Consider the following 102,171-nt stretch of genomic DNA (forward strand, 5'->3'; position numbering starts at 1 on the left):
TGTACATTAATGTCACGTTAAGAAGAATTAGTAAGCTCGCCAAAGACTAAATTCCAAAGTCTAATTACTAGTTTACAGCAGAAGTTTTATGAGTCAGGAACCTTCTGGTAGCCTCTGGGGTTTTATAACATTCCCCTGGCCTGAGCCCCTCTTCCACGGGGCAGCCCAGGGCACTGCCCGGTAATTAAATGGAGTCGCGGGGTAATGATTTCTCGCAGTGCGTGGCTGGGGCTCGTGCTCCCCCTCTCCATGGGGTCCCGCAGAATCGAGGTCACTTACACCCTGCTAGATGGGACCGCCTGCCTTTCCTCTGGTGGTAAATATCCCATAAGTTATTGGCAGCAGGGAGGAAAGGTCTCCCCGAGATCGACATCTCCCTCTCCGAGAGCTCCTGTCCTGACCTTTGGCAGAGCTCACGACCTACCCCAACGCTCTCCCTCAGCAAATCCTGCTACGAAGTGGGGGGGCTGCCCCCCCCCCAGTGGACCATGCTCCAGCCTTTTAAAACTGCTAGAATCTTCAGAATTTTCAACCTTGGTACTATGGATATTTTGAGCTGAGTGATCCTTTGTTGTCCCAGATGGGTGGGGGGACGACCTACGCATTGTAGGACGTTCAGAGCTATCCCTGGGCTCTACCCACCAGCTGCCAGTCACATCCATCCCCCACCGCGGACGAAAATATCTCCAGACATTGCCAAGCACCCTCTGTGGGGCAGAAGTGCCCCAGGTGAGAACCAATGTTGCCAGTTCAGAAGTTCTTCCGCAATCCCACGAGGAACTGGGACTAGGGCGACGTGTTACTATCCATGCACCCCCACAAAAAACCCCAAGACATGGACATTTGAGACCTTCCCAGCGCAGTTGTTTGTGAAAGCCAAGATTTGTCTACCTTTCTAGTGCAAACTTTCTCCCTTGTTGGTGGCTGCCAGAAGACTACGGACAAGGAAATCCAGGCAGGTCCCTGTGGGGTGAGGTGGGGGAGAGGAGATGGGGTGTTTAGCTGGCTGGTACTCTTTGAAGAACATCTTACATTCATTCACGTGGCATAAAACAAAGAGACAGACTTGGGGCGCCTGGGTGGCACAGCGGTTAAGCGTCTGCCTTCGGCTCAGGGCGTGATCCCGGCGTTGTGGGATCGAGCCCCACATCAGGCTCCTCCGCTATGAGCCTGCTTCTTCCTCTCCCACTCCCCCTGCTTGTGTTCCCTCTCTCACTGGCTGTCTCTCTGTTGAATAAATAAAAAAATCTTAAAAAACAAACAAACAAACAAAGAGACAGACTTGCAGGTGACACTCAGTCCCACGGCTATAAATGCCATGTATGCACCTATGACCCCTCTCTTTATACTTCGAACCTTCTTCACCTCTTGTGGTTGCCAGCGCCGTGCACTCCACCATCACTCAGTGTCTCACGTGGGTATCTTACAGGCATCATCCCAGCACGTGGCAGTACCATGCACCAAACTGCTTAGGTCCAAACTTGCAAGTCCTTCTTGATTCTCCTATTCCTTCCCCTCGCCTTCCAGAGCCATCTGCCAGGTCAGCCCTACCTCCAGGACACGTCCCTGTCTGCTGTCTCTGTCTCTAGCTCCCCCTCTGCCCCCTTACTGTGAGCCACTATCATCTCCTACCGGACCTCTCTTGCTCCCTACATCAGGGTTTCCCTGGCCTCACACTACTGACATTTTGTTTGGGGAAGAGGGCTGATCTTGTGCATTGTAGGATGTCCAGCAGTATCCCTGGGCTCATCCCACTAGACACCAGTCCTCACCACCACCCCTCACATTGCAACAAAAATGTCTCTAGATATTGCTGAATGTCCCCTGGGGGACAAATTCGCCCCTGGTTGAGAACCACGGTCCTACACCCTGCACACAGCAGCCAGGGTATTTCTAAAAATGTGAACTGCATCACAGCACTCCCCTGCTGGAAACACACCAATGTCTTCCCATCAACTTTACACCACACAAGCTCCTTACTGCGGCTTCCAAGTCCCTTCATGAACCCGCCTCCACCTCCTTCTCCAACATCCTCTCTTCTTACCATGCTGTCCCTCCAACCACACTGGTCTTCTTTCTGTTTCTTGAACATTCCAAGCTTGCTCCCACCCACCCTTTGCACTGCTGTTCCCTCCGCCTAGAACGCACCCTCCCCAGATCCCTGCGTGACTGACTGTTCACCCACACCAACCTCAGGTCAAACATCCCCTCATCAGCAAGGCCTTCCCTCACCCTACTGTGTAAAGAACCCCCGGCCTCGCTTCTCTGTCTCATGACCTGCTTATTTCCCTCACAGCTGCTCAGCATAGTAGAAAATGCTCTTTCCATCATTGTTGTGGGCCCCTTGACCAGACTGTGAGCTCTGGAGAGCTGGGCCCCTGTCTGCCTGGTCCACAGTGCCCAGCACAGAGTCCTCCCCTCGCCGTCCTGAGACCTCGGGCCAGGTTCCCTTCCGAGATACTCTTCATTGTGGATGGTGTTGACCGTCACATGTCACTTTTAACTACATCTGACCTACAGTAAAACGTGTGTGGCTAGGGGCTACCATGTGCAGGGCTTAGCCCGAACAAAACAGCGGCCCTGTTTGAAACACGAACAAAGGCCAGTTAGCGAATTAATGAAGGTCTGCGTCTTGCCCCCCACCCCCCCCGGCGTTTTTGGTCTGCCTGTAATCCTTCCACTGGTCACGATTTCGGCTTGCTCCCTGTCCCCAAAGTTTGGGGCTGGGAAGGTTGTTGGGGGGCCAACAGCCTCCCTATCCATCAACTCAACTGATGTAGCGCGGGCCTGAAAACCTCTACTGCTGGCTTCGAGGACAGACGGTTCTCGGGTGCGGCCCCGGGCGCAGGGCGGCCCTGGGTGCAGCGCGGTGGACCGTGGGGGCCAAGTCCCGACCCGCGGCCGGCGGGTCCGCGTACCTGCGCCCGGGTCGAGGTGGGGGCGTGTCCCCGCGGGTCCGTGCACCTGCGCCCGGGCCGCGGGGTACCTCCGGGCTGGGGGCCGGCTCTCTGAGCGCGGCAGGGGGCGGCCCCCCACAGGGAGACCCCCATGCGGCAGGGGGGCGTGTCCGCGCTGCAGGCACTCCCCGAGGCGCTCGGGACCCCCGAGGCTGCGTCACAGGGTAAGGAGTGACGCCATGCCGGTTCCTTCATCGTAGGCACCAGGGCGGACGCGCGGTGGGAATGCGGGGAGGGGACCCGGTTCCACAGCTACGGGTCGGTCCCTCGGGCGCTCAGGGTGCCCCAGCTCCGCCTCTCGCCCCTTAGGAGCCTGCGCCGGGCCGCAGCCGGAGCCGGTGGGCGGGGCCTGAGTGGGCCCGCCCCGCCCCGCCCAGCATCCCACACTGCCCCGCGACAGGAAGCGGAGTCACGACTTCCGGAACTTCCGGCGATTGCTCGTCGGGCTGCTGGCGGCTGAGCGCCTTAGCTCGCGATGGCCGCGGCCGTCGCTATGGAGACAGGTAAGTAGCGCCCGGAGCCCTCGCAAACGCAGCTACCCCGGGCCAGACACCTCCTCCCGCTTCCCCGGGGACTCCTGTCCGGCGTAACTCCGGCGGGGCTCCTGTCCGCGGCGCCCTCCTCCTCACCTGCCGCGCAGATGCCGGCCCCTCCTGGCCTCCCGAACCCTAGGTCCCCGGTCCCCCGACCCCCTGACCTCCCGAACCCCAGGTCCCCGGGCCCCCGGCCAGGCCCCAGCGGGAAGACCCGCCTCCTCCTGGGTGTTTTCCTGTGTCCCCGATGAGCTCGCTTAGGTTTGAGATGTCGCCAGACCGTGTGCCGTTCTGACTCCGACGTTTCTCGCACAGGCGCACACCCGGTCGACTCTTGTGCACCTAGCGTTCTAGACGTTTTCCTGATGGACTTAGCACTCGCTTAGTTGTTGTAGCGCAGGAGGCATAGTTCTTAGCCTTCCCGCATTGGTCGCACGCTGTCCTAGGGCTGAACGTCCTGCCCCGTGGGTGCTCCTTCTCTTCAGCGAAGCTTCTAACCTGGTCTCATGAATGAGGGCTCTGCTTTCCCTAGATTTGTAAGGAAGGGTTATCTCCTCCCACACCTGGCTTAGGGAAGCCAGCCCATGCCCGTATTTCTGCAGAAATAACTCTCAGCAATACTCAAGTCTCTTTGCTGCCGTTTTCTTTCTACAAACCAGGATTAGAGAGTGACTTTTATTTTGGATGATTTCTGCTATCTTCCCTCCTAGATGATGCTGGAAATCGACTTCGGTTTCAGTTGGAGCTGGAATTTGTGCAGTGCTTAGCCAACCCCAATTACCTTAATTGTAAGTTGTTGAGCACTTTATTGAATTGGGTAGCTGTTAGTGATCTCTGACAGAAGAATTGCAATTCGTAATAATACCTGTTTTTAGATATACTCAGTCCAGTGGAATTACTGCCGCACTTACACGGGCACGTGTATGTGTGTGTATGTGTGTGTTGAACAAACCAGGGCTTATGTTTTGAATTCAGTGTGTGTTGGTGGTGGGGAGGTTATCTAAGCAGATGCTTTATGTTAGGGGTCACAAATCAGTAGTCAAGAGTTGGTTTGCTCTACAGATTTTTTTTTTTTTTATGCCTTTCAGTTCTTGCCCAAAGAGGTTACTTCAAAGACAAAGCTTTTGTTAATTATCTTAAGTACTTGCTTTACTGGAAAGAACCAGAATATGCCAAGTATCTAAAGTAAGTTTAATTTTTATAGTCCTATATATATGTATAGTTTATTATATTCCAGAACATTGATATTTAACAGATTTTCTTGTTTTACCTTGGAAAAAATATATTTTGAATCTCTCCACTTCTTTTAGTTGCCTCCACCTTCATATCAGACATTCTCATTTCCAACTTGGATTATTGCAGTGTCCACTCCCTGGTTACCCCTGCTTCTGCTCTTACCTTCCTCCTGGGTCCTCCCTCCCTCAAGCCAAACCAAGCAAAACAGTTTTCTACACAGAAGCCAACTTGATCTTTCAAAAATGTAAATTACAACATGACCCCTTCTTGCTTAGAACCTTTCAGTGGCTTCCCTTTGCATGCAGAACAAAATCCTGTCTCTTTTCTTGGACTAAAGCCCTATGTGATCTGGCTCTGTTTTTTTACATTATCTTAAAATGCGTGTGTGGCTGGGGGTACAAGGCTTAGCATAAACAAAATAGCTGCTTGATTTGAAACACAAACAAAGGCCAATTAGTGAATTATTTTGTCTCACTGAGTTTCTGACCCTAACGAACCTATAATCTGCCTGAAAATTAAGAGCATGGGGTACTTACAAGGAAGATTATCTGGAGGAGGTGACCTTACCTGACATACCTCGGATATTGTGGGTTTGCTTCCAGACCACTGCAGTAAGGCGAATATTGCAGTAAAGTGAGCCAAATGAATTTTTTGGTTTTCCAGTGTACTTGAAGGTTACGTTAACAGTATACTGCAGGCTATTAAGGGTGCAATAGTATTAAGTCAGAAAAAGGGCACATCAATTAAAAAATTTTGTTAAAAAATGCTAACCATAGTCTGGGCTTTTAGGCAGTCATGATTACAGATCACCATAACAAATGTAATAATAATGAAAAGTCTGAAATGTGAGAATTATCAAAATGTGACACAGACGTGAAGTGAGCAAATGTTGTTGGAAAAATGGTGCCTGTAGACTTGCTTGATGACGGGTTGCCACAAATATTTAATTTGTAAACAAAAACCCCAAAAAACCCCAAATAAATCAGTATGTCTGTAGCTGCTGTCTTTTTTTAGGGCCTCCTGTGTGCCAAGCACAAGGTTATTTAAACCTTGAACTCATAGCTCTTCTTTGTCTTAAGTCAGAAAACAATAGTGAAACTTCTTGTGTTTTGTTTTTTAAACAAACACATTCGATAGGAAAATGATTCAAACTTGTCCTTTGTTCAGGTCACTTTTTTGATCTGTGTCAACTGATTCACAAAGCCCACATCCTTCTGCCTGCAGGACCCTTTGCACCCTTACTGGTCCTCTATAAACAGTCACCTAATTAATAATCCAGAGAAAAGACTTTTTCTTAGATGTTGTGTGTATGTGGACTTGGAGACTTCGTGTCGACACGGAGCCACAGGCACAGTTACGTTCACGTCTCCCCCCCAGCATTGCTGGTTTGGCCGCCTGCCCTCTGGAGGGGCCGAGTGAGCACCAGTTGCTCTGTTCAGGGACGGCCAATTCCACCGTTAGCTGGATGCTGGAAAGTTTGTCCTTATTTTGGGATAGAATACATCCCTGTTAGCTTTAAGCCATGTTTCTGGTTTTGTCCCTGAATTCACCCGGACCCAGTCTGTGCCCCCTGGAGGCACCTGCTCCCGTTCAGGAGAGGTTGCAAGTTATCCCCTGTGGGCATTCGGTCTGCACGGGGTCTGTGGAGGAATCGCCACCACTGAGACGCTGGGAAGTCTCTTACAATGATCCAAACTCTGGAAGAGCCGAGAACTGCTGGTCCTGTGCTTCCAGGTCGGTGCCTGGCTGGCCCGAGGGCAGCCGCCATGTACAGACACCCGCCCGCTCTGACCCGCTTCAGCGGGAGCCAGCACCCTGCCCCGTGGGGGCTGCTTCTCTCTGCTCTTCTCAGCCCCCTTCCGCCACTTCTAGGGCGCCCTCCTTCGGGTGTTCTGCAATCGTGCCTTTCACTGCTCAGCCAGGAACTAAGTACAGGCCTTCCGAGGTGGTCAGGGTGGGCTGGGGCAGATACGTTTCTTTTCTTCGATAAGTGTGACTTGAGTTTACTTTTTTTTGCAGGGGGGAAGGGGCAAGGAAGCACATTGCTGACTTGCTGAGAGTTTTGTGTCCACTTGAACCCTTCAGTTTGTTTCTTTATCAGTGTTGTTAACTGAGTTCTTCATTTACGTCTTATTTACTTTTTAAAAATCTAAATGCAGAATTTTCCTTTTTTATTTCTTTTATTTCGTCTTGTTGGTTGATGCTGTAATTGTAGCTGATCAAAATCCGCTCTTGTCCTATCATTTAGCGCACTCTGAGCATTGTCTTTTACCGGTTTGAGAAATGACCGCTGCAGGTCGGAGTTCCTTCTATTGACTGAGTGGCACTTGAGACTATTCTCTTGGTTGTCACATTAGTTTAGTTTACAGATGAGGAAGCTGTACCAGGGCCCCCAGCTGGTGAGTGGCAGAGCTGGTATTGAAACCCAGGTGTTGTGTGTGTGTGTTTGTTTTTAGAGAATGGAGCAGGGGAGGAATGGGCAGAGGGAGAGAGAGTCTTAAGCAGATTCCATGCCCAGTGCAGAGCCCCATACGGGGCTCCATCTCCCAGCCCTGAGATCACAGCCTGAGCCGAAATCAAGAGTCAGATGCTTAACCGACTGAGCCACCAGGGAGCCCCTCAAACCCAGGTCTTTTTAACTACCAATGCCTCGTGGAAAGGGAAGAGCCAGGTGAGGTGTTAGCAGGGCATTTCAGGCGTAGCTGCCAACAGCGACAAGCAACTGTACCTTTATTATCTTGGAAGGACGGCATTGGTGTTGGGCCCTGCTCCTCAGTGTGGTCCTCTGGCCCGCGGCATCGCTGTGGGTCCGCATTGAAGAAGTGAGTCTCGCACCCTAGTAGCTGTTTGCACACTTCAGCCATTTGTATGCTACTTGCAGTTCTGGCTCTGCGTGCTCTCTACACACGAGTTTTCATCGACTCACTTAGATTTTCTGTCTTTTCTGTTTGAAATAATGTCACTTAGAAAATAGCTGGAAAAATAGTAAAGAGAATTCCTATATATTCTTCACCCAGATATTGTAAATGTTCACATCTTCCTGGGAACGTTAACATTAATATATTATCTAGTCTGCAGACCTCATTCTGATTTTGTCCACTGGCTCATTCATGTCCTGTGTCTGGGACAGTATCCAGTCTAAGCCACTGTGCTACATTTTGTCTTTGTGTCTTCTTAGCCTTTAATCTGAGTTTCTCGATACCTCTTTTTTTTCCCCTCCGTGAGTGTGACCCGGAAGTGATATTGTAGGCTTCTTGGTGTGTCTCATCAGGAATCATGGAAGTCTGTTTGACCTACTACTGGAAGTGTTAACTTTGATCACTTGGTTGAGGTGGTGGCTGCCAGGTTTCTCCAGATCAAGTTACTAGCTTTCCTTTGTGTTTATAAGTATCTTGTTAGGAAATACTTTGAGACTATATAAATACTTTGTTTCATATCATACTTTTATCCACTGATTTTAGCATCTATTGATACTTGCCTGAAACAATTTTTACTGTGATTTTCTAGCATTCTTTCTACATTCATTAGTTGTAATTTAGGTGTAAGAAAAGAACCTCCTCTTATTCCCTATTTATTTATTCATTTAAAAGAGTTACATCCGCATGGACTCTTGGATTCTTATTTTTATTTTTTGGATTATAATTATGTATTTTCTTGCTCAAACGATTCCAGATTTGGTCATTAGGAGCCCCTTCAGATTGGCTCGTGAGTACTTGGGACATATCCCCATAGTTTTTTGAGCACTTTACTTCCTGGCACTACATAATGTTCCCGGCTCATCTTGTACTTTCCCTGCCTTAGCCCTGGAGTCAGCCATTTCCCCCAAGGAACCCTGGAAAATGCTATTGAAAATCCACGATTTGGACGTTGAGTGTGCTCGTCAGTTCCACAGTCATTGATTCCAGGCCCTCTTTGGCACACACAGGCAAGAAGGTGTGTGTGCGTGTGTACGACACACCGTGTCGACTTCTGATATTTGTCTGTCTCTGTGTCTCTATGTGAAGAGCCAGGAGTTCATGCTGATGGTTTCAGTGGCAGCTCCAACATGCAGGGTCCATCCTCGCCTCCCCCCTTCCTTGTAACTCCTTTTCTGATGGTCGGAAACTTGGCTCTCTACGGTATTTACTTACTCGGTGGCTCAGTGTTAGAGTGTATGTGAAGCAATTCCTTGTGGAAGACTAGAACACAATATTCATGCACAGTTCTTTGTAAAACGGACTCAATTTTGAATGAAAGTTGTCTTTACCACTATTGGCGGAAAACCAGTAGTTACCAGTTAAGCAGATAATTGCTAAAATGAAAAAGTGTTCACGTTCCTCATCTCGGACACCGCTAGAAGAGCACGGTTTGCCCCCAAAGTTTGACTGCACTTTACCAGTTACCGCGGGGTCTTGGGCAGGTCGTGTAGTCTTTCCGACTTCAGTTTACTCCCTTGTGAAAATTTGGCTTCATGCTGACTTTGGAAGACAGGCTTCTCTGCAGAATCCGGAACCACAGAAGCCTGTACTGCCAAAGTGAGCCAAGTCGATATTCTAGAAACGGTAGGCTACGGGATCGTTTCTGAGCGAGTGGCTAGATTGGAGCTGGGCGATACTGACCTAACTGCTGTCGACGCCTCACTTGTGACCCTGGCGCAGGTACCCTCAGTGTCTGCACATGCTGGAGCTGCTGCAGTACGAGCACTTCCGCAAGGAGCTGGTGAACGCGCAGTGCGCCAAGTTCATCGACGAGCAGCAGATCCTGCACTGGCAGCACTACTCGCGGAAGCGGATGCGTCTTCAGCAGGCGCTGGCTGAGCAGCAGCAGCACAACAACACAGCCGGGAAGTGAGGGCCCCGCGGGCCACGCCAGGCCCTCCAGACGCGGATGTCCTGCTCTTGTGCCGTGAACATGGACTCTCTCCAGCTGCCTTTGTGGGGTAGCACTTAGAACCTTCAGTGTGCTATTTCAGCCAACTAACTTTTTATTGTTAATAGGTTACTTCTGTCAAACCAGAATTTGTCGTACTTTGGTTTCCCTGTGGATTTGTAAATTATTATTAGTACTTAACCAACTGAATAAAAACAGAAATGTGAGGTGCTTTAAACCAGTTTAAGGGTGCCGCGAGGGATGGGGTAGGGGGAGGGCCGCCACAGGTCTCAAACTCTAAGCCTACCTGTTCCTCACGTACGGTGGGCCTGGGCAAGTCCTTCTCCTCCGACCTTCCTGTCCTTCAGCTGAGCTGCCCTACCCTCTTACCGACAGAATGAGAGGAAGGGAGTCAGCAGGACCTGCAGGAAGGACTTACCTGTATCAGCACTTGCTGTGCAAGAGGGCTTCAAGGAACGGTCGTGGGTAGGTCACTGACCTAGTGACGGCAGGGAGAAGATGGGTGGTGAACTTCTAATTGGACTCTTGACCTTGGACTAAAATAAAGATGACGGGCCTCGGGTATGTGTGATCATCCAGCCCCGCTGACATTTACACGGCAGGTGCGATGGTATGTGCGTCGTCCCGGTCCCGTTTCACTTGCGGAACCAGCCTTGTCCATAAAGGAGGAAACTGAGGTGTACACAGGTTAAGAAACTTGTCTACGGTCACACAGCTAGGATCTGGTCACCAGTGTCACCAACTCACGGGCTGGGGCTCCTGGCACCACGAGGTTCTACGCCTCTGACTCCCTCTGCCACCTGCCTCATCCCGAGTGGTGAAGCGCGCTCAGTGAACCGCACGGCCCGCGGCGAGCAGAGGCTGCATGAGTCGGTGCGCTCTGCTGTCCTCCGCTGGCTGCGTTACTTTCTACATTCTGAAGCCAAAGACGATGCTTTAGGAAGAAGAGTTCTTTGTAAACTTGTGCATTTAAGGTAAAAGATCCTAACTCCTTCTGAGACTTGGAATTTGCTTTCTGCGCTGGTAGGGACTTTTAGATATTTCTGTCCCCTCCAACAATCCACTCCCTTGTGCTACTGTCACCGCTGAAGACTTATCGTACGCACACCGTAAAGATTCCCATATATCACAAGCAAACTGAAAGGTTCACGGACATTTTATTTATTTATTTCCTTAAAGATTTTATTTATTTATTTGACAGAGACAGCGAGGGAGGGAACACAAGCAGGGGGAGTGGGAGAGAGAAGCAGGCTCCCACCGAGCAGGGAGCCCGATGCAGGGCTCGATCCCACGACCCTGGGATCATGACCTGAGCCGAAGGCAGACACTTAACAAATGAACCACCCAGGTGCCCCCACGGGCATTTTAATAGCACCTTCTATTTAGACGTGAACCAGTTTTTTTTTTACATCATCATTTATTTATTGCTAACATGAATTCAAAGCCAGTTTGCAATTGCCTTTCTAACAGAGCAGATCAGGAAATCGAGACACAATTGCCATCATCAAATCTTAATCTTCAGAGAACAACATCTCCACGAGGTTGGCCTGAAGACATTCAGATTCCACCAGTTTTTGAGGCTGTAAGAGAAGAACAGTCTGATCTTAACCCACAGCTACAAAAATGTTATTAGGAGGGGAATGTGTCGTCCTGCTTACAACAGAAATACGCCATTCAAAAACTATCAACTAGTTGTAACAGGTCTTATGAAATAGTTAAGCTATTTGTCTTCAGATGAATCACTAAAATACTAGCTCCGCAGATGAAAACGAGAGACAGCAAGCCCAGTGCCATTCCCTTCCCCTCAGGTCTTTAATTTAGAATCCCAGGGCCGTGGCTAAACTAGGGGAGGTGCCCTTTCTTTTCGACCAGAGTTCTGGATTAAGCGGGAACAAGTCCTGTGCTAGTGTTGTAAGGGAATGATGTGTTAACCAACTTTCTTGAGCTACGCTTAGAGAATGTGAATATGAAGTGGCTTTTAGAAAGCACGAAGAAGACCTAATATTTAGAAATTTGCATTACGAACAGTTTCTTGGGATTGGCCATCGGGATGGACAGCCAGGTTGTAAATTTTTAATGCACTCTGAACACCAATGTGATATTTGGGATGAAATGTCAAGGTCTTTTCTGACAAGGGTGAACTATGAAAAGAAAGACACTCACTGTTCCGTATTTAAGTAGCGTAGGCACTGCCGTCACCTTCAGGTGTTTTCTGAAGTCGTTGTTTGGATCTTTCCAACTATTTTGAAAAGAAAAAGTGATCATGGTTTCTCACGTGTTTGATCTATTCCTACATTTAGTCCTTCAGTAAAAATTGTTTGTGTTATAAACGTGAATGGAACCTTGAGGACCATGGATTTGTGACTCTGCACACCTTTCCTTTAAAGTCTGACTATGATATAAAATCAACGCAAAGGCGGTTAAGTTCTGCACTAACAGTGGGCCAAATTTATTGAATCACCTGTAATACGAGTGGCTAAATACTCAAAGTTTGTATTGAATAACTCCTAATGGCTTGACTTGCTGGAATATACAGAGAACCCCAGTTCCGAGGCCCTTCCCGCCTACGTTTGGCACCTCTAGTGCCTGTCTGGGAAATCAGAAGGAATACACGGGCACTTACTAAGGTTTCTCTCCCACTTGGCAGTAGATGAACACACATCCTTCATTAATATGCTTCAGCCCCTCTCGTACGACTGGTTCAGCTTAAAACGAAGAAGATAAAATAATTGCACATCCGCTGTGGAAGATGGCACGGCGAAGCGGCGTCTAGGTAAGGCCGCAGACCTTCCCCTGCAGGTAGCGGAGGGGGCTGATGAGAGCCGGGAGACGCAGGCTGCGTGCTGACTCAGCGGCTCCGGGAAAACACCGCCGGCCCTGCGGAAGCGAGCGTGCTAGCCGCCTGGGGTGGTGCACCGGCTCGCGCGGAGCGGGAGCGCTGGGGGAACGGGCTGGGAGCGGACCCCCTCGCCGGCCCCTTCCCTTCCCTCCCCGCGCCCGGGCCGTGGCCAGGGCCGGGCAGCCCGTCCTCCGGGGGGCAGCCCGTCCTCCGGGGGGCAGCCCGTCCTCCGGGCGGCAGCCCCCCCTCCGGACAGCAGCCCCCGAGCCCCCGCCTTACCCTGCACGCAGTCGGGGCACCAGCTCTTCCCCCGTTCGTCCTTGGAGCCGGTGAAGTAGGCGAAGATGGTCTTGCCGTGGTGCTGCTCCACGGCCCGGCTGAACTCCTCGAAGCCGGACACGCTCACCTCCTCCCAGCCTGCCATCGGGACGGCGCGCCGCGCTAGGAGGGCCGGGGCCCCGGGAGGCGCGGCCGCGGGGCGGGGCCCCGTGCGGGGCGGGGCGCGGCTGCTTCCGGCGGGGCCGGCGGCGGGGCGGGGCCCGGGGCTCCGCGGCGCTACGGGGGCCTTGGGCGGCCATAACGCCTCCGCGCCGCCTTTCTGTGCTCGCTTCTCCTTGCTCTCCGCGCCGGCCCTGCGCAGACACCCGAGCTCCTGCCCTAACCGCCCCGGCCCCATGTGCGCTGGCTGCCAAGCCCGCCGCCGCGCAGCCCCAGGACCCCTAGGTGGCTCGGGAGCCCTAACGGCTCCCAGGCCGCCCTGCGCCCGTTGCTATGGCGACCGGGCGAGCGGCCGGAAGCGCGGCCTAGCGGGTCCCACGCCCGCTTCCCGGTAGCCGCGCCGCGCCCCAGGCCAGGTGGGCTCGGGCCGGGGCTGGGGGGATTCTGGGAAGCCGCGCCAGGAGCCGTGGTCCCGGGGCCCAGGAGACCCTGAGCCGGGGGCGACCCCGCCGCCCTCGCCGCCGCCAGAGTTACTCGCGCTCCCGCCGCGGCCTGGGGGCTCCCGGGGGGTCTGGGGCGGGGGTGCCGGGCGGGGGTGCCGGGCGGGGGTCGGTCCGCGGCGGCCGGAGCGCGGAGTGCGTGCGCGCGTGTGTGCAGCGGCCTCGGCGGCGGGCGGGGAAGGCGCGCGCGGCGCTGCAGCCATGAGCGGGGCGGCGGGCCGCTGCGTGGGGCCCAGCCGGCCGGGACGCGGGCGCGGGCGGCCGTGGGGGAGGAGGTGCGCCGCGGGGACGCCCCGAGGCCGGGTAGCGGGGCGCCGGCAGCGGACCGTGGCGTGGGAGACGCGCTGCGTGGGCGCAGACCGGCTGCGGGACTGTCGGCGGCCGCGGGGCGGAAGAGCCGAGGCCGGGGCCCCCGGGGCCGCAGGCGCGGGCGAGCGGGGGGCCCCGGGGACCCCTGGCGCTGCAGGCCCGGTTGAGGCGGCGGCGGCCCTTGGGGCCGTGTGGGTGGACGGGGCTGTGGGGGAGCCCCAGGTCGTGGGGCCCGTCGGGTCAGTGTGGGTGACTGGCACCGGGGGGCAGGACGAGGAGGGGGCGCTTCATCAGAGTCCCCGGGGCGGTGAGCGGAAAGGCCTCCCGGGCTCCACGGGGCACGAGAGCATTCTGGAACTGTGGCTGAAGGTGCAGGCTATGAGGGCAGCCTCGGGCTGTGGGGAAGGAAGCACGGTGGAGCTCCACCCGGTACCTGCAGGGGAGGGCCCGGTTGAAAGGGGTGTCCCCGGCCGGGCTTCCTGGGTAGAGACCGGCCGGGCTGGCCTCACGGGACCCTGGGTGAAAGGACAGGCCAGGGCAGGGCCCCGGACCCCAGGAGGATCTGCAGCTGTGGGGCTCGGGGCAGCTTGTGGGACGGCCTCTGGCTTGTGTGGGCAGGGACAGACCCAGGACCTGCTTCCTGGGGGTGTGCCTGCAACCCTGGGGACAAGTTCTGAGATTATCCCGTACCTGCTGGGGAGAGGACAGGCTGTGGGGGTACCTAGAGCCATGGGCTGGCCTGAGGCTGTGCAGAGAGAGATGGGCTGTGGGGCTGCTCCAGGTTTGTGGGACAGGGGGCAGCCGGTGCAGGTGCCGGGGGTGCCGGCTCGAGAGGTGGTCTGTGGGGACATCCCCGGCCTGTGGGGAAGGGGACAGGTTGGGAGGATGCGCGATGCTGTGGGGGCACCTAGAGGCGTGGAGGAGGAAGCAACCTCTGTGGGTGCCCTGGGCATGTGGCGGAGGAGGCAGGCTGTGGAGGGGATGGGCTCTGGGGGTGTTCCTGGCGTGTGGGGTGCTGGACAGCCTGTTGGGGTGCCTTGTGCTTTTGAAGAGAAAGCCAGATGTGGGGGTGACCCAGGATTCAGGGAGAGGGGACAGGGCATGTGGGTAGAGACTGGGTCTGGAGGTGACCCGGGGTCATGGGCAGCCGCACAGACGGTAGAGCTAAGTGGCCGTGATGAGCCGGAGGGAGGCCCTGGGGGTGCTCCAGGCCTGTGGGGTATAGGGCCAGGAATGGGAGTACCTTCGGCTTTGGGGAAGGAGACAGGCTGTGGGAGTGTCCCGGGTCCGTGGGGGACTGAGCAGCCGGTGGGGGTGTCCCAGGCTGTGGTAGTGCCACCTGGAGCCCAGGGAGAACAGGTGAGCTATGGAGGTATCCCCAGCCTGTGGGAGAGGCAGCAGGCTCTGGGGGTGCCTCTGTCCGATGCGGTGCCAGGGCTTGCTGGGCAGGACACAAGCTGCGGGAGTGCCATGAGCCTGTGGGAGAGGAGGCCCGCTCTGGAGGAGCAAGAGGCCCTGGTGCCAACAGTTTTAGGGGTGCCTGGGCCTGTGGATCAGGAGGCTGGATGTGGTGACGTGTCCTGTCTGTGCAGGAGGAGACAGGCTGTGGGGTGGCCTGACCCGGAGGGGATGCCCGAGGCCGCTGTTTTGCCCAAGCACAGGTGTGCCCCAGCAGGGGTCCCCCCAGAGGTGGGTATGCCAGGGCCTGGAAGGGTCCCTGCCAGGGTGCCTGCCGCGGTGTGGGTATCTGGCCCTGCGTGTCAGGAAGGCAGCTCCAGAGATGTCTTGGACCTGTGGGAAAGGGCTCGTAGCGCCACGCTCCCCGTGGCTCCTGAGGAGCTGTGGTCTGTGTGTGAGGACACTGGGTCTGCAGCTTTCCCCGGATTGTGGGGAAGGAGACAGGCGGTCAGGGTTCCCGAAGCACCTGGGTTTGTCGGGGAGGAGACAGGCCCCGGCGGTGTCCCCAGATCTTGGGGAAGGAGACAGAGTGCCCGGGCTCCTGGGGCTGCTGAGGTGCCCACGGCTGCCAGGGTGCCTGGTCCTCTGGGGATGGAGGCCAGCTCTGGGGGTTTCTCAGGCTTGTCAGGAAGGAGACAGACAGCTGGGGTGTCCACAGCTGGCGGGGTGCCTGTGGCCCCCAGGACACCTAGGCCTGTCTGGGAGGAGTTGGCTCCGGGAGGTGTTGCAGGCCCATGGGGGCAGAGGGAGACAGCGCCAGGACCTGCAGACTCCTGGGCTCCCACAAGGGTGGGGGTGCCCAGCACTGCCAGGATGCCTATGCCCGTGGGGGAAAGGCTGGGCCCTGGGGACCCCTCAGGCTTGTTGGGAGGGAGGTGGACTGCTGAGATGCTCGCGGCTGCGGGCGCTTCCGTGGCTGCAGGGGTCCCTGGGCCGATGATGGCTGATGCCGGCTCTGGGGATGCTCCAGGTGTGTGGGGGCAGAGACCAGTGATGGATCTGCCCGCTGCTGCCGGGGCTGCAGGACCTGCCCACGGGGCGACTGGCTCCGACAGTGTCTCTGGTCTGTGGAGAAGAAGACCCAGTGGACCGGCCGCTGAGTCTGTGCGGGTGCCTGTATCTTTGGGGGTGCTTGCGGCTGTAGGGGTTCCTGCGACGGGGCGCGCGCCTGCTGCGGTGTGGGTGACAGGGTGTATGGGAGAAGAAATGGCTACAGCTGCCTCGGGTCTCCCAGCATTGAGGAGACAGTCCGTGGAGGGAGCTGGGGCTTTGGGCGGGGCGGAGGCAGGAGGCTGCAGTCTGGAGCTGACTGGGGGAAGCCAAGCGGCAGGGGTCCCTCACATCCATGGCTGTGGGACCAGGTCATGGAGCTGCCCCCGGCCTGGTGCGGGAGAGGCCGACCATGAGAGCATGTGCGCCGTGTCATGGACCAGAACCGCCGTGGGGGCGCCTGACGCTGTGGGGGTGCCCCAGGTTTCAAGGCTGGAAACTGGCGTTGGCTGTTTCAGGGATCACCTGCAGCAGAGTGGGGGGGGACAGGCCTCAGGAGCGTCTGGAGCTAGGGTGAGGGGGAGCCCTCTGGGAGAGCCCCGTGTGGGGGAGGACAGGTTGAGGGGGGCCTTCCAGTAGTATGTTAAGGAGCAAGTGGGGGGGGTCCTGGGCTCTGTGGGAGGGACAGGTTGGGGGGAGGTGTGGCCTGGGTTACGGACCAAGACACAGGTTGTAGGGGTGTCACAGGATCGAGGAGAGAGGCTTCGTAAAGATGTCCTAGGGGATGTTGGGTGACAAACTGGGAGGTTTCCTGGAGCCGTGGGGAGGGGACAGGTTGCAGAGAGGGGTGTCCCGGGCATTTGTACAGGGGGACAGCGTGGGGGTGGGTGTCCCTGGACTTCGTGTGTGTTTGTGTATGTGCGTGTCTGTGTGGCGTCACTCGAGGGATCACCTAGTGTTTCCCAGGGGAGAGTGGGAAAGCGCCGACCTCGTCACACTTGCAGATGCGCTGGCCAGCACTGCGCGGCCTCCTTGACTCTGCGGCCGCAGCCCCGGACTGTGGTGTCAGCCAGCAGCGGGGTCGCCTTGCTCACCTGCCCCTCCGGTCTCGACAGCCCTAGGAATAGGGAATCTTGAACGGCCGCCCTGACGCTCCTGCAGATGTATCTGTCTGGAAGCACAACCAGTCTGCAAACCTTGGGTTTATTCAAAAGCTGAAATCAGGGATTTTCTTAAGACCTGGACTTCCCCATCGATTTACTATAGGATTCTTTGACAGAACAAATACCCCAGTACATTTAAAACTAGTCAGTTTATGGAAACTCAGCTTAATTCAACAAGTGTCAAGTTAAGGCGTCTGCCATGCTCAAAGCACAATGTTGTGGGGAATATCAGAGAAGAGCAAGGCAGGTCCTTACCCTCCAGGAGCCTTGTCTAGCCGGGAAGCTGACACTTACCCCGTGACATAGGTAAATAACAGTGTGAGGCGGGATCGTGACGAGCACGTGCTGAGTGCAGGGTAACGAAGTGTTGGGGGGGGGCGTAACCCACGTCAGCTCCCAGAACGCCTTCCTGTCACAGCCCGCTGTGCGCGGGGGCCTTGAGCTCTCTCGGGCAGATACCGGAGTCTAGGCATGCTGACCCTCCCGCGGGCTTCCTTCGAGGCCTGCAGAGTTCTGACCTGAGCTTCCCGGGAGAGTACGGCTGGCTGCTTTCTGACCAGCGGTTAGGGTTAGCGAGTGTAGACTGTGTGTCCACAAAGCTGCCATGCTGGAAAGTGCTCGCCCACCGTAGCGGAGTGCCTGTCTCCTGGTGAGCCTGGAGATGTGAAATTTGGAATGGCTAGTCGTTAGAATAGCAGGCCCCGTATTCTCTCAGAAAGGAGGATTTCCAAAGGGAAGATGCCTTTGCACCTGTCCTGGAGCCCTTGCCGCTCCGCGTGAGGCTGCTGCGGACTTCTCTAGAATATTGCTGCATGAGCATGGTGCTGTGTTTGACTTCTTTCCCTGTGTTCGCATGCCATCAGTCTGAAGTGGCTTTCTCTCGTTGTAGGCAATGACTGGGAGAGCAGGGCTGGCCGGCGGCTAGGCTCTCCGCAGCGCCCTGCGCACCCTGACGCCATGGGCCCTGGCAGGCCAGCCTCCGCCTGTGCTTGTCCAGCACCTAGCGTCCAGCTCCACGGGAGGAGTGACCCCAGGACACTTCAGGCCCAGGTAGTTCTCTTTTGTTTCTGTCTTCGGATTTTTGTCATGAAACATTTTGAACAAAAGTTGGAAGAAAAGGACAGTGATCATCTTTTAAACCACCTTCGAGATTCAACGGTTGTTGGCAGTTTGTCCTGTTTTTCTCTCGGATGTTTGCAGAAGCGCTTCGAAGGCATGCAGACGTGACGACGCTTCCCTTCTAGATATTTTAGGATAGACCTAAAAGTAAATGTTCCCACTTAACCGTTATCACACCTAAAAAAGAAGGGACAAAAAATCATTCTCTAATCTTATCTAGTAACCACTTTTCCTCTGCTTCACCCAGTTGTCACTAAAATGTGTTTTCCCCCAACACTGAACGTATGAAAACCTTCACGCAACGATGTTGAGTTCTACAGCAAACACCCCAGTTGCGTTACGATTTCATGGTATTTGTTTCATTGCGTGTCTGACCTTCAGTCCACCCTCCAGAATCCACCCATCAGCCCATCTTACTCTGATACATGTCAGAGTCAGGTGCAGACGTGGTGCGTGTCATGTGCTAGAATTCGTTCTTGGAGCTCGTTCTTAGAACTTCAGCTTTTTCTTCTGATGCAGATTTTACATCTGAAATGAATGTGATGCATGAAATGTAAGCATGTGGTCACAGTCGCGGAGTTTGGACGAGCGTATCCACAGGTGTCACGTGTACCTGTCAGGACAGAGGTCTTTTCCGCTGCTCCAGAGAGTTCTCCTGCGCCCCTTCCTGCCCTCCCGAGGCCACGTCACTGTGATTGTCTTCCACTGTAGATTCATTCTGCCTGTTGCAGGACTTCGCGTCAGTGGAGTCCCACACCACGTGATCTCGTGTGTCAGGCCTCGAGTGGGCGCGGTGCATTGGAGCTCCGCCGGCCTGGGCGCTCTTGAGCGCGGAGCAGTGTCCCGGGTAGGAGGGCAGCTTGCTAGATCTCCGGCCGCTGGTTCGGGTTCCTGCAGATGGAGCTGCTGTGAGCGCCCTGGTCCGCCTCTGTTTATATACGTGCTTTCATTGCCCGGGTAGACACCAGCGAGCGAGGTCGCTGGGACGTGGGACGGTGTATCTTTAGTTTTTTAACGAACCAGCAGACCTTCTTCCTGGGGCTGGGCCATCTTCGTTCCTACCAACGACCGAGCGCCCCAGTTGCTCCACGTCTTTGCCAGCCTGGGGTTGTATTTTTAATTAGGGCCCTTCTGCTGAGTCTGAAGTAATACCTCATTGTAGTTTACCAAGAAAATTAAAAAAAAATTTTGACATAGTTTCAGACTGACAGAAAAGTTACAACAGTAGTATACAGGAGTACGCTTCTCCCAGACTCCCCAGGCATTAACCCTCTTATTACCTTTCCCCTCCTTCTCCCCCGTCTCTGTTCCTCTGCGCACACACGTGCGCTCCCACGTATGCACGCACCCATGTGCACACACCACACGTGCACACGCGTTTTCTAAACTGGTGAGGTGTAACTTGCAGATGTGATGCCTCTTTCCACTCGGTACTCGATATGTATCCCCTAAAACAAGCACTTCTCTTGCATAATAATGTGATCAGAATCGGGAAGTTCACGTGAGGATCAAGCGCCCGTGTCGCGTACAGGCCTTACTGAGATGTCGTGCGTTACCCCCGTAGTGTCCTTTATGGTGAAGGGCTCGTAGGTCACTGAGCGGCGCGAGTCGCCACGTTTGTCTCGTTCCTTTGATCTGAACACTTTGTGAGACTGTCTTTGTATTTCATGACATCGAATTTCATGACACACACATGGGTGCGTATGTGGGAGCACGCACGTGCGCGTGGGTGGTGTGGACCCCTGGACACGGACATGGACATGACATTGAGGTTGACATTCTTGAAAAATATAGATCGGTTCTTTGACGATTTTGCATCCGTTTGGGTTTGTCTGAAATTTCTCAGAATGGCATTCCCGTTACGTACTTGTGGCGGGAGAACTGCAGCCTGATGCTGAGCCCTCCTCGTGCGTCCTGTCAGGAGGCGCCACCGTGGGGCTCGTCCCACACCTGCTGGCGGTGAGCGCGGTGTCCGCCCAGCCTCCCGCATAGACTCGTGTACGCTTTTCCCTCTGCAGTTGGAAGTGTCTGTCCTCGTTTAGCGTTCATCGATGATTCTCGCCCGAATCAGTTTTTTGTTCTGATGGTTGGTAAGCAGTGAGACTTCTTTATATGAGAGCAGTTGGGTGCATGGGTTTCTGTCAGTGTTCATTTTTAGGGCTTTCCTTTGTCTTTATAGGTTTTATTTATTCCCTCCGCGTCTCTGCTGCACGAGAAACGTCAGCGCGGTTGCCAGCGTCCCTGCACGGGATGGCCGAGACAGTGTCCCCGCGCCCACCTCTCCTGTCCTTCCTGCACACACCCGTTTTCTGTTGAGTTTTGGTCTCTTTTCACCCCAATTTCAAGCATTTCTTTAGAGAGCCCTTTATATTTACAAATACTTTTCTTCCAATTTTTCAGTTCTTTGACTTTGTTTATGGTGTTTTTAATCGTGGAAAATAAAAACCCCAGGTCTGTTGTTTTTAAAATTTGTATCTTAGGGGTGCTCAGTTGGTTGAACATCCGACTCAGAACATCCGATTTCAGTTTGGGTCATGATCTCAGGGTCGTGGGATCGAGTCCCACATCAGGCTCTGTGCTCAGTGGAGGTCTGCTGCTCCCTCGCCCTCTGCCCCTCCTGCCCGTGCTCACTCTCTCTGTATACATCTTTAAAAAAAAATAAAATTTGTATTTCAATGTAGCAAAACTTACCACTCTCTTCTTTTACTGTAAGTGGATTTTGAGTCCTAGTTAGAAAGCCTTTTCCTAGCCAGGCTCAAGAGGCATTCACCTGTATGAGTTTTTTCTAGTGCTTGTATCCACCCGTCAGGTATTTTGGTTGTTCTTACTTCTAGAGGTTATAATTTCTCCAGATAAAGTGGTACACCTCGTGGACTGTCCATCAGTCTGCACTGTTCAGACAGCAGCTGTTTCTTTTTTTCTCTCATAACTTCCACTGAGGTTTTTAAGTTGTTTCTGAAATACTTTCCTGAAGTTTTACCACAGCGGGTTCATTTTTAACAGACCCTTCCTCACGACTGCCCTTTATTAGAGGCCCGGGCGGCTGTCCCTGGGGCGAAGGGCTTGCAGTGCAGGCACGGACGTGGGCTGTTGACCTGCCGTAGGGCCCACAGTCGTAAACTGTTCTTTCCCCTCGACTTAGTAATCCCAGAACAGGTACTCAGTCCTAAAGGAATTCTTTAAAATGAGAAAAAAGCTAAATGCGTGGAGATATTATTTGTTTTTTGTTTTTTTATTTTATTTATTTATTTATTTATTTATTTATTTATTTATTTATTTTATTATTATTTTTTTTAAGATTTTATTTATTTATTTGACAGAGAGAGAGACAGCCAGCGAGAGAGGGAACACAAGCAGGGGGAGTGGGAGAGGAAGAAGCAGGCTCCCAGCAGAGGAGCCTGATGTGGGGCTCGATCCCATAACGCCAGGATCACGCCCTGAGCCGAAGGCAGACGCCCAACTGCTGTGCCACCCAGGCGCCCCTGTTTTTTGTTTTTTTAAAGATTTTATTTATTTATTTGACAGAGACAGCCAGCAAGAGAGGGAACACAAGCAGGGGGAGTGGGAGAGGAAGAAGCAGGCTCCCAGCAGAGGAGCCCGATGTGGGGCTCGATCCCAGGACTCTGGGATCACGCCCTGGGCCGGAGGTAGATGCTTAACGACTGAGCCACCCAGGCGCCCCGTGGAGATACTATTTGAAGCACTATTTCTATTAGTGGAAAAGCTGGAACCTTCTAAATGCTTAGGTTTTAGCTAGGTTAGGCACGAAAGGGCCGTTTGGGGGATTTTGGAAAATGCCACCATGAAAAACAGTGGAAATATTAGCCTCTGGAAACATGCCTCTGTTCCTTAAGAGAAAAAGCAAAACTTGCATCTGTGATGGTTAAAACGGACGAAACCTGAGGCCTGCGTAGGAAGGTGTATGTGGGCCTTGGAGAGCGGTTTGCTCTGGGTGCGGGATCAAGGACGTGGTGCTGCGGGCGGGTGCACGGCCTCGTCCCACGGCAGCTCCTGTGCAGTGGGGCGTCCGGAGCCATGTCCGCAGAGCTCCTGTCGGACTGCGTTGTCTCTGCCGGAACCTGACCATTTGAGACCGTACGGACTCGGTCATGGGGGACGTGAGGAGCTCACGGGCTGCTGTGTGAAGCTTTGCAGGTTGCCTTTCAGAGGAGCCCCCCGTGTGCTGCTCGTACGCGGGACGGTAGGACCGTGGCCTGGTGATGTGGCCGGGAGCCACGTGCGTGCGACGAGGTCAGGGTTGTACGAGAGCGGGTCCGTGCGGAACACCTCTTCATGCTAACGATCGCGTGGTGGGACTTGAGAGACTTGGCCTCAGCCGTCCGCCAGTGGTGCGGTGTGTGCTTTTCTCACACGCTCTTGTTTTTCCTTTTACGTAAAGAACCAGCTGCAGTTTAACAGGAGCGTTCCCGCACATTCCAGCAACTTGGCTGTCCGCTACTCCTGCCCGCACGCGATCAGAATTGAGAAGCTGAAGCACTCGTACAGCGAGTCGTGCCATCATCAAGACCTGGGTTTGAGGGATGGTCCCGACGGGAGCGGCTCTGCTTCGTTTTCCATCATCTCAAAGGAGAGGCTCAGCTACGCCGTGCACCTGGCCAAGAGAGACGTGAAGCGCAGGCAGCTGGAGGAGCACGTCCGGCAGCACCGTCTCAGGAGTGAGCCCCAGCTCTCTCAGAGGGGGGGACCCCACAAGCAGCAGATCGCCGAGCACAGGGCGCCAAGGCAGGGACCGAGGAGCCAGGAAATGTGTCGCTGCGCCCACCAGCCGTCCACGGTGGGAGCGTCCTGCTCCGGTGCCAAGGTGTACCTGTACACACCTTGTCCCGCACAGTCCCCTCCGGCCGTGCCCCACTCACCACCCACCCGTGACCTGGGGCTGGAGCCCCAGCCCAGGATCAGCGGCCACCAGAGCCTGCAGGAAGTGCAGCGTCTCCAGAGGGAGTTGAACACCTGTATCCATAAAATGGAAGAAGTCGCTAAGAAAGGTGAGAGCCCCTGGTGTCTTCGCAGGGGAGCGGCAGAGTTCAACCCCTTCGTCCAGGACCCCCGTCCCAGTCCACCCCCGCCCCCCGTCCCTGCACTGAGCACAGCGTCCACAAGGCACGTGCACTGTGAGTTTGACCCGAGTGTGTCTTCCTGGGGAGTTGGCCCTGCCCTGGCCCCCTGTCAGGTGGAGGCACCTGACGCCGCCCTGTCCCGCAGGCCGCGGCCTCGGCTGGGGGACCTCTGTCTAAACCTCTGGTCCAACGGCTCCTGAACACAAATTATCCTGTCATGTTTTGCTGTTTTGCAAAATTAATTTGTTCAAAAAAGAGCATCATATGTGCATATTAGGTAAAGCGCTTGGATGGGCTCGCAGCCGCAACAGGAGCTAGGGGCGTGTGGGGGGACGTCTGACCCCGGGCACAAGGGAGGCTGCGTGGGCATCCCATACCGTTTCCCACAGTTGTTCCGTGCTCCCTGTGGCCTGCGCTTCCCTGGGGAGCAGGGGATGGACTCCTTGTAGTGAGTTTGGGGTCAGACCAGTGGGGGGGAGAGAGGAGCCGGGCCTCCAGCTGCGAGGAGCAGGGGTTGAGCATCCCGGGGACGACTGCGAGACCCCCCGGGCTCTACCCTGATGCTCAGTAGACCCGTGCACGTACCGCGAGGAGTTTCAGCTGCCGTCCCGGAATAGCTCTGATGAGCGACAGAACAAAAACACACTAGTGAGGATGTGGCGGCCCGGGAGAAACGGGACTTGTCTCTGAGCTTCCGAGCGGCCGGCTGAGTGAGAAAGACGTTTCTCCCATGACGAGTGTGTTGTGTGGGCCATGACAGGAGTGTCGCCGCTCGTGTCTGACGCCGTTCCTCCGTGTGGGCTGCTGGGTCACCCCGTGGCATCCCATGGTGGAAGCCATGCTGTCAGGACACAAAGCCACGGGGGCCCCGCTCTGAGGACGTGACCTGACCAGGGGACCTTTACAGAGGGCTCCTCGAACTCGGGGGAAGGACTGGCTTGGGTGTTTTCTCGTTTATTTTATTCTGCTTTTTAAGATTTTGTTTAGAGACAGGTGTGCACACATGTGAGGGGGCAGAAGGGGCAGAGGGAGGGAGTCTCAAGCAGACTCCCCGCTGAGCGTGGCGCTCGAGCCCATGACCCAGATCGTGACCTGAGCCCACATCAGAAGTCACACCCCTAGCCGACCTATCCACCCGGGCGCCCCTCGTTTGTTCATTTTTAGTTTAAAATTTCCGTTTCTCACGGATCCGTAGCTTCTGCGCCTAGCAGAAAGGTCGCTGTGGAAACCTGTCCGTGCAGAAGTGTCTGCGTACCCGTCGTGGGCGCGGCGCGGCGTGGCACGGCCCCTCCACAGAGCCGCCTTCCACGGGCCCCCACGGCCCCGGGTGCTTCGGGGTGCGGTGCCGTAGACCGTCTGAGCCGTGCCCGCGACGTCACGCACGTCTGCGGCGCCCGCGTTTCTCCGCGCTGCGCGGCCACGCGAGACAGAAGCCTGGCTTGTAGGCTCCCGTGAGAGGGCGTCTGTGCCCAGAACTCCTGCGTTCAAAGTTTTCCTTTTTTCAAAACAAAAGTTTTTTCGTCATTTGGCTTTTTAATGAGTCAGTGTTAAATATTTGAGTCTATAAAATACGCTTGCGCTGATGACACAGGGCTTTGGTCGGACTTGTACCCTGGGATTTTGCGTAAGTGCTCGTTTGGGATAAACATTCGGAAGCCGTGGCCTCGGGAGTGGACGCCGCACGCCCCTCAGAGTCCCCCCGAAACAGTGTCCCTGAGCGCGTTTTGGAGACGTGGGGCTCCCGTGTGCACAAGCGTGTGCTCCGACAGACACGTGAAGGCTTTGCACGTCCAAGCAGTCCTAGCCTATCAAGCAAGGATTCAAGATAAGAAAGTAGTGAAGAAATCTTGCTGAGGATAAAATAGGCCAATAAAGGGTTTTCCGGGGGAAACAAAGCGTTACAGGTTTTGGCTCAATGCAGACAATGCAGAGCAGCCCGCGGCGCTTGGCAGCGGCGGAGCCGTCCGCCGGCTCGGTTCCGGGACTGCGCGTGGCGGGGGCTCGGGCTGCGGCACACGTCCTCCCATCCGGGTCTCGCGCGGGCCGCTCCTTCCTCGTTTCTTGGCTGCTGGAGGGGTTTTTGTGGGAGCTCCGTTCTTATTTTTAGGAAAACCAGAGACCTTCAGCTTTATTCTCTCTCGGAATAACTGGAGTTCTCACGCGTTTCTGTGCGTCGTGTATAACCCACGTTTGGGGAAACGCTGTTTTCAGATAGAGCGGAAGCAGCTCTGGATCCGGACGAGGAGCGACGAGTCCGCATCAGGAGGCAGGAGCAAGCCGCGCGCTCGGCCCGGATGCTGTACGTCCTGCAGCAGCAGGTACGGGGCGTGGGGGGAGCGGCGCCGGCCTTGGGGCCCTGCACACAGCTCCGCCTCCCCGTCGCAGCAGCGCCAGCGCAGTGTCCTGCGTGACCCCTGTGGTGTTTGTTTCCTGACCGTGTGGACACGTGGTTCTTTTCCTTTGGGTCGTCTGCCTTCTGTCTTTATGCGTATCTGTGTGTCGTGAGTAGAGGGCCACAGTCCTTGAAGGGTGGTTTTTGGCTTTTGGGGTCATAGGTTCTTGAGAATCTACTGAGAATGTGACTCCTGTCCTGGAAAATGGTGCTGGTACAGCACGTATTTCTGTGGACAGAGTCGCGTGGACAGTGGATCGCTGACCCTGAGGCCCCCAGGCCCAGCTGGTGCCCGGCGTTGGAGGGACGGGCCCCGTCACTTTGCCCCCGTCTCCCGCCTGTGCTGGGCGAGACGCCGAGGAGCGCCAGATCACGTGGTTCTCTTGCAGCACAGTGAAGGACGGAGGCATGCAGGGGGTCTCGGGACACATTTCGTGGCTGACGAACTGGCGCTCACGTTGTTGACGTTGCAGATAGGTTGATTTTAAATGTCTGCTTTAACTGTAGTGCCTTAACCGTGAGTCTGCCCTCGACTCCTTTCCCGTCACTGACGACACATGCTGGCTCTGCTGCTTGAGGCAAAAGCTGAATGCTCTCATTTAAAAGGAAATGCCTGAGTTAGACTTTGTTCCGTACTGTTCTGGAGGTTGTGCGTCAGCCCTGCTCCACACTGCTGCCGCCAAGATCGTTCTGGAACACGCATCTGACCCCGTCAGGGCTCTCTGGATGCGGTGCAGCCCCCGCTCCAGCGTGGCCTCCCACCTTTTCAGAGCCACCCCCACCTTCACTCCCTCCTGGGAAATTCCCATGACGCTGGGACCAAGGGATGGGAGGGGAACACTGTGCTCCACTCACCGTCTCGAACTCGAAGCTGGGGACTGTGTTTTCGGTCACGAGTGAAGAGCCTTGTCTCATTTCAAGTGACTTGAATTAAACAGTGGTTATATTTGGACAAGACAGGTCAGCACACGGGTCTGAAGTCTTCACTTTCCCCCTTTATGAAACAGGTGAAAGAGATCCAGGAAGAGTTGGATAAATTGAGTCCACAAAAGATCAGACACACGAAGAAGGTATGGCGCGGTCCGTTACAAGGAACGCTGCTTCTTTACAAATGGCATGTCCAGCGTCTGGGGGTGTCATGCGTGTGGGTTCTCTGCACTAATGTGCACGCGGTGCGTGTAGAGACGTGTCTGGGGGGCACGAGCACTGTAAATATCCTGCATTTGGGGTGGCCCTCCAAGGAACAGACTCTGAAAATAGATCTGTTGCTGCTGGTGTAGGAAGGAAAACACTGTTTGTCACGAGAAAACTTTTCAACTTCGTAGTTCCTTCCTGTGAGAGAGTTTCACAGGACGGAGTTGTCTGGAAAGAAGGCAGGCTGCAAATCCTCGTGAGGGCGGGATTGGTGTGGAGAAGTTCTGAATCTGAAATAACTCCCCTCTCATTGCCAGTCATGGGCCATGTCGCGGCTGGCGGCTGCCCACCGAGGAGCCATCCGGGCCTTACAAGTGTTGGTGACCCAGCTTACGGACCGCGGGGAGCACCCAGTTCCTGCACGCCTTAGGGAGCTGGGTGGCCTCATCCGCCAGCTGTCGCTCTGCTCTGCCAGGCTGGATGCCGACTCTCCCGTCCCCGAAGTGGTCGCGGACATCCTGCGACAAATCGAGGTATGGAACGGACTCCGGGTTTGTTTCTAAGCAGGGAGGTAGTGCTTACTGCGACCTGGCGTCGTTGGGATTTATGGAGAAGACACGACGAAGCTGCGGCCTGGTGAACTCAAGCTTCGCAGAGGACAGGGGACGCACCTTGGTTTTTATCGTATCCCTTTCACAGTCTAGTCCGTAACACCGCGTCTCACTTGTTTGAGAATGGGTGGCTGGGTGTAGAATGTGCATCGACTGCTAACCAGGTCCGTTGAGTCACCAGAACGTTCCATTCCCTTAACATGAACTTGAGAGAGAATCTGTTAGCACAGGAAAGGAGAGCAGCGAAGCACTCTTCAGTTAGCGCTTGGATGAGCGTGCCAGTGTGCAGTCTTGGTGGGCTTTTGGGAAGAAGGGGTGCTTGAAGACATAAGAGAGCACAGCCTCCGGTCTGGTATGACGGCTGGCGATGTCTGGCCGTCCCCCGGCAGGTACTAGTCAGGACAGAGCCAGCAAGAGCAGGGTGCCCTCGTCTGTGCCGTCCCGCCGCTCCTGCGGGGCTGGCAGCCACACAGCCTTCATTACCAGCACGCCACCGATGAAGAAGGTCCGAGAGACGCCACCGTGACTCCCTCACTGGAGTTAGCTCTGCTCCCCCACATCGGTCCACGGAGGAAAGGCGACCTTCATGTTGGTGGGACCCGGGAGGACAGGTGCACTGGAGGGAGACTTCTGGGCGTTAACTAGCCCTCGGTGGCCCCTGTGGCCCCTCCGCCTTGACCGTCGCTGGCACGGTGTGTGTGGTTTGCAGGTAGCACCGGTGCCTGGCGGACTCAGCTCAGGAACGTTGTCGGGTGCAGACCCTCCGACAGCGTGGCAGGTCACGTGGTGCTTTTTATGTTTGCCCGTCACAAACATGGTGGGCACATCTTCATTCTGGAAAGACCTCAAGGGCTTATCTGGTCCCTTCCCGGAGTTTGGCAGGAGCACCTTAACGTGCTGCTCCTTGCACACCGTCCGTCCGTCAGTAATGCGAGGAACTCACACAGCCCTGTTGACGGGCTGCACCTCCCATGGCTTGCTGTCCTCCTGCCTTACTGTCCCTGGAGTGAAAGTCCCCGGCTGTGCTCAGTTGGCCTCAGTTTGCACAGACCCACTGGAGGCTAGGCCCTCACTGCCCACTGCTCTTGTAGGAACGGGGCACGTTGGGGTGGGTGGGTAGCCAAGGTCCCGGGCGTGCTGCGTGGTTTATGAAAACGTATATTACACGTAGTGCCTTTGCCCGCTGAAAATACTATTTGAGTGTATGAGATTTTTATTGAGAATTAATACATTTAGAAAACACATAGGATTAGGCTCTGAAGACTGGTTCGTTTCTACAGTATGGTGGATTTCGATGCCTTTAAAAGTAGTCCCCCTCTTTATCTTGGTGCTGTTGGTCAGTGAGCTAAAGGTGTAAAAGAGCTTGCAGAATTGTTTTATTAATTAAGTAGATGTCCTTAGTAATAAAGTTTTCAAACTAAACGACGTGCCATTGACCATTAGACATGGCCGTGTAATGACACGTTTACCTGGGGGCCTAATTTTGGGCTTGTGATCAGCAGTCAGACTTTGGTGAGATAATCTAAGACAGTAATGGACTGTTTCATGTCAGGCTTTGGAATCCCTCGTGGAAAAGAAACTGTCACCGAAAAAAGTGAAGAAAAGTTTCACGGAAGTTCAGAGCAGGTTTCCTGTTGGTAACCACAGGGCCTTAGAAGGATGGCAGAGTCCTTCGCCCAAGAGTGAGAGGAGATCCCTCGTTGCAAAGGAGACATTTCCAGAGGAAACAAGATGGCCTTCAGGGACAAAGACGCTCCTTGCTGGTATGTGTCCAGAGACGTTCGTGGTGTGGTGTTTGGTTCTTTGAGGACAGAGAGGAAGGGAGGTCAGGATTTAAAACCTGGCCCACAGCAGGTGCACTTGAACCCAGAGAAGCAAGTGGCAACCGGAGTGCATCCTGGGGTGGGAGGCTGGAAGGTCCCCCCACAGAGAAAGGCACCCCCCCATAGAGGAGGCTCCCCCCATAGAGGAGGCTCCCCCCATAGAGGAAGCTCCCCCCATAGAGCAGGGTCCCCCCATAGAGCAGGGTCCCCCCACAGAGGAAGCCTCCCCCCATAGAGGAGGGTCCCCCATAGAGGACCGTCCCCATAGAGTAGGCTCCCACCCATAGAGGAGGGTCCCCCGTAGAGGAGGGTGGGGAATGTCAGGTTCTCTCTTCCCACATCATCGCACTTGGGTCACCTAAAGGAGATTCCTAAAGAGCTGGAAGTGAGAACCCCACTTTTTAAACATTGGTTTGTGTAGATTTTAATGATAGGCACATGCATATACACAGATACCCATGCGGTTAATGTGTAGTTTTTAGTGCGGGTAATAAATAACTTGTTGTTGTTCCCAAAACCAGAATTGCTGGCTTGTGCATGTCAGACAGTCTGCCAGCTTGCCCTTGAACAGGGCCGACAGTGATGTTCTGGCGAACAGTGAGCATCCGAGTGTATTTCCCACATCCTTGCCAAGTACTTTATGTCGTGAAATTGTAAGAATTTTCCAGTGTCTGGATGGAAATATTCGCTTGCTGTTTGTCTTGTCCTGTCCCGACTCTGGGGAAGAAGGTCAGAGTGCTCCCGGGGGAGTGCTCCCGCTTCTGTGCGGTGTCTGTGCGCGCCCTCCTCCCTCTGGGGCCGGCGTCGTGCTCACGGCTGTGCAGAGGTCGGCCTGCGCTCTGGGCCCGTCCTTTCTGGGTTTGCACAGACTGCAAATACTTCTCTCAATCACTAGCCTTTGACTTGGATTATGGCCGCTTCTCTGCTGCAGAGATCTGTGCTTTGTGGGCAGAATCATCTTTCTGACGTGTTTTCCTGTTTCGGGAGGCTCTTCCTCTCTGTTCTTCTTCACAGTTTGCTGATGGCGATGGTGTATTCAGAGGAATTGAGAAGCTGCGTGTCAGGTTCTAGGGCAGAGGCCGTGGGGGTGTGACGGGCCCCCCGAGTTCCCAGGCTGGCCGGGGAGGGGGTGACATCATCGTGCCCTTTCTCCATCCAGGCATAGGGATGAGATTCGGCATAGGAGAATTCCTGACCTAGGCATACTAGGAATGCCTGGACTCTCTGCTAGGTTCATTTCCAGTTTTCTCACTTTAGGGTCCTTCTTGCTGCTGCGAACGGGATCGTCTTTTTATTGCCTGTCAAAGCGGGTTCTTGCTCGTTCCAGCAGAGCCATGGGACCCTGTCCAGACCTCTGGGCGGCCACCACGCCGCGTTTCGTTGGTTCTGAGGGATGCGGTGGAACATTTCTGAAATCGGGACGTGTTCTGACGTTGATGATACCTTACGATTTGAAATTTCCCGTTGGTGCGTAAAATAAGGGTACGTCTTACACTAGGTGTTTTAGATTTGATGAAATAAGGAGATTTTCTTAGTGCTTTTGTGTTTTTCCAGATAGATGAGACCACCTACAAATAAGTAAAGTTCTGCCTCTTTCTTTGCAATTTTTATACCTTTTTTTTTTTTCTCTTTCTCCTTTACTGGACAGAATTTAGTTTGGAATAATATGGGTGATAGCTGTAGTGGGAGCACCGTTTCTCCCCGGATTTCGTGGGGTCTGTTTGTACGTGTGGCTTGCTGTTGGGGTTTCTCACGTCTGCGTGCAAAGTAGAGGAAATGTTCTTCTGTTTCTTCTTCCAGTTTTGTGAAGAGAGTTTCTTTTCCTCTACTTTTTCCTTTTTTTAAGTTAAACTGATAGAGGTATACATTGATAGTGTTTTAAAATAGTTTCAAGATTTTAATATTGAGTTTTTTAATGTGCCATTGGTGTCGGTGTGGACGAATCCAGTGAACTAATTTTCCTATTTCAGTTGAAGTAGAATACGCAGATAGGAAAGTGCACAGAATAGGAGTTTACAGCTCAGTTTGTTATCAGAGAACAAACCTCTGGGAAGCCCCTACCCGAGTCAAGAAATAGAACATTACAAGCACTAAGAAATCCCCTCTTCCAGTCTCCATCCCTTGTCTCCTCCCCCAAATTAACTGTTATTCTCATTTTTTATGCCGTACGTTGGTTTTTGCCGGGTTTGGAACTTCATGAACCTTATAGGAATAGGATTACGCGATAGGTATTTTGTTGGGACTGGCCTCTTTCTTTTCTTTTCTTTTTTTTTTTTTTTAAAGATTTTATTTATTTATTTGACAGAGAGAGAGAGACAGCCAGCGAGAGAGGGAACACAAGCAGGGGGAGTGGGAGAGGAAGAAGCAGGCTCATAGCGGAGGAGCCTGATGTGGGGCTTGATCCTATAACGCTGGGATCACGCCCTGAGCCGAAGGCAGACGTTTAACCGCTGTGCCACCCAGGCGCCCCAGGACTGGCCTCTTTCTGTTCACGTTTTGTGAGTGTCGTGTGTGTGCGTAGCTGTGCCCTGTCTGTGCTCTTTGCCGCATCCCACTGTGTGAATGCAGCCCCGTTGTGTCGTGCTCATCATCGGGGTTTTCCCAGGGTTGGACGATTACAAAGAAAGCCACTGTTCTCGTGTGTGTGTCTTGGTGCATGTGTACGTGTGTCTGTGTTGGGTGTGTTCCCGGGGTATCATCATCAGCTCATAGCGGATGCGTTTGTTCAGCTGTAACAGGCCCAGATTTTTTTCAGAGTAGCGTTATGGGTTTTGTGCCCACCAGCAGCGTGGGGGAGCAGTGCCGCGCATTCTTTTGGTGCGTAGACTGTCATTCTGGTTTTGTTTTTTAAAGATTTATTTATTTATTTTAGAGAGAGAGCGAGAGAGCAAGGGGGGGGCACGCGGGGTAGCAGCAGAGGAGGAGAGAGTCCCAAGCGGACTCCATGCTGAGCCCGGAGCCCGACGCAGGGTTTGATCCCAGGACCTTGAGGTCAGACCTGAGCTGAAACCAGACCGCGCCACCCACGCGCCCCGGCTGTCAGTCTGGTTTGATTGATGGATTCATTGATTTACGGATGTATAGATTTTATTTATTTATTTGAGAGAGAGAACACAAGCAGAGGGAGAGGGAGAGGCAAACTCCCTGTGGAGCAAGGAGCCTGATGTGGGACTCGATCCCAGGGCACTGAGATGGTGACCTGAGCTGAAGGCAGACGCTTCACCAGCTGAGCCCCCCAGGCACCCCTCCTTCTGGTTTTAATTTACATTTTTCTGTTTGAATGATGGTGTAAGTACTTTTTCATGTGTTTATACCCCATTTACATGGCTCCTTTTTGGGAAGTGCCAGTTCAAGTCTCTTGTCCTCCCTCCCTCCCTCTTTCATGTTCTCCTTCTCTTCTTTCCTTTTTTCTTCCTCTCCTTTTTTTTTCAAAAATGGATTTATAGGAGTTCTTTGTAGGAGTATTCTGCGTGCGGACCCTGCCTCGGTTATCTGTGCCGTGAATACACATTCAGAGATAAGAGGCGGCTTGCTTCTAAGCGTTGCAGTGCTGTGTGTGACAAACAGAGTTGGGCGTAGCACTGTGGTCCAACGGAGCAGGATTTTCCTGTACGTTTCTTTGTGTTTGTTTTTATGTCCTGTTGAAGCTTCTCCCTACGCCAAAGTTAAGACGACCTTTTTCTATGTCACTTCTAGAGAATGTCGTCCCCTTCAGCCCCTCCCCCAGTCTCATGGACGTGAAACCGTAGGTGGTTGTTTCAGTTTGGATTTTTCTGGTTATTGCTGATTATCTCTTCTTGTTTTTGCTGACAGTTCAGATTTTTTTCTCTGAATTGCCTATTTCTATCCTTTGCCACTTTTTCTATTGGAGTATCTATTTTTCTTATAGATTTGTAGATGTTTCTAATGTATTCTAGCTGTTAGTCCTGTGTTCATTACACGCGTTAGCGATCTCTATTTCAGACTCTGGCCTGTCTGTGGAGTTTACCGTGTCTTCCTGCAGAAGGGAAGTTGCCGTGTGCTATAATTAAAGTATATCAGTGTTATTCTTTTTTTTTTTTTTTTAAAGATTTTATTTATTTATTTGACACAGAGACAGCCAGCGACAGAGGGAACACAAGCAGGGGGAGTGGGAGAGGAAGAAGCAGGCTCATAGCAGAGGAGCCTGATGTGGGGCTCGATCCCAGATCGCCGGGATCACGCCCTGAGCCGAAGGCAGACGCTTAACGACTGCGCCACCCAGGCGCCCCTCTCAGTATTATTCTTGAGAGGCTTCTCCGCCCCAAAGTCTTCATCCTTTCTCCTGTGTTTTCTTATAAAACCTTTAAAGTTTTCCTGTCATATTTCTGTCTTTGTTTCTTTTAAATTTAAGACTTGTTGAGTGTGAGGCAAGGCCCGTGTTTTGTTTTGTCCCCATGGCCGCTGCGTGAGGAGCCTGGGACCTGGGGGTCCACCCCTCCGCCCCCGCCTGGCGGTGCTTCTCCGGAGCTGTCTGGGCTGGCCTGGGACGGGACTCGTCCTGACAACTTTGGGATGGGCCTGTTTCGATCCACTGAAAGGTCTGCTTGGATTTTAATTGAATTTGCATTTGAAATGACGGACTGCTTAGGGGGGAATGGACGTCTTCGCAGTGTTCTTTCCTTTCTTGAAAACAACTTACTCAGGTCCTCATTCCTGTCCTTTAAAACACCTTTGACTCTGGTTAGATTTCTTCCTAAGTGCATTATGGTTTTTGTTGCTGACGCTCACAGGATGTTTTTCTCTTCTATTTTTTCTAGTTACTTTGATACGTGAGAATGGTACTGATTTTCATATATTTTTCTTTTATCCAGAAACCTCTTCCTCGTTTAATTACATGTCGATTCTCTTGGATTTTCTATGTAGAAAACATCATCTCATCTTCAACTAAAGGCCGTTTTATTTCTTTTCACGCTGCAAGTTGACAGTCGTGGGCGGATAGAGGTTTTGAGAAATGACAGTTAAATATTTACATCTTAGAAAAAACACGTTTGGTAGCCAGGTGGGGTAAATGGAGATAGAAAAGGGGTCGGTCAGGAGATGCCGTTGGCATAGTCACGGGATACCGCGCGTCTGCCCCGGGTGGTGGCGGCCGGCAGGCAGGGCTGGGGTCCGAGGGACCGGGAAGGAGCCCGTGTGGGACGTGAGCCTGGGCGTCAGCCACGGCCTGCGGGTTTCCGCGTGTGGGTCCGTGTGGGAGTCACAGGGCGAGGAGTGACTTTGGCAGCAAAACGCCTGTGTTTACAGGCTGGGCTAGATGTCTGGAGCTTGTCTCTCTGTGGAAATCCTTGTCACCCACTTGAGTGCATTTCCCTCTGTTTGTCCTTCTGAAATGTCCTACAGAGAAGTGTCCCCCTGGGGCAGCGCCTGCAGCGACCTGGACGTTGGAGAATGGGCTGGATGCGATGGGTGCGGAGATCTTTCCGGAAAAAGCCCCGTCTGCTGCAGACCACAGCGTCCGCTTCCCGGCAGATGCACCGGCCCCGGCGAGAGCTGGAGCGGCGGCGGGGAGGCCCACGGCCAGGAGCGCGGTGCTCAGGAAGAAGGAGGCCCAGGCGCCAGCGAGGCTGCCTCAGGTACGGAGTGGCTCCTTCCGCGGCCAGCTGGCCGTGGTCGTGGTGCCGCCGGAGTCCTGAGCCACCCATCCAGACAGAGCCGACTTAGCTCGGCTCCGGGTGGTTTTTGCCTTTTTAACAAAAAATAGTTTTTAATACTGCTCCCGGGACCCGGCGTCTCTCTTGTCCTGGTTTGGTGAGAGCTGCGTGAATTTGATCCCACGGTCTTAATCGGGCAGGCTGTTCTAAAATCCTGTTTCTTCTGCTTCTGCTTTGCAAGTGTGAGATTGGAGGGGATTAAGATTTGCTTCCTGCTGAAGATAAATATTGATAAAGAACTAATCACTCCGCATGGAGGGGCTTCGCAGGGTCAGTGCTCTGTGTTTGGAAGCCAGCTGGCTTGAAGCTACATTATATTTTAAGCTTCTGTTTATAGCGTAACTGAAGTGGAGAACCGGCCGGAAGACCGCCTCCCAGTCCAAACACCCTTAATGGGGTTACCGCCGCCAGCCGGGCCTGAGTATTGTCAGGTGGCCCCAGGGATGGGCGCTGAGCACTTGTCCCCGGGGACTGATAGGTCCGGGCTTGGATCAGCCTCATGGGGTGTCATCAGTCAGTCAGGACGGGGCCTGTCCGCGTGTAGCTGGCGCTCTTGCTCAGAGACAGCTGCATGCTCCTCCTCCATGGGCCCATTCAGCCTTCTGGAAACAAGGGAAGAAATCAGCTCCTGGTTTAGAGATGAGACGTTAAGTTTTTAACCAAGAGTGTCATGCAGTTTATCTTTTTTTTTTTTAATTAGGAAAAAACATAAAAATAAATATATTATGTATGTCTCTGTGTGTGTGTGTGTGTGTGTATAAAAAGATGGCAAATGCAGGGTGTCCAACTTCAACCCTCCCCTGAACCCCATCCCTTCCCAGGGAGGGGAGCGGGGTGGAGTACAGCACAGGCCCTCAGTGTGGAAACGTTCAGTGTGAGCACACTCAGCGTGAGGCACGCTCGGACACGTTCAGTGTGGAAATGCTCAGTGCGAGGTACAGTCAGGCATGCTCAGCGTGAGCACGCTCAGTGTGGAAACGTTCAGTGTGAGCACACTCAGCGTGAGGCACGCTCGGGAACGTTCAGTGTGGAAATGCTCAGTGCGAGGTACAGTCAGGCATGCTCAGCGTGAGCACGCTCAGTGTGGAAACGTTCAGTGTGAGCACACTCAGCGTGAGGCACGCTCGGGCATGTTCAGTGTGGAAATGCTCAGTGTGAGGTACAGTCAGGCATGCTCAGCGTGAGCACGCTCAGTGTGGAAACGTTCAGTGTGAGCACACTCAGCGTGAGGCACGCTCGGGCACGTTCAGTGTGGAAATGCTCAGTGTGAGGCATGCTCAGTGTGAGGTACAGTCAGGCACATTCAGTGTGGAAATGCTCAGCGTGAGGCACGCCTGCTCCCAGGTTTTGCCACAGTGCTTTCCGCGCCAGTTTCTGGTGTAGCGTGGGGACTCCCGAAGCTTCCGCCGGTCAGAGGTTAAAGCGAGCTTCTTTGATTACCCATCTGGCTTTACAGTTCATGTTTGTCTCTTGCAGGGTCTCCACAAGGCTGAAAGAAGTAGACCGACCCGGTCTCAGAGCAGAAGCCGGTTGCAGCACATGACAGTATCCTCCAGACTGAAAATGAACCAGCAGCCTGTGAGGGACAACAGGGCCCCTTGGGTGCCTCCGAACCCCACGTCCCCACCAGCATCTCCTAAGTGGTACGTAGGGTGGGTTTGTGCTCCGCAGAGCAGAGCTCCCCTGTCGCTTAGAGCTAATAAAGCAGCAGCCTTAGCTGCCACTAAGAACAGAAGCTCATTTGGGTGAGAAATACGTGATAAGTGTTTTGTCTAGAAGCTGTTGGTGCCTTTCTCCTTCAGACTGGGGGTGGGGAACCTCCCGTGAGCCACCCCGAACCGCTGTGGGCGTGTGGTCCTATGTGGGGGTCGCAGGCTTGCCCCACCTGTCTCCACACAGTGGATTCTAGAGGCCTGAGGCCCGGAGCTGTGCCTTCCTCATAGCGGAGTGTCCAGTGGCTGGTGTGGGGCCTTAGTGGATCTTGGTGGACATTCAGTAAATCTTTGCTGAAAGGATGAATATTTTAAAATAATCCTAATTTCAAGACAAGATTTTGAAATATAAAACCATGTCACAGGGGACAGGGTAATGCTGACGTTACCGTCTGTCTCCATGTTACCGCACACAGTGACAAGGCCCCGTTCCACAGAGCTGGGGGGACGCAGGTCCTCCAGGGGCCGCAGGGGCCGGTCAGGTGGAAGTAGTCTCTGGGGAACTGGTTAAGAGAAAGGGGCGTTCGTTTACCATGGCACGGGAGTTTTTGAGAGCAAAGTGGAAGGAACCAGCATCAGGCCAGCAGAAAGCAGGAGCATGAGGAGGAGGGCCAGCAAGAAATTAGGGGGTGCGAGGGCCCCACCTTTTGCGAGGTTGGCAGGTGACGGGGGAGCAGCCTGGTGGGCCAGGCTCCCCCTAAGACTCGAACGATGCTGCGTGAATGGACGCCCTTGCCCGTCAGCCTGCAGAGTTGAAGAAGCAACGTCTCGAGAATTTAATGTCTTGCTTATATAGCAGAGCTGGGTCTAAATCAGGCCTGATTTCATCATGTGCTTTTTGTGTTCAGCTGTTCTGAATTCTGTGTTTTTATGTGTGTGTTAGAATAAAGACATGAATTCAGTTGGAAGCTCTGAAAACATCGGTTGGTGGACGTTTATACTGCAAGCCCCCAAGCCCACGGGCTGTCTTCCGGGCGTGCGCGGAGGGCCGGAGGGCCTCCTGAAAGCATTGCCACATGGGAAGTAACTAGTGACCGAAGCTATGTGTTGGTTCTTCTCACGAACACAGGGATACGAGTGTGAAGCAGAGGAGAACGTGTGCGTGGGCGCTTAGCCTGGGCCCTGGGGGCGCTCGCTCTTCTGGGCACCCGCTCACACGCAGGCCCCTGCTGTAGCTCACCGCCGACCCCCGGGAGCCGGCGGGTGTGGAGGGCGGGGTCCCAGAGCTGTGCTTTTGCCTGTTTTGCAGTGCTGCCTGGCTGAAGGTGAAGCCGAGCCCCAAAGACGCCAGAAAGGAACAGTCACTGCAGCAGGACGAGGCCCAGGAGGAGATTCCGTTGACGGGGGCGGTCGTGCAGGAAGCAATGAGGTTTGTGCTTCTGCTTTTCAAATCCTGGAGAAAGAAAGGGCCCGGGCCCCGGGCTCTGCAGTGGACTCTCCTCTCTCGCATATGTATACAGCCGGTTACGTAAAGCATCAGCCGCCGGCTCTGCTGTCGGACGGCCAGGCGGGGACGGCGAGCCCCTTTCACTCCGACCACTCCGGTTGCTTGTTTTGAGCTCTATGGAGACGTCTAGAAACGGGGCCGGAAGACAGCTTCCGAGCTCCCGTGACTTACAGTTGCAGGAAGGGCCTGTTACAGCTCATCTGAGGCAGAGCTGGAGGGTAAAGAGCGGAGGCTGGAAGGCGCTGAGCCGCTTCCTGCTGCAGAGAGCTGGGCTTCATGGGCCCAGGGAACAGGCTCGAGTTGGGGGTGAGGTGAGAACATTCCGGAGGGAGCAGTGACGACGGGGCTCTGCGTTTGTGCGGCCGAGGTTGTTCTTGCGTTGTGGGAAAGCAGAAATGAGTGTGGGCTGTCGTGTAACTGGATGCTAGTCACGCACCGTAACCTGAAGGACTCAGAGCCCCCCCGCATGCTTGGAGGTTGTGCAGAGTGAGCGTTTCCTTCCTGGCTTTACGTGACTTCGCTGCGCCTCTGCCTAACTTCCAAACTCAAAGATCCAGCAGCAGCTTTATTTTATGGTTGAACAAGCAGTGCTAAGAACAGTGATGGCTCTTCTTGAGAAAATCATGGGCGGTTTTGGTGGCTGTCCACGCTCACTGGGAGTGCATCTGCACGGAGCCTCATATGAGGGACCCCACTGGGAGAGGTGGTGTCGCCTGTGGAGCCCAACACTGGCACCCCGACCCTGACGCGGGTGTGGGGATGGCGGCCTGCCGGGCGAGGCGGGTTCGTATGACTCTGTTCACTGTCCGCCAGACTTGCTTGGCTTGACGCCGAAGCCCGTAAAACATTGAAGGAGCTGGAGGAACGGAAAGCTGAGGGCTCGGACAAGACGCAGAGGCAGAGGTACGTCCCCGCGTCCCAGGCCGGCCCACGCGGCCTCATCCAGCAGCCGGCGGAGGCGCTCGCGCTTCCGGGGCGCACGGGCTGTGTGCATGGGGGCAGCCCGCAGCGGAGCGCGGCTTGGGCCGGCCACGGTCGGCTGGCCTTCTGCGCTGTCCCCAACCTCGCTCCGCTCGGCGCGGACTCAGGCGGGACGGAGGGACTGACGGAACCCAAGACCGCAGACGTGGGTAGAAAGCTGGAGTCGAGGTGGGGTGTGCGTCTGAGCAGCAGTCGCGAGGGCTCGCCTGCTGCCGCTCGTCTGCACGCTCGTGCCCCAGGCCCGCGTCCGCCTGGCCTCGTGGGAAGAACACGTGCCCGCGGGATCGTATGCGGTGTCTTTGCTACGAAGTATTCCTTTTGTGGTGTTTGATACTGAACGGACATCGGCAGGTTGGGGAGCTGAGAGGTCAGCCTTGCGTCTGCTTGTGCCCCCCACCCCGGGCGCTCTGCTCGGCGGGAGGAGGTGGACGTGTCTGGACACGCTGGTGAGTGTGCACGTGCTTCGCTTCAGGGTCCACTGGAGTGTGGAGAGGTACTGCCCAGCCGGACGCTTGAAGTCTGAGGTGTCCTTGGCGGTCTGGGGCCGTGATGGGCTGTTTCTGGACTCTGTTCAGAACTCGCCCTGCGGTCATCCGCACAGTGTGTGTTCTGTCACCTGTCACCACAGACGCTCGTTCCCACACGTGACAGGCCCCGATTTCTTTCCTCTGTAGCTTTTGCCTGTTTTCAAGCCACACAACCACAGGGGCGTCCGGGTGGCACAGTCGGTGGAGCGTCCGACTCTTTGTTTCAGCTCAGGTCATGGTCTCAGGGTCCTGGGATCAAGGCTGCGTCGGGCTCTGTGCTCAGTGGGGAGTCTGCTTGAGATTCTCTCGCTCTGTCCCTCCCCCACCCACCCACGCGTGCCCCCCAAATAAATAAGTCTTAGAAAAAGCAAAACAAAACTATGTAATCACAGAGCCTTAGGGTTGTAAGGGCCTTACTGTCCTGCCGGTGCTCCCAGGCCCTCCGGACTGCGCACAAGGTAACGACCAGCATGGTTGCACATGGCGTCTGTGATGGGACGGTCCCCTGGTGAGGCAGTCCATTCTTCTGGCTGCTCGGACCCCTATCCACTGTCCCTCGGCCAGATAGCAAGACAGTGGCCTGCCCTGCCCCATCATCCTCTTGGGTGGTCCCACGTGGTAAATGCACGCGTGCAGCCCAGAATACTACAGAAGGAGCACCCGTGCACCAGCATCTCTAATCAGGGAATGGGCCCTCACCCATGTCCCTCCTCGGTCCCTCCTCAGTCACCCCCTCGTCCCCCAGAGAGAGCCACCATGCTGACTCCTCCCTTGATGTCATCACCCCCACCCGTAAATCTGTCCCCTACGGACGTGTCCCTGATGGTTTGCTGTGTGGGTTTGAGGTGCTGCCGCTGTGAGGGGCGCGGGCTGGGTCCCGTGGGCTTGCAGGGGAGACGTGGTCGGGGCGGTGTTCCGTGTGGGGCTCCGATCTGTCTGTTCCCTGACCCCGCTGACATTTGCTGGTGTCTGTCTGCTAATTCTAGCCACTGTGGTGAGAGTGGTGGTGCCTCGTGGTTTTTGTTTGCGTGTCCTTGCAGTCGAGTGAGGTGTGAAGTGTCTGTTGTGTTGATTTCTAAGGGTCTTCAGTGTGTTCTGGGCGTGAGCGGTTGTCAGACGGGTGTGGCTCCGGGGTGTGTGGTTGTGCCCTCGTGTGGGTCATTAGTCCTTCCCTTGGGGCACGTCTGAGCGTCCGGACGGTGAGCACCTGGCTGCTGGCGCCCCAGGAGCGTCCAGACACCCCAGAGGGGGAGTCAGAGAGGGGCCCCAGGATCCAGCTTCTCAGACGTCACCAGGCTCCAGTCTCCCGCATTTAGGCCGCCCCCAGGTCCCCACGTGCCTGGTTCCACCAGCCCCGCGCCCGTGAAGTCAGCAGGGCACACACGTGGCTTCTGCGCTTCCCCATGACTGGCTGTTTCGGCTTGGTCAGCCCGGCGCAGGTGGCTACCATGTTGTCCTGTTTTCCAGCACCGTGCTGCCCTCATCTGTGGGTTTGTGTCTGACTCCATTATGGCGGAGTTTGGAGAGGGCTCAAAATTAGTTTGACTTGTTCAGTCTCCTGTTCTCTTGAGCTGTTTAAAGGCGGCCGTTACTCTCTTGAAGTGTACTGAGAGCCCGACGGACCTGTCGAGATGTTCAGAAGTGCCCTCAGCGGGTCCTGGACCCGGGCTGGCGCAGCACCTGGGCGCTCGCTGGAAATGCGGCGTCTGCTTATTTAACAGGACCCCAGGGACTTGGCGTGGCCGTCAAGAGTCGAGAAGCTGTGGTTTTATACTCATTTCATTTTCCTCCACTTGGAGTAGCACCTGAATCTACAAAATGGGATATTTTCTTGCTTTTGATTTTAATTTTTGATTTTATCTCTACATAGTGTCTCGGACACCCAGTTAGCAGACAAGGTGGAGAAGGCAGTCCTGGAGCGTTTGAAGCCTCTCCTGGTCAAGGCCCAGGTAATCCAGTCGCTTGCCTTTGGAAGCGTTAGAGTAAAAGGAGGCCCTTCGTGAGGCCTCGCGCCCGCCTGGCGGCTGGGGTGCCGAGCTGTGCTGTGCTGTGTGGTACGGGTGCAGCACTGCCCGGCCCCTCTGGGTCCACTGATGGGCGATGGGTCTTGAGTGCACGTAAGGGACCAGGACAAGGGAAGAGAGAGAAAATCCCACTTTTGAGAAGGGAGATTTTAGTTTAAGGAATGAGTTTAGGTTCCAGTTTCCCTCGTTAATGAACTAGATCTGTTGGTGATGTCAGTGTCCCATTAGCTGCTTCCGCCCAAGTCCTGGGCTCTCTCACTTCCGTGGTTTGGGTCAGCACCTGTGCGCAAACTGTCTCGAGGAGGAGGTAGCATGCAGCGTCACCAGCAGGGGTCACCCTCCCGTGGGCAGGAAGCTGGACGCACCGGCCCGACCCTGCAGGTGCGCTGGCCCTGGAGACAGTCTTGTCTGTGTGGACATTGAGGCCACGGGGAATATCATGATCTCACGTGGAACGAGCGATGTTCTGGGTCCCTGAATGGGCCACTGGGGTTGTGTACCTCCGGTGTAAGAAGTGTGTGGTTATCGTGAGAGTCCCTGCACATCTCAGGCGCAGAGAAGAGGGAGGGCTCTTCGCAGCCCAGCCGTCCGGCCTCCTGGTTCCATTGTTGAGTGAACTGGAACAGAGACGCGGAGTAACTGTGTAGACACACAGCTACTCTGACCGTGTTTCCAAAGTTGAGGGAAGAAAAGGGACAGAGAGCCAAGATCAGCACACGGCCTTTACTTTCATGGGGACACGAGCTGGGAATTGCTGCCCAGCCTGTCGTGGCCAAAGCCGACGAGCGGCTCCGCGCGCAAGCTAATCTCGTAGCAACTCGTCTGTGCCAACACGGGTTGTAGGTTTTTATAATTCGTGGATCGTGTTTTAACAGAGAGTCAACTCTTCTCTGGAAGCAGATCCTCAGCTGAAGGACCGGCCGTCAGCAGACACGGCGACTGCCCAGCTCACAGACGAGGTGCGCACGCTGGCGTTCCTGCTGACGCGACTCTCGTGTCGTGAGAGCGTCCTGGGTGGCGAGGGAATGACACACGGGTTCCTGCTCCGCAAGGGGGGAGTGACGGTTCCTCTTCGCTTGTCGACTCTACAGCGGAAATCCCTGGGGCCACAGGGCTGTCCGCGGCTCTGTCCTCTCCCGAGGATGGAACGTGGCTGTGGTGCGCGGCCCTGAGTGCAGGTGGCCTGCGGCCGGAGCGCAGCCGCCTCCACGCGGCCTGGCTTTGCTCACGACTGGCCTGATTTCCTCTGTGCTGAGGGCCTGACGCTCACTGTTCGGCGCACATGGTTTGAGTGCTGGGCAGTGACCAGGACCTGGCCAAGCAGAGAGGAAATGGTAAGATTTGAGAAGCACGAAAGCATGTGCTGTGGTCGTGCACCCTTGCACGTCCCCCTGGAGGACTTGTGTCTGGCACGTGTGGGAACGTTCTTGCCCCCCCCCCCCCCCCGGTGATCCTTTCCTCCTGGCAAATATCTCCGCGGGGACGGTGTCCCTGAGCGGCCGTTAGGGCCGTCAGCAGAGTTTGTGTGTCTGAGGGTTACCAGCCTCACACTTGGGAATTACTCTGTGGGCTCTGAGTGGTCCTGAGCAGAGTCAGGAGAGCAGCTCAGATAGCAGCTAGCGTCCTGGGCTAGTCGTGGGCGTCACCGTGGAGGTCCCCAGGTGGCACGCGAGAGGATGTGTGTGTAAGTAACTGAATAACAACAGGAAGACTCGTTGACGTCGGCATGGTGACGTGGAGAGAAGCGTTTTCCGTGTTAACCGGTAAAACCGTGTGGCCTCCACGCAGATTCTCGGAACTCCCCTCTCTAGAAGGGAGGAGACATTTGTGACCTTCACACAGAAAACACAACTCTCGGCGGGTTCACTTGCTGACACGACCGGCTCTGCCCTCCGGAAGGAGCGCGTGGAGGCGCCAGGACCGCGCCTGCGTCTGTGGCTGCTGCCCCGGCCATCCGCTGAGCACCCGAAATGGTGCTTTCCAAAATGCTCGAGTTTTTTCTAAATTGAGTTATATATGCACATGGGTGAAAATGGCAATAATTCAGCAAAAGTATGGCGTAAAGAGTTGCACCGTCCTGCGAAGGAGCACCACGGGCTTACGGCCCCCGGCTTCTTCCTTATGTGTCGGTCTCTCCGTGGCAGCGTATCCAGAGCTTCCTAGCTTTTCGGACGGCACACGGTGTCCTTGATGTTCCGTTCTCCCTAGATGAAAATCTTACACGCAGATACACACATCTTCATTAACTAGACCCGTTCCTGGGTTCCTTTGCTCTAGATTTTTTTTGTAACGCTATTGTCTGATTATTCAGCTTTTATTTAGCTTAAGGTTGGGCGTTTCTTCATATCTTTATTGGCTGTTAATATATATATATTTCTGATCTTTAAATGGCTGTGGTGGGAGCTGTTCCCTGGATGTCCCCACACGCACGTGATCACATAGCCCTTCCAGCTCTGAGACGGGACTGTTCCCGTCTCCCTGATGAGGGTGAGAGCGAGGCATGGGGGCTCGTGCATGTTGCAGATAAGGCACGGTGGGCAGAGCCAGGACCCCGTGGCCCACAGATGGGTCCTTGCAGAGCCTGATGCCATCACCTCCCAGCAGACATTCCTTGCAGGAGCCTCTTCCAGAGTAGATTATAGAAGCATCTTACAGAGCGTGTGTAAAGTCACTTTGCAAACTGTAAAGTGCTTTGTGAACGTAAAGAACACGAGGTCAAGAAGAGCTAGTAAAGCTCTCCCGGTTACGGGTAGAAAGTCTCGAGTGAAGACAGAGAATGAGGAACCTCATGATGTCATGGATAGACATTTTTACAAAAGCCTAGAACCCACGAGAACAGACCTGTCGTCTGGAATCTGACACGTAAGCTAGTGGACTTTTTCTCTGCGTGCAGCCCAAGGAGGATACTTGCTTTACCAGCCAGCAGGTGACTATGGTCAGGTACCTGGTTCGTGGCAGCATCAGAGTGGCTGGTGGCTGCTGTGCTGATGTGGCTGCTTCGGACTCGCCAGCATGGGAGGGGTGCTACGCGTGGGGTCGCCCGGGGCTGCTTTGCCGCGGCTGGTGTCCGTCCGTTGTCAGGTCTTTGATCTCCTCTCTGCCCCTCCCTTGCTTCACAGGCTGCGGCTGTGGACTGTGCACCCCACAGCCTTTGCCAGCTGGGGGACTCTTTGGAAGACGCCACTCATGGGCCCCGGGTTGCAACCCACCACGGGGTTTTGGAGTTGGAAGCCTCAGCTCCCGTGGGGGACGGCAGGGACAGCCCGTACCTGGAGACCCTGATGCTGCGGATGGAGGAGATGGAGGTGAGGTCTGGGACTGACCCCCACACTTCTGCAGCCCGGGCCTTCATCCCAGCCCGACTGCAGCCAGTGTCGGGCCTCGGGAGAGCCACTTGCCCCCCGAAAGTCAGATATCTTTGAGGATAAAACGAGGTGCGAGGTGTCCGCACCCTGCCTGACCCAGAGCTCAGGAGGTGACGTCATGGGTAGATGATGGGAGCACCCCTGGGACCAGAGCCGGGACCACTGACTTCTCCACCACCCCCCCCACTGTGGCATGGGGTCCCTGCAATTCACAGACCATCTTCCTGCTTTACTTCCCATGATGCCATTTCAGAACGCGTTTGTGATACGAGTTTAGACCTGCGACAGGACCCAGCCTAGGCCCCGGGTTGTGCAGAGCCCGGACCTGAGGCACAAGGAGGGAACGAGTGGTGCGGCCATGGTCGCCAGAGCTGGGCTGGGGCGCCGGGTCTCCTGACCCTCACGCCAGCTGATCCTATCTAAGTGCTGCGTGACGGAGTCTCCGTTCGGGTTTGCTGCTAAGTGGAAACATAGGGAAGACCGTCTCTCGTTGGTTTTTGAAAACGTAAAGATGTGTTGTTCGCCCTGGTGCTGGCTCGGTTCCCCTTCCTGGGGGTAAGCGTCCGGGACTGCAGCGCCCAGAGTGGCCGGCTCTAGCCTCGCCGGGTGATTGAAACGTAAATTCAGATGGAGCCCACGGCTCACGTTGCAGCGGTCCGTGGCCCCTCATCGTCACGGCAGGTCCTCGCGGGCAGCGCCGGGCTCCGTCAGGTGGGTTAGATGAAGCGCTTCACTGAAGTTTAGACTTTGTCTCCTGAGTGCTCTCACTTCCTGGCTGCCAGAGGCCCGTTTCTGGAGGCGTGCCTGCACCACAGGGGCGAACGGTTCCGTCCTTACCAGTTCTGCTGTGTGATGAATCCACTCTTTTCTCATAAATTAAACTTTTTTTTTTTTTAAAGAAATACCAGGAGACGGTTCGCCAGAGATACAGTAAAATTGTATACGCTGACCCTCGTCTTTGGACGCAGGAAGGAGAGACGGGTGAGTGTCTGCCCCGCCCGTGTGCTCCCCCCGCATCGTATCGTGCGAGATTTCAGACGTACAGGAAGGTCGCACACTTTCGGCGGTGGACACACACGTGGCCGCTCGCGCTCTGTCTGCCCCGCCAGTCGTGCCTGTCTGGATGCGTTTCAGAGAAAGTGGCAGGCGTGCGTGGGCGCGACCCTGGACGTTGCAGCGTGGGTAGCAGCAGCTGGGGTGTCACTTGTGGCTCTTTGTCCTTTTGAGAGAAAATTTACATGTAATAAAAAACACAGCTATTACTTGTGTTCTTAGATGGGTCTTGACAGATGAATATGTGGTGGGCTTGTCCGCAGACGTGCCCCTGGTTCGTCCACCGGCCCGTGGCCGCGTGCTTGGTTCCGTCCAGTTTGGGGGATTAGCATTCAGTGTGCTGTGAGCATGTCCGTGTGTGGTCTTGTGTGGACGCCGGTCTTTATTTCTCTTGGATAAACACCTGAGCAGAGTGGCCGGGGCCCGGGACAGGTGTGTGTTTAACTTTGCAGAGAACTGCCAAGCCTTTCCCAGAGCCGCTGGCGGTCTGTGCTTGTACCGTGGTGATGGGCGTAGACTGATGGCTCATCGTGGTTTTAATTTCATTTCCTTGATGAATGATGATGATTAGAACATTTTTATGTGATTATTAGCCAGTGGTGTGTCTTTCTTTATGAGGCTTCCAGGTGTTCTGTACATTTTTAAAAATTGTGTTGTCTTTTGTTTTTGAATCGTAGGGGTTCTTTGCGTTGTTCTGACACAAGTTCTTTGCCAAATACGTACACGGTTTTCTTAACAGCAGCTTTACTGGGATGTGACTCACGCTCCTTACGCTCCCCCTTCGGAGTGCACAGCTCAGTGGTTTCTCCTGTGTTTGCAGAGCGATCTGACTCCGGAACACGTCCGTCCCCTAAAAAGAAGCCCTGTGTGCGTGGCAGCCCTCCCCACACCCCTGCCCTGCCCCGGCAGCCACGAGTCTCCTCGGACAGACGTTTGCCAGTACTTCCCCGTTTATTTTCTCAGATGTATTTTGTTATAGCCTCGAAAAGTCTAACATTTTCTTTTCCTTTTTTGATCCAAGAAACCTTTGCCTGCCCCCAAGTTGAGAAGGGGGTGCCTTGTTTTCTTCTAGAAGCTTTATGGGTTTAGCTTTCGTGTGTAGGGTTAGGGTCCATCCTGAATGAAAGTTTGCCTGTGACGTGAGGTAGAGGTAAAGGTCCGGTTTTGTGTTTCTCTCCTAACGGACAGTCCTTTGTTCTCCGGCCGTCTGTAGAGAAGTCGCCCACTTTTCTCTCCACTTTTACAGCTGGACACAGTTGGCTGGGCCCCTGTCACAGCTCTTGGTGGAAGTGTCGCTCATCAGTGGCTGCCTCGTGGCCGTGGGGAGGCGCTGTGCGCACAGGGCGTGCGCGCGGAGCGTTGGGGTGCGGGAGTCTTGCCGCTGAGCCATGTCACGAATGGCTCTTTTAAAATACAGGTGCGGGGGATCATCTTAGGGAAAGCGTTCGCCGGGCCACATCCTGACAGAAAGCTGAGTCGTCTAAACACAGCGCTGATTTGGGCCTTTTATGTTTTCTGCGATGCTGAAGCCCCTGCCCTCTGCTTGTGGCGCTGTCTGCCCTCCAGCCGACACTGTGACATCACACAGCCACGGAGCCGCTCTGGGAGGCTGGGGTCACGTGGTCCCACCTGTGCGGGGCTCCTGCTGCCCCCGCCCTGGAGCTTGGCTCCTCCCTCCCTCCCTCGCCTGTGAGCTTCCGTGACGCCTGTCGTGTCCACCGTGTGTCAGGGTCACTGGCGGACGGATCTCATCTCCCAACTAAGATTCTTGAGACCAGAGTTTATCCTCTTACATGCGTGTCCTATGACACTGAGCATGGGCCTGGCTGGGGGAGGGCCCTTCTAGCCACATTTGTGAGTCCGTGGCATTCTGGCATCTGTTGGCATGGGAGCAGAAGGGGCGCCGAGGACAGTTCACTCCCCAGACGGTTTGGGCCCTGGCCATGGAGCGGGGCTGTGTTGTGCAGGGGCCGGTCTTACCTAGGACTGTGCGTTCTTGTTTCGAGGACTCGCTGTCGATGAGTGCGTAAGGCTAGGTGTGCCCTGGACAGGAGCGTGGTAGACCCCGAGAAAGCAAACGCCACACTGGGGAAGTCCCGGGAGGAGCCCTGTTTCCACTGCTCTGTGTGCTCACTGGTATCACAGAACCACACCAAGAGTGACTTTTGAATTGTGCAGTGTCTAGTTTCTCTCTTATTCCGTACTTGTGAAAAATTGACAACTGTTCTCAGTAGGCTTTTTACAAACGCTGACGGATGCGGCATATCCCAACGAGTGGGAAACCATAGGCGATCAGTGTGAATCCAACTTACAGACACTCCGTACCTGAGAGGGGCACACATTTCCTTCCTGTCCTTGAAATACATTTAAAATTTTAAATGACCCACAGCTCAGAAGAGCTGTCAAGCCTGCGAGGTCTAGTTAATAAGTTAGTGTTTTGACTATCCTTGCAGATCTTTCCCAGCAATGCCCAGAGACAAATTGAATCAGCTAATTAAGTGTTGAGATGTGAATGCTTTTTTCCTTCCCCAGTAATCAAACCGTTTAAAGGTTAAAAAAACAGACCCAGGTGCTCAAGCCTCCTCTCGCATGGTGGCCGTACCAGGAGCCTGCAAAGCCTGGGCTTCGCACAGACCTCTTCGCGAAGCGGCCTCTGAGCTCACGAGGCTCCTGATTCCTTGTTGTGACTTTAAATTCGCCTTTTCTTTGGAAACCAGAGCATTTTTGCCCTGCCGGGCACCCTGGTCAGGTTTGAGAGACGGGTGCGGCTTCCTCGCGGGCTGGGCCGCTGTCACGGCTCTGGGACTCACGCTGGCTCCTCTCTCTGTGCGGTCACTGTCTGCCTCTCCTCTTCTAGAGCAAACACTCCCAGCAGTAAGTGAAAGGCCTCTTTCTCCTCATCTAATCAGGATCACAAAGACCTCAGCTCGCAAAGACCGAGACGTGAGCATCGTGTTGGAAAGACCTCGGAATGGCAAGTGAGTGGTGCTGAGACCCGCGTCCGAGTGCTGGGTTCCCTCTGGGGAAGCGTCAGGGTCCTTTGATTCCCACGAGACAGGGCCAGGCCTCCCCGAGCTCCAGGAGGGCCCCAGGAAGTCGCGTGCTTGCGTGGACGGCAGGCTGCGTGCTGCCTCTGAGGATGGTGCCAGTGTCCCCGGCTCATCTTTCCCGGGGCAGCATCGTGGGGCATAGTGGCCGCGCCCGGCCCACCGCAGACCTGCTTTGGGAGCTCTGGACTCTGGGACAGGGACTCCCACCGTGGGCAGGGCGGTCAGGGCCCGTGGGGGTGTGGGGTTTGCTCAGGTGGAAGGAGAGAGACAGGCCTTCGCCGGCTGCACGTCGGGTGGAAGGAACCACTCAGCCTTGCGCACGGTTATCTGAATGCTTTCCTGACCGTTTCTTCTCTCTCTCAGTTCCCTGGATGAAAGTGTGGGGACTGACGAGGGGTCTGAGAAGAGAGGGGCTCCCCTTGCGCCCCTTCCAGAAGAGTGTCCGCAGAAGGAAGGCTGGGCTGCCCTGTGGGTGCCCCCGGCTCTGCGGCACAGCATCGGCGACTACTGCAGCCGCTTCGAACAGTACCTCCGTCTGGTCGCGCACGAGGCCGTGGGCGCCTTTAACCCGTGGCTGATGGCCGAGAGGTCAGTACGGTGTCAGGGCCTCCTCCTGGGAACCAGGTGCCGAGCGTGAGCTCCCAGAAGGGCTGGCGGAGGGACGAGCCAGCGTCTGGGCCCCGTGAGCGGGCTTTCTCTGCCAACCGCCTTTTCGGGCAGAGGCGCTGGCGAGGCAGGTACATGTCGCCGTGCGAGGCGCGTGGGCGGCAGCACGGCTTCCTGTCTGGTCAGTGACCGGAGACGGCAGGGCGGGGCTGGTGTCACGGCCTGGGGCCGGGGGTGTCTGGGGTCTGGGGTCCTCCTGCTGCTGATACTCGGAGGATGAGTGCAAACGGTGCGTTGAAAGACACGTGTAAATCCGCTCCTTTGAGCTACGGTGCACGCGGAGATCCCTCCCTGGCGGCACCTGAGCAGCCCTGCAGACCGCTGCTGTCCCTGTCCCTGCGCGGGTGCTGGACTGCGGCCAGCCCTTCCTCCAGCAGGCGCGGGCCGATGCCGCGAAGTACTTCCTGCCTCGCCCCGCAGTCAGATGCTCCCCTTATGATTGGTCTCTGGCCTCCACCCCCCACTTGTCTCCTGAGACCCTCTTTCCTTCCACCCCAGATCCGCCCGACTGCTTCCCAGATCTGCGGGGCGGCTCTTGTCCTGGGCCGTCCCTTTATCGGCACGTGCATGTGAGGAGCCTCCACGCCCTCCCCTGCGGGGTCTCCTCTCTGGTTTGCAGAGCGCACCCTGCTCCGTGTAGGGGAGGCGTGGCTGACGCTTCGTGGCTGACGCTTCGCGGCTGCGCGTCTTCGTGCTGTCTTCACGCTCGACTGATGGTTGATGCGTTCACATCACTGGCGTGTTTGTTCCAAGCACGTAGCTTCCTTCCCTCCTGGGGGTGGAGGGGGGAGGCCCTGCCTGCGCACTTACCCTCACCTCCGTCCACCTCCACCGTTGGCGGTACTTGGACTTCGTGGGGCTGTCAGCTTGCCTCCCCTGGCGTCTGCCCCCTCCTGCCTGTGGGTTTCTCCCTCCTTCGTGCAGCTGGTGGTTAGGATTCCTCCACCTGCCCTTTATCCTCAAGTCTCAGGCATTTCTTCTCTGCTTCTGTCGCCCTTGGTCTCCAGGCGGAGTGCCGTGTTATGTTTCCGTCTGTCGCTCTGGAGTGGGATCAGGATGGTCACTTTGTCCAGCCCCTACGTTGCCCCCGAGCCTTCCCTTTACGATGCCGTGCCCTCCAGAGTGTCTGAGACCCGCTGTTCGCGTTGAGCTGAGCTAAGCCTGCTGGCTTCCGTGTGTTCACCCACGCACACTCACGTGGCATGCTCACTCTTCCCAAAGCCGTTCGGATTGGTTAGGCTAACGGGCATACTGGAAAACCCAGAAGCTGAGGAGGACAGACTGTTCCTTCCGCGTTCTTCCCATGATTCATGATGCCTTTTGTCTGCTGTTCTGCTCTCGGCCCTGGAGGAGTACGAGGTTTGAAGGGCAGCGGAACTTGCACAGATGTTCCCCCTGGACCCGCAGGTGACGGCGTGTGTGCACGTTCCAGCTCCGAGTGTGCCCTCTCCGGGTCTTGGTCTCATGCGGGCGTCCCAGAGGTGAGGGTCCTGTTGACTGGATCCTGCAAGAGCAGCCAAAGGCACCAGCCACATCCAGTAGCCTCTTGGGTGAGGGGAGTGAGCTCAGCCTTATGCGTGCCATTCCCATCTCCTCCTCATCCCCAAGGAAAGTGCCGTCCCCATGTCGACAAGTAGCAGGCGACGGGAACGGGTGTAAGTGAGAGTGCTGGCGGGAGTGGGGCCGAGGCCGTGACGTGCTCAATGGAAGCGGACTCGTAAGGGGTCCTGGAGACTTGTGGCCAGAAGGGCCCTTCGTGACTCCCTGTCACGCTCCGTGTCGCCGGAGGGCTGCGCAAAGCCGTGACAGCAAACAGGAAAGGGCAGGTGCTTTGGAAGCCGTGAGCAGCCAGATGGATGGCGGAAGCCCTGGGCGCCTGCGGGTGGAGGCGTGGGGGTGGGTGAGTGGGAAGGTCGGGTGGACTCTGACAAGTAGGGTAAAGCTGCGAACCAAACCACCCAGGGTAGTGTCCTCAGGAGTCAGGGACACGGTCACACTGGGAAATGAGCTCGGAGACCGTGAAATAGGAGCTTCTGAAGAATAAAAGCAAGTTGACGGCTCAAGTCACTGGGGAGCTTCCAGAAAAAAGCCCAGATCTCTCAGAGCAACAAAGCGAGCAGGCGGCAGGAAAGGCAGGATTGTGAGAGCGCGGTCATTGTGGGAGTCGCAGGCATAGGAGACGTCACGGAGCTGTGGCTTCCGCAGCCGAGCGTGTGTGTCGCGATCCGGAGGCTGGGACGTCTGCGGCCGGGTGTGCGGCCGTCCCCCCGCGGCCCCTTCCTACAGGGGCCTGAGCGCCAGCCGCCACCTGGGGCTGAGGCTTCGACGCGCTTCCTTTGGGGGGACACAGACGTTCAGCCCGTGGCGACAGCCTCTGACGCTGGGATCTGCTTCGGGAGAGCAGGGAAGGGAGGGAGGGAGACTTTGAAGGAAACGCCCCGCAGGCCGGCCGCCTGCAGTGAGCGGGTGAGTGAGGAGCCAAGGCACAGACCTTGCAGAGCGCACCTCGGGGCATCGTTCTGGAAAGGCGCGAGAGCATCCCGTGTGAGGAGCAGGTGACAGAAGGTTCTGGAGAGTCCAGTGGGCCCCTTTGAGAATCAGAAAGAAGAACAGCATGTCGTTTTCAGTAGGACATCGCTAGAAGATACCAGAGCGTCCCACAAAATCTGCTCTCGAGGTCTGTGCTCAGTTAAAAGCTGTCCGTTAAACGAGGGGGCAGAGTGAGACACGTTCTCGCACCGTGTCCGGAGATGCGGTGGTTCCTCAGTGAGCTCCTGGGGGGCGTGTGCGCCCAGCGCAGTGTGGGCATCAAGAAAAGGAAGACGGGACTTAGGAAGCGAGACTGTGGTGGGGAAGGCGCTTCAGTGAGCATAGGGAGCACCCGGCCCGGTGGAGGAGGACGGAGGGCCGTGCAGAGACGGCGGCAAGGTGGAAACAGGAAGGAAACGGGTACGTTACCCAGGGCACCTGAACGCATGGGGCCACCTTTGCATCTGTCTGGTAGTTTGGGGTGGGGAAGGGCCCGGAACCCCCGGGAATCTGGACCGCCTCCCCACTCACGAGAGACAGTGCGTGTGTGCTCGACGGCCTCACGAGCTGCTAGCTGACGAAGAGCAGCGGGCTGGGGCTCCCCTCCTGGATGGCCAGCCCAGAGGACATGGAGGCCCTTTCGAGGCCCTTTTCAGACAGAGCCCGAGGGTGGGAGCCCGGGGCTTGCTGCTGTTGCCTGTGACGGGCTTCCCTCCTCCCAGGGCCCCCCCACCGCCGTGCCCGTCTTCGGCAGGAGCAAACTTGAGTTTTCACTGAAGAGAGAGAACATCATCTTAGGACTGCAGTCATTTCTGCGGTTCTCAGTACAGCGTGTGGCGTGTGGCGTGTGCTGGACGATGACCCATAACCACAGACCCCAGCAGCTCCCGGGGTTCGTGGTGTTGGGCGCACACACCCGAGTAACCGTGCCCACTGCATGCCTAGAGGCACAGATGACCTGGAATTTTGTCCGAGAACTGGGAGTTCTGCCCAATCCAAACGCACATTCTAACTGAAAAATACCATTTCTGATATGAGGCTTCATTGGATGGGCTTGATGGCGAAGTAGGTTCCTCTGGAGAGACTTGGGGCGGAGGACAGGAGGGGGCAGAGCGGGCGGAGGGGACGTGGAGAGGAGGGCGGGGCTGGGGGCGGTATCCACACGGCTGGAGCCTCAGAGGGACCGTGGCTCCCAGAAGGTCTGCAAGCCCTGAACACGAAAGTAAGAAGAAGCTATACGTAGGTGCGTATTACAGTGTCATGAAAAATCTTGAAAAATAAAAGAAAGTGTTAAGGTCATTTGGAGGAAGGAGGAGGGGGAAGCAGAAGTCTGGAGGCTAGAGGACACGGCGTCTTCTAAAGGGAAGAGGGCAGCCGCTCTGGAGCTTGGTGCGTCATGGAGGGAAGAAGGTTCCAGACGAGCAAAGCGCAGACGTTTGTCACTGGATGGCTCGCTGTGGGACGTCGCGAACGGGAGTTTCTCAGGCAGCGCAGGAGTGGTGCCAGAAGAGAGGTGAGCGCGTGTGGGAGTGGGGAGTGCGCACAGGAGAACACCCGCCAGCGTCGCAGCGGGAGGAGTGTAAGCCACCACTCCTGAGGCCTCTGGGCTCGTGTGGGGAGACGGTAAGAATGTCCGAGGTCAGGCTCGACGTCAGGGCGCTCACGGAAATGCAGGACGGCCGGTAACGCGGGAGCGGCGGGTACAACGTCCACGGTAACAGCAGGGAAAAAATGTCATAAACCCACTGAGTCCAGTGGGAGGAGAAAGAGAACAAATAGACAAACAGAAAATACCTTGTGTGTTCCTGGCGGGAGCCCAGATGCATGGGAATTGCATGAAACGGCAAAGACTGTACGTGTCAGGGAGAGGAGGGACGTCAGATCCGCAAAAACACACAGCGTCCGGGCGGGGCTGGTGAGGGTGGGAGCCGGTGGCGCCCTGCGTGTGCCTCGCTCCTGCGACTCTGCCCGTGGACCCGTGCCTGTGTTTCTCAACGTCCCTCCAAACCGGTGAGGTCAGGGGACCCCCCCCCCCGGAAACTCGAACCCTCACGGTAACTCCCATCAATAACACACTCTCCGGAGAGGGGCAGACGCCAGCTCGTCCGAGCAGCTTTGAACACGGCGTGTGCGCCCTCGGTAAAGACCAGAGAACAGCGGACGCACGAGGGTCCCCGCTCTGTGGGCATCTCGCGGAACAGCGGACGCACGAGGGTCCCCGCTCTGTGGGCATCTCGCGCGGTGGCCGCACGAGGGTCCCTGCTCTGTGGGCATCTTGCGCGGTGGCTCGGGGCTGACAGTTGTTGGGTCAGTTGGAGTAGTGCACATGTCAGTGCTCCTGATGGGGAGGCCAGAGCGAGTCCTCCGCTGAGCTGGGGAGTTTGTGGTCCTCGTAGAGACGGGATGGACGCGGTATGTGTCCGTGTGTCCGTCTGGCCCACGTGCTAGAGGGCCTCCACGCCGCGGCCCCAGGAGCACAGTGGTTGCTGAGTACCGTTCTCTCTGAAATGTGCCCGGGTCCCTCAGGGAGACGTCCGGGGCTGGGAGTGGGCACAACGGCTGAACCGTCACCCTGAGCCAGGAAGGAGGGGTCAGAGGACTGGGGGGCAGTCGAGGGGAGCCAGGAGCAGCTGGGGGGTGGGCGCTTGGCGGCTGTGTGGGGTGTGAGTATCAGCAGAGCAGTATCAGCGTAAGTGACTGGGATCCGATTACGTTCGGGGGGTGACCAGAGCCCTCAAGGCTGAGCCCTAGGAGAGAAGGAGGGAGGGGCGTCCAAGAGAGAGCGCTCCTCCCACAGCAGTCTGATGCGGGGCCTGTACCCGTCTCAGAGTCCTGCGGCCGCGTGTCATTCCCGGGGAGGAGTGGCCTGGCTCCCCCAGCACCCCACAGCCAGGAGAGACGGCCGATGCACTGAGGAGACACAGTGTCCCTTCTGTGGCCTTCGTTCCACAGGCGCGTGACCTGCATGACTGCAAAGAAACATCAGACAAGCCCAGATTGGGGCACATTCCACAAATGAAGTCCTTGCTCTTTCGGAAAATGTCAAGGTCTGGAAAGACAGGCTGAGGGACGCCTGCAGACTCGCGGGGGAGCTGGAGAGGCGGCGGGCAGCGGCTGGCCTGGGCTGGGTCCTGCTCCAGAGCGGACGCTGTGTGGACACTGGGCAGACGTGAGCACGTGTCCTGTCCACGGCCGCCTTGGGGGTTCCTGTCTCAGAAGAGGTACCCGAGGGGGGCGCTGCGTGCGGGCAGAGCCGGTTGAGAGTGTGGACGCCAGGCCCGCCTCCAGCCTGGCTGTGGGGTCCAGGCGCCACCCTGTCCGCGTCGGGGAAAGTGGGGCCTCTCACCTTTTCCTCCTCAGAGGTGCCATGGCCTGTCGGATTTGCATGTGCGGCTTGAGGCCGCCGGCCGGGCGAGTCCCAGCTCCCGTGACAGCGGCGGGGGCGGCCCACCTGCAGCTGTGTTGTTTGTCTTCCAGCTTCTCCGACGAGCTGGTAGACGAGGCTCTGGGGGCCGTGGCTGCGGAGCTGGAGGACGTGTGCGAGGACTACGCGGAAGCCGTGTTCACCTCGGAGTTCCTGGAGGCCGCGACCTGAAGGCACTCCCTCCGCAGCGGACCTCCTCCCCGGGGCCCACGGAGGGGTCTTGAGCTCGGCTGGCCCTCTGTGCCTCTGGGGTGCTCCCCGCGGGGAGGGGCTCCTCTTTGCATCTTCTCGTGGTCCTGGTGATGGCTCTGGTGGTTGATGATGGAGGGCGAGGTGTTTCTCAGTGCCCGGGAATTGTAAATTATGACAATATAATAGTTTCTCAACGCGTAACTTTTCCATTGAGATCCTGTGTTCATTCCGCTACCGAGTCTGGTGATGCGAGCATTTGGAAACGTGCCGGCAGGTGTGTTTCCCTCAAGGGCCCACGTTGCTGCTGAACCGCCAGCGCCCGCGGTGCCCCGAGCTCGCTTCCGCCCGTCCCGACCGTGCCACAGCGTGCAGACGGAGCCCGCAAGCCCTCGGCGTGCGGCGCCCCTGCCGATCTCAGCCCCTGGCGGTCCTCCGTGTTGTGGCCTGCAGCCTTTTCTTGCCCTGGCGGACGTGTTCTGATGTCCAAACTGTCGGCACATGGGCGCCGTTGGAGGCCGTTGGGAGGGTCCTGAGCTGGCATCCTGTGTGCGGGGCCAGCACGTTCCACGCCTGCTGACCCACAAGGAGCCCAGGCGGTAGGAGAGGACCGGCCTGGATGCAGGAAGCCCTCCGGTCCCCCGAGAGAGAAAAACACATAAGAGCCACAGTAGCTCGGTCCTCTTGTCCCTTCCAGACTGTGTTTCACCGAGGAAATCCTCTGATTTTTCAGAGAAAGAAAAGAAATGTGCATAAAAATAAGGCCACTTCCTGGGAGAAGTGTCCCTTCATGCGGCCTGGGCTCGGAGGAGCTGTGAAGGGTGAGTGACGCCAGGCTCACCTGTGGATAACGTGAATCTTTGTGACGCGTGCGGTGTTGCGTCTGGACTTTTCTCTGTAGTGCGTGTCCGAGGTGAGCGCGTGAGCGGCTGGGTCGCGTGTGTCATGCGGACCTTCTCCTGCAGCCTTGGCGTCACGGAGGCTCTAGGGTTAAAGGTCTTCATCGTGCCAGTGACGCGTGTGCCCGAGTCGACGGCAGCGTCCATAGCGTGAAGTAGTTTGTGTGGCAGTTTGTACTGTGCTGATTTTTAAATAAACTCAGGATTTTACAGTATGTGTGTGTCTGTTTGAAGTAATTCACACCACCTTTTCCCCACAGACAGACAGACAGATAGGAATGTGATTTACAGAACCCACCACAAACACTTTCAGATCTGCTCTGGGCAGGGGGGCTCTTTGCCACGCGTCACCCCCAGGAAGAAACGGTAGTAAAGCGAGTGTTTGTTGAGTGCACGCTCCGCGCGCCCTGCCTGTGGGCTGTTCGCTCCCGGGGCGAGGCCTCTGCCTCGCGTGTACTGCGTGCTCAGTGGTTTTTCTGAATTTGTTCGTGCAAGGAGGGAGGCACCGCTTCCCGGGACGGGTCTCGTACAGGGAGCAGGGGCCTATCCCGTCTCTTCCATGGCCACCGAGGCGCCGGTGCCCTGGGAATCAAGTCGCTCAGAGAAGTGCCGCGTGCAGCCACTGGCGGGACCCTCCCCTCTCTCTCTGCTGGTGGAGGTGGGGGGCGGGGGGAAGGTGGCGGTTGTCTCTCTTCCCTGCAGGTGAGGGGCTGGAAGGAGGAGGAAGGGTCTTGGTGAAGCCCTCGGGGCCAGTGGGCCAGGAAGGGCCTCGGGACGGGGAGGGCGAGGTTCTGGCTTTTCTGGGCTCCAGAGATGAGCTGAAAGGCAGTGAGTGGGTCACCTTCCCAGGGCTGGCCTGCCCATGGCGGCCTGTGGGCTCCTGAGCTGAGACGTGGGGCCCTGTCAGAGCTGGGCTGTGGGGCTTCCCCCAGATCTCGGGAGTGTTAGCGACCGTCCAAGGTGAGGGTCCCGCCAGTGACCCCAGCCCAGCTGCCCGTCTGCCCCTCCAGGCATTCCCAGGCCTACCCAGGAACTTCCCTTCTCCTCCTGGCTCCCTGCAGCCCCCTCCCACACTTCCTGGGTCTTCCCTTGGGCTTGGCGGGTGCTGGGCCGTAGAGCCGCAGGTCGGGGTTATGGCGTGAGAAGCCCCCACCCCGCTGGGTGGAACCCTCAGGCCCAGTGGTCCGGGTCTCCCTGCCTGGCCACTTGAAGAAGGGAGAAGTCAGGGGAGGGTCCCCTGAGCCTGGGCTGACGACCCAGCAAATCCCTAGCAGACCTCTGTTCTGTGATGACTCAGGAGGCCTGAGGCCGAGGCTGGGGAGGGGGGGGCCGCCCTCAGCCCGCCTCCCCACCTGCTGAGTGCCTCTCTGTCCGCCCTGCCTTGTGTGCCAGCAGAGACGGGCTGGTTGGGGGTGGAGGATCAAGAGGTGAGACCCCGTGTGACGTGCAGCCCTTGGTTTCCCAAGCTATGACACGGGTTATTGGAGGGAAGTAACCTATGTAAACGTCTCGTTGTGGGGCTGGTCTCCTGGCCTCTGTCCCCCGGGCCTCTCCCTGCCTGTGACCCCGAGCCTCTCCCTGCCTCTGACCCCGGGCCTCTCGTGCCTGTGACCCCGGGCCTCTCCCTGCCTGTGACCCCGGGCCTCTCCCTGCCTGTGACCCCGAGCCTCTCGTGCCTGTGACCCCGGGCCTCTCCCTGCCTGTGACCCCGGGCCTCTCGTGCCTGTGATCCCGGGCCTCTCCCTGCCTGTGACCCCGGGCCTCTCGTGCCTGTGACCCCGGGCCTCTCCCTGCCTGTGACCCCGGGCCTCTCCCTGCCTGTGACCCCGAGCCTCTCCCTGCCTGTGACCCCGGGCCTCTCGTGCCTGTGATCCCGGGCCTCTCCCTGCCTGTGACCCCGGGCCTCTCGTGCCTATCGTGATCCCGGGCCTCTCCCTGCCTGTGACCCCGGGCCTCTCCCTGCCTGTGACCCCGGGCCTCTCCCTGCCTCACCCCTGAGCCCAGCATTTGGTGGCATCTCGACGTGGCCTGGCCGCCACAGACAGACATCCCTTGTGGCCCCTGGATGGTGCTCCCGCGAGCCGCCAGGACTTTCCGAGACGGGCCACATCTTTGAGGCAGGAGAGGAAACACTGCTAGTCCCGTCGTGCGCACGAGGCACTGGGGCCACGGAACCAGTAAGAGGTGTGCCTGGGGACTTGCAGACACGCGACAGAAGCACACGCAGTGTGGTTTGTGTTCTGTGTTCTGGGCCCGTCCGTCAAGCAGACAACGCCGGGATGGTCTACGGACCGTGGCAGACACACACTGAACACAGCCTCCATCTTTATTGATGGTGGTCCTGCCCCACGCCGGGTACACTGCTCTGTCCTGGGCTCACGGAGAGAACGAGGACACGCATCTTGGCCTCCCGACAGCCCCGCGCCTCGTCCCCTGTCCTGCTGGGGCTGGACTCAGCACCACCCATAGCAGCAGCCGTCCACCATGGAGTGCCCACCTTGCTGCTCACGTGGACACTGAGGCAGAGAACCCCTTCACGGGGGGGATGGGGACTAGGCAGCCGGAAGGTGACTGTCCACAGGGTGTGCAGTGGCCTGCGGGGCCCTGGTGTCCGGCCAGGCTCCTCCCACAGTCGGCAGCCAGCACCCATGCTACGTGGGTGCCCGTGGCCTTGCCTCCTTCACTGGGCTGCTGCTGAGCTTGATGGGCTGGTGCGGGTCCTTGCCCCACCGTGGCCCCGTGGCCTCAGTGACACCTGTATCCCCAGCCCTGCACTGGTTTCCTTTCCGCCTGCTCCAGGCATCCTTTCAGGCAGTGCCTCCGCCTGGACATGCTGCACGCCAGGGGCCCTGGGGCTGCTCCTTGGTCTGTAATAAGCCCATCCTGACCTAACCCTGGGCTCTGAGCAGCCAGGTCTCGGTCCCATGTCCCCTGTGGCCACGTGGACGGACCAGGGGAAAGGGCCGCTTCCCAGAGGGGAATTGAGGCCCCACTACCTGAGCTGTGGGACCAGACAGCAGCCAGGACAACTGCCCTTGGGAACCTCCAAGAGCCCAGTGCTTTCCGAGACTGGGCAGTCTGTGCAGGGTTCACTGCCGGCCACAGAAACGCAGGGACTGTGGAGGCCATTCCCTCCTCCAGAGGCCTGAGCACGAGGCCGAGAGAGACAGGAGCTGTGATCAGGCCGAGGGCTCCTGAGGCAGAGCTGCGATTTGGTGGTCTTCATGGAGGGGGAGGAGCCTTGGAATCAGACCCTGACGGATGGGTGGGGCTGTGGCAGCAGAAGGAGGGGACAGTGGGCAAGGCCCGCTGTGCAGGGAGGCCACGTGCTGAACGTAGTGTGATCACATGCCGGTGACAGAGTGGGACGACCCCACCCCCCCCCCCCACGGTCACCTCGGCACCAGCGTGGCCCCAGACACGCCCTGGGAAGCGTGATCCCACCCAGCCTCTCCCTTGCTCCAGCATCCCAGTCTTTCCTCCGTGTCTACGTGGGGGAGCCCCTGCCACGCGCCCAGCCACGTCTGGTCCATCCTCACGAAACCCAGCCGGCAGCACGTGTGCGAGGGCTGCAAGCACGGGCTTCCATGCTGGCGAGGGTCAGGATCGCTGCCCCGACAGTGAAATGGGGCCCAGAGGGGACCGCGAGGCTCGCGGGATGGCACATCCTGAGGCTGAGCCTACGGGAGGCTGAGGGCCCCACGGGCACCCTCTTGGTGGCCGGCTTTGTCCTTGGTGGCCTCCTTGCCGTGTCAGCTCCCCGTGATGGATTGTGTCCCTGCTCCGTGTGACGGGAGACGCACAGAACCTCCTGGTCAGAAGGAAATCCCGGAGGCGCGGCCCATGGAGCAGGGCGACCGCCGAGGACAAGCGAGGCCTTTCCGGCAGCATGGATCCCGCTGTCCCTGCCTCTGGAGGGAGGCGAGGCCTGAGGCCCCGGCGTAGGGCACTGCTATAGCCGTGTGGCCTGTGGCCCACGTGGCAGGACGCCATCTCGAGGGGGCGGTGTTTGAATGGACTCTTGGTCGTTCTGCTTCAGGCAGGAGCGCGCCTCAGACGCCCTGTGCTGACTCGGGGGCCTGTCCCAGCCGCACAAGCGGACTCACCAGTAGAGGTCTTGCTATTTTGAAGGGTCAAGACCCCTTCAAGAATCAGGTGAAAACTGTGGGCCTTTTCTCAGGAAACACCTACACACGTACAGACGTACAGACATGCACACGTGCACACGTACACATGCAAACACATGTGCAACACGCAACATGCACAGCACAGGCGCACACGCATGTACACACATGCACACAACATACACACGCACACGCATACGCACGTACATGTGTGTGCACACGGCTGCAGTTGTGGGGGCTAACAATCCCTGGACCCAGGCAGGCAGGAAGCCTGGTTAGGGAAGGCCCCTCCCCACAGCGCTCCCTGGCGCGTCCGTGCGCCTAGCAGGTCCCGCTGGACACGTGTTCTAATCTTACTCCGGTGGATGGAGGAGGGTCTGTTGCCCCCGTTCCTGCAGGGCAGGGGCGGGTCTCACAGGCGTCAGCACGCTCAGCGGCTCTGGACCCAAGGTCCCGGGTCTGGTGCAGCCTGTTTCCTCCGACTCCGCGGCCCGCGCTCCCTTTGGGTGTGTGAGAAACCTCTCAGGTCCCCCCCAGGATTTGCAGTAACTTAGGGTGGGGAGAGGAGCAGACCCGCCCCCACGCCAAGGCATCTGCATCCGAGGCCAGGGGGCTTTTGTTAAGCTCTCCTTCCTGCAGCTCGAAGCGGAGTTTGACGATCACAGGTGTTCTTATTGCCCGAGGATGAAATGTCAGAACGTGGAGACGTTAACCCGTGCCGTCAGCGGCAGCCCCACGGAGCGGCAGTGCGCGAGGACCCCCGCTGCCCCCCTGACGGTTCCTCCAGGGCGTGCATAGCACCCCATGTGCACAGGAGCACCCTGTACGGGTGACCTGCTCAGTGCCCCTGACCGCAGATGGCACACTCCCAGGAAGGCCTCAGGAGTGAGCTCAGGGGGTTGCGGGGTTCCCTGCGTCTAAGTAATGTGGGTTCACGATGCAGCCTCCCCTCAGAAGCGTGCAAAACCGCCACCGTCCTTAGAATGTAGCCGTGGTGAGGCCGCACCCGCCTCCCACTCCCACTCCCACCCTGGGGGCCAGGTGTGCCTGCATGCCCCCGTGTGGCCAGCGGCTTGAGTGAGCAATGCGGACTTGGGGGTCCTTGAGAGTCCACCCAGTGATGTAGGCGTCCGTGGTGAAGGTGGGGCCGGCGGGCAAGTCCGCTGCTGATGTTGGCCTCTGAGCTCCCTGGCTTCCTGTCTGCACCCCGGGCCCGTCTGCCCAGCCTCCTCGGGGTCTCAGACCCTGGTAAACGTGGCTTGTGCCAGAGAGCCCAAGCGTGCACCTGGCGACAGGAAGCTCCGAGTGCGCGCCGTGCTGCATCTGCGCCCGCCGTCCGTCTGTGCCACGTGCCGCGGGGCCAAGCAGACGCTCGCTGCTACTCCTGACAGCGGGGACAGGACAGCAGGACAAGGAGAGAGTAGAAGGGGCTCCTTCCCACAAGCCAGTGGTCACCCCCTCTTCGGGGTGCCAGGAGCCCCGTTTGATGCCCAGCACCCGGGGCCCCGCGTCCCCAGCTGCGCAGTGAGGTGTGGGTCTGCGGTGCGGGGGCTGGCCTGAGTGGGGGCCGGGGGTCCTTCCTCGCCCTCCCTCGCCGGCACAGAGGCTGTCGGAGTGTTCGGGGTCCCTCCTGGGACTCCTGATATGAAAACGAAGCACACTGTGTGCCCCTCCCCAGCTCCTGGCCTCCGCACCCCTCCTTCCATGAACGCTGGCGCAGTTGGTCTTTGCTTCTACCACGGACGCGGATTTACATACTAAGGGGATTGCTATTTCTAGATCTGCCTGTTCGCTCACCCGCAGTCCTTCTGGGCCAGGATGTTTCCTTGACTGACTGCGGTCCTTCAGCCGCTAATCTAATTGGCCCCTGCCGGTGCGATGTCTCCCACCGCGGCTTCCCGGGCCCGGCTCCGGAGGGATGCTCCCGTGTTCGGAGAAGGCTGCGCTGCCCGGGGTCCCTGGGGTGCCTTTGCACTCCGCCAGAAATCTAGTATATTCTTAATAAGTGGATTCAATTCACTTTCCAGCCCTTGTAAAATGCAGTCTTTTGGTCATTGGTACAGAGCCCCGCAGCACCGCCCGGAGGCCTCCCAGGCCAGGCGGGCTGTGCCCACGAGGGCAGAGTGTGGGGCCCACGCGGGTGGGGAGCCGGGCCGCGCGCGGGCAGAGCCTCCGACTCCTGGTGCCTTGCTGTCCTGCTGTCCTAAGTCGTCTTCCCTCTGAAGATAGAGGGGGTCGTGGACGGCAGACCTGGTCCACCACTTATGACCCGACGAAAGACACCTGGCTTTTAGCCTCGGTTTCCTCATCTGTAAAATGGGAGTGGTCGATGGGCTGCTCTCAGGACTAAACGTGGTAACTTGTGAAGAACACGCATGATGCCCGTGGGGCGTGGTGGCCGCTCAGAGGGCCCCTGTCACTGCTGTTCCAGGGGGAGGAAGCAGCCGGAGGAAGAGCTCCCAGCCCAGCAGAGGTCCCCAGTTCCTGGCAGAGTCCGGAGGCAGAAGGGTGGACACAATGACCCCTTGTTTGGGGTTCCATCCCCCTGGGACCCTGTCTTGGCTTATCCAGCTACGGCCTGAGCCCTGAGCAGTGGGCGCTCTCCTGGGAGCCCGCACAGCCTGCGAGCTGCATCAGCAAGTGTGGACCAGGCCTCCAGGGGGCGCCCCACTGGGCGGCCGCCCCCAGGAGCCTTCCCCGCACGCGTGGAGGGGCTGCCAAGATTCATCCCCACTGTGAAGGAAGCACTTCCCACCTGACTTCAGCGCAGACCTCCCGCCTCCGTCCCCAGCACCTCCTGGGGGGGGGGGGCATCACTGTGCTGGGAAGCGGAGGACAGACATGCAATTTGTGTCCCAGCCGAGGTGAGGCCCTGCTGGCTCCGTGGGACACGCCCGGGGCCCCGAGGGGCAGAGGAGAGTTTCAGGCGGTGGGGCCTGGGCTGGAAGTCAGGCTCTCACGCGGGGCTAGGTCTCCCCACGCGGAAGGCGTTGGCGAACCACCTCTCTGAGAGCGACTTGTGATGCAGTGTTCAGGGAGACGTTTGTGTTCCCCATGGCCCCACCATCCCGGCCGTGCTGTGCATGTGCTGGGGTCTCTCAGCCGGGACGTGCAGGGCGACGTCGGGACAGCGAGAAGCTGTCCGGCCTAGTGGCCACGGAGCTGGGTTAGAAGGACGAGCGGTGTTTGCCCTGTGAACAGCATGCAGCAGTCAGAGGAAGAGGCCAGTCTGCAAATACTGGTGTGGATACAGCTCAAACCACACGAGCGGAAGAGGGAGAAGCAGAGCGTGTTATCCGCCAGGAGCAGGGACGCGCACAGGAGGGGGAGCCTCTGCAGGAGGACGGGGCCAGGGGGGCGCACATGAGGAGGGGAGGGGAGTGGGGGGAGGAGGCGAGCAGACACATGGGGCTGTGCCCAGACGGTGGGAGACGGAGGCACCCCAATCCTGCTGCATCCGACTGTGCTCTCCGGGCCGGGTGTGGCCTCGCCGGGGCCCCCGGGAGGCCCAGGCGCATCAGGGGAGCCCGAGGCACGGCGCTCGGGAGCCGGAGCAGGTGCAGGGCAGGTACTCGGTGCTTGAAGCCACGGCCCGCGACAGCCTGTCCACACGACGGGACTGTGGCTTCCCGCCCTCGCGCGTGCGGCTGCCGCAGTGTCAGGAACCACGGCGATTCCCCGTCGCTGTGCTGGTTCTTAAGTCCTCATCGCTGACGGCCGTGTGCGCGGCTCTGCGATCCCGACTCTGGGCTGACCACGCGGCATGTGTGGGGCCGGGTGGAGGAGTGACGAGGCTGAGGCCACGACCACGGGCGCCGCCGGTGAGCACACAGGAGGGGCTGCTCTCGCCGCGAGCGGTCCGTTTCCACCCGGTTCCTGATTTGTGTTTGGTCTGAGACTAACGTGGAGACAGCTGGGCCTGCTCGGGGCCCGTCTCAGTGTCAAACACAAAGCGGCCCACTGCGAGGCCAAAGGAGGAGGTGGGCCGTGGAGGAGGGACCTACTGTGTGCCACACGGCAGGGTCTCCTCCATCCAGCTGCGCCTTCCTTGGAACACCTGCCCCGGCCCCCGCAGACTCCCACGTCCTGTGACCAGCGCCCCCTGATTGGCGCGACCAGGAAGCAGGCTGAGCAGCACCGTGACCCTTGGTGACCTTGGCACTCAGTGGGTTCTGAGAGACCTCCCCAGACGTCTTCGGGAAACACCGAGGATATGTGCATGGGATTGTCTAGATTTTTCAGCCCGCCGTGTGGGCACAGGATGGGGCTGCATTCCGTGTGACTGTGGAGCACTCGTCGTGGCCTGCCACATCGGGGCTGCCCTGGCGGGGGGTCCTTATGCACGGGGTCCAGGGCTCACCTGATCTTTGGGGATCACAAGTGAGCGCCCTGGCCACCCAGCACCTCCGTTACAGACCGTGCGGTGAGGGTGAGGCCGTGGTTGTCCACGTGCCGAGGGGTGGGACGTGGGAGCACAGGCTAGATAAGCCACAGCTACCAGCAAGGAGGGGAAGAGCTCATCATCCTCGTCCCGCGCGGCGGGCGGGACTGGGGGCCGCTCCAGAGGGGAGCATCTGTTTCCGAGGCTGCTTTTGTAAATGGAGGCGGCCCCTGCGGCAGTGGACAGCAACCCGAGACTTCACGGTGTGGGAACCAGCGAGGAGGGGCCGGGAAGGTCCGTCCAGAGGCTCAGGGGCGACCAGGAGGTGAGGCCAGCGGAGGCAGCAGGGCCCCGTCCTGCCCCAGGCCTTCTCCCAAAGTCTATCAGCAGTGGGCAGGGATGAGTCGCCTGGCCAGGCCTGAGCTGGGAGCGGCCGTGCCAGGCCCAGCAGGCACCGCAGTACCTACCCCACCAGCCAGCGTGTCCAGAAAGGAAAGGAGTGTAGCGGGGCGTGACTGCCTTTCTGTGGGGCCATATTGGCTCTGATGACGGTCACCTCCCTTTCCAAGTGCCCGGACACCAGCTGTCCGGGTCCCAGGTCCAGGCCAGCCCCGTTCCCGGCCTGCCTGGAGCTCTCCGATGAGTCCAGTCTGTGGCAGTAGTGCACGGCTGGGCCTGGGAGCCGCTGGCAGCTCTGGAGGAGGGGTCGCCTGGAACCCCGCGAGTGGGGCGCCCAGCAAGTGCCGGCTCCTGCTTCTCTCCTGCAGGCAGCCAAGGTCAGCTACTCTCAATTGCTAGTTATTCTTTCTTCAATTAAGGCTGATTCTTGTGATGCAGGAAGTTCACCCCCACCAGTTAATCTAACGGCTTCGTCCTGACGTGTTTGCTCTGCCCGGAGGCAGGGCCGGAACTTCCCTGGCAGCCGGTAACGCCAGCGCAGTCAGACGCTGCCCTGGGGGCCGGCCGCTCTCCTGGCTGGACCAGATCCAAGCTTGGGCCCAGGAGTGCCCTGTGCCTCCGGCCCACTCCCTGTCTTCCCATCTGAGGGGTGGGGCGTGGGGGGTCTGCAGCTCCTGCCAACTTGATGCCTCCCCTGGGCTGCTCCCCCACCCCTCCCAGGGGCTCGTGGTGTCCGGACAGAGTGGTGTGGAGGAGTCCCAGTGCTCACCTCACCGTGTACCTTCCCTGAGCAGTATGTGTGTGCATGCATACACATGCACACGTATACACATGCATACATGTACACACGTATACACATGTACACACATACACGCGTATACACACGCACACGTATACACATGCATACATGTACATATGTATACACATGTACACATATACACACGTATACACACGCACACGTATATACATGCATACATGCACACACGTACACACACGCACACGTGTGCACACGCATACACACGCACACGCATACACATGCATACATGTACACACGTATACACATGTACACATATGCACACGTATACACACGCACACGTATACACATGCATACACGCACACACGTACACATGCATACACACGCACACGTATACACATACATGTACACACGTATACACATGTACACACATACACATATACACACGCATACATGTACACACGTATACACACGCACACGTGTACACACGCACACATGCACACACGTATACACATGCACACGTATACACACGCACACATGCACACACGTATACACACGCACACGTATACACACACATGCATGCACACACACACGTATACACACGCACACACATATATACATACACACATCTACACACACCGACACATGCATATACACACATGCACACAGCTCCATACACATATACACATATAGATGCACATTCATACACACCTGACACACATGCATATGCATACACACGTGTACACACATACACATGCACACACATACATGCGTGCACACACGCACACACACAGAAGGCAGTGCCAGGAAGTAGCGGGGCCCCTGCTGAACTGGGGTCACTGTTGCCACCGTGAGCCAGAGGCCCCAGTTGGCTGCTCAGGTCCAGGCAGGTCTCCTCTGAGGCAGGTTTGTTGCTCCCCTGCCACCATTCACAGCCGCAGACCAGGTGCTCAGGCCTCTGACTGCCCCACCTGCTGGGGAGGGTGAGGAGTCAGGCTTGGTGGATGGAGCACAGGCCTGAAATCCAAAGCTGCATGACCCCCCCCAGCAAACCTTTCTGTGCGGACCCGGGATGGCGCAGCACACCTCCGGGGGTCCCTGCGGGTCATGTGGCATCCTGCCTGTCCAGCCAGTATGGGTCGCCATGCCCATCCCCACCGCGCCCGAGTACTGGGGAAGGGCCCCAGGAATCCATTCACCCTTCCATCTCCTGACCAGCTTCTGAAATTCTGTCTCCTGGACTCAGCACTGCGGTCTGGTTCCGGGATCAGAGCTCTCGGACTGACAGACTTTCAGTCTGGCAAACAGGACGGTTGGTCCTCCTAGGTGAAGACACTAGGGAGTTTGGACAGAGGGCCCTGGGAAGCCTTGGCTTTGTTAGGTGGGGCACCAATCAGGACCCATACGTGGGTCACACAAGATGCAGATTTCAGCTCCAATGAGGAAAAACATTCTCATGGTCAGCACCATCCAAAGATGGAAGAACTCTCGCTTGAGATACTGAGCTCCCCATCCTTGGATGTAACCAACCAGGAGGTGCAGGCCACTTTGTGAGAAGCCTACGGATGCAGTTAAGGCCCCAAAGGGTTTGCAGACTAGATGCTCACTGAGGCCCCCTGTCTCCCAGGAGTGTCTCTTCCCACAGAGGGGCTAGTGGGACATTGCCAGGAAGACTGAAGCTGGCCCAAGGGGACTTTCCTCCAGAAGGTGGGGGTGGGACAGGGTGGGTGGGGCGCAGGCTGCAGATGGTGACTGAGCTTAACCCTTGCCAATTCAGCGGAGGCAAGCAGAGGCATCTTCCCGGGGCAGGGCCTGGTGGGAGTTACCCCTCTGCAGCAGCAGGGAGCCAGGCGGCTAGCCCAGGCACCCCCGCCCGGGGAACCCTCACGTCCCCGCGGGTTGTGCTGGACTGTGGATCCCTGGCTGCGGCCAGGCGGAAGGCTCCCCCAGGCCTGCTCACCGGGAATGTTTGCAGCCAGGTTTGGGAAGAGCAGCAGCTGCTGGCCTCCCTAAACTCTGCTCCTGCCCGGGAATCCCAGGTGGGATTTGCGTGTGTCCCACACGTTCCTGCAGAGTTAAAGGTACTGAGGTCCCTTCCCGGCTGAGGCTAGGTAAGACCCCGGACATGCCCCCGGACCCTGGCGGGGGCGTTGATAGAGAACCATCCCGGGGCCACCTCACTCCCTCCTCGCCTCTGCTGCTCCATGTCTCTCCCGCGCCAGGCTCTGGGTCTCCAGTCTTCTCTGATCTCCCTCTCCCCACCTCCCCGGCTGGTATCTCGGCCCGGGGGTGCCTCCCTGGCGCTGCGCCCTCGCGTCCCCGCGCCCCTTCTCCCGGCCCGCGCACCCGCGTCCTCGCCCGCCCCGCAGGACCTCCCCGCGTCTGCGCCCCCCGCGCGCTGCGGTGGTGGCCGGAGAGCGGCGGCCGCGGCCGGGCGGGGGTGCGGGCCCGCGGGGGCGGTGTCGGGCGCCTTCCTCCGTCAGTCCCTCCCCGGCGGCGCGGGGGGCGGCGCGGCCGCCGCTCGGCGCCTTTAAGGCAGCGGGAGGGAGCGGCGAGGCGGCGGCTGCGGCGGGCGAGGCGGCGGCTGCGGCGGCCGAGGCGCGCGGGGCGGGGGCGCGGGGCGCGGCGCGCGGAGTCCGCTCGGGGCCGGAGGCGGCTCGGCGGCCGGGGCCGGGCCCGGGAGCGGCGAGGAGCGCGCGCGGCGCAGGCGGAGCCCGCCGCCCGGGACATGGCCCAGGCGGGCCGTGCAGGTGAGGGCGGGCGCCGGGAGGGCAGGGCCGGCGGCCGGGGGGAGGGACCCGCGCGGCTCGAGGAGGGGCCGCGGGCCCAGGTGAGCCCCCGCGCAGGTGGGCGGAGGTTCCGGGAGGGCTGTGCGCCCCGCGTCCTTTCCGCGCCCCTGGCACCTGGAGGGACGGCGCTGGCGCGGGGGTGGTTGTGGTGGCCGGGTTCACGGTGCCCCGGTCGGGTCAGGCCGCCCCCCCGGAGGCTTCCCCCCCACCCCCACGGGCAGCCCCGGGCGCAGGGACCTCAGGGGCTGTCCCGCGGCCGCCGCTCCATCCCACGCCCCCAGCGCCAGCCAGGACGCGCCCCCTGTCCTGCCGTCCGCTCTATCCGGGACGCGGCGATCCCCCCGCCCCCAGCTCAGTCAGGAGACCCAGATTGCTTCTTGGGAAGGAGGGGTGCTCCGCGCGCACCGCCCGGGAACCGTCCCGCCCCATCCCCCCACCGACCGGGCAGCAGAGCGTCAGGTGCGGGGGTCTGAAGGTGGGGCTTCTTCTGGGGTCCCGTGGGCTCTGCCCTCCCCCAGGCGCAGGCGGTGCGGCCCCGTGATGTGAGGGAGCGGGTGCTAGTCATTCGTTCATTCATTCCTTCGTCCAGACGTTCATTCACCAGCATCCGCTGTGTGCCGGGCCCTGAGCTGGGCGGTGTGGAGCAGGAATTCAGCACACTGTGGCCCCGGGGTGCGGAGAGCCCACTAGGCCGCCCAGTGTGGGCGAGAGCAAGCCTGGTCTCAGCAGGGCCGCCGGGGAGGCTGGCATGTGTCAATGTACTGTGAACTCACACCCAGCCTGTGACGTTCTCAGGTGCTGTGCCATCCCCTCGGGACGCGGCATTGGTCTGGCACGAACCCCACCCCTCTACCCACAAGCCATGACCGTGCCGGAATGAGTGTGAGTTCACCCGTACGCACACTCAGTGTGGGCTCTGTGCACCTCCCCTGCCACCCACGAACGCTGCCCGGGTCCTTGGGCTGGGTCGGATCCCCCCGTGCACACGCCGGCATGTGACTTAGGGCCCGCAGGAGTCCTGCAGGGGTGGGGCTGGCCGAGTGAGACACAGCAAGTGTGGAGCACAGCTAAACACCCCTTTCTCACCAAGGTGCTGTGGGAGGCACTGGGCGATGACACCAGGCAGGCTGGAAAACGCCGTCTTCCTCCCTCGTGCTGGAGCCCGGGTCCTTACCCACCCCCGCTGCTCCCAGAGGGCACATGGTAGGGCGTGTGTCCCGCCCACTGCCCCCGCTCCTTGTGTGCGTGTACGTGCACAGCCCTGCACAGACCACCTGCTGGGGCACGACCATCACAATAGCAGCCCACGGCGTGCTCGAACAGTGTCCCGGCACCGTGCACAATGATCCTGGAGGGGGAGGTGGCTCTCTCCCCCTGCTAAGGCCTTGGGAACAGATACGGAGAGAAACAGGGGGTCTGGGCAGAGCCTGGGCGCAGGGCCGGGGCTGCCAGACCCTGAGGGTGGTAAGCGATGGACTGTGTCCATCACGGCCGTCAGGCCGCCCCCACGGCCTGGGGGTGCAGTCCAGCCCCTGTGTGGTGGCCCGTGGGTCGTTCGGTTCCCAGGCTGACGGTGGCGGGTGAAGAATTGTGCGGCCGTGAGCAGCTCTGCCTAACCTCTTGTCTCTTCGGCGTCAGTCTCCTGCTTGGTCCCAGAGCAGGGACCCCCTCCTCTGAGGATCCAAACGCCGGGGCCCCTTGCTCCCATACTCAGCTGCCCCTCCGAGGAGCCATTTGGGGTTGACCCAGCACGACCGGACGACGCCTCGTCTCTCAGTCCTTCTGGGCTGCTTTGCATTTTGTGAATGTCTCTCCTGCTCTTTAGGCTCTAAGCCCGCTGACCTGGAAACGGCTCTCGGTGATGCGTGTGTGAGAGCCATGCTGGCAGAGCCGGTGCAGTATAGATCCGTGAGCTCTACAGCAGAGGCGGCCTCAGACGGAGGCCCACACCCCTCTCTCCGCGGCTAGAGAAACTGGGGCGCAAGGAGGGGTCGTGACACAGAGAGGGGTGGTTGCTCAGGCCGTCTACCGGGGAGGGGCAGACCGATGGTCAGGAACAACCTGGCCGCTCTGGGAGTGACATTGGCACCAAGGGAGGCTTGGAGGTGGAGGCTGTGGGAGGCTGGCCTGTGACTGAGGGCTCTGCTCTGCAACCTGGGAAGTATTCCCTCTGAAAACCGACCAAGGGACCACTTAGTGAGGGAAGACGCAGGGGTTTGGGCCCCAGAGTCACCATAGTGCGTGACTCCAGGATTATCAGACTGTGGTCTAGCGAGTGGTGTTCCTGGACTCGTGCAGTGTCCAGCCTGAGCAGCCAGCCATGGCTGTGTCGACTATGGGAAGCAGTAAAAGGACTTTCACTTTGCCAGGAGATCCCAGGTGCAGAAAAACACGTTGGGAGTTTCCAGAAAGGATTGGATAAATTACAGAGTGCGGATCCCAGACGGGTTACTACCAGTTCCCAGTCTCTGGGGAGACTTCAGCCACCCAGGCCAGAGCTGTTGTGGTGGCCTGCATCCCGTCTTGAGAAGACAGGGGAGGGCCCCAGGGAGCTCTAGGTCTGGTGGACGAGGAGGGGCGAGGCCTCCCGGGGGGACAGTCCTTTGCACCCCAGGGCTACCTGTGGGCAGCGCGTTAAAACAGAAGAAGACTTTCCTGTAACTGTAGGAGTTTCGCCTTGGAGGCTGGTGAATTTGGACTGGAAGATGGCCAGGGGCAGGCCTGGGGTCAGGTAGGGGCTTGAGCAGAGGCTAGGGGCTGGACAGAGGAAGGGGTGAGTGTAGAGGAGCAGTGTAGGGTGGAGTCGGGGAGAGTGGCCGGAGGTGCCCAAGGGCAGAGGGCCTGGAAGCGTGTTGGGGGGACTGGAAAGAACTCAGAGGGAGAGCAGCATGGAGGATGGAGGAGGGTGGCAGGTTTGGGTTGGCAGCCCCTCTGCCCCAGGTGCTGGCCCAGCTCCGAGGGGAGGAGCCTGCTGGCCAGGGGTAGGGGACATCTTCCAGAGGAGGGAAGGGACTCTCAGCACTTTGGGGAGGGGCCGGGGGATGGGAGGTGCGATGGCACCCATGTCCCAGGCCTGGGGTGCCAGCATGGCTTTGCCGCGTAGGTATCTTGGGAAGGGCTCCCCGCGTGGATTGCAGATTCCCCCTCCCGGCTGCCTGTGACCCGACTCTGGGGTTTTACCTCCAGAAAGCCTGGGTGGACTTCCTTCAGTCTTGGAGGTGCTGGGGCACGGGTGGGTCTCCTGCTCCCCTGCTCAGCCGCCCGTCACAGCAGAGAGCTGGCAGCCGGCAGCCCCCCCGCCGGAGACCTTTTGCCGCCTCTCAGCCCGGGCAGTGCGGGTGGCTGGGTCCCTGGGCCCGGGAGCCCCTGTCCCAGCAGGAGGCCCCGTCTACCTGGCCGGTGTTTGGGAGTGTTGGGTGGGACATGGGGTGTGAACACATGGCTAGACCCCCCTTGGTGGGGCGGAGTCTGCGTCCGACTGGGCAGAGGCCATGACATTTGCCTGTAGATGCATTGGTATGCCGTGAGGGTTCCGGTCCCACCCGGCGGGAGACCGAGGCCAGGAGGGCACGGGGTCCTCTCCTGAGCTCTGTGTCTTCAAGGACAGGGGGTGTAAATGCTCTGTGGGGAGTGGGTGTTCCGGTGGGTTCCGGGTGTGGGGGCAGAAGGCTCGTGATCACCTGCTTCCTACCTCCTGGCTCCACAGCGTGTCTCCGGTGAGGCTTGGTGTCGCTCCCATTTTGCAGATGAGGAAACCGAGCCCCAGGAAGATGAGGTGTCTCGTTCTAGAATGCCATGGAGTCAGAGGCTGGGCTTGGACTTAGCATTCTTAGCGGTTGGCCTGGGTCATGGAGAAGACTCTGGCTGTCACTGGTTGACCTTGACCTGCGCCTCTGCTCCTCAGTTTCCTCAAGGGTGGGGGGTCGGGGAAGGGGAAGAGCCTGGGGGCCAGACTGGCTTTAAAATTGCTCTCTCGCTCTAACGCCGGTTTTCTTCTCTCTCAGCCCCCCTCTCTGCTGGCTTGTGCCTTGGGGGGCGTCTCCTCCCCGCTCTCCGGCCCCCGGGGACCCTGAGGGGTGGTGGGGGTGGGGTCTGGCACAGAGAGCACGCGTGCCTCTGGGGGTTCTGGGGGTCCTGGCCCGCCCATCACCAGATTTGCAGCCAGGCCGGGGAGGGGGTGGCCGGTCCCCCCAAGGCCTGGGGCGGGAGGGGGCTGTGAGCGCATAACAAGTGAGCTTGGAAATCGCATGAGCTCCCAGCCCCCCACACACGCCCTCAAATTCTCTCTACTCCCGGCTTTAAAATACTTGTTTTCTAAAGAGAAAGAAAATGCTAAATTGCACCCCCTTTTGCAAAGGATTGGAGCCTTAGTGAGTCACTCCGGAGGTAAACGCCGCCTCCAGGGCCCCACGCCCGCCCGCCCGCCCGCACAGCTGTGTGTCCAGGGTTCTCACGGTGGGGGACGCGTGTGGGTGGGGGGAGCCTCCTGCCCGTCAGCGGCTCTGGGGCAGGAGCTGGGTCCCTGCCGCGGCCCCCGCCCACGGCTTCCAGGCTGTCCCAGGGCCGTGTTGACGAGGTTCACTCTGAGATGTGGCTCGGCTCAGGGCTCAGTCTGAGGCTGGGGTGGCCTGTCCGTGGGGCGAGTTCGGGCCCCAGGGGGAAGGCTCTGTGGCTGTGGGGAGAGGGGCCAGTGGCTGGGGCCGGCGGGGCACAGGTGCTGCTGCGTCGGACCCCGGGAACCGGGTTCCTGGCCCTCAGCCTGCTTCTTGGTGAGCAGCAGAGCGAGGGCCTGACCCTGGGGGGGGGGGGTGCCCGGGGGAGTCGGGAGCTTGTGTTCCTTGGAGAGGGTCACCCTGCTTGTTTGCAGGCCTGCGTGGGGGAGGCCAGTGAGGAGGGGTTCCCCTTCCCCGATGACCCGTTATTCCGGAGGGGAGGGAAGGAGCCATCCCTTAGCCGGGGTGCCAGACAAGGGCTGGAAGCAAAAATGGAGACCTGCTGGGCTCTGTCTGGGAGGGGCGCTGAGTGCTGGCGGATCCCAGAGGCCTCTTCTGAGCCGTCTGCTGCGAGGCCCGTCACCTCGTGGGCTTACCCGCTCAGGGACAGCCCGAGGGGTGCAGGACGCGGGGTGCGGAGCGCCCGCGGCCACCGTCACCACTCATACACCTCTGAGCGCGTTTGGACTGCTCCGGGGTGTGCGGGTCAGCGTCCTCTCATCAGACGCCTCTGCCCGGCCGTGGCCTGAGGCTTCCTTCTCCTGTCCCCACCCACGTCCCTCCCCTGGGCGGCTGGTCCCGGCTGACCAACTCTGGAGTCATCCCTGGTGTAAAAGGAGCTATTTTCAGTCTTCCCATTACTGCCCAGTCTGTGCGTATGGGGTGTTCATCCCTTGCTGTCTTTGTGTTCCCTCCTTGGGCCGTGTAATCTGGAGCAGTGGTGAGAGCATCGTGCAGCCCCGCCTCCAGGGTCCTGGCCGTGGGGGACTGGGGGACGGGGAGCCTGTGGGCCCGAGCCGACCCGGGGCCCCACCCTTGCTGGGGAGCAGCCCCAGAGCGGCAGGTGGTAGAATGGCCCACGTAGGGCCACCTTGGCCTCGCTGCTCCCCCACTGCGTGCGGCAGGCCGATGGGAGCCTTTGGTGCTCTTGCCAATACGCGGGCCGGCTCCCGGAGGTGGGGGTCTCTGTAGCACCGTCCGTGGCCCCAGGTGGGCGCCCATTCCCCACTCCTCACAGGGCTCCTGGGGTGACTGGTGGGGGGGCTGTCCCATCTTGTGCCCCCCGTCCCCACCGCCCTCCTGAGAAGCCTGCAGACAGCAGAGCCGTCGTGGCACAGGGGACTCTGGGAGCTCCCTTTCCTTGTGGAGCAGGAGTCTGGCCGGACGGAGGGGCGCGTCTGGGGAGTTGGCTTCCAACCGCTCAGAACCGTCGGGAGCCAGACGGGCAGAGCTGGTGAAAGTACCGCAGGTAGCCAAAGCGATTAATCACTAATTATCTCCCAAATAAGGTGATGAATGGGCATTTCCGGGTATATTCACGAGCTACCAGAAAGTCTTCAAAAAGCATATTTTTTCAAAATAACTAGTTGCACCAAATGTGTCCTGTGGGGACCCTGGGGTCCTGATCCACCTCCAGCCTGTGCTTGGGGACTGGGGTAAGGCAGCAGGCAGGCTGGCTTCCTCCGCGGGGTCTCTCCGTCCTCCACTGGAGGCGGGGGCCACAGCCCTTCCTCGCTGGCCTCTCGGGCCATGCAGGCCCCCGTCAGTCGTGTGATGTGCTGTGCAGAAGTCCGTGGTGGCAGAGGACATGCCCCTCAGTCGTGCCCGGGGCCAGTACGGCCTGGGTCAGGCGGAAGGTGGCGGCTGGCGCTGCTGTCAGATTTGCAGCTGGGTCTGCCCCTGGGCTGTGGCCGCGTTTGCCGTGTGGTTGGAGATGAGGGCCGTGGCCTGCTGTGTGCCAGGGGCCGTGACTCCGTCTGGGGCCCGCTGCTCCAGGTGCAGGCTCGGGCTGGGGTTGGGCTGCGGCTGGTCTCAGGGTCATTCTGCGGCCTGGAGTTCACGCTTGGACTCGTGGAGCCGCCTGGCCGCCCAGAAGCTGGATTCCTTCCGGGTCCTCCAGCATCTGGGGTGCAGGCGCTGGGAGCCCCAGCAGACAGGCCCTCCCAGGGCTCCCTGCGAGTCCCTGAGACAGCCCAGCCCATAAGCTCATCAGTGGCGCATACAGCAGTTTGGGAAGTAGTTAGGACATGTTGCCATAGCAACCAACCCCCAACCTGCATTGGTTTCCTTCAATGGCTTCTCCTGGTCTTTCGTCCCTCCCTGGTGGCCGCACACCCTGTGAGGGCTGAGCATGGGCGGGTTGGCCCTGGACTGGTCTGGTTCCCGGACTCATCCTGACGCAGGTGGGGTGTGAGGACAGCTGCGGCGGGATGCTCCCCCGAGAGGGCCTCTCCCGAGGTCTCCCCTGCAGTGGGTCTTGCCGAGCAGAATGAGAGCTTTCTCTGTGCCCAGCCCTGGGCTGGGAGGGGCTGTGGGCCTGCGGGGTTCCCAGCAGGCGTGTGCCCCAGGAAACCCACTGCCCAGTGGGGCAGGCAGGCCTGGACCCAGGCTGCAGAAAGGTGCTCCGCTGGGCCCAGGAGAAGACGTCAGGGGAGCACAGAGGAGGCAGGCTCCAGACCAGTCTCGGGCCAGGAAGGCTCTGATCTGATCCTCAATCACGGATGGGAATCAGGGTCGGGTGGGGATGCAGAACACTGTGAGTTGGGGACAGGCAGGAGCGTGGTCCGGGGGCCTCCCAGAGGCCAGGTGCTGCCGGAGCCCAGGCTGGCAGGTGGAGAGAGAGCACGGGTCCTGGCCTTGGTCATCTCAGAGTCTGGGGGACAGGGAGCTGCACCAAGAGGGGGGGAGGGGGTTGGGGGCTGCCTGCTCTGAGCAGTTGCTGCTGTGCCCTGGGCCTTCTGGAGGCCTGAGGAGAAGGGGAGGGCCCGCCTGCGGGAGAGTCTTGTGTGCAAATGCCAGCGGAGTGCGAGCCGTGTGCGAAGCCTCTTCCTGATTTCACTCATGCGGTTGTCGCAGTCACCCTCCGTGAGTGCTGTGATCACCCCCGTGGCACAGAGCAGGAAACTGAGGCACAGTGTGGTGCCCGGCACACGGATGACGGGCAGGCCGGGGACTTGAACCAGCCTCCAGTGGGAGGGTGAGTGGGACGGGGGTTCACGTCGCGCTCGAGGTGGAAGGCCCATCTCTGGGGCGGGGGCGGGAGGAGGGGCGTCTCGCTCCGTGTCCTGTTCGTGGCCTCCTGGGAGCCCAGGCCAGAGCAGAGCAGCAGTGAGGTGGGATTCTAACTGTCGTAAGACGAGATGTGAAGCTGTGTGTGTGTGGGAGGGTGGCTGTGTGAGCCACGTGTAGGCTGCGGGCTGTGTCCACACGGCCCCCACTGCCCACGGGAAGTCCGGTGGACTGATCCTTTCAGCAGCGTTGACTGCTGGCAGTTACACTGAGATGTGCGAGCTCGCAAAATCTGCCGTCTCTTACCTGTGTGCATGTGTGTGTGTGTGCGTGCATGTCGGTGTGCATGCGTGTGCACGTGTGTGCGTGTATTTATGTGTTCAGGTGTCTGCAGGTCTGTGCACGTGCGTGTATTTGTGTGTTCATGTGTGTATGCAGGTCTGTGCACGTGTGTGCATGTGTGTGCGTGCATGTGTATTTATGCATGTGTCGGTGTGCGTGTGTACGCACACGTGTGCACGTGTGTGCATGTGTTTACGTGTTTGTGTGTGCATGTCTGTGCACGTGTGTGTCTGTGTGTCTGTGTGCGTGACAGACGTGGACAGAATGGGGATGGGGGCCCACGTGAGCCACGGCAGAGCACTTCTGCCCCGAGGCACGCTGTTTGGGTGCAGCACACCAGCCGCAACTTCAGGTACTGCCTCAGGCAGGGCTGGGCAGCAGGCCCAGTGCCGGACACCCCTCGCTGGCCACTCAGAGGCGTTTGAGGCTCCCTGGAGGTGTGGGAGTTGGCAGGTGTTACTCGAACACCTGCAGAGTGTGGCTGTCACAGCAGACACCCCGGTCCCCTCCTTGCTCCGATGAGCCAGACTTCCCGTGCTGGGGGAGAAGGTTTTCCATCCAGCTCCTCGTTGACATGGCCCCATTGCTCTGACCTGTGTCTTTCCTTCCTCCCACCTTGCCCACCCTTCCCTTAAGGCTCAGCTGGGCCCCCTCCCCAGGAAGGCCTCCGGGCCCTCCAGCCTGCAGGGCCTCTGCCCCGGGACACGCTGTCTACACCTGTGGGGTGAGGATTGGCATTCAGCCCAGTGGCCGGGCTGCCCCTCGTCTGTCCTGAGCCCTTACGAGGCTGGGCCCTGAGGCTGCATCCCAGGGGCAGGGGCCAATCCAGGCTAGCTCTTTCCCTGACTCCTTCTCCCAGGGTGCCATCTGGCCCAGGGTCTGGCCCCAGAAGAGTCAGCCAATGCCTTTCCCCTTAGGCTGGGCTCCTGAGCTCAGCATGGTATCTCCCTTCTGGTGGGCTCCTGCCCTCAGGTTGGGGCCATGTTGGGGGGGGGTCCCTGGCATAGGCCAGAGCATCCACAGGGGGCTTCTGTCCATCTGTCCCTCTGTGACTGTGTCCCTGGGAGCCAGTCCAGGTGGGGAAGGGGAACAGGTGCGACAGGTGATCTGAGCCAGGTCCCCCAGCTGCATCCGTGCTGGGGAGGTTGGGCCTGTGACAAGGTCACAAGGCTATGCTGGACCTGAGGCAGTGGGTAGGCGGGCAGGGAGAGTTAGGATGGCCCCCTGGCTCGGAGCTCTGCTGGGGGCCAGGGCATCACGGGCGCAAAGCATGCTCTGCTTCTGTCTGGATTGCAGGGATGGGTTTCCCTTTTCTCTTTTGTCCTGATTTAAAGCTTCAAGTAGGGGTGGTGGAGGAGAAGGGACAGAAGGACAGTCTGCTGGAGGGTGTCACGTGGGCCTTGGAGGATGCAGATGGGTCTGTGGCCTTGGGGGGCTGCTTGGAAGTCCCCGTGGGCCCTGTCTACACCTCAGTCCCGTGGCTGTTGGGTGCCAGGGTGCTGGACGCTGCAGTGGGTGGTCTGTGCTGAATTCCTAACAGTGAGGTTGCATCTTACAGATGACAGAAGTGAGGCCCCACGAGATCAATGTGCTTCCGTCATGGGCCCATACGTGGTAGTGGGAGCCCAGGCTGGTGTCGCTCCACGATCCACAGGCTGACGTTTCTGCTAAGTTTCCAGCCATGCCTGCAAGCTGGTGTGTGTGTGAGACACGGAGATGGGGAGGGAGTTACATGGGAGCATGTGTGCTGGGATGTGTCTTCAGGACAGGCTCGAGAAGGGAGAGGGGCTTTGGGAGGATGGCGCTCTCCAAGGAACATAGGTGCACGTTCAGATGTCTACACAGACACGAGGATACCCGGACACTGACTTGCGGACCCCGTGGGTAAATTGGATGGTCTGGCTTCCAGTTCTGCCTCCGTGACTTACAGGCTTTGTGACCTCGAGCAGACAGCTGCACGTGTCCTCAGCTGCCGGATGGGCCACAGCACACACGCTCGGTGTTTCCGCCTCCTTCTCAGCGACCGACACCTTTCCAGGAAGGCCTCTCACCCTCCCAAGTCATCCCGCCACTGTGTCCCTTTGTTAAATGTGACCCGTTAAAACGTCTGCGGGAGGAAGAGAGGAAGGGCGCACCCCACCCCACTCAGCCGTATGGTGGCTGCTGGTCTGTGTTACCCACTTTCATAGATCCTCGTTTCTAGACGTGTGGACAGCTGAGACCCCGTGCACCCCCTTTCAGAGGTTGTTTGGGGCAGCCCTGCCTGAGAGGAGGGCGGGATTTGTATCGCATCTGAACAAACTTCTAGCGTCTCTTTATAAACCAACACAGGAACGCATTTTGAAAGCGAGGAGGGTAACAGTACACACGAACTATGCCTTTGAAAAGAAATTCAAGTATAGAGCTTGTGCACAGAGGAGGGTCTGTTCTGAAGGGGAGGCCCAGCGTTAGTTCAGTGACCGTAGCCCGCATCCGTGTCAGTCTGTTCTTCGGGCTGACCCCACTGTCAGACGCGTGGGGAAGGGGCACCGCAGAGATGGGGGAGAAATCCCATTGTCTCCGTGTCAGTTTCTGCTGCTGAAATTATCTTCATCCGTTACTTGACCCATATCGGCACCCCGTCCTCCTGCAGAATGTAGGCTTTGCGAGGTCCCCACCCCCCTGCTTCTTTGCCACGGCGTCCCCAGCACCTGGCACGGCCCCTGGGGTGGACAGCCCTCTTTGACACCCGGCTCCCCTTCCCTCTCTGCCCACATCTAGCGGGGCGAACGGCTCCCCCGGGTGGAGCCAGGCCATCACATGTGTCCTCAGCGTGGCAGTGACCTAGGGTGACGGTGGCCGGAAGGGAAGCGAGTGGTGAGAGTGCTGCAGGAGCCAAATTCTGGAGCCTTGGCTCTTCAAGCTCAAGGACCACATAGACGCGGGTGAAGCTTCCGGTGGGCCCGCTGCCCCCACCCAACACTCGGGGATCAAACAGGGACAGCAGGGCTGTCCTGACCGTCCGGGATCCTGCTTCTGGGGAACAGAGTGGACGTGCGCAGCGAGGGATATTTGCATAGTAATATCGTGTGTACGGAAGTTTCTGTACCTTTAGTACCCTGCTGACCAGGAACACACATAAAACGAACATAAATTCAGCGAGAATTTTAGATGACTGTACTTTCAGAATCACAGAAATCTCTATATACATTTGGTTTATACTTAAGCACTTCTTTTTGGGGGTTTTTGTGTGTCTGTGTTTGATGATATTGATAAATGGGATTGTTTCTTAAATTTCAAATTCTGGTTCTTTGTCGACCCCATCTAGGAGTGCAGTTGACTTTTGCGTATCGGTCCTGTGTCCGGCGATCTTGCTGTTCGCAATTATTTGTCCCAGAAGCGTTTGTGGCGTCCCCACCGCTGCAGCCCTTGCAGTAAATCCAGGGCCTGTGAGCAGGAAACCGCTGTCCAGCCTGCCACGCTGCCCGCTGTGGGGGGCAAGAATCGAGAGCTTAAGGGTCCCCACGGGGAATGTGTGCCAGACCTAGCTTTGCCCCTCGGGGTGACTTCCGGGCTCAGAGCAGGCCGCAGAACGTGCTTCTTGCCTGGCTCCAAGCCATGGTGCCCAGGCTGGGTGTGTGTTTGGGACTTTGTGGTGGGTGGGGCAGGAGGGACGGGCAGGAGGCGGTGTCCCTGGGCCGGCAGGGCTGGCCTCACCCTTCAGGAACAGTTCATGCTCTGGGATCTGGGCTCAGGGCAGGGCACGGTGCCAGCATCCTGCAGGGGTGCGGGGCGTGGTGGGGGCGGGGCTGCCGCGGGCTCCCTGGGGCTGACGCAGTGCGTCCCCCGCTCCCCCGGACCCGTGGCTGTGGGGAGCGCCCACCTCTCCCTTGCTCACTGGCGTCTGCTCTCTGTGCCGGATGGGCTCCTCCAGCATCGCCCCGAACTGAAAAGGGACAGGGTCTCCGTCAGGTTTCTCATTGTGCAGATGGGGAAACTGAGGCAGGGGCATTGCTTCTCCAGGAATGCCGGTCTCTCCGCACACAGGACACAAGTCATGTGACCTGCTGGCCAGGGCTGATGCCCCCGGGACAACGAGCCCTGTGTGCAGGGTGGTTTTACTGTTTCCCATAGAGTCGAAGCTGGAGTAACGCCTGCCGTCGACCAGAGCCTCCCCAGTAACAGCCCGTGGGTGTGATTTTGTGTGTTTGTCGTATTTTTTTGTGTGTGTGCACGCCGTATAATTACAGTAGCTTCAGCTGGAGGAGAGGAAATGTTATCCAGACACTTGTAAGGAAGTTTATTGAAAGAAAAGCCCCGCGTGTTGGTTGAAAGGCCGTGTGTAGGCGGACCCATGCGCTTCAAGCCCGTGTGGCTCAAGGATCCGCGTGAGCGACGACGTGCCACGAGGGGAGACGTGCTCTGGTTTTAAAGATGTGAATGTGTGAAAAAATGCGCATCCTTGAACTGATAAAATGGGATGATTTACGAAGTTAGGAAGTCATAAAATCACGTGAGCTGTGTAAAAACTGCGTTTTCCCTGCCTCCTCCCGTCAGATCCCCCCTGTGGGAATCATGTCTGCTGGCGTCTTGGTTCGTGTCCTTCCGGATATGGCGATGCCACCGTACGTAGATTTATACCATAACCGCTGTTGTGGCCGCTCGCCGTGTGCTCATGAGCGCTGTGGTGCCGTGGTTTGAGTGTCACACGCTTCCGAGGCAGGTGTGAGCCATCGTCACCTTACAGCTGGGGAAACTGAGGCACGGGGGCTCCCCCTGCCCTTCCACGGCTTCTCGGGGGCTCGGCCTGAGCTTGAATCCAGGCCTGCCCCTCCTCGGATCTGAGTGCTTAACCAACACGCCGCGCGAATCCTCCATGGGCAGTTACAAGCGTGTTTCCCAAACACGGTCAAAAGGAACGTACTGTTCTGGGACCTAAGTGCCTTCTTCCCTCCCCGCCACACCCAGTGGGCGTCCCTCTGCGGCCACACACGGGAGCCGCTGCACCATCCCGCCCCGTCCCCGGGCACGGGCGCTGGGATAGCTTCCAGGCTCTGGTGTTGCCAGAACACGATGGTTCACCGTGCTCGGATGACTTCCGCAGGAAAATTACCAGGTCGACTTTCGCCTAACACTTTGGTGGTTTCAGTTTTGACGGAGTTTAATCCACCTGCGGTCCCCGGTCTTCCTGTCTGGGGGGCACGTGGGAGGCATGCTGGGCCGGCTCCATGTGGATCCCCAGGTGCCTGTGGACGGAGCCTGGCCTGGTGCGGGGCGCAAGGAGAGCGGAGGAGCCCGCGTTCTGTGCGCGCCCCTGCTCCCGCCCGCCCCCGAGAGCCATCAGCGCCCGCCCTGCCTTCTGTGGGTTAGTCATTATCCCGCAGCCGCGGGTCTGGGCCTTCGGAGAGGCCGACAGCGAGCACGCGTTCCTTCCGATCCTTTGAGCTGGGGACTGATGGTCGTCGGTACTTTACTGGGGAGACCCAAGGCTGGGGCGTGGGAGCAGGACAGCCCCGCGGCTGCTGAGGTGGAGCTCAGGCCCCCTCCCGCGCTGGGGCTTGTGTGTGTCTGCTGGAGGCCGCGGTCCAGGCCCGCACACGCCCTGTGGGTGTCAGCCTCCCCGCCCCTTCACCCGCCTGCCGTTGGGGCTGTGCAGAAGCGTGTGGCCTGTGGGAAGACGCGTTTCCGGGCATGACTTTCTGGGCCTTTGTCCCCGGCTCCGCTGACCTTGAGGTGTCATTTCGAGCAGATGGCGTCATAGGTGGTGGTGCCTTTGAGGGACCCCCTTGAACAGAGCCCCCTTTCCACTGGTTGAGACCCTGCACCCACGCAGCACGGCCCCCCGCGTGTGCTGGTGTGCGGGCCACCTCGGCAGCGTGCCTTGACCGCCTCCAGTCTGGATTGCAGGGCTTCTGCCCCACGCAGCGTGTCGGAGAGAGACTGGGGGTCCAAATGCCAGCACAGGGTCCGGCCAGCTCGGTGAGGCGCTGGGCACCGACCGGGGGGCGGGGAACACTGGCCGGCCCTTGGTCTGGGGGTGCGTGGGCTTAGCTGCCTCACGCCGGATGTGGCTCAGGCCAGGCTAACGGCTGTGTTCCCTCTGCCAGGTGGCCCTCCCCCGGGCGGCGGTGCCCCCTGGCACCTTCGAAACGTCCTCAGCGACTCGGTGGAGAGCTCAGACGATGAATTCTTTGATGCCAGAGGTGAGTGAACCCATCGTTCCAACATTGGCTGGATGACCTTTGCAGAAGCCCCAGGAAGGGGATCCCTGCAGGGGGTTAGTGTCTCTCCCTCCTCGGACATGGCGTCCCATGCTGCACACGTACCCGACCGTGAGTCCCGGGCAGGGGCTCTGCCCCTCTCCGAGTCTAGCTCGGGGGCTGTGTGAGGCGCTCACCATACCGCAGAGGCCGCGGGGCGCGGGCACTGCCCTCCTTGGGCTTGTGGGCTGGTGGGAGAGAGAATCCGACAGTGGCACGAGGAAGACTCCCTCCCGAGGGGGACAGAAGCCGCTGAGTAAAAAGCACAGGTGTTAACAGATACAGTGATGGCCGGTCCCTCGTGGACTTGGGGTGGGGAGGTCCGCGGCATCCTGTCCTCAGTGATGAGGGACGAGGGGAAGGAGCCTTCCAGACAGGACGTGGCAGGCACTGGTGGGCAGCGGAGTCCATCCAGAGTTCCCGAGAGAGGGTCCCCACGGCCACGCGCGCCTGGCTGGTGTGGGCGTGGATAAGAAGCACAGAGGCCTCTCCCTACCCAGGGGCCCCGGTCCTCACTGGCCAGCTTGGCCCCACCCGGGAGGTCACCTTATCTGGGGGGTCAGCTCGCTCCCGGGATGTGCTTTGAAATGCTTGGCAAAACGGGGTCTTGAAAGATAGACCGTGTGCTAGGAAGACATCTGGACCCGAGCAGGACACTTGGGACATGGTCTCAGCCGTGCCATTGATCTTCTCCAGGCCTCAGTTTCCCTGTGAGCTCCGCACCTCCAGAATCGGGGAATGCCCAGTTCAGGTGCCTTCCGGGAAGCCCAGTTGGGGCAGGGGGAGCCTTGGGCCCAAGGCCAGCCTGTCCCAGCTCAGGTGGGACGTGTTTGCCGTCCCCGTTGGTGTCTGACTGGAGTGGCTGGTGGGGCTGCTTCACCGTAGCAAGGAGCCTACAGTGTGACAACAACGGCCTCAATATTTTGATGCTTAGAACACATTTATTTCAAATACTTTGCAGTTCATCAGGGCTGGGGTTCCCAGATGATGGGGATGGCTTACGGCGGGAGGCTCTGTGGGTGGGCGGGTCAGGCCTGTTCCCCTGCTTCCCTCTGAGGGTCCCGCCGTGCCTGTTCCCACCGTGGCTTCCCCCCCCGCCCCCCCTCCCGGCTTTGGGTCCCACCTCTCCCCTCTCCCTCGGTTCCAGGCCCCCGGGAGCCCTGTCATCTGCTCCTCCCAGCCTAGCACCCCAGCCCTCAGCCAGGGGCCGCCCCATGGGCTGCTGAGGCCCCCTTACTTCGGAGCTGCCCCCTCCCCACCTCCTGCATGGTCTGTGCGGTCCCCTGGTCAAGGCTGTTGGAGTTTCCTTAGCTGAAGCAAGGCAGTACGAGGTGAAGCCGTCCTTCTCTGCTGCCCGGAGCTGGGGTTAGGCCCCGCCAGCAGCTCTCAGCCTCGGGGCCAGGCCCTGGGTGTCCAGGATTCGAGGGGCCCCTCCCCAGCCCTGTTCTCCCGCCGGGCTGAATCCTGTGTTGTGGTGAGGTCTCCGTCTATACCCAGCAGGGTCCTACATCCTCCAGCTACGGGGGCCACGTGGCTGCGTGTTAGTGCTAAGCAGGCCCTGGAATGTTATGTCCTCCTCCTCAGTGTTCTGATGGGGAAACTGAGGCCGCACCAAAGTGGGGTGGAGGGGCTGGAACCCAGGAGCTCAGTGTGGGGGGTCAGGTCCCTTTCTCTGACTTGTTACTGAAATTGGGCCTTCCTTCCTCCTCCTTCTTTAAGCACCAGGCTGTGGACCCTGCTCGAGGGATGCCCCGGTGGGGCGAGAGCCCCTCACTCTGGTAGCACAGGGGAGACGGTTAGGCTCTGGGTGGGGGGCTCCGGCTGTGTCTGTAAGGCGTGGGAGGGGCTGGGGGCAGGAGTATGGAGCAGTCCGAGCACCCAGCACCCTCTGGGCAAGGTGCCAGCTCCATGGGCCATGGCGGCAGGATGGACGCTGCGGGGTGGGTGATGGGGTCCAGATTCCCAGACCCAGAAGAGGTGCCTCCCTCCTGTCAGTCAAAGGGTACCTGGGGGCCACAGTCCAGACTAGCGGGTTGGGGTGCAGAGTGAGGGCAAACCCAGGGGGCTGGGGGGCCGTGGCTCAGGACCGTGTCAGAGCCAGGTGCCTGCTAGGTCTTTGAGTTCAACACTGCTATCCCAGTTTCCAGGCTGGGAAACTGAGGCCAGAGGATTGGGAAGCTTGCTCAGGGTCACTCAAGGTCATCAAGGAGTCGGACAGAGGCAGGGGCTAGAATCCACCCATCCGTGCACTCTTCAGTGTTTACTGAGTATCTGCCCATTGGGGGGCAGGCACTGCCCTCGCGTAGGGGGCACGGCGTGAGCGGGCGCTGTCCCAGCCCTCGTGGAGCCTGCTGCTCGGTGGTGGTGGGCAGGAGCACAGCAGCCGAGCAGGTGAGCCACCCTGACAATTGCCGAAAATAAAGTAAGGGAAGAGATGCCTCACCAGAGACTGAACACATGCTCGGCCTCATCCGTCGTCGGGGAAACGCCAGCTGAGACCACAGTGCAACATCGCCACATGCCTGCACGGAACCACGGCGTGACGCCGCCACGGGCCCGCAGGGAACCACGGCGTGATGCTGCCACGGGCCCACAGGGAACCTCGGCGTGACGCTGCACAAGCCTGTGGGGACAACACTGCCACAAGTCCATGGGGAAACCACAGCGTGACGCTGCCATGCACCCATGGGGTCAGCCAGTTACTTCGACCGACCTGGATGCAGAGGATTTGGGACTTGGAAACTACTGGTGGAAGCAGCCACAATACAGCCACATGGGGGTGGATTCTAGCTCTTCCATGGCTCGTGGTCATTGCTGCCCCAGGCACCAGCCCTCCCACTGCCAGGAGTCTGCCCAGGAGGAAGGAGAGCGCGTGTCCCCCCGCGAGCGTGTGCAGCGGCTGTATTTATGGCCCAGATGCACGGTGCCGGGTGAATGCACACACGTGGGTCATCCGTGCGGGGAGACATGGCTCGGCCATGAGAAGGAACAAGCCAGGAGCACACGAAACTGGGCCGCCTCCGAGTGGGAGCCAGGCGGGTGGACAGAGGACACAGGGACCGTGACCCCAGGTACTCAGAACTCCAGAGGGCGTGAGTGGCAGTAGCGGGTCGGTGGCCTGGGGGCCGGAAGGAGGGATACGAGGGGACGGGAGAAGACTCTGGGGGTGATGGTTTCATGGGTGCGTCCACATGCCGGAACTTTCCAAATTGTCCTCTTAAATACGCGTAGTTTGTAGAGGGCGGTTCTACCTCAGTGATGCTGTTAAAAGCGGAGGACCCCCCCCCCCCCCCGCCCGGCCCCCTCATAACCTCAGGGAATGCAGCAGGGGGAGCAAGTGAGCAGGAGGCCTGAGCCTTCAGTTCCCCGGAGATGCTTGCTTTCTCTGGACCCCTCTCCTCACTGAACTTGCGCAAGCAGGCCCAGCCCCAGGGGTTACGGGCTGTGTGCTGGCAGGGTGAGAGGGTGAAGCCAGGGCAGCTGGGAGGGTGCAGCTGGGGGGGGTGCAGCTGGGATGGCTGTTGGGGTACAGCCGGGGTGGCTGGGGGTGCAGCCGGGGTGGCTGGGGGTTGCAGTTGGGGCGGCTGAGGGGGCAGCTGGAGGGTTGCAGCTGGGGCAGCTGGGGAGGTGCAGCTGGGGTGGCTGGGCGGCTAAGGGGGCAGTTGGGGGGTGGAGCTGGGCAGCTGGCGGGGGGGTTTGTAGCTGGGTTTGTTTTCAGGGCACGCCTGGCCTGGGCAGCCTGACTGGGAGCACAGCTGAGCCCCCTCCGGGAGGGACGCTGGAGGTTTTTGCCGCTGCCGCGTCTTCTGTGTTCTCTGCTCTCTGTCGTCCCCGTGCCCAGCACCGGCGGACGCCATGCTCCCCTCCTGGTGGGAGGCTGGCCCTGGCCCGAGAGCTGCACTCAGTCTTGCAGAGACCCTGCTCCTTGCTCCAATCCCTGGCTTCTCACAGCGAGTGGAGTGGGATAAACCATTGTGATATACTGACCATGGCGGGTCTGGTGGAGAACGTGGGCACAGCTCTATCTGGGTTTTGCTGCGGGCGCGCAATCTCCAGCAGGCGGGAAGGTGGCGGACGGAGGTGCAGGCCGCCGGGACAGAGGTTGGGCCGGTGACTGGCCAGTGTCGGACCCCAGGCAAGTCTCTGGGGCCCAGGGCCCCTCATGTTACACACGGCAGGGGTGGGGTCCTTTGTCTCAGGGAGGACCAGGACGCTGCGCCGTGGGGGAGGGGGACGGGCAGAGGGACCTCACGGAAGCAAACCACAGGTGTGCTTCTGACCCTGGCCCTGCCTCTCATTTAGGGGTGGGAGGGGAGACCCCAAGGTGTCTGAGAATGGGCTGAGCCGGGATGCCCGTGGTGGCCATGGCGGGCGGGGTGACGGAGGCATGTAGCACCAGGGGAAGGTGTGCAGCGTTGAACCCAGAGGCCCCAGGTCCTGGGAGCTTGGACTCCGGTGCAGGGGTGATGGGCGGTGTTCGGCCCGTGACCGCAGAAGGTGACGCACCCTCGACTCCGTGAGCTGGAGCGGAGCCTCCCTGCGCGGGACAAGGAGTCTCGCTGTTCGCATGTCCTGAGGCCCTGCGGTGGGAAGAAGCGAGGCTGTGTGTAAATGGCTGGACCCAGGCTCGGATCTGGGTCCGAGTCCACCTGGGGTCAGGCCTGGGGTGATGGCGCCAGCACCCGGTCTGGGCAGGGACTGGGGCTCCATGGGGGTGAAGTGGGTGCAAAACCGCCCGCCCCAGAGGTCACCGGGGTGAGGATCAGCATGCAGGGCCAGCCTTCGGAAGTCGAAATGCAAAATCAATAACCAGGGCACTCGTCCAACCAGCTCCTCGTGGCCTCTGTGGGCCCTGCCGGGCGGCACGTACCACAGTGAGGGGACGCAGAGGAGACAGCGGCCACGAGGCTCCTGGTGTGTATGTGTGTGCATGCGTGTGTGCGCGTGCGTCCCCTCGGGAAGGAGCCCACTGTTGGCAGAGTAAAGCGTCCCAGGCTGAGTGTTGAGAGCAGGCAGAAGGGAGGCCTGGGAGGGGGAGAAAGCAGGTCGAAGGGTGGGTGGGGGGCAGAGAGCGCGAGAAGGCCATGGAAGATTCCAGAAAGCAGAGTGAGGGAGGGTGGCTCCCCAGGAGTGAACCAGGGGTTGTTGAGAGAGAGAGAGACCCAGAGGGAGAAGGAAGAACAGCAAGAAGGACCCACAGGGATGGAGAAACCAGAGCAAGGCCTGCCCTGGGTGGTGGAGGACAGCGTGGCAGGGGGGGCTGCTGCAGCCCAAGAGGAATGGGGCGGGAGCAGGGGTGCAGGTGAGAGCCGAGCTCCGTGGGGCGGGCGACACCATGCACAGGGACACAGTGGCGAGTCTGCAAGGACAGTGCCCTTGCTGAAAAGAGAGACCAAGGGGCGGTGGACCGGGAGAGGCGGGGGCCCCGCGCTGAGCCCTGGGGCCCCCGGGGCTCTGACCACCTTGCACACACCTCAGGTGGGGCTCAAGCTGTGTAGAGGAATCGGGATAGGCTATGTAGACAAGTGCTGCTGTGTGGCCTGTCTTACTGTGTCAGAAGGACTCAGGGCTGTGTTTTCTCACAAAGCTGGGTTCCGGGGGAATAGGGGTCGTGTCTCACGCCGCACAAACAGGTGAGCCCCTTTGTGCCTGGGAAACCGAGCTGGGGACCAGGCCCTCAAGGTGGGCACAGGCCGATCCTGCCCGCGCTGCCTGCCCCTCGGCCGGGACGCCCCAGGGCCAGCGGTGGCTTAGCTGGAGCGGGGGGTCGGGGCAGAGCCTGCTCTGGGGCAGTGGCGGGGGTGATGGCTGTTAGCGTCACGGGCTGTTCTCCAGGCCTGTACTCTGCCTGAGGTCATCATGCCTGCAGACACCTCACCTTCGTGACCTTGTCTAACCCCAGGGCAGCCCCTGGTGCCATGACGTGGTTTTACGGTGAGAAAGACTGAGGTCTGTAGAGCACACACTACTGTCTGAGGTCCGAGAGCCCGCAGACGGTGTCCAGGGTTGAAGAGAGTCTGCCGAACCCCAGAGCGGAGCTCTTAACCCCTTGGTGGTCCTGCCCCCCAAGGGTAGCGCCATCTGACACCTTCCGACCGCACGTGGGCCCCTGCAGCCTGACAGATTTGGGGCGTCATCCCCCGTCATCAGGACAGCTTGCTGGGAAGGGCTGTCGAACCAGAGCCCCATGGAGGAGACACGAGGACGGGAACAGCTGAGCGACACGTGGGGCAGAGTCCGGACTGGAATCCGGCCGGGGGTCTGCCCAGAACACAGCGCTGCCTACGGGCGTGGACATGTGCCGGGATGGAGCGCACTGTGCGCGGGAATGGTCTGGGCACATGTGGCGCCTGGCTGGGGGACTGGGCAGCCGACACAGGATGTCCAGGGCAGCCTGTCAGGATCGGAGGGCTCTTGAGGCAGTACGCCTGGGTTTAAGCCCCGGTTCTGGCCAGTGGTCGTGGACAAGGTCCTCAACTGCTCTCTGCTTCACTTTCCTCGTCTATAAAATGGACATAATGACTGTTACCTTTCGAGTGTTGTCACGAGGGTTACTTGAGGGGATGTTTGCGAAGCACTTACAACAGTCTCAGTGCAGAGCGAACACTTGGGAAGTGTGGTTGAACACATCAGCTAGGAGAGTCCATTGGGCAGGAGCCGGGGTCCCCGCAGGAAGTGGGTCCGAGCGCGGGGCGCTGGAGTGGTCAGAACTCCGGACAGCTCCCCAGGCTCCAGCTCCGCCATCTTGGCACCATCTTTGGCCGCGAAATGGGTCTTGTCCCCTTATTCACGGTTGTCATGAGCTTGAGGGTTCTCCTTACCCACCTGTTAACGTCCACCCTATGAGAGGGGGCACAGCGCTCTTCGCCAGGAAGGCCCGTACCTTTGAAAGCAGGACCAGGGGATACCTGCGGGTTCTTTCTGGAGGAAATGCCCTCTCTGGGACAAGGGGCTGCAGCAGGTGAGTGCCGCTGACGTGTGGGACCCAGCGGCCTGTGCTCAGTGTGGTTGGGGAACACGGCCCCACTGACTCCTTCAGAGTAATCTGAGCTCTTCCGGGGAAGGGCATGGATGGAGATGGGGCTGAGGGGGCGGTGGGGAGGACGGAGGCATTACTGGGTTCCTAACGTTGACGTGAGAGCCAAGGGTTCTGTAGAGCTCAAGGCTTGCTCAGAGCAGATGTGTTCTGCCCTCCCAGGTACAACAGAGCCGCTCCTGCCCCACTCAGACCCCAAATACCGGTGGCAACCCCCTTCTCATGTGGAGAAATAACCGTACTGTTTTATCAACCAGCACCCCCCGTGCACTGAGACTTTTACCCCATTACCTCATTGAATCCTCATGGCAGCTCTGTGGGGTGGACCTTGCTGCACCCATTTTTCTGATGGGAAAACTGAGGCTCAGAGAAGTCAAGTTACTTACCCAAAGGGAAGCTGCTAGCAAGGGGCATGGCTTTCCTTTTCCTTCCAAACACACTTCCTCTCAGGAAATACCAGTCCTGGTGGCAGGAACGGAAACACAGGTGAGGTTTTCAGCCTCTCTCCTGACCGTCCCCTTGTTCCTTTCTTTGGCTGCAGCCTGTGGGGGCCCCGTAGGGTGCAGCAGCAAGGCCTGCTCGCGGTGGAAGCTTCCGGAATGTGTCGTAGCTGTCCACAAACACAGACGCCTTCGGTAGCAGAAGTCCGCCTCAGCGGGTAGGGTCACCTGGACACCCCGCATGCTCATGCCCGCCTCTGCTTCCGTCCACAGAGGAGGTGGCCGAAGGGAAGAATGCCATCCTCATCGGAATGAGCCAGTGGAATTCCAACGACCTGGCGGAGCAGATGGAGACCATGGGGAAGCTGGAGGGGCATGAGGGTGAGACTCCGCTTCTGGGGGCCCGGGGCGGGTGCACGTGCGCGCTGCAGGGGGCCGGCGTGCGGGCGCCCGCGGCTGGAACTCGCATCTTCTGGAAGAGTCACGTGTCTCTCTGGGCGCCTCCCCTGCTGGAATCTACGGTCCCTGCGCGCTGCGCCCTGCGTGAACCCCCGAGGGCTCCCGTGCGGGGCTTTCTGTGCCGCGCAGACGCGCTTCCCATGCCCGTGAGATGACCGCCGGGGGCATGCGTTCCTAGGGGCAGGGCGCCAGGCCCCTGGTGTTGGCAGAGCTGGTTAAGCTGGGGTGGCAGGTGGAGAGCCTCTGGGAAGGAGCCGGAAAGGGGAACAGGGCGGACGGTAATTTCCGTGGGCCGAGTGGTTGAAGGAGTGTGTGGCTGGGGTTAGTCCAGGAGGCTTTTTATGGGGGCGAGCTTGGCCGGGAGCTGATCCACAGAGCAGGCCCGTCCTCTCAGGCCTCCTGCCCGTTTGGCCATTCCGCATCACTAACTGAATGTTCGTGGAGCTCCGACTGTGTGCACGTGTGCGGTGGGGTGCAGCCACGGTGACCGAGCTTGGGCCACTGCCTTGTGACGGTGACACAGGACAAGACAAGACGTAAGGGGTCAGGCTTGCGCAGGGGGTCTGAGCCTGGGCCTGGCGGGGGAGGGGCCTGTCTACGAAGCTACGGAGCCAGACTTCGAGGGGCGTGGGACAGCTTAGCGGGAAGGTCGTATCATCCGAGAGGGGCTGTCATTCAGGAGCGAGGGGCAGACCTAGACCCCCACCTGGGGTCCAGGGTGCTAACCTCTGTACGTGTTGTCCCCAGGCTGGTTTTCCCTGTCCCTCCTCTCACCCCGTATGGCATCTCTTCCTCATTTCCCAGCCCCGTCATTCCTCACTCATGGGCTGGGCCAGGCTGTCCCCTCTGGAGGCGTTCTGTGAGATGGTCCTGGCCCAGCCCGAGAGAAGGGCTGTTCTGGTGTCGTGCCCGTAGCCGCTTCCTCAAGCCACCTCCCCCCCCCGCCCCTTTGGCGCTCTCCCCGTGCCCAAGAGCTGTCCTGAGAAAAGGACACACTGGGGTGCGTGTTCATTCTACAGATGAAGGATCCCAGGCTTACAGAAGCTGCGTCTTGCCGAGGTCGCGCTCAGATCCCTTGCGTCCTGATTCCCAGCTGGACTGAGGCGGGGTTCAGGGCCTCTGCAGGTAGTGAGGTCTTCAAGAAAGGCCCTGGGGTTACTGGCACATTCCCAGGAAGGGCAGGCTCGAGTCTGGTCCCCAGGGCCCGTCCAGAGGCAGTGCCCTAGTTGTCACAGCCGTGCATTTGCAGATGGACCCTAGGCCTGCTCTTGCCTTCACCCCAAACCCTGGATGGGCCCAGAAGGGGTCTCAGGTTCCACGTGCTTCCCCAGGATGGTGCTCAGTAGCCATAAGACGAACCCAGCCTTGCACTCCCGGCCCACCTGGCTATCCTCTTCCCACCCCCGCCCCCACTGGGGGCCAGAGAGCGTGACTCAGCACAGTATGAGCTGGGGAGGGGCGAGGCGAGGCAGCCAGAGCCAGGAGGGCAGGGGGAGGAGAGCAAAGGGAGAGCTTTGGGCACTCCCGTGGTCTGGGCACGAACGTGGCTCTGCAGGCCAGGCGAACTCATGGGACCTTCGTGAGCAGAGTGGGGCTAGTACGGGCGTTGTGAGGATTAAGTGAGTCAGGACTTGCCAGGTGCGATCCGTACCGGGTCATCGTAATGCCGGGACAAGTGCGTTCGGCAGGCACGTGGCAGGCTCGCTGGGAGAGGTGCAGTGGTCAGAGCTATGATGCTGATGCTGTTTCCTCCCCGTGGGCAGTGGGGAGCAGGAGGGAGCAGGGGAGGGTGAGGAGAGGAAACCCGCTGTGTCTCCAGCCCCTGGGAATTCTTGAAGTGATTTGTCCGTAGGGCAGGACACACGCGTTCATTTCCCTGGCCAGCCGTTCATCGGCCACGACACGGGCTGCCCCTGTGCTCGGTGTGGGCACGGCCTCCTGCAGCCGCGGAGGAGCGGGGTCCTGGCCACGGTCACCCCGTGCAGGAGGGTGCTGAGCGTGGGGCCTCGGGAGGGAGGCCCCGGGCACGACTCTGGGCGGCAGAAGCTCCGGGGGCGCTTTAGGAGAAGGCTGCCCTTGAAACCAGCCTGGGAAGTCGCCGCCGCCCTCAGTGGTGACCCCAAGTCCATCTCCAGCCACGACCTCTTCCCTGGGCTCCAGGGAAGCCCTGGAGCTGCTTGGCTCTGCTGGACGCCTGAAGCCGCTTCGTGCTCTCCGCGTTCCTGACGGCCCCCGATGTTTCACATACGCTTTATACACAGTGCAATCTATGATACATGTTAGATACATGTTAGATATCATACATGTATGACACATGTTAGATACGCAATATAGGTAATATCTGCTACAACGTAATCGCGTATCTCCGTACCGTACATGGTGTATGATACACGCGTGTTTATGTGTCTGCACACACGCACACACGTTTTATTATTTCTTCAGGTGTTTCTTTCTCTGTTTCCCCTTCCCCTACTTACCGTAGAGACAGGCCAGACCCGGTCTCCCCTGGCCCTTCCTGCTCTTATTTCTTGGTCCTTGCTGGGCTCTTGAAATGCCCCTTGGCTCTAACCCCAGCAGCAGCTCACGGTTCCGTCCTCCAGCTGTTGCCGTTCGTCTGGTCAGCTCTTCTGTGCAGTTTGTGGGGGGTTTTTGCTTTTTTTTTTTTTTTTATGAGACGATCATCTTTTTATTTCCGTGTGTTCTGGCTTGTTTCCCTAACAACCTGATATTGACCCATGGGTGCCACGGACTCATTCTGTGCTTCGTAAGGTCTCTGTCTTCCTCTCCTTTTAAGTTCCAGAGTCTCCTGGTGGGTTAGAAGTGGATGGAAAGAGACCACACGCACCTCAGTGTGGGCTAATTAGCCAAAGATCTCGAAGTGAGATTGTGACACAGAACAGGCAGGAGCTTGAGTCTGGAGATCTCAGGAAGCGCAGGGCTGCCATTAACGTTATCCAAGGAAAGTAGGTCCTGCCAAGTTCTTTACGTAATTCACGGACCGTAGACCCCACTGTCTTGAAGTGCACAATTCAGGGCTTTCTGTATATTTTGTATTTTCAGGAAGCTGAGCCTTCATCACCACTACCTAGTTCCCGCACGTTGCATCTCCCCAAAAAGAAATCCCGTACCTGTCAGCAGTCACGCCCCATCTTTCTCTCCTCAGAACCCTGGAATTTCGTGTAGGTGGAATCCAACACCACGTGGCCTTTGGTGTTTGCCGTCTGCCTTCACATCATGCTTCGGAGACGCCTCGTGCTGTGGCACCAACCCGAACGTCTGAAATGAGTGATAGTTCCACATAGCGGTCATCCGTTCATCAGCTGGTGGACGTTTGGGTTGTTCCCACTTTTTCGCTGTTTTGAGTAACGCTGCTGTCAGTATTCGTGTACGGTTCCCTTGGGCACGCACCCAGGACTGGGAGGGCTGGGCTGCCCCACGTTCCCTTCCCACCGGTGTTGTACCAGAGTTCACGCGAATCCACGTTCTTGCCAACACTTGTCATTGTCTCTTGTCTGATTATCGCTGTGCTAGTGGGTACGACGTGGCATACGATTGCTGGTTTGGGTCTGCATTTCCCTGATGACCAATAATGACTGTATGTTTATGTGCTTGCTGGCCGTTGCTCATTTTTGAAGACGTGTCTGTTCACATCCTTTGCTCGTTTTAAAATCAGGTTGTTTGTCTTTCTCTTGTTGACTTGTAAGTGTTCTTTATATATTGTGGCTACTAGACCCTTATCAGTTATATGATTTACAAATATTTTCTCCCATTCTGTGGGTGGCTTTTCACTTTTTTTTTTAAAGATTTTATTTATTTATTTGAGAGAGAGACAGCCAACGAGAGAGGGAACACAAGCAGGGGGAGTGGGAGAGGAAGAAGCAGGCTCCCAGCAGAGGAGCCCGATGCAGGGCTCGATCCCAGAACTCCGGGATCACGTCCTGAGCCGAAGGCAGACGCTTAGCGACTGAGCCACCCAGGCGCCCCCAGGCTTTTCACTTTCTTGATAATACCTTTTAGAGTACAAATTTTTAAAACTCTGAGGAAGCACAGTTTACCTATTTTTGCTCCTATTGTTTCTGTGTTTGAGGCCATAACTAACAAACCATCAACTAATGCAAAATCATGAAGATTTACCCTTTGTTTTCCCTGAAGAGTTTTATAGTTTCAGCTCTTACATTTAGGTCTTTGATCCACGTTGAGTTCATTTTTATATAGAATGTGAGGTAGGGACTCAACTTCATTGTTTTGCCTGTCGGTAACCAGTTGTGCTGAAACGGTTTATTGGAAAGACAATTTTTATTTTATTTTATTCATTTATTTGAGAGAGAGCAAGAGCAAGAGAGAGAGAGAGAGCATGAGTAGGGGGGAGGAATAGAGGGAAAAGGAGAAGCAGACACCCCGCTGAGCAGGGAGCCCAACATGGGACTCAATCCTAGGACCCTGAGATCATGACCTGAGCCAAAGGCAGATGTTTAACTGACTGAGCCACCCACGTACCCTGGAAAGACAATTCTTGAATTGTCTTGGCCTCCTTGTCAAAAATCAATTGATCATAAGCATATGGATTTATATCTGGACTCTCAATTCTATTCTACTGATAATGTGTGTATCCTCAGGCCAATACCACATTGTCTTGATTACTGTGCACTTGTGGTAAGTTTGAAGTTAGGAAGCAGGAATCCATGTGCTTTGCTCTTGTTTTGCAAGTTTATTTAGGCTATTCTGGATTCCTCGTATTCCCGTATGAATTTTACAATCAGCTTCTCCATTTCTGCAAAGAATCCAGCTGGGATTTTAATAGGGGTTCTGTTGAATCTGTAGATCAATTTGGGGAGTATCGCCATCTTAGCAATATTAGTCTTCCAATCTATGAACATGGGATATCTTTCTGTTTGTTTAGGTCTTCTTTAATTTCTTTCAGTGACATTTTGTAGTTTTCAGGGTACAAGTCTTGCACTTGTTTTGTTAAATTTATCCCAAAGTATTCTATTCTTTTTGATGCTACTGTAACTGGATTATTTTCTTGATTTCATTTATGGATTATTTGCAAGTATATAGAAACACAATTGATTTTTGTATGTCATCTCGTATCCTGAAACTTTGCTGAAGTCATTTATTAGGTTTATTTTTGGGGGAGGATTCCTTAGGATTTTCTATATATGAGACCACGTCACCTTCAAACTGGTAGTTTTACTTCTTCCTTTCCGACCTGGATGCCTTTTATTTCCTTTTCTTGCCTAAATTTGCCCGGCTAGATTCTCCAGTATAACACTGAATAGAAACGTGAGAGCTGACATCTCTTGTTCCCGATTTTCAGTGGAGTTTTCGGTTTTCTGCTGTGAAATATGATGTTAGCTGGGTTGTTTTTTTTTTCTTTCTTTCTTTCTTTCTTTTTCTTTTTTTTTTTTTTTGTAGTTGTCATTTACCTGGTCAAGGAAGTTCCCTCCTATTCTGGGTTTGAGCAGTGCTTTTATTGTGAAAGGGTGTTGGGGTTTGCCAAATGCTTTTTCTGCGTGTATTGAGGTGATCATGGGGTTTTGTCCTGTTTTCTGTTACCATGATTGATTTGCATATGTTGAACAGCCTTGCATTCCTGGGCTGTATTCCTCTTGGTCCTTGCCACGTTGCTAATCTTTTATGCTCCGAGTTTGCATATGTCTTCCAGAATAATTTATATTAACAGTGTATGAGCTGTCCCTTAAGGACCTGCTTACAATCTTGTTTTAAGAACAAACGGAGTGTCATCGAGGCCACATTCTTATTGGCAGGAGGGAAGCAGGCACTGCCCAGGCGTCCCCGACCACCTTCTCTGCCTTCCCTTTTCCAGAGAGCTGTTTTATCGTCCACGTCGTTCCCCTGACTCTGGCTTACGCCTTGGGTCTAGATAATGTGGTTCTCAAAGAGTGGTCCCTGGACCGACAGCATCAGCATCACTTGGACACTTGTCAGAAATGTGAATTTTGGAGCCCCCCTCCCAGACTCACTGAATCTGTGTTTTAACTACCCTTTCGGTCCTGATGGTGATTGCTGAGATCGGAGGGCCGTTCGTTATGGTGCCACTACCTGGCCCAGGGGTCCACAGATCCATTTCCCTGGACTCGCCTCCCTCACTGAGCTTGGCGTCTCTCTTCCGCGCTGTTGGTTTCCCGGTGATATTGGGTGACACTGTCTGTGTACCCGCCTTCGTAGTCGCACCCCCCTTAGCCTATCGCTGGGTGATGGGACGTGTCTGTTTATTGCAAACAGCTGTCATCTAATTATCGGGGAGGGCAGAACATGCAGCTGGGTGATGTCAGCTTCTGGTTCCTTCTTCTTGGTATTTTTAGCTTCCCAGGGTGTCCTGTTCCTCAAGCGCTGGGCCCTTCCCGTACCTGAAGACAGATGCCTCAGCTCGGCACAGGCGGGGTCAGCAGGGGGACCAGCAGGCCCAGGCGCTTGCAAAAGCTTCCTTTCTCCCGGTTTTCCGTCGATGAGTCTGCTCTTCCCCGGAGCTGCCCCTCCTCTGGCCACAGGCCTTCCATGCAGGATGCGGGTTGTGGCTCCTCGGTCGGCATTCCAGATGTTTGGCCTTCACAGTCCTACGAAGCTCCATGCCGACAGGGCTCTCACGCTTGATTTTATGCTCTGTTCTCGTCGTCGTAAAATTCTTAGCATTTTTGAACAAGGGTCCCCACGCTTTCATTTTGCATGGGCCCTGCAAACCCCGTCTCCAGCCTGACTCCCCCATGCGTTCCGTCCGCAGCCCACCTCCTGGGGTGCCTGACAGTGTCTGGTCTGCCGAAGACACCCCCTTCCTATTTGACAGTAGCGCTAAAGACCAATTCCTAGGAAAATATTTGGTGTCATTTTCTGGGGATTTGGGGCAGGAGAAAAAGCCTGGATCCTGTTGTCAGTTTACCGTTTCTATTCGGCCCCGCTGTGCTGTAAACCCCGTGACTTCATTCCACGGTGAGGCCAGCATGGGGGTTTTCATTGTCTGAGGGATGACGGGTAAATCCCCCCGCCGGCACGGAGGCCATCAGTCTGCTTCTCACCTTCCCTCCAGCCGTTGTAACTGTCCGGGGATAGTAAGCTCACCATCACCGCAGGAATGAAACAGCCGTGGGACAGCTCCCCCGGGACGTTGTGGGGGGCTGTCAGACCGTTCCCAAGGCCGTCTTCGACTCTGTGTGCCTCACTTCCAGGCCATGCTTCCCTCCTCTCCTGCTCGCCTGGTGTTCTAGCCGAAGCCGCTGGGCGGCTGCTTGCTGATCGCTGAGCACTTTCTCTGGGAGCTTTCCTGATGCCCAGCCTCTCCCAGACCGCCTCCATGCTGCCCTGCACGGCTTGGGGGGCTGTCGTGAGCAGTGCCGACCGGCCTGCTACGTACAGCCCTGCCTCTCCGGACCCGAAGCGGTGACGGGCTCCCCGCACATTCATGCCTTCCCTCCCTCGCCGTGCATTCGGCTCACGTGTGCTGGTACTCACTCTGCGCTGGCCAATGTTGGGGACACGCTGACGGCCACGGCCGGGGGTGGGGCAGGCACAGTCCAGTGAGCTGATCGCTCCCGAGAGTGGGGTCCGAGGGACGTGGAGCGCGAGCAGGGACATGCACGGCCAGGAGGCCCTGCTGGGCTCTGCACAGACCCATGAGGGTGCCCCGGGTGGGCAGAAGGAGCCGCAGGTGCAAAGTGCGGGGGGCGGGGGGGACGAGCCGCAAGGAAATCGGGGAAGCACACAGGGTTCCTCTCGCCTGAAGTCGGGGTGTGAGGTACCGGGCTGGGGACAGTGAGGGGTGGGGCTGGGACGCTGACGCCAAAGGCCTGGATTGGCAAGGAGTCGGGGCCTTCCCGGGGGTGCCCTGGGGACCCATGGGATAGCTTAAGCAGGAGCCACTTTTTAGAAAGTTAATTCTGGAAGCCAAGGAGAAGGCTATAGGAGGGCTCGGGAGTGTGTGCAGGGGTGCGGGGGGCCAGGTGAGAGGTCATGAGGGAGCCTGACCCTGCAGCTCAGTGGAGGCGGGAGGCTCGGTGTGTGTGGGGGTGCCCCGAGCAGGGGGGTGGGGGTCTTTCTCTCAGCCCAGGGCGTCAGCTCTGCCCTCCCTCCCTGCCACTGCCATGGGGAGAATGCCTAGCGCCTTCTTCTGCAGGGCCGGGCTGCCGAAATGCTCCCCGAGGCTCCGTCTCAGGTGTGTGGTGGAAATGCTTCTCTTGCTCCGGGGGTGGGCGCCCCTGGGTTGTTGGAAGGGGGTGGGGAGGGGAGACCGCGTCTGTGGGGAGATGGGGATGCAGGCCCTGTGCGCTGGGGACCCGCAGGCCCTGCCCTCCGTCCCACCCCCCTGTGCTGCTGTCCTGTCTGCAGGAGTTTCTGGCAGTTCCCGCATCTGAAGAAGGCTGGGGCAGGGGTGCGGCCGTGGGGCCAAGTGGGGTCTCGTCAGGCAGTGAGCACGAGCTGGTGCCTCTCTGCTTCCTGGTCCTCCCTGGGGAGCCCTCCCGGCAGGAAGCCGGGGCTCACAGCAGCCGAGGAAGAGAGTCCAGCCGCCTGCCTGGGGATCCAGGCTTCACCTCCTCCCACCGCCGGCTCCTTCCTGCCCTGGGGTCAGACCTGTGGCCTCTCCAGACCCCTCGATGCCCAGCTCAGGCTTCTCCACAGGAGACACCCAGTGCCCAGACTCCCCGGGGACACCCCCCACCCCGGTAGGAAGTACTGTCCACACTGCCTGAGCCGTCTCAGGAGCCCCCGTGGGGCCGGGGTCACAGGACGAGCCCCCAGCAGACTGGGGTGTCTGGAGGGGCCAGATCTAAAAACTGGGTGCGACTTTATCCTTCTGAGCCTCGGTTTCCTTCTCTGGGAAGGGGGCCTGTGGTGGGCAGGTGTGGAATCTCGGCGATTAGCAGGTGGGGAACCGTAAAGCCTTCTGGTTGCCGCAGCCGAGCCCAGGGTCCTGGGGCTGGCTCTGCTTCTTGCCCGGCGTCCCTCCTCCTCCCAGGTGACCTGCGTGTGTCCTGGGGACACTGGCGTTGCAGGGGCCCTCCTCTCTGGCTCCTTCCTGCTCTGCACCCCTGCTTCCCGGCCCCTGGCTTCCACAGCCCCGGTCCACCTCCCTACCCGGCATTATGGCCACTGAAATCCTGCCTGGGATACAAGCCCTGCTCTCTCTCTGGTAATGAAAGTGTTTTATGGTGTCAGCGGCTCAGAAACCATCTCGGTGAGTCACTCCTAGAACCTGGCGCGAGAACAGGATGGTCATGAGTCAGACCAGGCCTGTCCCTCAGCTCCGCTCCTCCCGTCCCCTCGGGCTTGGGCACGTAGTGGGTGCCCAAGAAACGCCCCTGTGTCTGTGCCGTGGTCACGGCTTGCGACCAGTGCTCTGAAGGGCCCTGGGTTCGGGGCCAATGTTCTCAGTTCTGAGTAGTTTTATCTTCCAATCTGTGTTTTGTTGAGTGTCGCCAGACGGGCTGGGGCGCGAGCGTGCCCTGGGGCTGGCGCTTGGCTCGAGTGCCTGAGTCCCTGCATGTCTCCTGCCCTCTGGCTCCCAGCCCTACCCAGCCTCCCCTCCCTGCACCTGCCCACAGGGGCCTGGGTGGGGGAGGGTTGGGGTCCGGGGCACATACCCCGGTGTGTCTCAGGGCAGAGCAGCCGGCCAAAGTACTGGCTTTGGGCTCAGCCTCTCTGGGGCTCAGCTTCCGCCCCAGGAATTGGGCCTCCCACCCGGGCCAGGCTCTGCCACAACCCCGTGCTTCCTTGGACGCGGCACGGGGGGCACTGTCTCATCGCGGCTGTGCCGCACGCGTCCCCAGAGCCCCCGGGTTGGAATGAGTCCCCCTCGGCCTCCCGCGCCCCGCCCCCAACGCTGGGCAGGTGGAAGGTGTTCAGCGCCTGACGGTCTTAATCTCCACGCTGGGCCCCGTGTGTCTGGGAAGTGGGAGCTGAATTCCCTGCGGGCCTGATGGGGCTCGGACGTGACGCTGGTCTCAGCCTGACCTGCAGGCCTGGCAGTGGGTCTTCCTCGCTCCTGTGGCATCTGCGGGCTCAGCACGGGAAGCTGCCACCGCCGTGGCCGCCTCTTCATGCTGCGGGCTCCTCTGTGAGGCTGGGCCCCTGCGCTCCGTGTGCCCCTCTCACGCCCGGGCTCTGGCATGACCCACGCACAGCAGTGACCTTGACTCTGTCCCTCCTCCTCTGCCCGCGGTCCTGACGGACACGGGGCACATCCTGCCGCAGTTGCTGGGAGTCGGGAAGCAGATAGGACCACTTGCTGCGCGCTCACTGTGCGCCGGGCTGCGTGCACAGGGCTCTACACGTGTGAGCGCCCCCTGAGCTGGGCACCACCGCCCTCCCCAGGTTATGGGGCAGGAGACTGAGGCACGCGGAGGTTAAGTGACCTGCCCAGGGGCACACGCTGGCCCAGGAGGGCCCGGGATCTGCATACGGGTGTTTGCACCTGAGTGTGCACGGGGACCCGAGAGCTCGGGCCACGGTGCTAGACCAAGGCCCAGAGAGGGAGGGTGGCTTGCCTTA

General features: G+C 58.4%; 4 protein-coding genes across 11 annotated transcripts; 3 read left to right on the plus strand and 1 right to left on the minus strand.

Annotated features, from left to right (window-relative positions):
- The first annotated feature begins 3,343 nt into the window (after positions 1 to 3,343).
- On the plus strand, positions 3,344 to 9,801 carry MED31 (mediator complex subunit 31). Its single transcript, XM_045804862.2, has 4 exons — positions 3,344 to 3,460; positions 4,201 to 4,278; positions 4,579 to 4,675; positions 9,364 to 9,801. The coding sequence occupies exons 1-4, from the start codon at positions 3,433 to 3,435 to the stop codon at positions 9,554 to 9,556; spliced, it is 396 nt and encodes a 131-aa protein (XP_045660818.1). The 5' UTR covers positions 3,344 to 3,432; the 3' UTR covers positions 9,557 to 9,801.
- Positions 9,802 to 10,733: 932 nt separating this feature from the next.
- On the minus strand, positions 10,734 to 12,924 carry TXNDC17 (thioredoxin domain containing 17). The gene is made up of 4 exons (XM_045804863.2): positions 12,714 to 12,924; positions 12,219 to 12,300; positions 11,759 to 11,834; positions 10,734 to 11,175 (listed from the first exon to the last, which is right to left on the minus strand). Exons 1-4 carry the CDS (start codon positions 12,856 to 12,858, stop codon positions 11,107 to 11,109), a joined length of 372 nt encoding a protein of 123 aa, XP_045660819.1. The 5' UTR covers positions 12,859 to 12,924; the 3' UTR covers positions 10,734 to 11,106.
- A 42-nt stretch (positions 12,925 to 12,966) lies between these two features.
- On the plus strand, positions 12,967 to 91,597 carry KIAA0753 (KIAA0753 ortholog). Of its 8 annotated transcripts, none has more exons than XM_045804865.2 (18): positions 12,967 to 13,288; positions 18,182 to 18,345; positions 22,811 to 23,417; positions 25,701 to 25,807; positions 26,889 to 26,951; positions 27,333 to 27,548; positions 29,179 to 29,389; positions 34,811 to 35,043; positions 36,598 to 36,764; positions 38,083 to 38,202; positions 39,094 to 39,183; positions 41,659 to 41,737; positions 42,688 to 42,771; positions 44,932 to 45,117; positions 46,077 to 46,158; positions 49,088 to 49,208; positions 49,644 to 49,868; positions 55,953 to 57,605. In XM_045804865.2, exons 2-18 carry the CDS (start codon positions 18,250 to 18,252, stop codon positions 56,068 to 56,070), a joined length of 2,805 nt encoding a protein of 934 aa, XP_045660821.2. In that variant the 5' UTR covers positions 12,967 to 13,288; positions 18,182 to 18,249; the 3' UTR covers positions 56,071 to 57,605. The 8 variants fall into 8 exon arrangements, with proteins under 8 accessions (XP_045660821.2, XP_045660822.2, XP_087723614.1 ...); XM_045804866.2 differs by lacking the exon at positions 12,967 to 13,288 and adding an exon at positions 17,018 to 17,598; XM_087867488.1 differs by lacking the exons at positions 12,967 to 13,288; positions 55,953 to 57,605 and adding exons at positions 83,584 to 83,679; positions 91,486 to 91,597 and having other exon boundaries at positions 17,771 to 18,345.
- Positions 13,288 to 16,812, plus strand: LOC123797158 (uncharacterized). Its single transcript, XM_045804922.2, has one exon. The coding sequence runs from the start codon at positions 13,574 to 13,576 to the stop codon at positions 16,766 to 16,768; it is 3,195 nt and encodes a 1,064-aa protein (XP_045660878.2). The 5' UTR covers positions 13,288 to 13,573; the 3' UTR covers positions 16,769 to 16,812.
- Positions 91,598 to 102,171: the final 10,574 nt, after the last annotated feature.

The sequence above is a fragment of the Ursus americanus genome, chromosome 14, assembly GCF_024610735.1.
Source record: "Ursus americanus isolate L20-20 chromosome 14, mUrsAme1.1.p, whole genome shotgun sequence".
Classification (NCBI taxonomy): Eukaryota; Metazoa; Chordata; class Mammalia; order Carnivora; family Ursidae; genus Ursus; species Ursus americanus.

Coding starts and splice junctions, on each gene's coding strand:
- MED31 (XM_045804862.2), top strand. CDS start 3,433: ATGGCCGCGGCCGTCGCTATGGAGACAG. Junction 3,461..4,200: donor GGCCGTCGCTATGGAGACAG/GTAAGTAGCGCC, acceptor CTTCCCTCCTAG/ATGATGCTGGAAATCGACTT. Junction 4,676..9,363: donor GAATATGCCAAGTATCTAAA/GTAAGTTTAATT, acceptor ACCCTGGCGCAG/GTACCCTCAGTGTCTGCACA.
- TXNDC17 (XM_045804863.2), bottom strand. CDS start 12,858: ATGGCAGGCTGGGAGGAGGTGAGCGTGTCCGGCTTCGAGGAGTTCAGC. Junction 12,301..12,713: donor GTGCCCCGACTGCGTGCAGG/GTAAGGCGGGGG, acceptor CTTCGTTTTAAG/CTGAACCAGTCGTACGAGAG. Junction 11,176..11,758: donor CGCTACTTAAATACGGAACA/GTGAGTGTCTTT, acceptor CTTCTCTTACAG/CCTCAAAAACTGGTGGAATC.
- LOC123797158 (XM_045804922.2), top strand. CDS start 13,574: ATGAGCGGGGCGGCGGGCCGCTGCGTGGGGCCCAGCCGGCCGGGACGC.
- KIAA0753 (XM_045804865.2), top strand. CDS start 18,250: ATGGGCCCTGGCAGGCCAGCCTCCGCCTGTGCTTGTCCAGCACCTAGC. Junction 18,346..22,810: donor GGACACTTCAGGCCCAGGTA/GTTCTCTTTTGT, acceptor TTTTACGTAAAG/AACCAGCTGCAGTTTAACAG. Junction 49,869..55,952: donor CCGTGGCTGATGGCCGAGAG/GTCAGTACGGTG, acceptor TTTGTCTTCCAG/CTTCTCCGACGAGCTGGTAG.